This window comes from Enoplosus armatus, chromosome 10 (assembly GCF_043641665.1).
Source record: "Enoplosus armatus isolate fEnoArm2 chromosome 10, fEnoArm2.hap1, whole genome shotgun sequence".
Classification (NCBI taxonomy): domain Eukaryota; kingdom Metazoa; phylum Chordata; class Actinopteri; order Centrarchiformes; family Enoplosidae; genus Enoplosus; species Enoplosus armatus.
Window position 1 is genome coordinate 18,797,859 of NC_092189.1, and position 144,179 is coordinate 18,942,037.

Below are 144,179 nucleotides of genomic sequence, written 5' to 3' on the forward strand. Positions count from 1 at the left end.
AGCTGCTGTCTTGAAAAGCTTGGTCTTTTTCTGTGTGCAGTCCTGTATTTTGAGCAAATGTCAGAGTAACACCACAACAAGCTGGTATTTAACGCTAACAACCAACTCCTGCAGGATTCATAAGAGGGAAACTGCTAACAATCTTTATTTTCTACAATTTCAGAGGCGTTTGTAAGTTCTGTGTGCGGTGGATGCAGCAAATGTTTAAACCCCTTTTTATATACAGCATTTATTCAGAACACATTCATTTCAGGCTTTTGGTCTAATCTCTAGTGGTTGTCAATGTGGAGTGAACTTTTAGACAAAAAATACAACCAAAAGAAGACTAAAAATCTGTAAAGTCGGTATATCTGAGAGAAAATAAGGAAAAAAGTAAGAACCAAAAAGCTGCTAATTAATTAAAATTTGATTTTCAATTATTTTGAAGATGTCAGTGTTTTTGTTTGCCAAAAAGGGAAATTCTTCACTTTAACTATTTGTTTTTTCCGTTAAATTTCAGACTGGCCAAAATGAACCTGCCTGAGGGGCAGAAGTTTATTACAAGAGATGTAAGAGCTGGTAATGGTTGTGTTTTGCTGTGAAAGCACTGGACGGAGGCCTTGTTTACCTCAGTGGCATTAACTCTTGGAAGCTGCATGGCTCTGTCGTGGGGTTGAATAAATTCAGCAGGATCAAGCTGCAGGCAGGATACTTCCTCTGATTATTAGCACAGGAAGTGTGGATGGAGAGAGGCAGGAAATCCTCCCACTGTTAGCAGCGTGCCTGCCCGATTGGCTCACTCTTGAATGTGTGACGTGTGTGTTTTGACTATTGGCTCATATCCAGTAAAAGACTGCTTTTACTCTTCTTTTCTTGGATTTTGTTGTTGCTGTACAATATATGTGTTGTTTGTGCTGCCCTCAGTCCTGTGTGTGTGTGTGTGTGTGTGTGTGTGTGTGTGTGTGTGTGTGTGTGTGTGTGTGTGTGTGTGTGTGTGTGTGTGTGTGTGTGTGTGTGTGTGTGCTATGGTGTCACAGTTTCAGTGGGCCTCATGCTCCCCTTTACAAGACATAAGGCTTCAGGGCAGCTGTGCACAGAAAACAGAGGAGACAGTAACAATACACACTCAGAGGATGAGTGAGTGAGTGTGTAGACAGAGAGGTGTAGAGGCAGACAGAAGCTGTCTCACTGACCTAGTTAAGCTTATGTGTCAGGATGCAGCAAAGTGTATTTCTTTGAATGAGGCCAGTCGAGCCAATGGAAGGAAATGCAGGATTGTCCGTGAAAAAAGTTGAACCAGGCTCAACTTTTGCCACATCACAACATGATGTTGTCCAGTGAGGCGCTGCGTTGGCCAATCAAATACATAAAATCCCCAATTCCTGGCCTATTGCTTTGTAACACAAACAGTGACTGTTTTGGTGTTGTTTACCTCACGATCGCTGCGACAAAAGATAATACTTGATAACTTTCCAGAGTTGTAAAATCCTGTCTGTAAGTGTTAGACATGGCTGTCCAGTGTTTTTTCGTGGCTGATAAGCCCTCAAACTCATGGATCTCTTACTCAAACCGGCCTTGGACTGTATTTCAATGTTTCACCAGCACCTGAAACAACACGCCATCAACCTTCAACACAGCATGTTTTAACGCTTCATTATGGCTGCAGGACTGAGCAACAGTGACAGAATCGGATATCACAGTGCTTTTGACAAAATACCCTTTATAGATGCTTCTTGATGAAAATGTGGTAATATTTATTGGTATGATGTTATGTCCAAGTGACCTAAACATTTTGGTGTATTCTTGAGGGCTGTTGTTCTGCAGCAAACACATATCACTGTATTCATTGTGACTTCATGTCTGTCCATTTGGTGGTGTAAAGGTCAGATGGGGGAGCTTGCAAAGAGATGCAGTGGTAAAACTGGAGAACTATGGCCAAAGACACACAATTAGCTACATTACACATGTTACACATGCAGTTGCAGATGATCCTGTTTTAGGTTTTGTAAATGAACAAAGCTGCAATAAAACTGCAGCAAATTTGGTTGTTCAGCCAGTACACATTGCAGAGATTAAAGCCAAATCCAGGGCTTTATTTTGCTTGCAAACTCACTATTTTCCTAAAATATGACAAAAAATATGATTTCATTTAAAATATTCTGCTGGCCTTATAGACAGATTGACTGAGTGGGCACAAAGGTGACAGAGGTTAATGGCTAGCTTGTTTGGCCGCTCGCTGGACTGCTTGGCAGGTTGTTTGAGTGGCTGGTTAATTCATTAATAAACTAACTGACTGAGTAAGTAATGAGCTGTTTGCATGTAGAGTAGATGTCCGGATAAACAGCTACCTGACTTCCAGCTACCAAATGTTCCTAACTCTTTGGCTGTGGATGGTAAATAATTGTGCTTTTTCATGTTATTTTTAAAACACTTTTGGCAGGTTGATGTTGTTTGAATTTGTTCGATGACCCAGAATATGGATGCCCAACTCAGTTTCTTCCTGTAAAGTTCTTCCACCAATAAAATCCAGTTTGAGTTTTAAACTGACTTTATATGTGTGTGTCCTCGCTGCAGGTTCTGCTGCCAGCAGCCAGCCTCCTCCAGCTGATGGATGTTCGTCAGGTTTGTTGTGAGTTCCTGCAGTCTCAGCTTCACCCCACCAACTGTCTGGGCATCAGAGCCTTCGCTGACCTGCACACATGCACACAGCTTCTCAACCAGTCCCACGCGTACGCCGGTAAGCTTCTCGATGTTCACACCACTAAACCTGAGTCATCTTTGCCACTGTGTGTGTGTGTGTGTGTGTGTGTGTGTGTGTGTGTGTGTGTGTGTGTGTGTGTGTGTGTGTGTGTGTGTGTGTGGTGTGGTAGGTGGTGGTACTTTTATGTAACAGTTTCACCAGCCCTGAAAAATGCAGAACTCTGTTGCATGTCCAGAGAGTTTGAAAATGAGGTTAGATGTTGAAGAGATGTCTTTTCAGCGACATTTGAGCTTTGACAGATGTTTTTTTATGTCACAGAGCTTATTAGCTAAAATATTTAGTGTGTGGTGTGTGTAACCCTGCATGTTTGTGTCTTTCAGAGCAGCATTTCACTGACGTGGTGCAGGGAGAGGAGTTTCTGGGCCTTTCTCTGCAGCAGGTGTGCAGCCTCATCTCCAGTGACAAACTCACAGTTTCCACAGAGGAGAAGGTCAGACAGCACATTGTACACACACACACTTCAGCCCTTTTAATAAAAGCAGTTCGTGTTTTTCTTCGTGGGTGAAAAGATATGTGAGAATTACATTTATATGTAACACAAAATAACAGATCATGACAACAAGGAAAGGGACAAGATTAAGGAATTCTAGACATGGGAGTGGGAGCCGAGAAAGATCTATAGCTGTATTATAAAGACGTGTCCTCATCATACTCGCTGCGTCTGATAAGCTCGCCTTGACAGCGAACGCATTCCAGAGGATGCTGTGTCTGTCTGCTGTTAGTCTGTCAACAGGAAGAGTCTGAGGGAGCATCTGTGTGTCATCCTGCTGTCAGAGCAGCAGCAGTCATGATAACTGCTGGTTCAGTCAGATAGAGACGCAGAGGGAGCAGGACGCTGTCATACTGTTGATTCAATGTCAAACTGGTAGCATCTGGAGACACAAACTGTTACTGCAGAATGATCTGCTACAATTTATTGGTGGGTGGATCAATACAAAAGTAGACCCCCTCCCATATGTTTTTGCATTCACTTTTGTTGAAAGTTCTATGCATTGTACTACATTATACATGTCTATATTTTGGCCTGTGTATATCTGAAGTGGAAGTAGTTTATACTGTATGTTGGTAGATGGCTTGAGTTTAGAAGTTGGCTAGTTTGAACCCTGGAAGATGAGAAAGTGTGGGGAGCCGTTGAGTAATGATCCTCTTTTCCTCAACAACCATCGTTGCTGTCCCTTTGTGCACAGCGGGAGGGGCACTCAGTCCCTGGTTTGCCCTGGTTTGCCCTCCACAGGCCAACAGGAGATGATCAAGTGTGAATGTGTGTAAATCAATGAATTTGAAGCAGAGATGTTAGATCTCTCAATCTGCCATCTGTGTAAGTCTGCCACCTCTTTCGCGCTGTCATCCTGCTGGGAGCAACTGCGAGAGCAATCAATACTTGTATTTCACTATGAAAGGACACAGTGTCTACAGCCAGAACGATGCGGTTCACACAATCAGTGAGTTAAATCGTTAAAAATGTGCAGCTTTGGTCTTGCATCACCAATAAAACAACATTTTACACACACACACACACACACTCAAAAAGTGTGAAACAGGGCATCGACAAGTCATTGTATTTTTAAGTCAAAGTAGGACAAAGCAAAGTACTTTGTTTAAGAAATCTGAATCCATTTTAACAATTCAATGCCTGTCTTCATATTTGTCTCCATTTCTGCCTCACCCTGTCATGTTTTCTCCCTCACTGTTGTCTGACTCTCCTCTCCTTCTCTCTCTTAGGTGTTTGAGGCTATGATAGCTTGGATCAAGTACGATAAACCAGCTCGTCTGGAGTACATGCCCAAACTGATGGAGCATGTCAGACTTCCACTACTGTCCAGGGACTACCTGGTACAGGTAAAATAAACTCCCTGCTCGGCTTTCTCTACATTCTTCTTTTTCACCCCTCACTGCCCTCTGCAATGTTGGGAATGTCGCTCACATAAAATGTTAGTAGTAATAGAAAAATGTTGGCCCCTGAATGTTATTAAGGCTATGAGTAACTGTGTTTGTTCTTTTATATGCTGTACATTACTCAGTATGTTCTCTAGACAGCTGCCATTATCAGTGTGTTTATACACACTTCAGGGTTTGAACAAAGTCCTGAAAGTTAGGGTTAGCCAGGAAGCTGATTTCTTAAATGTCATGTGAATGAGAAATCAGGTTTCCGTAATCGGGGTAGGGGATTAGAGAAACCTGATTTCCATAAATAGATTTCTCCTGCAGGACGCAGATTTCTCTGCCATTTATACAGGAGGTATCCTGTCTCTCGGTTAGAGTTTCTAATCGGCTTTTTGCACGTATACATGTGCACAATAACAGATTGCAGACGGAAAGTCACAGCAGAGTGGTTGGATGAAAAGAGAGATCATCACGGCGATGTGTAATTAGAATAACTCCCTAATAACTGACTAAAGTCACACTAAAACTGAAGCTAATACAAAGTATCCTCTAGACATCTAAATAAGAAAAATAAAATTCAGGAAGTAGTGTCTTCTGTCTCAATCCCTGTTTCAGATTGTCGAGGAAGAGGCTTTGATAAAGAACAACAACACCTGTAAAGATTTTCTCATAGAAGCAATGAAGTATCACCTGCTGCCAGCTGACCAACGGCACCTCATTAAGACCGACAGGACCCGACCCCGAACTCCTATCAGCATCCCAAAAGTACACAAACACACACACATACATACTGTCACACACGCCAATCGACAAGGCAGATAGAACATGTAGTCATAGTAGTAGTTAATACAAGTTCAATGTGTGTTTACCTTGTGCAAACACACTTACTGTGATTCAAAGGGCTAACACTAACCGTGTGCATGTACAGGTGATGATTGTGGTGGGCGGCCAGGCTCCTAAGGCGATCCGCAGTGTGGAGTGTTACGACTTCCAGGAAGATCGATGGCACCAAGTAGCCGACTTGCCTTCAAGACGCTGCCGGGCAGGTCAGTGTGTGTTTTGTCTAGGGGCTGGACACAATAACATTCAAACACTTTACAGTGTTATACCACAACAGCACAAAACCTAAAAAATGTAATTAAGTTTAATCAACAATTCTCAGCTGACAAAGCCTTTTTAAAAATCATCCGTTATAAATATAAGGCAGCTTTCAAGCAGTGAGTGCAAGTAAATGTAAAAAATCTAGTTAAAATGTTCAAGAATTTAATACCTTGACTTGTCAGCAAAGTGTCTAATGTCTTAAATCTTTCTGATCAGATTTCATTCATGTAATTCAATAAAATCTTGATAGCGGAGTGTCCTCGAATGCACCAGAAATGACAGTCCCTCCTTGCACCTGCTTTACCAAACAACACAACTTGGACTCAATATAAAAGTAGATGAAATGTTTGGTGCTGGTTTACTGTGTCATACCAGATTGAAGTTTCTGGAAGTTGATTCTTACACAATACTGAAATAAGTCTGAAACTAATCTGGAAAACTAAGCTATGCTTTGTAATGTAACGTAAAGTATAAACAATATGTTGATTGGCTTAATTACGCTTTTACACATTTCATTGTGTGTGTGTGTGTGTGTGTGTGTGTGTGTGTGTGTGTGTGTGTGTGTGTGTGTGTGTGTGTGTGTGTGTGTGTGTGTGTGTGTGTGTGTGTGTGTGTGTGTGTGTGTGTGTGTGTGTGTGTGTGTCCAGGTGTGGTGTCCATGGCAGGTCGTGTGTATGCCGTTGGAGGTTTCAACAGTTCACTGCGGGAACGAACAGTCGACGTCTACGACGGAGTGAGAGACCAGTGGAGTGCGGTGGCGAGCATGCAGGAGAGACGCAGTACACTGGGAGCTGCTGTGTTGGCGGATTTACTGTACGCCGTGGGGGGCTTTAACGGAAGTATAGGTACACACACACACACACACACACACACACACACACACACACACACACACAGAAGGGCTGTGCAGTTGCAGCTAAAGTAGTTAATATGGTTCCTCCTGCAGGACTGGGAAAAAGCAAGTCTGGAAAAGTGCTCTAAATTTTGAACCTCTAGTCATTTCACATTCTCGTACAGTTGTTTTGCCAGGAAGTCAGTTTTATCCCCTGTCCAATCACGACTCATGGTTAAAAATATAAGTTTCATAATTCTGTATTTTGTGTGCAACCAAAACAAACCGGGAAAACTGAAGACTTTGAAACATGGAACTTGTAGTTTTACATTGTGCAATTTTGTAATTACACAGTACTTGCTAATGTTGAGGCCTTGATTGCATGAGGTAAATAATTTGGGCTGAAGAGCCTTTTTATGGGACACAGTGCTGACGGCTCTACTGGTGTCTATTGGTATCTCAATATGTGACTAGTATGGAGAGATAAGATAAAAATCTATTAAGTTCTCCTTTAATTTTTCACTCCTGCATTACTGTTACACATGATGAATTATGCAACACACTGCATTAGTTCCCACAGAGGTTAAAAAAAGTATTTCCAGCTGTAGAACAAATTGCAAAATTGAATTGAAAATGGAGAAAACTAAACAGAAGTTAACTGATTTAGTTTCCTGTCCAGTTTTTCAAACATATTTCCCATCTGGCGTCATTATCATCATTATCTGTTGATCACCACCTGAGGGTGAGTCGAATATAATTGCTTGCAGTAGCGCAACTGCCTACTACAGTGTTAACAGTAAACACAGGAGACATGGGAGCCATTTTCTTCTCTTAACACGTCTGTTTACACCTACAGACTGATTAACACGCTCGCACTCTTATTCTAACCTTTTAATGTTATTCGCTAATTTGTTTGCCTCTCCTCTTCTCTTCTCTCTTCTTCTCTTATCTCTTCTTCAGGTTTGTCGACAGTAGAAGCCTTCAATTACAAAACCGACGAGTGGATGTATGTAGCCCCCATGAACACCCGACGCAGCAGTGTGGGTGTCGGGGTCGTCGATGGTAAGACAGAAGTGTGATTACATCATATGTCATTTCAATGAAAAGCCAAAATTCACGTCACCTGTTTTAATGAACGTGTCTGTGTCTGTGTCTGTGTCTGTGTGTCTGTGTGTGTGTGTGTGTCTATAGGTAAGCTGTATGCAGTAGGAGGCTATGATGGAGCATCCCGTCAGTGTCTCAGTACAGTGGAAGAATACGACCCTGTCACTGATCAGTGGTGCTATGTAGCTGACATGAGCACACGGCGCAGTGGAGCAGGTACACACACACACACACACACACACACACACACACTATATTGCACCCTACTCTACATACATAATACACATGGGGCATCAAAACAATACAGATTTTACTCTGACTAGTGGTTCTCCAGAAAAGTTGTACACATGTTAACATGCTGGACAAAATCATTTTTAATCAGATAAAGTTTATTCAAATGATCTTAATATTATTTTTCTGTTATTTGTGATCATCTGTACCAGGTACAATGTATATCAGCCTGACACTGACCCTGTATATAGAACAAGATTACCCCAGTTGAATCGAAGAAGCCTTACACAGCACGTTACTGTATTATAGTTAATGATACAGTATACTTTTGCCAACTGTTTCCTGTGGAGCTACAGCACCACCTGGTGGACTGTGTCTGTAATTGCACCCTCAGAAGTCCTATAAAGAACACAACTATTACAATTCATCACAGTGACATGACTGTGCTCACCATGACAACATGAAGACAAGTTCCACCATCTTGCAAAAAGTATTTTATATATATATATATATTTTTAAATATTTATTCTGTATTGTAACACGCATTAAAATCTCAATTCTGGTGTCATGACAACGCTATAACACCGCTCACACTGATACCTTTGTGTGTTATTTTTTGTCCAGGTGTAGGTGTGTTGAGCGGTCAGCTGTATGCAGCAGGAGGACATGACGGTCCTCTGGTGAGGAAGAGCGTTGAGGTGTACGACTCGCAGACCAACTCCTGGAGGCTGGTCTGTGACATGAACATGTGCCGACGAAACGCAGGTCAGATAACGACCACAGACACACAGCATCCACCAACCACACACAGGAAGTTACTGAAAATGCTCGAAATGGCTCCTGTGGTTTCAAGACTTTTCCAACAGTCATATGATCACCTGTAAATATCTAGTCAGCTGCCATTCTTTAGGCAACAAAAGCTCTTTGATTAATAGCAGAGATATTCTTTGGTTGAAATTGATTGGTTCAAGCTTATGTAAGCACATGTCATATTTTGTTTTACAGGAAGAAAACATGATAGGATTTTGACATAATAATAAAAAGAAATAGATTTTTTTTTGTAAAGTTTTTGTGGTTGGTATGTATTGTTAGATAGGTGCGCAATATGACCGGGGAAGTGATCTAAAAGAGTTAAAAGGGAATTCTCAAGATAGTGATTAAATGGCCAGAGAATTGTGTATCAGGATTTGTTTAACTGTCTCCTCAAGGTGTCTGTGCCATAAACGGGCTGCTGTACGTGATTGGAGGAGACGACGGGTCGTGTAACCTCTCCTCTGTAGAGTTTTACAACCCGGCCACAGACAAGTGGAGCCTCATTCCCACAAACATGAGCAATGGACGCAGCTATGCTGGTGAGTCTGGTCACGCCGTCACGCCACAGGCTACATTTCTACGTCATATAGAGAGAAAGAAGTCTTCACATTTTACCTGTTTATGTGGCTGCTTCTCTCACTCACTCTTTCATTTTCTCACTCCTACAGGAGTCGCAGTGATTGACAAGCCGTTATGACCCGGGGCCTCCCACAGAATCAGCTCTGCGTCGGCAGCCGGTTTCACAGAGACTCACACTGACGTCTGAAGCTCAACAGGCAAATGCAGAAGCAACGCCTGAGATGAACACTGTCCAAATGGACGGGACGCCCTCGATCCTCAGCTGACTTAATATACAAGGATGCATCTTGAGGAATTTTTTTGGCGCTAAACCACAGCCTGATTTTGTTGCTATGTCCAAGCCATTTTCCATTAGCGAGATCCTGACTTTTAAGGACCCTGTTGCACTGGATAAGAAACAATAGCCTTGGTGGGAAGGTTTCAAATGCCAAGCACATAACAAGTGGCTGTATCAGCTGACAGAAGACTCACTCAGGCGCTGATGTTAGAAAGACTCGGACTTTGAAAGGAACATGGATGGGCCGAGCAGAGCGGAGTGCTTCAGATGCTCGGTGGTGTAATGGCGGCATTTGTGTGATGCACTGTATCAAACCTGGGAAACTGAATACTTTAAACCACCAGCTGAGAGAAACACTGATTAACTGAACCAGCTTTGCTATGTGCTGGTTTTAGGCAGACTGGCTGCCTACAGCGTTCACGGCTGCAATTATCAGGACATTGCAACATTGGCCCGTGATTGGCTGTTGCAAGAGCCGTATCCACAATCCTGGAACCCTGGGCACCCCCTGGGACCCTGTTTTTCTTTTTGTTGTTTTTTTAAATAATGACACTTGCCACAGTTCCCTATAATATAAATCAGCTCATGGCAACTATTTGCTCAGCTTGATTTTGAGAAATTCTGCTGTTGATTGCCGTGCCGACCGTCAGCAGGTCCCGCTGTTGGACTGAATGAAAACCAGCTTAACACAGTGTATTTGTTCTCAACCCCAGCGGCCTGGACCTGGAGAGCTGCAGCATAATTTAAAGAATGTAGAAAACACCTTATATGCAAATCCGCTATCATATTTAATATTTTTGAGATTGTTTTTAAAGAGGTTGAAAGACCACTGCTGTGGCTTTAGACCCAGGCCAGCTGATCTGATTCGACACAGTAGGACTTGATTCTGTTGTCGACACACTACTGAAGCACTGATCACTTGCACTGACTGATGCAGGCCGGCTGTCTGACTCACTGATTGGCCGGCCGTCTCTCTGACTGACCAACTGGATCACTGACCTGCTGGGTCTCCGTGGCTGATCGTTAGGCCAATAATTTCATCCGAAATTGTAAAAAAAAATGTGCCAGTTATGATGATCAGATTAATGCCGGAGTCACATGGTGTTTTTATCTCTTAGTGACAAATGGAAATGATTGAATTGTTTCTGTTCATTGTCTAAGGGAGTGTGTCAAAATGCACTGTAGAAATCCAACTGTAAAAGATGCAGGTTTAAGATTTTCTATTTATTGTTTTGAGACGATTGATCACATAGCATTTATTCATATCAAGGTGAGGTTCCCATTTCTTGTGCTCAACTCACAATCATTCAGAGGATGGTGGGTGATATATTTTACATGTAGTTATTCAGTTGACTGACTGGTGCCATAGCTTTGAAGAAAAGAGATTCGTAGAAGAAAGCCTTTCACTTCTGCCTACAATCTTCCAAAAATCATGCAATCAGCTGTCAATTCATTCAACGCCCTCTGACAAAAAAGTATAAAAGATATTTAAAAGACCATACTGTTGTTTTTGTATGTTTAGCCATGTGTTCTACGTTAGTCCCATCCATGTTACAAGTCATACATTTAGATGGAAAAAACGTTTTTTTCTCGTCTTCCCAGAAGTTAGTTAGTGTTTGTTTCAGTTACAGTATAAAAGTCCACTTGGAGTGACTTGAAATTCACTCGAGATCCTGTAAGTGATCACTGTGAATATTCAGATCTTTTGAGGGAATCTCCACAAATGGACAGACGGGACAATTAGGACGGGATCTGGAGTCCTGAAGTCTGCAGCATACAGTTATAGTTATTGCCACAACATTTTGACACACTTCATGATAAAGACGCACTTTACGTCGAAACATTAGTTGCTGCAGCTTACTGAAATACTTACTAAAACGTTCTAACTGTGCTCCTAATTCCCAGAGCACCACTCCAGATCCTGCTTAAAATTTCTGGCCGTTATCATCTACCTATAATGGAGGTAGATGATAATGGCTTTGTGTGGTGCGCTCATGTGTCTGCAGGTGGGAAGTGCATATAAGAGTCCACAAAAGATGTGATATTTACACATATATATACATATATACATATATATATATATATATATATATATACATATATACATATATATATATATATATATATATATATATATATATACATATATATATATATATATATGTGTGTGATATTAGCAGCTTCTTGTATCACAAGTTTGGCTGCCAAATTTCAGGAAACCTGTAATTATTCATTCACTATTATCTACATTATAGACACTGAATACTTACTCTAGTAACTAATAAAACATTTAGATTCCTTTCATGATGATGTAGTGTGGCATCAAAGGTGAAATGTGAACTTTTGAGGGCGCAATATGGAGCACAAATCGCACACTTAGAATTCAACACTTCAGTCATTTGAAACAATTGAATCAATTGAATCAAATTGACAATTCAAATGACTGAAGGTAAATAAATGCACTTGGCAGCAAATAAAGGGTGATTTCAAGCACAGCTTTGGATGTTGATGTTTGACCTACCAGAGGGAAACTTGACTTTATTCGCTGCTTAACTACCTTAAAATAACATCTCAGCTTCTCGGTTCACTGGCATAAGTCATCTATCTGAAGCAAATTCAGGTCTCTATTAGTTGATGTTCTTATTGTTCTGAAAATAAATGTAAAATGGAAACCAGTGGCTGCCTGGACTGCAGGAAAAATGTCTTAAAAACACAATAATTAACAGGAAGTTCGGACGCAGTTTGATGAAGATGGCCTAAAACATCCAAAAATCATCAGTATGGTTGAGGGTCAAAATTCAATCTTGACCTTTTAGAAACAGAAGTTTCAAAGCAATATCACCTCAAGGTCCATTTAGTAGCTGTTCATTAGCAGATTGAGTTTCCTTAGTTACCATGGAGATTTTGACGTTCAAACTTAGTTGAAAGCTCCAGAGCAGCTACTAAATGGACCTTGAAATGAGTTTGTTTTATTTTTTGTCAAGAGGAAGATTTAGATGAATAATGTTCTTACTAAGTGCAGATGTTATATTTTTAATATGAACTGTGGATGTTGATGTTGTGAGTTTGTTAAGTGACGTGTGTTTGGGAGATCTTGTGGTTTGTGCAGGTCGAACTTGTGGTGACATGTAAACCTTCAAACTTGAAATAATTTGGATCAACTCAAATACTAAGTCAGGCTTACTTAAAACGAAGAAAAAGGTGACTTGTGCTTCTGAAGTTGTAAAATGATGCATTTAGCACTTTAGATGTTTTATATGAAGTCTCTCGCTCAAAAGTTGACAGAATAACATGAACACGGGACAGATCCTGGATACACGTGTACGCAGAAAGGGGACTCGGACTCTGCTCCTGTTTGTTTACGTCTGCCTGTTGTGTCATCTGATGAGACGCTGCCGATTATAGCTCAAGTGAAGAAGATGTTGGTTTTACAGTTAACAATAGAGGAGGTTATTACACAAAATAATATCTGCCGTTAAAGTAAAAGTACACCGGATTTGTCGAGTTAATGATAGCGCAAAATAAAAATAAAAACATGGGGATATATTTTAAAGACAGTGAGAAACTTTATTTAAATCATAACTGCATCTTCTACTTATCCCATAACATTAGAAACTAACAGTGGTGGAAAGTACATTTAAGTACTGCACTTAAGTTAAGTACATGTACCTCAAAATTGTACTTGAGTATTTCCATTTTCTGCTACTTTATATTTCTACTTGCCTACGTTTCAGAGAGAAATATCGTACTTTGTACTGCTCTACATTTATCTGACAGCTGGAGTTACTTTTCATCATTCAGATTAATGATACAAAATATAATCAAATAAATTATGATGTTATTATAGGTTAAGACCTTATTGATCCCCACGGGGGGGAAAAAATGACAAGCTAACTAGCATTAATACGATTATATAATATACATTATTCTACTCTGGTATTGCTACTTTTACTAAAATATCTGAGTACTTCTTCCACTGCTGGAAATTTTTAATATTAGAATTTGTATTAGTATTGTAATTATTACCTTCAGGTGATGATCGATACTTGTCCAGTGAGTCCAACATTATCTGACAGGTTTTGCAGCTGGGTCTTCAGTAAGATGTTATAATACATTTGGAAACATCTCAGCAGCACTCAGTATGTAGGAGACTTAAAATCATAAATATCTGTTCATTGTATTGGTGGTCTCGTCATCAGTGTTTTGTTTGAACTTAAATGCCATAATTTTTATTTCCTCTGTCAGATTCTGTGTTTTAAAGAAAGTTATAAGTTGGTAAATATTTACAATCTGTTAAAACAAGTTTTAATGTTGTGTAGCCAGTCCTGCTCCTCTATGGGCGTGGTCTTTGCTGTTTGATTGACAGGTGCAATTAGTCTCATTAGTAACTGGCAGTCTTCTCTGTAGTGCTGAACAGTGCGACGACTGTTACAGGAAGAACGTGTCCTTTGGGCTGAAATGATCAATAAAGTTATTACAAGGATGTTTTCTGTTCGGCTGAGCTGGTGAAGCAACTGAAGAGCAGCAGGTGAGTTTCTGTACAAGCTGAGGTTTTAGCAGCTTGTTGGCGACACAGACTGACATCCTCGACTTTGAGACATTTATGGGACTGTTTGGTTGTAGTAGTCGGTGCACGTGACACAAGACGGTGTCATTTCTCAGGTGTTTTAAAAACATACCTTTAGGCGTCGTAGCAGCAGAAGCACAGACTGTGGTGGAGTGCAGGTATTTACTGAAATACTGCACTGAAGTACAAGTTGTCTGACAGCCTCAGGTACTTTTCAGATGACACTTGTTCACACCCTTCCTGTCCAGTGAAACCCATGTACCTCCAAATTTGTATTTTTATTTTTTTTTAACTAAATCCTACTTCTTAAACTAAATAAACTACTTAAACCCTGCCTTGGATCAGCAGTAATGTTAATCCACAAACATCATATATAATAAAACACTGACGGGGACCGTTACTGCAAAACTAACTGACACATAACATACTTTTATTTTAGTCAGGTTTTGAATGCTGGACTTTAACTCGTAGTGGAGTATTTTCAGTGTGGTATTAGTACTTTTACTTACGTAAAGGATCTGAGTACTTCTCTCAGCACTAGGCACGTGTATCTAATATTATTAATGAGGCCCTGTTGTCACATAGCCATTCAACCGTTGATGACGTGTGTGATTTTTCCCGCTCTGACGGTTCAAAATGTCCGCCGTGAAAAACTAATTCAGCACAAAACTATACGTTTGTTTTGAAGCGGAAATGGTGGCTCTGCTGTATTTTATTGGTCTGGGCTGTGAAAGGTTTCTAGGTTACGCTTTGCGTCATACGTTTGCACGTTGCCGCAGCAACCACAGGCACAATGTCGCTAAAACGGGATTTGAGGTCCTTCTGTGGGAAAAGTTAGAATAAACAAAAGTGAATTTTAACGTAATTGATGTTATTTGATGTTTTGTGTAATTTTAGATCACTTGATCTCAAGACTGGTTTCCTGTGGTGGTCTGAGGTCATACTGCTGATGATGTCTCTTATTATTATTATTAAGAAAATAGACACGTGGTTTAATAGGTACATCTGCACAATCTACCATAGCAATTCAATACAACAGCTCTGCCATAACATCTATCTTGATGAAGTTTATAATGTTCAGTTTTTGGTGACATTGATCTGAAACGTGTTTAGGTCATAGTTAAAGGTGGTGCTGTACAGTATATTGAGGCGTTGTCTATGTTTTTGTCTCTCTCATATACACACCAAACAAAAACTAAATATGAACACTTGCATTGGACTGCATCAGATTGTACAGGTGCACCTAATAAACACTGAGTTTATATTCAATCACATAAATCACATTATAAGTGAGCCTGTTTTGTAATTTCATCATGACTGGCAGATGTGTTTTTAAGCTTTTTTTTTCTTCCATAGAATAACATTTGTATTATTATGTCTTTGATTGGTGTTGTTCTCAGTTTCTTTACAGTTTTTAGTTTTGCCAAATGTGTCTTGTCATAGCAGGGAAATGTGACTGATGACAATAATGATGCAACTGGTTCACCAAAATAGACTGCAGCTATTAATGTTACTGCCTTTGCTTTTTGTACTGTGACATGTGTAAATGTAACAAGGGCTTGGCCAGTCAGTTAACAATATTAACTGTATTTTCAACAGCTTTTTCAGGATGTATGAAAAATGCTATACATAACATTTAAAAAAAGTTTAAAACATTTAAACATTAAATGGCAGGTGTTAACTTCGAGCTTGTACTGCTGTTGTCCACTAGAGGGTGCTGATTACTCATCACTGTGTTATACCACACAATTACAGGGAGTGAATAAAATAAAGAAGCTAAAGTTTGAAGCAGTATATTAAGTTCAATGCCAAGTAGCAGCATGTTTGCAATAGATGAGGTGTTAAAAACTAAAGAACAAAATTATAAAAATAAAATGTATGCCACAACATTGCAGATGTGTTAATATACAAACGTTAGATCCTCTGAAAAATCATATCAAATAATAATAATAATAATAATAATAGTATATCAAACAGCCAAACTGCAGTATTTTGTCTACCGTCCTACATTTGGTCAGAAAAACTGTCTACATTATCAGTGTTTGCTTGCTAAGTATTTATTACACTTACTATTATATAATACAAATGTTTTTCTCTGATTTTTAAAACATTTGGCCATAATATGTTGTGTTGAAATCAATACTCATTAGTTGTTTGAGTTGTCAGAGATTTAATTTGCTTATATATATATGTATATATTATATATCTTCATATTTAATTTATTGAGCCTTTTATTCATCCAGTTTAAATACCCACTTCCATACTTTAGTACATTTCACTCAAGAAGCGAGAGAACTGATGTGGCAAGCTTGCAAATTTTATTTTCATGTGTAAATGTCTGTTATTGATTGTATTTTCTCATCCTTTTTGTTAATGAAGAAACAGAAAAAAAAAGCATTCACAAAGTAAGAAAACATTTATAGATACATACGCACATACAATATATTGATGTGATAAAACACAGTATCACATGTAGACGACCGGGAGGAAGCAAAGAAACCTCTGTGGTCAAAGGAATTCACAGCAAAATTCAGTATCAAAGATGTCGCAAAGTATCTGAGTTCTAACTTTCTTGATTGCATCTGTAAGCAACACGAGCATTTGTCCTTTAAATTTTAAAGATTTAAAGACTCTCTTTACTCAAAAATCCCTTTACAGACTTGTAAAATATATATTTTATATCATCTGTTGCCGTTTTGACCAAAAAAACTGATCATTTCTTCCAACGTTTCCAGGAGGAGCGGTGACCTGCGACACATCTTTGACAGCGACTCCTGCCGTGAACTCCAGGTGTGTGAAAACAACCATGCGTGTTGGATGTGTGGGATGAGACATACTGTACACAGACAGACAGAATACAGTTTACAGTTTACGACGTATGAACCACATGTGAATTTTACCACGCTGTTGCAGGCACAATGAAAAACAAAGTGATTTTCTTTTTTTAGAAACAGAGGCGCCAAACAAATCAACTTCACCTTTTTTAGACAAACAAAAAAGATAAAAACTCAAAGAAAAGCCCTTCAGAGATTGAAGATGGATTGTTTCCACTTTTTGAATGATGATTAAAAACTGGAATGTTTTCAGATACGACGCATCTGTCATTGGCTTTTCAATCCCTGTCCACCCTCTTGCTTAATTTTATTCTTATTTTGGTTTTTCAGCAGCGCCAACATGAACATTATGCTGACAACAGTGGTAAAAACACACTGTCTAAGCAGAGTGTGTGTGTGAGACAATGTGTGTGTAAGGCTGAAAACAATTAGACCAGACTAAAGAAAAAAAGAAAAGATATTGTACCTCAAATATTCACACATAAAGTCGATCTCACCCAGCGTTACCCACGACCCGATACTGTAAAACCTCCACGCAAACTTTTATTATTGCTGCTTCTTCATGGCACAAATAATAGAAACAATACATCATGTTATTCATACTATTATGTTCTCTTTTGCCATGCAAGCTCACTACAGTACTGCTTCTATATTAGCTTATATTACACAGAGCGACAAAAGAAATCTGGAAACAGAGCAGGTTCATGTTCGATTAGCCACACACAGTGCCAGACTAACTTCTACAGCTGGTTTTACGGTTTGTGAGTAAAAAGGATTATTATTATTGTCATTATCACACAAAATAATGGTTATGATAGTAATAACAATATTTATAATAATAATAATTAAAAAAAACACATTCTCAGGGCATCACAAATATAATGAACCAAAGGGGGCCAAACGTAATGTTTGAAATAATTTAAACATTTCTGACATTCATTCCTTCGGGTGTTTTTTTTTTTTAATTTTATGTACAGTATATATTTATATTTATATAGAAGTAGTGCTTCATTTTTAGAAATACAAATGAAAAAAACACAAAAGGGCTGCATTCTGTGAATGCTGTGCAAATAACATCTTTTTACATCACCCCTCCCCCTCACACTCTTCACAAGCACTCACAAACAAAGAGACTTCTGCTCTCGACTCATTCAGAACTTTGATTTCAAACCATCACATCTGCCGTCCACTGACAGACAAAAGACTGCAGTCAACTTTGATTCTGGCAGGTACATTTACATCAGCTTATCTGCCTTAAACGAGCCGCTTCACCAGCCAAAGAAGCTCTGATAATAGAACTTCACCTGCCAAAACAGCCGGTTTACTAACTTTACAGCTAAACTTGGAAATTTCTTCGTCCCACATTTCAAATCACACTGTGACATCTTGACTCCAGTCTGATACAAGACAACATGGCCTCTATCGAGAAGAAAAATGAAGAGGCATGCATCAACTTTCTCCTCCTCACCTGCCCTCATTTTACCTGCCAGCAGGAAATGAAACTTTGCTGGGACTGCAGATTCGACAGCTGAATCTAAATCATGCTACATACTAATCAGACCCTCGGCACTGACTCAGCGGTTGGGGAAAAAAATCAGTTAACCACAGACGGAGTTGGCACCTCATCCATTCAAATACAGCCTTTTAAAGCTACAAACTTCAACCAAGGACCACCAGAGATAAACCGGTCGTTCAGTCACGTCAGCTGCACTGCAACTGCTGACTGACATTCAGCTAATACCGAACCTGTTCAGACGACCACTGCCTGTAGACAACATGCACCTGGCTTCAGAGAAGAAGCAGCAACGTGGACCAGATACTGGCTCCTCTCCTCAGCTTTTATTACCCATAATCCCTCTGAACCTGCCACACCTCCATGCAGCAAACTGAACAAGTGAAGAGAGACGAGTGGAAAAACAAAGAAAAAAGTCAACAGACATCTAGTGCAGAATTTTACCAGATGATTTCTGCAACAACCGTATGCATGTACACCTTAAAATCTCTTCTACTGTTTCCTATGAGCTTCTTCAGTCTAACGCTGCCTTTAAGTTCTGTCAGAAATATCAAAATCACAACATATGGCGTGACAAAACTGAGACGTCTGAGCTTGCAGCGACTTAAAAGCGGCATTGTTTTTGCAAGAAGCTCATGGGAAATGGAGTTCATTGCGAAGGAGAAATACAGCTAACACCACTGTATGCCAAGCTAGTGTACGTCTTGCTGACATATTGCCAAAATAGGAAAAAAAAATGCTGAAGAATAAAAATAAATAAAAGAAAATCAGAATCAGTCTTTCACAAGAGCTCCAAGGTCTCACTGGGAGTTAATACAATTATTTTCCCCCCATTTTTCCCTTGGAATACAACACGTATCTTTTTTCATTCAAGAAAAACGTGAACAGTGTCTCACAAACATGTATGTATACACTTCTTTTTTGAACAAGAATACACGCACAAACTTGTTTTTAAACTTGTGAATGAATTTAAAAAATCAGTCAGAAGGTGAAGCATCCAGGATGTTATATGGAGTTTAACTGACAGAATAAAATAACCTATCACCTCGCGCCAAGGAGGCCACTTTTTAAGAAATCGTGACTCCCTGAAGTGAAGCGAGAGAGAGACTTTTCACACAGTGCGACGTCCCAAAGAAAGAACGAGTGAAGAGCGTCTAAAATGCCAGTCCTCAAGCTGTCCGATAAGATTCCTCAAAACAACACGAAGAACAAAGATAGACAAAAGAAAAGTTCTTGAAATTAAAAAGTCAGTTGGATTTTTTTTTTCTCTGAAGACGACAATGAGACACGAGAAGACAAGTGCAAGCAAGAGTCACGTTGGTGGGTTGATGATGATGAAGACAAACACAGTGATGACGATTCCTTTTTCTCCACCCTTTTTATATGATGTGCAGTCAGACGAGGCAGCAGAGATCAGTTGTGGCTGACAGGAGTGATTTTAAGTTTAACTGGTGGTGGTGCTGCATTCATGTCATGGGAAAATATCTGTAAAAATGCACGTCTTATGTCACCTTTTTAAAGTGGTTAATTAAACTCTGAGACTGTAATGTCCACACTACTGAAATATGTGTAGATAATCACGTATTTATCAAACAAAATAAGTGGTTTTGTGTCAAAATGCTTAAAATTTGCTCAAAGATTTTTCAACGCCTATCGCTCACTAATGGGGCTTTTCAGCAAAATAACCCCTGGACCAAACTGTCAAGAACTAAATTAGCAGCTAAAAGTTCTTTTAGCACATTTGCCTTTACTTTTTCACCACAAGACTTGCAAAGATTTAGCAAATTAGACTTATTTAAGTATTAAAAACCATTTGAGATGTTGTACTGTACGCTATGAGACAACACAGCCATCATGTTGTTTTAATTTACAACTTACTTTTTTTTTTTTTTACTCATCAGAAGGAAATTCCCATCCCTAATCCTAATCCTGATAACTAGCAACAATTAGTGTTTGACCTGTCAGTGCTGGTTGAATAGTTTCTATGTCATTGGAAAGTACTACCTCAGAGAACCAAGAACCAAAACTTGACATTGGTTGCTGTAGTTAAAATGCAGGTTCAGTCTAGAAGTCCCTCAAAAAGGTTAAATCACAACATATTGACTTTAACGCTTAATATTTGACCTCATGAACGCACCCAAAGTATCCTGTAACTTTGAACCAGCAAGTCACTCTAACTTGTTTTCTCCGTGACATGAATGCAGCACACACGGTCATGAAGTCTCAACTTCCTGGGAAGTCATGTGATGTGGTGACCGTCGTTGGCTGGAGTGCTTGTTAAACCCTCCCAGGTGGGATGATGTCTGTCGGACATCCCGGGCGGGTCCTGGCAGCAGTGATGAGAGCCAATGTGTGCGGTGATAGCGGGGGTCTGAGGAGGGCGGGTCTAGATGGATTTGGAGGAATCCTGTTTGCTGATGAGAACCTCCAGGAGGCGGAGTTTGGCCTTGATCCTCTTGTACTCCCTGTACTCCTCCAGCATCGGCACCCGGTCCTCCTTCTGGACATTTCTACAACAGAGGAGGGACACAGAGGAGAATATTTATTCCTGAAGAAGCCCCCGCTTTGTCATCTAAATGACCCAGACTTACTTTCCCTACCCCGACACCTACTGATAAATTCTCTTGGAGGAAACTGAACCTGACATGGTCTCTGCGGGGCTGCTCGGAGGCTGTTTCACTGAAATATCAGCTCTCTCCAGACGCTGGGGTCAGACTACATGATATCCAAGTGACAAATGTGGTGTATTGGAAGCCAAAATGGGCGTCGTCATTAATCCTGTATTGTGTCTCATAGTCGAGGACAACCGACTCTGCAACTAGGATGCCTCACAAAGCTCAAAAGGACAAGCATTTATTTCAGCTTTGTCTCTAGGACCTGATCCACGATGCTTTCCATCATAGTATTCAACATTCCTGATACCAGAAGTCCGGGTCTTGTCCCTCCTGCTGATCACGTTTTCTTGCCATGTTACAGTAGGAATTTAAGGCACCATCATCACCTGATCTCTCATAGTGATTGCCTCGAAGACATATAGGTTTTCTAATCTTTACTTTTGAATCAGTAAGGAATTTAACTAAAAATAAAGGCCATTTCCAGGGATTATTTTTGGATTCAAGTCTGTGTTATATCAGATTGGATAACTGCCTATGGAAATACTACAGTCTCCTACAAAGTAACTTTACTGTACTGTGTAAATGAATCTAATGGCCTTCCTGGTTAGAAATGCTGGATTTCAGCCGACTTACTTGGATAAAAACAGAACAGATGATCTGCATGTGTATTCAAATAAAACTGAATTCATTATGCTGACAGTCTGGATTTTGTTTGTCTTCCACCTACCTTCCATTACGCTGATAAAAATCTTCCTCAAACTCTCGTATAGTCTTCCTCAGTTTCTTCTTCTCTGCTCTGGCCTTCCACAGCTGTTCCAGCAGCTCTGGCCTGGAGGATGATGGGATACATGACAACAGTTACACACACGGTCATGATAGTAATACTAACAGTTAAGTTCAATCCCAGTGACTGTGTAAGAATGAGTCTAATCAACACAAAATGCTTAAAATATGTATTATATATCTTTTAACAGCATCAACAATCAAGTCCAGGGGGAAAAGGAGGACAGGACGTGAGCAGGAAGTGAACTGTGGTGGCGTGAGGGATCAGCTGTCAGGATCATGTCCAGGTAAGACGCAAACCTGTACAAACCTGAGCTGATAAAGAAGGTTAGGTGTGTGTGTGTGTGTGTGTGTGTGTGTGTGTGTGTGTGTGTGTGTGTGTGTGTGTGTGTGTGTGTGTGTGTGTGTGTGTGTGTGTGTGTGTGTGTGTGTGTGTGTGTGTGTGTGTGTGTGTGTGTGTGAGCTACGAGCTCGGTGACACGTTAACCAGATTAGACTCGGCAGATTTCTTTCTGTCCCACATGATTCCTGCTGGTGTCTGCTCAGTCAGCAAAGTTGGAGATAACCAGAGCTGCTTTCCCTTCCACAAATGTATTAATTAATACAGTTCAAAACCCACTTCTACAAAATAGTTTGAGCTGGTTAATCCAACATTGTAAACACGAAGCCTAAATATGTGCTTTGGGCTCTGCTTACTGTCAATCACCGTCAAGTTTCAGTCAGATATAATCTTTTAAATATCTGTCTTCATCAAAAGTTACCATATCCTTGTCTTTTAATGTAGGCTGCCTTCTTTTAGTTGAAAATGTCCTTTTTGGCATTTAAACCTTTAAAGGACAGTTGATAGATGTGGAGACAGACTGGGAGAGCGAGAGGGTTATGACATACCATAAAGGTCCCCAGCTGGAATCAAACCAGGACACTGCAGTTATATGGTGGGTGTCTTAAATTAATGAAAACATTTTAATAGATGTGTCAAAATTGCCCATTTGTATAATGTATATTTTTCCACTAAGATTCCACTATGAGTCATGCTAAGTTTGCACTCGTCATCTCCGTTAGTTCCCCTGAGATTTGGGAAACATGGCTGCGGCAAAACAATGTATATTGGGGCAAGAAGCCTGAGCGCATTAATCATTCACAATAATTGTCTCTGAGTCTAAACAAAAGCAAACACAGAAAGCAGCTCATTGGTGAACTATTAATGAGGACGATCGTGAGTCATTTCACTTTGATGACCGGCCATGTTTATTAGAACCAGACAACACAGATGAGGAAGTAAATCAAATAAAAGAGGGGGGTACATTATTAATGTAAAACCTATTATTATTTTATTACATTTATATTATTTGGAGTCCACATTTCCAGAATCTCTATAACAGAGAAGTGAAAACTTGATCATATGTGACACAGGTGTAAGAGGATGTACAGGTATTGACGTATACTTCATGTATTAAATGTGTGTGTGTGTTCTTACATGGACGAGGCGTTGGAGCTGGACAGCCGCAGGTCCATCGCCAGCTTCCCCGACCCCTCCTCCATCTTGGCTCTCATTGGACAGTCGCTCTGTCTGTCAGGTTGGTTCTGGCTCCTCACTGGTCCGTCGGTCGGGGTCACCAGGTCGACGGCCATGATGACCTCAGAGCTCTGCATCTCCCCGCCGCTGCTCTCTCCCTCCTCCTCCTCCTCCTCCTCTTCTTCCTCCTCATCCTTCTCCTCCCCCCTCTCTTCTTCTTCTCCCCCTTCTTCTTTTTCTTTACGCTCGTCCTCCTCCTCCTCTTTGATCTCCTCCCAGAAATGAGCGGTTTCACCCTCTATGATTGGCTGGAGGGTCTGACTTCGCCTCTTACTGGAGGGGGACACCTGGGGGAGAGAGGGGGAGGTTAATGTGGGTGAAGAAGGATTTATTTCAGGCTGTTGTATTAGACTGAATGACTTTTAGCTACATGTGCCTAATAATCAGGAACCTGAGTATAATATAATATACACAGTGTACTACAAGAAGAGATACTGACTGTGATTTTATGAACAGATCTTTGTATCAGTGAGCATGTTGCTAACAGCGTAATAGATGTAATGTTGTGTTTATGTGTACGTACTGTGACAGGTGTGATGCTGACTCTGGTGAGCATCTGTTTGACCAATCTGTAGCGATCATAAAGAGGCTTCACCACCAGACGCTCCTCTCTGGTCACCTGAGAAACAAAGAGAGAAAAACTGGTTAGAAAAGCTCCAAAGAAACAAATGAAATCCAGGCAGCATTTATGAAACAATCTGTAACTTACTGGTCGACCATGCAGGCCCTCATAGTGCAGCAGGTTCTTCTGTAGGACCGTCTTCTCACAGGACAACTGCTCCTTAGTCATCTTCTGCAAATACAGACACAATTAATCATGTAATAGTGATACAACCTTAAAACCTATAAATTGATCACATTCTGGCCAAATGTTCCACTTTTTATTGTGACGCTGTGTGCAAGTTGCATGTACTAACACACACACACACACACACACACACACACACACATATATACATATATATATATATTATATATTATTGTCCCTTGTACGTACATTATATATATATAAATATATATATATATATACATACTGTTGCACAGCTGTGACCTGCCACTGGCTCTTTGTGCATCAATGAGCTGAGATCTGACAACGTCACATCTTATGCAATACAACCAAGTCAAACAGCTATTTTCAATGTAATGTCTACATGTTTTATGCCCAATCTAACAAAGTACTTTGTTGTTTTTGTAGTACAAAAAAAGTTTTTCCCCTTTTGTCTCAATAATTGCTGCATATTGTCTCCCCTCATATGTACTTTTTGTCTCACTTTCACTCACATATTTCTAATGTTGAAATGGGCACTTCTGTATGCCTATATAATGTGTATTTGCTTTATTATTCTAATTACTATTACATTTTTATATTTGCATTAAATTAATAACCCCAAGAGGATACATCATGAATGTTTTCTTATCTTTGAAGCAAGCAACGATTACTAAATGCCAGGCGAAATCGATCACGTGTTTCTTCTTTCTACTCTCTAAAACACTTCTCCTGTTCACTGTTTCAAAAATACAGTCATTATTTCAATGAATCCAGTGTCCCATCAGGTATTTCCCCTTATTGGTTTGATTAAACAGTTTCCCCTGTTAGGGACAACTTAATGTCTCCTATTAGTATATAGAGTTAATAGCTCCACCCACCTTCATCCTGAGCAGAGCTCTCATCAACAAGATTCACTGAAAACACCTGTGTGGGTGAACAGGACCTTTAACATGAGTCCTGTTCCAGTTACTGTTAAAAACATCTGCTCCTAACCTTGATGTCATCAGGCCAGCCGTCCTCCTGCCTTTTCCCTTTGACCCTGCGCTGGATCAGCTCCAGTGTTTCCTCCCTGGTGGGATGTTGACCCTTGACGTCCGCTGCTGTGTCATAAGCTCCTTGGTCCAGCGTGGAGCCGAAGCTCTTGGGCAAGGTGTTGCTCCGAGGACGAGTCTGGGGGCCGAGTTCGCTCTCTGCACGGTGTTTGGCATCTGAGAGAGAAGGAATACAGTGATGAGGAAGAGAGATGAAGGGGGGGAAAAAGAAGAGGAAGGAATAGAGAGGGTAAAGTATGAGAGGAGGAACCAGAAGAAAATCTTCTGTCTTCAGACAGCACATACAACATCTTTCACTGGACGATCAGACATGCAGGAGTCTGACAAACAGCTGCGGTGGTTTTAGTCAGCAGTCACAATATGAGGAGAAAGATAAACATGCTTTGACTCAACACACACCGCGAACAAAAACACAACACTGCACACAGTCAAAACCCAAACACAGCAAGCAAAAACCTTTTCCTGAACATTTTTCTAACAGTGTCTGATGGTTACAGACCGAGACGCACGGCTACCTGCTTGATGTTGCAGTATCTCTAGATAAAGCGTCACCTAACTCTGCAATGATCTATTCAAGTGTATTAACTTGCCCTGTGCAAAAGCAGTTATGGTTTGACAAAACACAATTGTACCTAAATTGTGCTGTTGTTTCCTTGTAATAACATTATATACTGTATAAAATGTTCAGGTGTTATTAATAGATTATTAACAGAAAATAATATATTTGTATTATGCGCCCATAGCACTTTCCCTATGTGACTACATTGGCATAATGTCCACAGTATGAAGTTTAGTCACAATTAAATAAAAACAGATTTTCAAAATCTGCAACACTTAAACATACATTTATTAACACCCCCATCAAAAAACAAAACAAAAACAAAAGTGACTGCAGAACTGCCATTCTCTTCCTCATGTTGCTTCACACTTTTGAGAGACAAAGAGTTAAATGTCCCATCCCAACATGCGGTTTCAACAGGAAATACACCAAAACAAAGCAGCAAGATGCTCTCACAATGCCGCCTCATTGTGACTGTCAGTAGTGTATGTATTGTCTACTTACTGAGGGGTTGGTACTTACTGAGGTGATACGGTCTAGAGCTCAGGCCTGAGTAGGGGTGGAGCGGGGGGGTGAGTGTGTGATGGGGAGGTGAGCAGATAGAGGAGGAGGAGGAGGAGGAAGGGAGGGAGGGAGCATGGTGGCGTCTGTATGAATGGAGCAAAGCCTGGTGCCTCAGCGTGCTTCTGGGTAAAAGGTGGTGCTGGCGTCCTGGTTGGCCGATGAGTCAATCAATCAATCAAACGGTCGTTGGGCGATAGGAGGAGGAGGGAGGAAAGTGGAGAGCGGGTGCTCGCGTTATTGTTGTTTTCAATTTTTGATTTGAAACAGAGAGAGAAATGTTTCGGCCACTGCGTTCTCCGAGGAGAGCCGTCACCTCACATAGAGAGGGTGGACGAGTGTCATGGGGTTTGTTCAGAATGGTGAAACGATGCTCGGGGAAGAGACACGTCAAAGTGTAGAAATCTCTAGACATCAGATACATCGTATTTCACATTCTAATACCTGACTTTGGGCTCACTTAGTGGCAAGGAAGTGAAAAACTCCTGCAGCCTCAATTTGAATTCTGATCAAAAGTTGATTATTTCTTAAGTCTTATCCACCGTTTCACCTTACCGAATTCACCGCAGACGTAATGAATGTGGGCTCACAAGGACGCACCAGCACACGGGAGGGTGGGAGCCATGTCAACCCCTGGCACGTGCGTGTGTGTGTGTGTGTGTGTTAGACCAGCATACATGCGATGTTGTTACAAAAGGTCAAAGGTTCGGAGTGGGGGGGGTCAAGCTGTCCAGCATGGAACAGGATGGCACACGGACACTCTAACCCCAACACACACACACACACACACACACAAATGCACATTCACAGGAGAAAGAGCGAGTGGTTCTACCTTTAATCTGCCTGCGGATCTTGGTGAGGTCGGTCATCCATTTGAGGACTTTGGGGTTAGCTGCCTTGTCTCCGTGAGAGGGCTGCGGAGAGAGAGGACAGAGTTAGTGTTTCACTGAAAAGGTCGTGATGTTACTGCAGAATTTACGACACAAATTTAAGCACTTCGCTGACGTTTTTTTACACACAGACTCGCATGAGGCCTTAAAAATGAAAAATATTAAGTTATCAGGATTTGTGACCCCATTCAGCACTTGGTATGGTTGGCCATAAAGGACTGCAGCAAAAATCTGGTTTGTTTCTGTGTAATAGCATGAAACAATGTTCAAGTTTGTCAGTAATTTTGGAATTAAGCAGCTCCTTTTTTTATTAAATCATACATGTTGATACATAAATGTCCTCTTTCTTTACTGCTCAATAATATAAAAAATCAGTATAACAAATTCCACCGTCATTTTATATTTCTGTTTTTACCTTATAGTTCCTCTCCTTCTCAAACTGCTCTTCAAACTGTTTAATTTTCTTCTTCAGGTGCTGAAGCTTTTTTGTGAGCTGGTGGGTGACTGAATCTCCTCCTCTCATCGCCTCTTTGGAGCCAAATGATGCTCGGCGCGGCCTGGGGATGGGAGGATACACAGGTATGAATGAACTGCAACAGAATACCAAAATAATCCAGCATGGGAAAAAAAAAATACAGTGGGTGTGTTATAACATTAAAATCCACAAGCAGAATCTAGTAGCAGTGCTGGACGCCATCGTACCTCTGTGCTTTGGTGGGCGAGGTGGCGTCCGGGTCCTGCTGGAGGAAGCGCTGAGCACCGTGCGCTCCGAAGTCGAGGAAGCGCCGTGCCAGGAGATGAGGGTGGGAGTGGGAAGAGGAGGGGGAGGCGTCCTGCCCTCCCTCCCCCTCGTCCTCCTCGCCGTCCTCCTCCAGGGGCAGCAGGGGGAGAGGAACCATACGACCGGCCAGCGGGGAGAGCTGCGCCTCTCCGCTCTCGTTGTCGTCCTGCCAGGATTTGAAAGCCGGTATGGGGTCTGGAGAGAGGAGCAAAGAAACACAGAGAGGAGGGAGTCAGAGCAAGTTAATGGAGAAGAGGAAAGGAGGGAGAGAAAAGACTCAGAGTATTACACATGAGGCAAATACTGTACATATCAATCAGATGCACACAAAAGCTGCCTGGGAGGGGGCCGTTGAGCTGATACATTCGACAACAAATTAATTTTCTTCTTCGGTACCCTGCTGACTCACTCTTCGCCTGATTAACGGTGTCTTGACTGTCAGCGTTATGCTAACGAGCTGAGGAGGGGTGGAAAAAAAAGGGGAAGGAGAGGGCGAAGGAGGGGCCGGAAAAAGATAACGAGACGGGGTGAGAAACGGAGAAGCAGAGTCAGGGGAAAAAAGGTGTTTAGGTGTCCTGATCTGCCCAGTGACCCTGCAGCAGGAGGGGGAGAAAAAGAGTCCACCAGCCATGTTATCAAGGAAGAGTTTCACATGCAGGGATTTATTCATGATCAGTATCACTCAAGCTCATTTTAAAATGTGAGAAAGTTTTAATAAAGTTTCTCGTATTGTGTCCAAACCAGCAAGCAACCGCCAAAAAAAAAATCAATGAGAAAGGATGAGAGGAGGGACAGGTAGACTGGTGGATGTGAAACTACTTACCTTGGCCTTCTTTTTGCAGGTGCATACATGAGAAGTCTATGGGAGGGAGGTGGAGATGGGAGGGGGGTGACGCTGCTTGGATGGAAGGAGGACGAGAAGGAGGAAGAAGAGGAGAAAAAGGAGGAGGAAGGACAGGGAGAGAGATAGCAGAGAAGAGGAGCATTGAGGTCATTCATCATTCACAACTTCACTCACCAACATTCATTCAGTAAACGTGTGTGTTGGGTTTAACTACAACAAAATGATGCCGAACATCAAAACGTCAGACTAGATATTTCACAGGATCATGTGGAAATGAAGGAGAATGACAGCTCACACGTTTTTGATGAATTCATAGAGATCTTAGAGTTTTAATAATTACATTTTCTGACGGCACCATATACAGACGATTAAACCTCTATGCGCTGACAGAAAAGAAGTTTTAAGAGATATTTCAACAACAATAACTTTACAAAAAACAAAAATGTCAGAATAACTGGATTTTACTAAACTGAGAGAATACAATAATTTGGGCACCATGTTGGAAAGAAATCTTCTCTCTTAAACAAGTTGCAGAAATCATGCTGTAATAACCGAGACAAGTGGGTACCTACCTTCCCATTGGTTGTCAGGAAAGAGCTGGAGGTGGGGGTTGTGGCCAGAGTTTGGTTGGCATGGCGACAGGTGGTTCCTGGTGTTGGCGTTCTGATCACAGCGGCATGAAACTGAGTCCTGGAGGAAGAGAGAGAAATTAAAGAAACAAATCAGGGATGGAAGGAATGAAAGAAAAAGGAATAATTGAAGAAAAAGAGGAAAGCATGGACAGACAGAAGAAGAGAAATGAAGTAAAAGGGAACAAAGGGAGGAAAGTACAGCAGGGAGACAGATACTGCAACAGAAATTTTAGTTAAATTACTCTCCTGTGCTCACAATTCGATAAAATTTAAATTTAAAATTTGAAGAATCAACACAGACACCATCACCAACATGAGATTTCCCCTCATGTTGCTACTTACACATCTTATGGTGTCGGTCTGAGTCTGCTCCATGGTGTCACAGGGCTCATTGTCCTGCCTGAAGACAAAGATAATATGTACTTGAAAAAATAAAGTGAACAAAATACTCCACATTCAATTATTTATTATAGGAGACACTTGTTGTTAATAGCAAGCCGAGTCACCTCACGGACGTGAGAAATCTTTGGCTCGGAGCAAAATCTAAATCATATCTGAACTAACCTTCCCCAGAACAATTTAAAGATGTCAAGTATTTTAGTCATAATCCTTTAACATTATTTGGAGTCTTCCTGTGACGTTGTTGGCGGATCTGAACAACAGCTCAAGAGTCACACTAAAAAGCCTTTACACATCATGAATGATTTCTTGTAGGAAAAGACTCACAAAGCTGCTGCTTCAACTGCTGGTAAATCTCACATTTGTTACAACTAAACTAATGTTGTGTCCATTTATGATTAACTTCATAATTTTTCATGAATAGGTATGAAACAGCATTTTAAGCACTGGCTGCCTAGACCATTTTTAATATTAAACACTGCATGCAACATGAACCACGGTACATTAACTATGTTTGTTAAAAATCACGAGCTGGAAGCGTGACACAGTATGACGTATGGGGGGTAAAACGAGGGAGTGTGCATAGTGTACAAGTTAATATGTGAGAGAGAGATAATAAAGGTCTGTTTCAGATGCAGCGTAAAATGAGCTCTGGCTGAGACAGCATGTCGAAGTGGAAAACCAGTGTAAACCTGAGGTGTCAAGTGATCTGTGCGAGACAACATCCTGCATGTGTTGAAGAAAATGAATTTCGCTCTCTCTCCACATCACTGAGACTCACTAGGCGACATAAAGCACACATATCTATCTACCTCGTTCAAGTTAAGCCTAAAGTTGTCCCAAATGTACCTTGACCTCTTGAACTCTTAATTCTGGTCTTGATACTCTAAAAACTCTGCTAGTATATTCTTGATGCAAAGTGACACTAAACTCAATAAAGGCTTGAAAGCAAACTGACAACCAACCCAGCCCACCTGGCAGTGTCGATGTTGTTCTCAGCATCTCTGTCAACCTCTGCATCCAGGTCCATTCCCGAGCTCTCCTCCAGGGCGTCACCAGAGTCCAAGGAATCCTGGGAGAAAGCAACAAGCAAGAATTTAACATTAATTTTATTGTTTTTATGAATGGAATTTAAAACAAAACTACTAGAACAGAGCAAGAAACATAAATGGGCAAGACTAGAAACAAGTAGGAATCTGACACAAACAGGTACATCCCTGCTCTTATAAACTACACACATCACTATGTTTCACTTCCTTTGAGTTTTAGGGACCACAGGTTTTTTTTCTTTGTCTTAAATGGTAGAAATACAGCACAAATAACTATTCAAATAAGGCCCCCTACAGATTACCACTCATAAAGATTATACCTACATGTATAAATTACTAAGGAAACATGGAGGTCATTGTTACATAAACATATACTGAGTTAATCTCATGATTATCTGTTATCTCTATTACCCTTTACAGTGTAAACCACTCAAAGTCAAGGCGAAGGGGCTTTTCCCATCACTTTTCCTAACAACTGCTAACCTTTATAATTCACTCAGCAAATATAAGTGGGTTTCATTATAATGGTCATAACTAATACTACAGAGTTATTGAAGATTTAAGGTTCCACACATCCACACTGGAGGTTAAACGTGTTTATGTGACCTACTGTACATAAAGCACATGTCACACTGGTTATTATTATACTAGTTACTATTATAACTATTGTGAAAAGAGAGTAAATGTGTGTGTGTGTGTGGGGGGGGGGGGAGGTGTTTTGTAGTTCGGCGCACAGGTGTTGCTGTCACTCTTGGCTGATCTATTTAAAGAACTGAATTGCCAGATAATTGTTAAAGAAGTGACAGGTTTCTCATCAGTCCCGGGACACGTCTCACTCTGTCTGCCATCTTGTCTGCTCCTCACCTCTCTCCAGCCGTCTGGACACTAAAATGGTTCTTGGGACAAGAGCCACTGAGCCTCAATGGGGGATTCAAGGGGGTAGTAGCATTGAGGGGATTTGATTTCCACTGTGACAAGGCTTACTAAAAACGTATGTGTCTCGCTGGTCAATCCTCATAAAGACACTGAGCAGCACTTCTTGTATTTCGCCGTTATGTTGTTCCCTCGTGACTGTCAAGTTAGTTAGATAAAACGCTGCCTGTATATATCAGCGTATTCATTCATCTGTGAGTGTATTTGTAAAACAGGTCTCTTGTTGTCTCCACTTGCTTCCCCAGTTGAATTCCAGCTATTGTAGCAATCAGAGCAGAACAAAGATGGACTGTGTTGATAACATCAAACATTCAGCCTTGGAATGAACTGACAGAGACAGGAAGGAGGTTAGCTATGGGAAACATGCTGCCAGCCCGCACAGCAACTGGCCAGCGTCTGTGGATTGTATCTGTTTCTGAGGGAAATCTCCACTTATGTGTGTGTGTGTTGTCATCTGATTTAACTTTCAATTTGTGTACATAGAGGAGATGTTTTTCTTACATTCACGTTAACATTTAGTTTGTGTGAGAAACATGGATGATTCTGTGCTGTTTCTCTGATGTGTGTTTGTGTGTGTGTGTGTGTGTGTTTGATATGTAGCTAGAAAACATTGAAAGTGTGTGTTTGAGCATGCGCAGGTACGTGTGTGTCTCTGCGTCTCCCACAGACCTGCGTGTCTTTCTGGCTTTGTCGTATGTGCTGCTCGGCCTGAGTGAGCGGGGTCTCCCCTTCTGTGTCGCAGGGACTGTCCTCAGGGTCAGTTTGTTGCTCCTCGTCTCCATGGCAACCATGGTCTGCAGGCTCACTGGGACTCACCCTGGGAAGACACAAATAAAGTTATTAAAATAATAAAACCTCCTAAATTTTATAGTTTTGAACAAAACTAATAGAATGATTCATATCTTTATGGTGGAAGTGCACGCTAACACAAAGCTGCTTGTTTTAGTATGTTTTAGTAAAACTCCAGGACATCTTGTTTTGTCTTAGAGGTGACTGACCAGCTGCTCCCCTCAACGGGTACAGTTTGCTAATTATGATCACAGCTGTCAACATATTTACTGGAAAACCTAACCATCTGGTTGGTTTCATGCCTTTGTCCACACACGTTGTGACAAATATGTCATCTGATGCCACTTTAAAACATTTGAAGAATCTGTGTAACGCATGTTTCTACCAGCAGGTGCATGGAGGAAAAACTGTTTGTCAGTGTGTATATGTTCTTACACTTGATTCAAGTATATTTGGTTTTCAGGTTAGTGTGTGAATGTCAATGTGCGTGAATGCGCTCTCACCCCTGGCTGTCGTAGTTGCTGAGGTCTTGGTCGATGGATGTTTTCAGCTCAAAGAAGTGCTGCTCCACTGCAGCCCGGATGGTTCGATGGATTATCCTGGGAAAACAAATTGATGTAATTTATCAAGATTTATATGTTTATTCACATGATTTGTACTGTTTGAGGTGTGTGATGATTCATTAAGTTTGACTAAAAAAGTTTTGCGCAGTGTCCTGCCTTCTGTTTGAACAAAGGCTGTCAGGTTTTTGTTGACACCTTAAATTCATTACTTAGTTTAGAGTGACCCCAGTGGACATCAAATCCTGAAAGTGTTAGTTTCATAATGTTGTCCACTGAGCTTCACAAGAAGACAGTTAGTCACTGTTCAACTGCAGTCAGTTTAAAACTGTGTCAAATACTGAGTAACGATACAGCTCATGTTTTCCTCCACTGGGATGAGTTAAGTTCAGCTGTAATGACTGTAAACTGTAACAGCTCAGTTTACCAGTGATTGTGTCTACGTGTGATGCCTGAAACCATTTTAATAACCAGACTGAAAATATAATTCTGTTAATTGCTAAACCATAAACGTATGGAGACGTACTAAATGGAGATTATCTATGAATGATTAATTATAGCTGCTAATAAATTAAACATAGATAAGTAACTCCCGCTTTCTGAAATAATGCATGCTATAAAATGAGTATTTTGTGCCAGAACTTTAGTAGCATTTTTCTAACTGTAACCTGCATTATAACATTCACCACCTAGAATCCAAAACTAAAAATATACTTTATCATTTTTAATATTTTGTAATCCTTCAAAGAATCCAATTTCCTCTTCAAACTGATCATCTTAATGTTTTAACACTTAAATAACTGTTATGTATCTCATCCTCTGTTCTACAAATAGGGTTCAATGATGTGTAATCCTCTCCATTGTGTTTAATTCCTGAATCGTCTCTACATGAGATTAATTTATGTGCTCTTTTGTTCAGTTACGTTGAATCCAATAAGCTCGGTGCATCGTTCACCCATTTAATGAAGATCTTTGTGTTCAGAATAAGGTTTAGCGGTACCCAGTAATGATATCTGGAACCACACGTAAGCCTCCCCACATAATCCTACCTGTCAGCAGCCCCTTTTAATGAACAGAAAGACCTCTACTAATCAATTAACAGACAAATGATTGCTGCTTTAAATGACACACTGATGTGTTTTCCTCCATGCCAAATACAAGAATGTATCAGGTATACAGAAAGAGACATTTATTAAAGGTTAATGATGAATCAAACATTTTGAGAGCCTAATAATCACTGAAGGGGTTTCTTTTCCATTCTGGGCTATTTAACAAGTCCTTATTAAGTCAATGACCTGGACCAGTTCTGAAAGGATTAATAATGCTTTAAGTAGAGCCAGAGAGGAGAGGACATCACGGCCTATAAAAGGTAACAGCAGCAGTCGCACTCTGACCTCTTCTACACTGACATGCGACGGCTGATCCGTAGGCTCTACTGAGACTTTATTTAACTTTTTTTACCACGTGTGTGTGTGTGTGTGTGTGTGTGTGTGTGTGTGTGTGTGTGATCATAATGTATCCCTCCCTCATTTACTCTGGCTTCTTGCAGGCTTTAGTTAGCTTTGTTTCTCCTCTAGCTTAGACAGCAGTAGAGGTTGAAGACCTGGTAGAGAAAGACATTAATTGGGAAAACTCCCAGCTCTCTTCACACTCCTCCACACCAGCTGCTGCTCCTGATGGATCATGCTTCTAGTTCCATCTATGTTCCCCCAACTCCTGTTATTTAACATCTCTACTCATTAATTACATGCGCTCTATGCCATTATACAGTATATAGTTAATAGTAAGATCACACTGGGTGTGTCTGGTGTATATATACACAAGATGTTTCCACCAACAAAGTTGTATGATTATAAATGGAAGACTTGGAGAATATAACTGTGTTTGGGCTTCACATCTATGACCATTTAAGGTAAAACTCATAAAGGTGTTGGGCCCGAGGTCAAATAAATGTGTGTGTGTGAGCTAGACACCCACACAACTGTGCACACTGCAAGCTCACCCTCACCTGCAGCAAAAGCAACTCCATCTCTCTAATAATAAGTATCCATCAAACACAGTTACTTCCACAAACAGACACATGAGCAGTAAAAGATGATGATGCTTGGAGTCATTCTCATTCACACACACACACAGTCAAGAGAAGCGTCATGTGATTTTGCTGCTGTCGTCTTAATTTTTGTCTAAATCCTGACATGCTTCTCAACAGAGGAGAGGCTATTTGAAAATGAAGATATTAATCACACTCAGAGACACAAGACTGTCTAGGCAACCAAGACACTTGCAGCAACCTAATGGAGATGGAAAAAGTTATGTGCTCACATGACACCTCGAAGATAGTCAAACATGTGGTGACTGAAACTCAAGTGACGTGTTTTTTGGTATTCTATAATGTAAGTATAACAATTCTTCATTATTGGTAGCTTTATTTTTAAAAGATTATGGTCAACAAGCTCTCATCTTTTCATGACGCATGTGCTTCATTAGGTTACTGAATAGCAGCGTCCTGTACAGCACACAGTATTTCTCACACTGTTCAGCACAGCTGAAACAACCCTCATCCATCATATCAATAGTTAAAAATGACTACAACTTGTTTGTCTTTTCATTTCTGTGGTATCTATCAGTCTACCCATCCATTTGCTTATTTATTTATGCTTGGTTGCTTTTGCTTTTTAACATTTATTTTGCAAAGGTAAGCCAAACAGGCTATTCTTGGCATATTGAAAGATATGAAGAAAGAGAAATGTTGTGCCAACGTTAGCTGTGCAACTACTTTGATTCAGTCCCTTTTTAAACAAAAGTAGTTCCAGCTTCTAAACTGAGAGGATTTGCCTCTTTTCTTCAGCTTGTGTGACAGTAAACTGATCATCTTTGGGTTCTGGAGTGCTGGTCGGCCAAAACATACGTCACCTTGAACTTTAGGAAACAACGAAGCATTTTTCACTATTTTCTGACGTTTTATAGAGATAACAATTTATTTAATAATTAAGAATATAATCAGGACATTAATTGATAATATGAAGATGTCAACAAATGCAAATGGTCAAACTGGTCAAGCCATTTTGTTCTCTTGTGTTATTAATATATTATGTGTTATTTCTAAGACATCTCCTGTTTGTGCCCTCAAGCCTCCAGGTCAGTAAACTCACTTTAATGTATAGCACCATAGAAAATGATTATATTCTGTTTTCATGTCATGCAGTGAAGAGGCAGAGGCCTGACAGTCATGTGATTGCTGAGTTCATGTCCTCGGGGCTCTAAAGACACCGTGCCATGCAAAATGCTTTGGTTTGGCTTCATAATCAAAAGACAAGACCGGCTTCCTCCTTATCATTTCCTCTTAACCGCTTACCTTTCTCCCAACACGGCTCTTGTCCGCACTGCCTGCACTTCTTCTTTCCTGATTCCTGTTATTTTATCTGCACCTTTAGCAGATGACCTTTCACTCCCTCTTCAAACTTCAGCTAACCTGGTTCTCTCTCTCTCCTCTTGTTTGCAGTCTTGTTTTCTGTCATTCTCTTAATATAATTTGCAGAATATAACTGTTTACACATTAGCTGGAATTTCAGGTATGTATGTATTTAGGTTGTAGAGTGTCTCTTTGAGTGTGTGTACACTGCTTATGTATGTTATTGTGAGTGGATAAAATTACTGGTGTGTGTACTTACTCTGCAGAGTCAGCAGGCAGGATGGATATAGGGGAGAGGTGGGAGCTGTAGAGAGAGAGAGAGAGGGAAAGGACAACATGGTTAGAACATCACGTACTCCTCGACTCCCTTCCCATACTGACATGAAATGACCTTGGAGGGTGTGGGTGTTGGGCAGTAAGAGTCACAACAGGGAAGAAGAATGATAATAACCATGAACACATCTACGTATACTGTGTGTGTGAGTGTGTTAGAGAAACAGAGCCAGAGATCAAGAGCCGAGTGTGTGTTGAAAAAGAATGAAACGAAGATGTGTGTAGGTCAGCATGATGAGTTTATGTTCTCACTCCTAATCCAAGATCCCTTGTGCTAAATGACATTCTCAAGAAATGCACCACACACACACACACACACACACACACACACACACACACACACACACACACACACACACACACACACACACACAAAAATACACAAAGTTTCAGTCACTGGCGCCACTCTGGGTGGGCAGATTGTTATTTAGGCTACAGAGCTCTGCTAAATCCTGCTGATCAGATAGAAGGGTGTGTGTCAAGTCAAATTTGTTCTTCGATGTTCCTCCATAAGCAAGGAAGTGTGTGTGTGTGTGTGTGTGTGTGTGGCATGAAACAGGGAGGCGGCTGAGATGTGTCGTTGATTCATCAGCCTGCCGCTGACCTCAAACACACAGAATCACTGACAGGCACGCCAGGACTCCAGATTTATATAAAACTCCTACACACACAACACAAGGTCATTCACATTATGCCCAAGTGCATGGGTACGTCTCATATATACTGTGTGTGTGTGTGTGTGTGTGTGTGTGTGTGTGTGTGTGTGTGTGTGTGTGTGTGTGTGAGAGAGAGAGAGAGACACTGGCGGCCAACCTCATCTCATTAGAAAAACAGCAGCTGACGTTATGCAAACTATTTGTGTGGATGTATGTTGGCTCTTTAACGCAACCCCACACGCACGCAAGCACACACACACACTCTTAATGCAACAAGAAGTCCTCAGGTAGATCGATACAGACTGAATTATTAATGACAGATAGGACACGATAATGCCCTCCATCTTTATTCTTCTGACTTTCTCCATCTTCTTTCCATTTTCCTTCAACTGCTTTATTTTCTGCCCTCCTCTCATTGTGTCTGCCCTTCTTTCTCTCTTCGTTAGGGTCCTTTTCTTCTTTATCAAACATTTTTTTATTAGATCTTTTTCTCTCAAGAAACATTCTCCCATTCTCTACCTCTTTTAACTATTCTTCCTCCCTTATTACATTTTTCTCTCATTGCACATGCTTTATACAAAAATGTTTTTTATATGATCTCTACCCTTTGCTTATCTTTTTCTCAGGTTCTCCTTTCTCCATCTTTCTCCACTGTGTTTCTTTCCTCTTTAATCTCCTCTCCTCCTGAACCCTCGGTACTTAGCATCGCGCATTCCCTTTCTGACACTGTAAGCTTGATCGTGAATGTGTGTGTGACAGAGAGACAAAAAGAGAAAGGGAAGGTACTAGCGTCGTGGAGATCAAACAATAAGCCTGCCAAACACTGCCAAAAAGGCCACAAAAAAAACAATGGTTGTGAAGGAAGAAAAAACAGGCAAAGTAAAGCTGACTGATTAAGTACTTGGATAATGTTAAAGTAGCTTCTGACTTTGTGTAAATCTCTCTGGACTGAGTTTACATCAGATCCTTTGTAATTTGAAGCTCTCCTCCCCTTCTTCTCCTGTTAGTCAACACAGAGACTGCCCTTTAAACAGGAACGCACCCTGCAGGCTATAGCAGCCACTGTCCCTTCGAAGCACCGATAACATCTGACAGCAGGTCGTCCTGCTGAGTTGTACCCTAAGGGGCCATGCTGGGTGGCTGCATCACTAACAATAGATTCCTGATAGGGTCCTCAAGGACATTACATAATCTCTGTGTGCCTTAAGTAGCAAAGATAAGATCTGACCTTACACCATTTTGCCCCTGAAGACTTGGACTAAAATCGTTGTTGCAGCCTTTGGGTTGTTCCTGCCCTCCTTGTAGCAGAGATAACATATCTAGCCCTAAAGGACCGTACATGACACCCTTTACAGGGCTCTTTTGGCATTTCTTCCCTGTTGAGGACACCATGAAGGGCAGATAGGATTGAGTATTCCCTGTCCCTGATATAGTAGAATGTGGTTTTGAAAAGGTTTTGATTATGTCTCAAGGTGGAAAGTTTCTTGCAGTTTTCTTTTACTTATCAAACAGCACAGCAGTCATACCGACAAACATGCTTCACACCACGAGGACAGAAGGGAACAATATAACTTTCAAAGTACTTTTGACACAATAGTCTCTATTCGTGCTTTTGTCTATTACACATGCTATCTGACACATGCTATCTGTTGCTTTTGCTCTTTAAATAGTAACTTAACAAGAAATAAACAACAAATGCTTTGCTTGTTTTCAAATCTGATTTAGCTGCAATGACTGATGCTATTTTTCACCTGATCACATCTGGGAACTGCCCATTATAATCGGTCTACCACTGTCGCCTTCTGATTTGATGAATTTGATTTAAAATGAGATTAAAACACATTTTGCTATATTGATTTCCCTAACCGCTTTATCATCTAAATCCTAAAGACACCTGAGGTGAGTGGCAGAGCAAAACCAATTCTTGCCAGATTCACTCAGATCACATCAAGTTAATCTGCAGTCTGCTAACCAGATCCCTCAGCAGGAAAAATCTCTCTAGTGGCAAGAGTGCATCACCTGGGTGCTGCTGACTAATGCACTTGTGAAAAATATATTCATAAAGTAAATGAACAGCATGTATCTGTTCTTCTAACCTGCGTTTGTCACATTTCACTTCATTTCATTATTACAGTGGAGAAGTAGTGATTCTCCAGAGGGTTTGTGACCTTCACATATTAGCAGATAAAATCATTGAGAAACATTATTATCCCTGGCCCTGTTGATAATATACTGAAGCAAAATTGAAAAAGTCTGTCCTGCTTATTTTATATTGTGTTCCAAGCTGAAGTTGTTATTTTAACAAAGCATGGTTCAGTCCAGCTCTCACAGTCTCTGCTGCACTTTGGTATTTGGCCAAGTTCATTTTAGTTGTTGTGTATGCAACTGGCCTACACATACTGTAGTACTACACATCACATATATAGGGCAAGAGTATCAGTTTCACACAGCTAAGAGTATATACTGCAGAGCTGAAACTCAGTGGCCTCATGTCAGCTGACAGAGTGATTAAACAACAGAAACCTCTCAGGGTGACTGTGGGTTTGTCTGCTGCAGTAAGTTGAGGAGCTCTGTGTTCTCAGTGCAGATGGTAATGAGGAAAAGGGCTGATCAAGGACATCCTTACATTATTTACAACAATTATTCAGATGGCGGGATATAAAGGAAACAAAGAGCTAGAGAGAGGAGAGAGAATGTGTGTGAATGAGCGAATGTGTGTGTAAGGTGAGTTCGAGGTTAGTTGCGATTCCACAGAGGTGCTGTTGTCAGCAAACCTGACTCTGCTCTGTTCTGCCTGGGAGGTCCGACAGACTGCTGCAGTCTACGCATCCACCCACATTTATACCACATATACACACATTATATTATATATATGTATAAGCATGGACAAAAGGACATATTTCACTTTGGCTAGTAACCCACTTAACAAACATTGACACACTTTCTCTTGTCTCTTTGAGCCTTCCCTTCCCTCTCACACACAGAACCAGCCTGTAAATCACACACACAGAATCATAAGCATCATCTTACATCTCATAAACAGCTCTTCTCGCTGCCTCTGAAACTCTGAAACATTTATAGTCCTTCATGTCAGGGCCAGGTCAAAGATAAACAAACACTGAGATCTGTGTATTCTGCATGGATGCTGCTCATTTGTTTGTTTCCATCGGTTGCTTTGCATTCAGCTATAAATGACCAGTGCAGCTCTGCTTCATTTGTTTACCTGAATCATCCCTCAGACATTTGGCCTTCTGAGACTGAAGATCTATTTTGTTAAGTTGACTCAACAAATCTTTCACAGCCCGTCTCTACTTCCTTTAATTAATCATTCCTCTTGCAGAGTCATGAGGAGCTGATGCAACATTGCTGATAGCTTGCACTTAAAATGTAATATATTTTTGGCAATGCCTGAGGATACATATAACTGTACACAATAATGTTTTGATGAATCGATTAATTATTTAGTCTATGAAATGTCTCAATTTCCTTGATGAATAGGTGAAGAAAAAAGAAAAAAATGCTAAAAATTCTCTGGTTCCAGCTTCTCCAGCGGGAGGACTTCCTGTTTTTCTCTGATTTATATTACAGTAAACTGAATATCTTTTTAGCATTTTGGACTGTTAGTTAGATGGAACAAGACATATGAAGACGTCACCTTGGACTCTGAGAAATTGTTAATTGGCAATTTTTTATATTGTTTGACATTTACTAAACAAAACAATTAATTGATTAAGAAACTAACCGGCAGAGTAATTGATAATGAAAATAATTGTTTGTTGAAGCCCTAAATAGATCCTCACATTTGAGAAATTGGCCAGTTTTTCTTGATAAACACCTTTAGTGATTGTTTTATTGCAATTGTTGTAAACAAATTTTCTCTCAATTAACTAATCAGTTAATTGACCAATCGTTTCAGCAATAGTACAGATTCATCATAACAGACACAAAAATGCAGATTGTTTATATTATTATTATAGATTATCTTTTATAGTTTTCAAATTGAATGCTAAGAGCTCCTTTAGGTACTTTGGTGCTCAATAATGTTATGAACAAACAGAATCTGACAACAACTGCGATTTCCTCCGAGTATTAGTGCAGCTACTTGCTAAACATATGTGCCTCAGATATATTTAATTAATGGAGCCTTAATTTGACAAAATGCTTATCAATAGGGGACGACTGCCATTTTCTGTCCCTCCATGCAGCAAAATGCTGACACATTCTCAGCCAGGCCTCCCTGCTTTCTCCATACTTAGATTGCACAGCGCAATATGAGCTCTTAAGTAATGCCATGACCCCTTTCTCTTCTTCTTCTGCTGTTTCTATTCCTGTGACAGAAAAGACAGACTTCCCCATGTCTCTCTATTCTCTTTCATCTCCCCCTGGTAACAAAACAATGAGCAAGAAACACAATCCAACCTCATTTCCCTCCATTCTTCCATTCATATTAAAAAAAAAAAGGTTTTAAATCACTCAATATGGTTTCCACTAATTCATTTCAGCATTTACAAGTTGATTAATTCTTCAAGCTTTTGTTAATCAGTCCATTCATCCAATGTCTCGCTCCCATTTCCTTCTCTTTCACCCTCCAGTGCTCGTTCATTCATTCATCTATCATCCAACCCCAGATTTGCTTTCTCGTCAATCCGTTCATTCATTCATCCCAGTCAGACTAGCGGAGTTACATAACCCCGATGTTTACCTCTGCAGCAGAATGTCACAGGCCATTCTCATTTTTCCAGCTGTGTTTTCTCTCACTGTGATCTGTCCTTTTTGTTTAGTTTTGGGTGTTTTATGTCAGTGGATCCAGTCTGTCTGTTTTTCAGAGTGACGGCTGTCTTGTACGTCTGGTAGGCTGTTTGTCAGTTTCTCTGTTGTGTCTCTTCTTCTTCTCTCCTGCGGTCAGCAAGCTAACACAAAGGTTATTAAAGACCTGTCTGTTTTTTATTTTTCAACTCCCGTAGAGAAGTCAGCTTCACTTTTAACCAAACTCAGCACGATTTCTGCCTCTTTCTTCTTCTTGCTTGGTAACCCTTGACACATCTCCTGCAGGAGCAGGATCCAGCTGTTCGGCTTGTTCTGACTCTCAGTCTCTCTTCTCTTTCAGTATCGGCTGGGTCTGCAGGTCGGCCTTGTATCCAGTGGGAAGGTTATCCCAGTTGTGCGCTTTGAGGCGTCAGCGTCAGTACCAGCAGGTTTAGCAGCAGAGCCAGGGTATCGCCTGGGTGCATTATGTGGTGTCTTCTGAACCGCTGTGTGTGTGTTCTTGAATGAGTGTGTGTTAGTGAGAGAGGTTGTCTCACTCTGCACTCTGTCTGTAAAAGTGCTGCAGTAAACATCCAGAGCTCTGCTCAAATATATGAGCTTCTGATGTAACCAGGCAACAACCCCAGGAGGACCAATAGGGTGGGAGGGGCTGAAGTTGGCAGCCAATCGTAAAAAGGGAAAGACTTCAGCGAGCCAATCATGAGGCAGACAGAGGGAGGGGGTTTGGTTTTTTTGCTCCACTCAGTGGTGACTATAAACTCAGCAGTTATTACAGCCAGCCCAGTGGGCTGTGTAATGGCGTGCACACACACACACACACACACACACACACACACACACACACACACACACACACACACACACACACACACACACACACACACACAGAAATGTACACGTAATCACAGACAGACACACACCTGTGAGCCCTTCCTCAGCTTCTTAGACAATCATGAACATTAATATATTTATCATATTATTGATCACAAAGGGATGAGAGGAGTGACAGTGAGATATAAAGATCTGATCGGAGAGAGGGAGAGAAAGAGAGGGAGGAGGGTATGACGGGACACAGGGACAAATATGGACACAAACAAAAGGGGGAGGAAAGGAGGGAGGAAGACAGCAACAGAGAAAGGAGTATTCAAACGCTATCAATGTGCATTTCACAGTTATATCTGAGTCTACACTGTATGTGTGATGACGCTGGGCAACACTGATAATCATGACTGAATGAAAGCACTCACATATCACTATCAAGGAAAGTAGGTTATTTCCTTTTGTCTTCATGATGTTTGTGTGTGTCAGGACGAGACTTCAGATGAGTGACTAAAGAATACTTGACTGAAAGATGAGCTGTTCCAATCTAAACCAAATCAACCTTTTAACTAATAAGTCTGTTTTTTTCACAAAAATTACAACACAATACCATTTTAAAATGCAAGTCATGGCTTTCAGAAATGCTTTGCATCTCACTGTGGAAGAGCAATGGACAAGATTTGTTATGTGCAGTTAAAGAAATCTTTGCCCGAGAGCCTTAGTGGCATGGAGCCCACTAAACCACCAGTCTAAATGCCCAAACTCATACGTCATGTTAAACAAATATTTGAACAGTGAATTCACATAAGAAATGGGATGAATTGCCGAGTAAAAGTCAATATTATACATAAAAATAAGTCAATATTATACAAACAACCGCACAATGGCTCGATTTGGCTGGACTTTGATTCAAGACAATGTGACTCTTTTTAAGCAAAACATACCAAGAAAAATGACTACACGTACAAAATTACAGTTTGGGCTGATCAGATGCCACACTGGGAGGAAGATACAATGCGCTGCTGTTCTTTTGTTTTTCAAAAATTAAACCGTAAGGTAAAAAACATCCACAAAATGTATTGATGTTATGTTGGCATGTTATATCTATAGTGGAACATAGTTTCCAGAAGAGGCTCTGGTTTCTCAGTAAGCGATAATACACGAGGAGGTGTCCTGATACAGTGTACAGTTTATTTGTAGACAACCCATGTTAGTTCTGTTTTACCCATAAGAGATAGTTTAACTGTGAGCAAGAACTGTTGCTAATGTAGCCAAAATGATTAATCCATTGGGCAGAAAATTAATTGCCAACAATTTATAATAATTATAATAATCGAGTTGTTTATCAAGCAAAAACATAGAGCATTTTGCCAGTTCCAGCGATTATAATATGAGGATTTGCTGCTTTAATCCATTTTTCATAGTTGCAAATTAAATATCTTTGGACTGTTAATCGGACAAAACAAGCAATCTGAAGACTTCACCCCTTGAGATCTGGAATCTTGGGATGGGCATTTCTTGACAATTGTTTTTATATTTCTTTGCTAGAAAATAATCGACAGAAATTATAATGAAAAACATTGTTAGTTGCAGCCCCAGCTGCAGTAGATACCTGCGATTTAATGTACCTTGTGCACTTATTTATTGCAGTTGTTCAACCACTGACCTGTTAGACCATTTTTGACACCTGCCAATGATCAGAAACAAGTACTTTCCATGAACATGGTACATTATAAAAATAACAATGTAATACAACAAACAACTGAAACTAACTAAAATCCACTGCGGGACAATGTGTGGTTGAAAGTGACTGATTTGTAAAATTCCCCAATAGTCCCCGACTTCCTCAAGTAGTTTCATTTTGAATTCTGTTACTTTTTAGTCTAAAAGTTACTGTCTGCACTCCAGAAATCCCTCGAGGAAATTAAGTTAAAAATGTTTTCAACTTTGCTCATGAATTATTAACTAGATTTGGCCATGGTTTGGTGTTGATTTGTCGTCCCTGGTATCATTATTGATTCTGCCAAACTCTAATGTCAAAGTTTACCTTCTGTGACTAAAACAAAGCTACAACTACAGTGGGATCATGTTGACACAAAGAGGCTTCAGCAGCAGCGTGTGGAGTGACAATCAAAATAAATATTTTTTTCCGTGACGATTTAGGAACGTGACCGCTCCTTAGAAAGCCAGACAGGACATCTGTACCAGGACTGTGGGTGAGAACTGATAGTGCACATGGTGAGTGGTGCTATCTAGGTCAGTTAGCATATCATATTACATTACGGCCAGGCCTCGACACAATCAGGGAGTGAAGGGTGAGGAAAGCAGGGAAAGGAGGGCATGAAGTAAGACAAACTGCAGGAAAGTTTTCAACAGTAATTACTGATGAATCCAATTGTATTGACGACTTTATATATCTAATCGCAATAAATAAGAATTAATGCTTTGAGTTTTGGATGGACCATACAATGGTTAATTATTGAAGTAAGCCGTTTGTAATCTTTCCTATACACATTATTATGCAGTGTTAACATATAAAGTAGACAGGGACTGTTTTAAAAACTCTCCCTGCAGGTGCATTCAGGGACACATTATTCAATCAGCTTCCAGCTGTGGGGTTTGAGCTACCTTGCTTGCTTCAGAAACTGTTTCATATTATAATCCTAAATCTTTGATTTATCACTTCCTGTGTGCATAGAACTACCTACACTATAGAACAGGATTTAAATTGGGCAAATTAAGTGGATGTACAGGTTTATTTAGGCAAATTATAGAGATCTAATCAAATACTGTACAATAAAAAGGTTTCATTGTGTAACTTTTAATATTTTGCACAATATTTTGGTCAGAATATATAAAACTAAAACAAAACACTTGGTCCACCAGTTTTTGTGCCAGTATTATTTCCACAAGAAAAAGTGGATCAATGAACTAGGTCAAAACTCCAAAATATGCACACAACAGCTGATACTTGTGTACTGGCCTATATACTGTATATATGTCCATGTGTAGGTCATGCAGACCTGTTACACACGTCATACACTTGCCATGAATATGTAAAGTATGGGACAGGGCACTGCTCAGCTGCATGCAAGTTACAACACTAAAGAAAAACCAAAAGGAGAATAGGGTCACCACAAGGTGGGGGGCCAACATGCTCTGAGTACCAAGAAAGCGCTGGAAAGACTACTTCTGTTAAAATATGTGTTCCTTTTTCCACAAAAGAAGGCACTAAATTATCCTCCTCTGGAGAAGAAGACAAGTAAGAACGCAGCGATCAAGGACAGTTTGGATGCCAGACAGCTTTTTCTTTCTTTTTGTCCATCACAAGCTGCTCTCATCTTACGTTTTGGACAGTTGACTTTGCATTGGTTGCTCATTGAAAGGTCGTTTGGAGCTTTGGCAACCAATCAAACACGACATGAAATGACGCAGAATACACTGGCCAGAGTGACATTTTGTGATGCCCAAGTTTAGGAGGTTCACACAACCCTCTTCTTTTGAGGTTTGTCGATGCATAGAAGTGTCAGAACTATGGCCAAAGTTTTTTGTCTTGTTTATTTTCAAAACATAAGAGCGGCGCAGATGGGTGACGAGAACTGTTGGCATGCCTCCGCTCTCATATCTGACAAGCCTCAAATTAACGAGTGACCAAGAGTTTATTAGATATACTTCCATAATCTTTTGTCAAATAGCCAAAAGGCTTCTTTACAAAGACGCCTACTGGGATATAAATCATTTCCACAGCCACATAAAAATAACAGGAACAAAATCCTACAGGGGGATTCACAGAGAGCCTCTTTAAGAAGTACAACACTGGTTATCTGCAACACGAGACGCTACATACGTCAGTCATGCTAGGATGGTATGATGTTTGTAACAGTGAGGAATGACTGGCAAGAATGAAGGCAGGAAGGCTCTAACTGGAGGACAAAACTGAAGACAAGTGTTTTATAATGTGTTTAGATGCTATCTTCTGGTTTGACCTTTTCCCTCCTGAGGTCGGATATTGCGTTTTCACCCAGACTGAAAATCAATAAATCGTTCACAAGCAGGGACACTTTTCAATTCTCCCAGCCTCTCAATGGCCTCCTCTGCCCTCTGATTCTCCGTTCCCTCCATTAATCCATCCCTCCCTCCCGCTCTGCTCCTCCTCACCGGGGCCAGGAGTGCATGGCGGGAGCCCTCTTCAGCAGCCTGCCAGGATACTTCAGTGGCCTCAAGAAAAATACTTTCGACAGGGTGAGAGAGGATATAAGCAGAGTAGAGAAGGAGGGAAGTAGTGACGGGGGAAGAAGAGAGATCAGAGGAGAAATACCAGGGATTATATATATAGATTTAAAATGAGCAGAGGCTGTCAGCATGTACGGTGTGTGTATGTGAGTGTGTTGGCTGCCAGAGTCTATTAAGGGAGCACTGCAACAGCCACAGAGGACAGACTTCCCTGTCTGTCAAGTGCTAGACAAACAACTCACCCACAGTTAATGTTGAGTCACTAGACGGGAACTTTCTCTCTTTCAGAGCTGTCACAACCAGTTATGTGTCAAAGAATAACTGATGTACACATGAGACAGTGAGCTATTCTCAAAACAGTCAAGTCATTTTGAGTAAAACATGCACATGTACACTGACTCATCAAAATCTTCAATACAGTACTGAAGGTTATAATTACTTTAGTGACATTTTGAGACGATACGTTCTGTAGGAATGAACAGGAAGATTGACAACCTGAGATACAAGACACAAAATGATAAAAATCAAAACACCCCCAACTGATTTTCCATGACACGGTCTTTGTATTTAAACTGACAATCACACGTTATTCAACATTTTGAAACGGTGGGTTTGTAAAATGTTTCAGAAATTAACAGGATGTGACACAAAGAGGCAAAATTATCTTCAACTAAAATCTTTAATATGGCTAAAACAATTAATAAACAACAATTCTGATAATTTCCCACTATTCAAATGGATTTTCTTAAACTTGTGTTCTATTGTAATGTACTGAGTATGTGTTGGTATTGGATTGTTGGTTGGACCAAAGAAGCAGTTTGAATATTTCAACTCGGACTTCAGAGCATTTTCTCAGGATGATCAATATTGAAAATAAGCAAAAAACATGACCAGGTATCATTATTGTTGGTCATTATGTGTCTATGTGTCCGGACCTAAAAAAATCTGAGAATAAAATACAATTCCTTAAGCCAGCCTCTTTTTTTGTACGTTCACAGGATCAGAACGGTGATCCATTATCGGTGCAATTCTTCTACAAATGTTGTTAATAACTCTCCGTAGTTTGTGCTGGAATAAGGTTTGTTGCATGTGTGTATGTGTTACATGAACTAAAATAAGTTTCCACATAAAACACAGAAAGTAATCATATTTATTTTTTATTTCTTATAATTTTAGGCCAGTTGAGCAATGAGGGGGTGGTTGGCTTTAAAAGAAGTCAGAGTGCCATACTTTTAGCAATTTAAACAGATGTATTCCCTAAAACTCTGGTTCTACATTATTCAAATGGCTTCGTGGTATAGGCTGCCGACTCCAGGGTCTACAGATGCAGCAATAATCCCCCAGACCAGACACTGAGGTTAGACAAGGTCACAGGGACGATGGCTGCAGGCTAGCCACAACTAAAAGAGAATTAACACCAACTAAAACAATCACATGAGACTTTTAAATAATTTGCTGCATGTAACCCCCCGTGCACCTTCATCAGTAATGATTAAAGCTTCGAGTGCACGCTGAGTACCAATGGACAATAGCTGCCGCCTAAAGCCTTCCTCCAGTGAAACACACACACACCAACACACAAACACACACAGAGGAATCCTTTTGTGTTGCCCCACAAACAATGTATTAACTACTTAGACACACAGATGACACACATAGCAGCCTGAACTTTTCTGTTATCTACGACCTTATGTATCATAACATAGATTGTTGAACCTTGGCAGTCGGCTTAAAATGGGACGGCAGCATCCCGGCAGCATGTTAAAAATGTTAACAGGTCGACTATGGGGCCAACATTTGTGTATGCCTTTGTCTCTGTGTTACAGTGAGTGACATAGTGCTGTGTGTTTAGTGTAAGAAACTGTGAGTGTGTGTGTGTGGATTATGGATTACTGTCTGTAATCATCTTAAAGGCCAGTAGGACAAGACGAGCAGCATGACCCTGACACACACGCACACACACACACACGCCCAGTGAGTGCTGTAAAGAATCACAGTAGACTGATTTATTGTCCTACGCTGCTTTACAACTTTGTCTTTATCTACCAGGTAGTGAGCTACTGAGAAACTAGGGCAACGCAGTGAACACAGAGCTGAATGAACACAGGTTTTTACAAAATGCCTGGTTTAAAAGACCATGAGTCTAGATCCGAAACAAACTGAGGTCTCCACATCAAGTCTCTGTCAATGGGACAGGAGACAAACTGCAGTTTGCAGACTCACACTGTGTACTTCAAACACAACTGATATTACAGAGTAGTTGAAACAAATTGGACACATAAAGTGGCCTCTTATATGGCAATAATAATAACGATGTCACCATAATAGAGTGCAGCAGCATGGCTGTAATACAGAGCATAAACCACTGTGTAGTCTGGAGACCGTTATCCATGCCAATTTAAATGATAAAAAGAACATTTTGCAAAAAGTAGATGGTTTAAGAGTTGAGATTATTCGTTTTCACATGAAAATGAATCGTTCATTTGGGAAATAACAAGCCCATTTGCAATATAAATAATAACTCTATCTTAATTTATTGTGAACAAACTTGAGATGTACACACTGCCAGCGAGGAATTTGTTATAAGGTCACTATCAGATCATCCTATTCAATTGACAGACTCACTGTTATTCCTCAGCCTTTCTTAACTGATGTTTCTTTCGTTGATGTTATTTGTTTAGTTAATCCTATTTTGTTGCTCTTGTGTTTGTTACTGTCCTGCCTCTTTCATATTCCATGCTAAATGGTTTAATAGTAAAGCAGCTAGTTTTGAAAAGTCCTTTATAAACAAATCTTTACTTGCTCACACCCCTGATAAAGACTTAGTCAAAATACTGTCGTTCTGTGCTCTGTACTGAAGACATAATAAAGTGATAGTTTGATTCAAACAGGACTAACTGTTCAAAACTGTGCTTCCCGTCCCGGGGTTAAAGAGTTTTATATTTTTTTGTTTGGTCTACGCTCCCATTAAATCTAACATGTGAGTGACTCTACACATATTTATAATAAGCACTATCATCTTCTTTGTGCACTACTAACCAATACACCCTCTCTGTTCCTGTACGCTAGATGATTAAGAGTACAAGGTGTAAAATGTGCAGGTGTCTATATACAGTAATCTGGGTGCTCAGTGGTCAATTTAAAAGGAGATCAGCAGATCAGAAGAACCTGAGAGGATCTTCATGTCCCTGTGGGGGGATTGAACTCTCGTCCTTCAGTCCGCAGGGAGACTCATTATCCCGTGTACGTGAGCGTCTGCATGTGTCCTTGTCAAGACCTTTTTCTTCTGATTGGTTACCAGCTACAGAACATCAACAGGTCAGAACACAAGCTCAGCATCTTTTAGTGTGACCAAATGGAAACTGCTGCAACTGTGACCGTGGAAACTGAGCAGATGACGTTCTAGTGTGAATGTTTGTATCAAGTATTAATGTAAAGTTTACATTTATTACAACATTTACATTATTTTGCAGCTAACTAACACAATACTAATATGTGGTCAGATTGCCTAGTGTTGCTCTCACTACTTCCCATCACCTTCTGGAGATTACAGTATTTATAATTTGACAAAAGGCACAGTTAAAGACAACACTTAAAGTTCAATATCTAATCAGGTGAGGTGACCCTAGCAGACAAACTTATTTGGGGCTGCACAGCTTTATAGTCTGCCCAATGACATAAGCAGTACTAAGAGAGCAGTGTAATGTACTTCCCTGACCTCTCCTATGCCAAGAAACACCAAGCATAAGTCACTTTTATGTGTCTGCCATTAGCCAGTAATGAATGTCCACTTATATTTTAATCATTTACTTATTTTGCTTTATTGAAAAGGGTACTTTGTAACCATAGCCCTGAGCTAAACTACTGAAAAAGTGTTCAAAATGATCAAAATTCATCATTGCGAAAATTAGCTCTAAATGTATGAAACATCCTAACAAGTTTAGAGATATATGAATGCCACAAGACAGTGATGGGATGTTATCATAACTCAATAATACACCAAACATGAGCTGTGTAAATCAGACAGAGAAAAACAGCAGATGACAAACCAACCAAATCACTGATTGCCCTGATGAACTACTGGAAAATACCATACCACTGCAATGCCCTGGTTTTTAAGTCTAGTTTGAGATGTCATCCCCTCTCTCAATATGTCAGCCCCATTCTAGGAAGACCCAAGAAAGAACATCTAATTGGCTGTCTGTTATCTAATAATACAAGATAGAGTAGTTATGTCTCACCTGGCTGGGGGGCTGTCTTCAGTGTGTGTGTGTTGTGGTGAGTCAGAGGAGGCAGGACCCTCCTCTCCATCCTGAGGCAGCTCCTCACATTCTGCCTCACACCTCTCGTCATCCAACAGTTCTGTGATCTGAAGACAGAAATATAAAGGACAAAAAGGGTTACCACTAAAAAGGATTCAGTTATTGAGATGAAAAAGCACGTGAAGACATTGTTAGTTATAGCACAAAAGGTAATACACATTGATTTCTCTTGGGCAAATCTAATGTGAAATTGTTATTTCTAATCTGAAACAGGGTAATGTGATTCATGCTAATATTCAAATAATAATAATAAGAAGAAATAATGTGAAACAATTATATTACTTTATCTGATTTTAAGAAAGAATAAAAAGGCTCAGATAAAAATCCTATATTCTCTGCAGATACTCGCATGCCAAAAGTAAAAATAAACTATGCTAGTTAAAGAATATAAGTAGTAAGAGAACATTTAGTTAGCAATGGAGTAGGAGCAAATATTATAAATGTATGTGCCCTTTATTCACACTGACATTTAACAGCCCCATGAAGAAGTCCAGTCCAAGAGGATAATAGTATCTGTTCCAGGGCTTCAGTTCTATGAATTAACAAGAGTAAGATTGCGTTCACGCGGACAAAAGGTCATAGTAAACTTAATTTAACCAATTTGGTACTAAAGTTGTCGTATCGAGCAGATTTATAAGATCAACTTATGCTCGTAAAGTCTTTGAGTAAAAAAAAAAAGAAGGACATTCGCAATTGATTCTGACCTTCTGAATTTGTAGAGATTACATGTAACCGGTAATAACTCCCATTCACCACACTATGTAAATATGTAAAGATCATATTGATAAAAAAATTACCCTCTTGGTCACCATTTTATTTAGTTTAGTTGTGACTTTTAGTGTCTGGAGACGGAAAAAAAATTTGGGTTAGAGAGATTCAAAGAAAGATGTTGATAGTCTAAGTTCGCATATACAACGTGTGTGTGTGCATGAGAGGAACAAGACATTAAAGTGTGTTCCATAAGACATCTAAATATAGATGAAGCTAATGAGGAACACATTGACACCACAGATAGAGTGGTAAGCAGAGCGATAAAAACAGAATTAAAAATAACGAGACGAGGGAGGGAGGGTTATGGAGGGTTATGGAGGGTTTAAAGTGGGGTTAAGTGATGTATCATTTTCATGTTGACTTAGCAATGTACCCATGTGTGACAGTCACATTACAAATTATGCAATAAGGCAAAGTAAGCCCACAATGATACACTGTTACAGCTATTTTACTGCTTAACATAAAATCAAAAACATTTACTAATTAATCAATTAGCCTGATATAAATGCACGTTGGTGACAATCACTCTCAGAGTAGAGAAAGGGAAGTATCTCGTATTGATTTTTTGCATCTGTAACTTTGTTGTGAGGAGTTAAGAAGATCAAAGAAATAAGACTTGTTGCTGGAAAAAATGCTTCATTTGCTATTTTGAAGTACTTTGTTTTTAAAGAATATGGGGTGAATCAGGAACAGTTACTCTTTCTTTGCAACTGAAGCCACAGAAGTTAAAACCTTAATATATCTAGTGAAATTATGCACCTTTTTCTGTAACTTTAACATAATATATATTTTTCCAGTTTTAAAAGGCCAATTCAATAGATAGAGGGAGTGAAGAAGAGGAAGGTAGAGAGAGCCAGAGAGAAGAGAAGGAGGGAGCAATGGAGGGCAGGATATAATGAATCTGACAGTAAATGTGAGATGGAAGACAGGAAGGAGAAAAAGGGAAGAGAGATAGATTCTGGAGAGAAGAAAGGGAGGGTGGTAAATATGTAGACAGAAATAACTCCTCATAGTACAGATAGCTGACAGCATGAGAACAAGACGCAAACAGAAATCCTTAAGCAGCAGTTTACAATAAACAGCTCCTTTCTTTTTGTTTTTGTTGATGTTATTTCAAGTAATATGTGCTTTTTTCTAAATAAATGTCATATTTGTTCTGTAGCATAATCAACAAACTGGTGATTCAAGGTATACCCTGGTGACAAAAGCTTTGTCATGTGCTGTTTTATGCAACAAGCGTCAGTTTAAACTTAACAGGGAAAAACCCTGGAAGGAACATGAGACTTTCTTTCCCTCCATCTCTCTGTTGGTACCACGGTTTCTTTTCTCTTTCTTCCTCTCTCCTTCACTCTCCTCAATAGCAACCCCATCTGCTGCTGTCACTGTGTCGTTGCTACGGCAACACCTCTGTTCCAAGAGCTCCGATTGGCTGTCAGGGAATTCTTGCATCGTCACATGTGCAGATCAGGGAGGATGACTCACAAGACTCCTCTGTGTGTGTGTGTGTGTGTGTGTGTGTGTGTGTGTGATTAGGTAAAGAAAGCCTACGTTTAGACAGCTTCAGTCCCATTTTATATATTTTCTTTATGACCAGTACATTAAAGAGCTTCTAAAATTAAACTCAGAAGTGAAAATGTCCTTTGTGTGGGTGTGCAGCCAAGCAAAGCTGCAACTGTGAGGTGCATCTTTATGTGTAGGTGTCTGTAAAATATTAACTAAATGACTAAATGGTGAAAAAAGCTGAGAAATAATTATCTATCACCACACCCTCTCACTCTCACACAACCCCTTTGCACCTAGTGTGCTGTGTGTATATGAACAAAAGTGCACTCTGATGCTGCTGTCATACAGTACAAACACTGGCAGTAATAACTCAAATTTAAATCCCCAGTTTATAACTTAAGTTAAGATATATACAATTCAACGTTGAAGAGTAATATTTTGAATTTCAGATATCCAAATAGACAAATAAATGGGCCATAACTGTGGATATAATAGACATTCCACCCTTACAACTAATACACAAAAATAAAGGTTAAAATTAAATCATGGGGCGTTCAAGTGGCTTAGTGGTTTTAGACAAGTATCATATAACCGCAACATCGCAGGTTAAAAAATAAATCCAAAAGAAATTTTAATCATAGTTTTAATCAATTATTCAGCATTTATTCAAATGCACCCAACTGAACAACAGACGATTATCAGTTGGGGACATCACCTCTCCATTAAATCAAACAGAGCACCACAGAAATAATCTAAAGAGAGTCATTAAACAAACAGCTTCTTGCCATCATCATCCACATCAATTTTCTTTCTGTGTAAAATTGTTCTGGATTTCATAGGCAGAATAAAAATGTTCAGGATTCTGGGACCTGATGACCTTCACTGATAGTCTGGTCTACATTATCATCATGTAAAATTCATTCAAAGCTATTCACCAGTAATATGAATGAACAATGCCATGAATATAACCTTGGATTAAACACCAACTACAAAGAGCATATACTGTCAAGGCTGCTGAACTGCAATATGGAAAAATGAGTGTGGATATCTCCGTAAATATAAACGTCCTCCCGTGTATACCCATTAAAATGCATGAGTTGACATAATGAGCGATGTATAACTGTCCCCTGGGAGGCGTTCATTCAAACAGTGTGAACAGTGTGATAATTATGATCAAGGCTCTGCTGAGTAAGTTATCAGAAGGCCTTTGAGGTGACGTAACAATATTAAAGGATAAGAGTTGTTAAATCCCCTGTCAGGATGACCTGGAATGGTCATTCATAGAGCCGAAAATATTATCCCCTTATTTAAAACTGTGGAGCATTTTAAATCATGTTAACTCACAAATTAGTGTTAAAAAAGACGTTGGTGAGTGTTTCTGTGTATTACGTAGGCTTCTGATACACGAGTACATCTCTGTATAGTGTGTGTGTGTGTGTGTGTGTGCCTGAGTGGGTGAAAAGACAGGGCAGAGAGCGCCCTGGAACAAAAGGTCTTGATCTTGGCCCTGGTTTAGCGGTCCGGTCCAGAGTTTCGGGATAGAAAACGGAGAAAACAACAAGCCCCACTGACATCATTAGTTAAAGTGTTGGTGGGCCAAGAACACTGAACAATGACAACTGACTGGGACTGACATTACAAGTCTCAAACTGTGGCCTACATCTGTGGTTCTCAAGGCTCTTTTGTGTGCCTCCTTCGTTCTGATGTTAGATAAACATCAATACAGCCAATACATTGTCCTTCTATGTTTTTCACAGGTTTCATGTTTGACATTGAGAAAAACACCAAGCAGACAAACAGCTTTTTCTTGTTTAGAAAGCTTAGCAATTGTGGAGGGGATGCTGAAATATCAGGGAGCATGAGTTGACTCACGGTTTCTCTTATGATATCAACTCTCATGTGAAAGTTTAATTTGAAATTATGGATTTTTCCTTTTTTATTTTTGACTGCTATTGCTGTTGGTTTCTTTTTCCTTTTTTTTTTTAAAGAAAACCTTGCATGGGAAGGATCTGACTGTTGCTGGACTATTCAGGAATTATGTATCTATAAGTGCAGGGTTCTAATTTTTTCCTTCGTTGTTTACAATAGAAACACGAGGTCCCAGCCTTGGTTCTGTGGTTTTGTGTACAAGGGGAAATACAGAAGAAGCAATGCATTCACTACAAGTTTTACAATCGAATCACTGTGATCAATATGTTTATTTGTTCTCTGACAGAGTGGACCGGGGACATGTGCTGGCTGATGCAGAAAAGCTGACCTACTGTAGTTTTGCTTGACAGCCATTCAGTCAATAAGCCTGTCCACCATCATATATGATGATTAACGCTTCAATAATCTAATCACTACCTGCCCTGCTGCACCATTAATCACACTGAGTTTGTGTGATGAAGGAATGTCACTAAAAAAGGCTGATGAGGATAACTAACTACAACAGCTAACTAATTAAGCTGAAATAAACACCACTATCTAAGCTTGGGAGGAGATCATATTTTAGACCAGAAAGCACTCTTCTTGGGAGTTTTTAAAAGGAACATCTTAGCATTTGAGGGGCAGAATTTGAGCACTGAAAAAAGGCTCTTAGTCTAAAGGTCCAAACTGTTAAATTTCTTCTCCTCTCAGTGTGTTCTCGCTCATTCTTGCCTGTGTGACTGTACTATTTACTTCCAGCTGTACCACAGGAGAAAAGCCCTCTGGCCTAATGTTCCTGCAGTGAGTGGGCTGTGTAATCTCTCTCTCATCCTTACCTCCAAATGTGTTAGAAACTGATTTACAGACATATTCTCTCCGACCACTCATAAAGCGCAGTCAAAGTAAATAAATCATAAGCGCGGTTGTTTATTTCTAAACACTGTGAAGAATGTGTAAATGTGTATTCACACTACATGAGATATTATACATCTCCCCGAGTGTCCAACTAGGCCATCACCTCCTCCTTAAATGATTCCAACGTAAATAGGTTATTACTCAACAGCTTATCACTGTGTCACAGGATCATATAAGTGTATATACTCCAACCTATATAGGCTGTTCCCCGCTGCTGGACGTTGTGACAACCTCTGGTATTTGTAACATTACTCCATTCACCCTGTTCTACTTAATGTCCATACTCCAGGGTACATATATACATCCACAGTGGCATCTGAAACATGGCTCCGCTCCAGAAGCACTTGACTATGTCAGCAGAGGTGAAGAAATAGGACACGCCCTGATTCATTTATCTGGTAAGGTTAAACTAACAGACCTGGAAAAAATAAGGCTGTCATTAAGAGATTAATTAATCTAGTAGACAGACAACAGATAGTCTATCCAACACTGTGCCAGCAGGCTTGAGACATTGCTACTTAAGCCCTTTTCAAACATGATATATGTAACACTGCTGGCTTCATGCAGACATGGGTGTCCATTATGTTAATAGTCCTTATGGATTAATTCAGACATGACAGGATCTTTACAGAATGAGGTGCATGAAGTAAGGAGTGTTTACAGGCTGCATCACTGATGGATGTGAAAACCTATTTTGTCATTGAACCCTTAATTAATGTCCGTCATGAGCAAGAGGGACACTAGATGAGAATCCAACATATAGGGAGAGAATATAGGGTATGCTGCGCTGATTATGACTGTGGCCTTTATGTTAACACAATGGCTCTCAGGCTTCAGACTTGTGAATGCTGGGAATTTCACAGAAATGTTCCGAGACCCGAACTAGTAAGAACACCGTGGTGACTTATTTAGACATGACAACGACGTGTGAAATTTCCATTACATTGATGCAACGTTTGAAAGGGGCTTCAGAAGCAAAGGCCTGTGATTCAGTGGAAAGTTAAATCAAGCCTACAAGCCATGTTTTCTCTACAGAAAAGCCAACCGTGGCCTCGAAAACACAAAGATACAAGATTATTAAGATGGGATGGTCTGCTTATTTTTCATTTTCACTACACACTGGTACTGCCTTGTTGCTCCATTTCTAAGAGGTATGAGTCAAAACAAAACATGTTGCTTTCTCATGCCACAGGATGCAATGTGGTTGATTATAACCGCTATGTTTTCTGGCAGGTGTGCATTTGAAAAAAATGTGTGTGACTCTCCAACAGCCTTTGCGCCAAGATAGGCCAACAATTCAGGAGTTCTGATTTTAATTATTTTTTCCCTACTCTGTCCAGATACCCTGGCACTACGAAACATCTTCAAACACTGAATCAAAACAAACACACCCACTGGTTTCATCATAGCAACAACAAGCCTCAGCACAGCCTCTATCTCACCTAAACAGTAATTGAACTTACTCCCATTTTGCCGACAAACGAGCCAAAATTCAGCTTACTGTAGCACTTCTTATTGTTAGATCCATCATTGAGTTTCAAAGTTATGCCCAAACATGCCACAACACAACAACTGTCTTCTTCTTTCTCATTCCCTCCATCTGTCATGTGCTTCTCTGTTGAACTTTTACGTCTGTCCATTTCTCAACGTTTGCATTGTCCATTATTACTGTACTGTAGTTTATCTGAATTGTAAACTAACCTCTGTGAGGCATTTTGAACTTACTCTTAAATCAGCTACCAGGCTTAACTCAAAGCATGAAGTATGTGTGTTTCCTGTGTGAAAGCATTTTGTGTGTGTGTGTGTGTGTGTGTGTGTGTGTGTGGGAGATAATCCCCTTCATGAGGGTTTGTTCGCACAGAGAGCCATCCCCGGTGTAGTGCAGGGGCTGGAGCTGCGAGTTGCATGGTTACATCATCACCAGCTTCTTTTCTTATCCTTCCCCTCCCTCGCCATCTCTCCCTCCCTTTGTTTCTTTTTTCTTCTTCTTCTCTCTGCACTCTCGCCATTTCTCCCCCATCTCCCTGGCTGCTTTTCCTCCCTCTACCTCTCTAAACCACCCACTTTTTTTGCCCTATCTCTTACATAAGACACAGTGATCTTTACAGTTTTTTCTCGCTGTCCCGGTCTGCTCCTTCTTCTTCTTCTGCTCTTTCTCTCATTTTGTCTCTTGGTAATGTTATATCTTCGTTCATCTGACAAGCCAGGCAATAAAATTAAAGTTAAAGTTAAAATTTTAATTTTCATTCACAATCCAATTAGCTTTCTTTTACAAGCCAGAGCTTTTTGTAAAATCTTAGATTTTTTTCTTGAATAAAGGATATGACAGATAATGGACTCAAGTTTACAGCAGCAGTGCGGAGAAATCAGATAAGAATACACTAAAAAAGAGATAGGAACGACAACAAAGAAGAAATCAAAAAAGGAGGGAATCAGTGAAGTAAGAAGGAAGGAAACAAAGAACTAAAGCAGGCAGTTGAGACAAATTGAATAGGTGACCTACTGTAGATACTGTAGTTGCTCTTTTGCTCTGGGCCAGACTTTCAACATGACTGTCTGTAGCCTTAAACATGATCTTTACAGTGTCCCTGCTGTGTTGGACAATGTACTCTTAAATGTGACAGGAATTACGGTACAAAGGCAAAGTGAGATACCAATCAAGGGTTGTTACTGTGTTAGTGTGTATGTTATCATATAATAACACAATGTAATCAAGCCACTGTAAAATTAAATGTTAACTACGCCACTCTTCGTACAGTTGTCCCAGTAGTGAGGTTGTGCCGAAATGCCTTTGAGTTTGTTTAGTCTGCCAGTCACATTCGGTGTGTTCAGTGTAGGTGTAAGACAACCAATGGGATGTAGTTATACACAGTCAAAAAAATGTTGGGCTTGCGCTCATTAAACCATATTCATTTTTTTAGTGTGATCTCGACTCTGAACATACCTCAGAGTTTATTCAACGCTCTGAGTGAAGGTGTGTTTGGGTGGGGTTCTTCTAGATTGTTCTTCTTTGACGGAAGAACTTTCTGTTCAGTAATACTATGTACAGTACAAAAATAGCTAGAGGAAGTGAGTACGTTCCTACACAGCACAGGTTCTTCCAGCTAATTAATAATTCTCACCGTGGTTTGTTTCACTGAAACAGATTTTTGTTCCTAGGAACTGGGTGTAGTCATTTAATTCTTGTCAATGTGTATCCTAATGTAGCCTGGTCTTTATGACAAGATTTACAAACTCATATGGAGCCCAAACAACCACTTGTAGTAGAGCCTTGTGATAATTCTTATAGTCTCTTTAATATTTTGAGCCTTTCTTGCATCTTAAATTGGCGGTGTCAACAATTACAATTATGATTTATAAACTAAAAACCTAATTTCAAGATTCTTGAGCATATCATGAATCATTCAAACGGAAACGGGAAAACGATATGATCATATCATCGTAACATGTAAGTCCATAAACAATAATACTGTACATACAACGAATGTATTGAACACTGAAGTTATATCAATACTCAAGCAGTGGAAACTCATCAAATCATAACAATGTTGACTAATCCATAAATTCACATCTTACTAAAAAACTATATAAACACAAACCGATTTCAAAACTTCACTCCAGGTTTTCCAATGTAAACAAATACTCTTCCAGAATTACATCTTTTTCCTCAAAGCAGGTGTGAGCCTGATGGCACACTAAAACTTTCTTGAAATCTTTCACTTTTCATAGAAGGATTTGTCTGTTTTCTCTGTGTCAACCCAGAAAGAATCTCACCCCTGACCCTGGCAGAGTTAAATGCCACATTCAAATGTCTCAGTGCCATTAAAGAGACAGAAAAAAGACCAAGAGGAGAAGACAAAGAGGATTTTGATGGGTTTTGTGGTTGGACTTATTCCCTATTATGTCAGGAATGTTGACGGTGAATTCATGTATTCATAACGTTTTTTTACGCAAAGAGCCTTACAACAATGCTTAGATTATGCTTTGTTCTCTATTGTGGTGTTTATTGTACTTTGTTCTATGTTTTTATTTGCAAATTCCAAGTTAATATATCACCAAGTCCTGTACAGTAGATTTATACACTGATTATATGGGAGAAAAGAATATCTACAAAGACTCCTTTGGGTGGATGGAAGGATGAACTAAAATAGATAAAACATACTTTATTTATCCCTGAGGGGAAACCATTACAGCAGCAGGGGGGAGATGTGTAGGCTTGAGACCAAAGACTAAAATAAGGAATACGCTGAATAAAGGACAGCCTCTGTGATTTCTGATAAAATGCTTCTCTTCACCATTCACATACTGACACATTTGGAGATTAATAAATCAAAAGCCTTTGCATAAAAGTGTGCCATGTTTACTATTCTTATATCACCAGATACACAAGCGGATACTGATACATTATAAAGGAGAGATAGAGAAGATGAAGAAGTTAGAAACAAATGTGATGGGCAGCACCTGTTCATTGATGGAGCTGTAGTCATTGGTGGTGGAGACGTCATCATCCTCGGAGTCAAAGAGGCCCTCCTGGTTGTCCAACAGCTCTGCTAGGACTCTGCTGACAGACTCCTGATCTCGTAGGTCCTCTCCTTCTGTTGATAGACTGCAGATCAAAGATGAAAGAAGTGTGTGTTGTGTTGGTTGGTTAAATAATTACAATAGCTGAATAAATGCATGTGTAAGTGCCAATGGGAGCCTCTGTGTGTATGTTTATGTGCATGCCACATATATCAATCAGTTACTCCCTGTACAGCAATCCTTTTCTCATGTTCCCACTTTCCGAGGATTTAATGGTATGGGCCAGTTTGCACTTGATGATTTTACTCCCAGTAAAGATTTGTAACTTAACAGTTTTGACACTCAAAATTTAAATACATACTAGACTCCACACCATCTACTGCTGCAGGTGCAGCAATAAGCAAGCAAACAAGGATGCAAGATTGTATATAACAATATAACTAATAACAATTATTAGATGACCCTATACAGGCATCTTACTGGAAGATGTCTGGCCCGAAGACGGCAGCCAGCGTCCCGATGTTCCAGCTCTCCTGCTGAAGCGATGCCACGCTGGCAAGGAAGCGGCACAGGAACCGCAGGAGGCCATAGTTCAGTAGGGGAAGCTGCTGTAGCAGGTACTTCAAGTTTCTACACAACTCCTCTTCATTGCTGTAATCTGGGGATGTTTAAGAAGTTATGATTACAAGTGACTATTAACATTTCATTGCAGTCAATAGCTCTTACACACTGTAATTATTTTTACTGGAAAAGGGTGTTGGTTTATAATCATCATCACCATTATAACTTGTATGCTTTATACACGCTGCACTCAGCTCCTTTTCATTACTGTATTTGGATATACTGTGTTCCTTCACAGTTGACCTTAAACATTCTTAACTTTGGAAAATATGCAGACACAGATAAGATTAATGTACAATCCTCTGGGAGAGGTGAAATTAGGTGAAACAGGAGATGGCATTAGGGAGGAAAAAAGGTGCAAAAAGGGTAATCCTTGATGTAGTATAGTAGTGCTATTATAGGATTTAATAGAATGAAAAATTAATGACATGACATGGAGAGTCCCTGCAACTCCCCCACAGCTGCAATCTGCAGGACAGCAACAGGAACAACCATCATCATGACAAGGGGATTAGAATAGATTATCTGTGATAGTAACAGAGGCAAAAGAGGACAGGCGAAACAGAAAAAGAGCAAATGTGGAAGTGAGAGATTTGTGGAACTGATTATATATTGTCCATTAAATGTATTATTCCACCTCTCCATTTGTTGTCTGGATTGGTCTGACTTTGGCCAATATCATAAATGATGTATTCCAAGAGGAAACCTGGCTCTTAATTCCTCCTTAAAACAACAAATAAAATGTGTGCATGTATCTGCATCACATTTGAATATTTTGTATATCCTATATAAACTTCCAACAATCACATGATCATGTTTTCCTTGTTTTTCCAAATTTTGCAAAAACATCTCAATGGAAAAATTATAATATGAGTGAGAACATAGTTCTGAATAACAAGGGGGCAATATAAACACAACCTTTGCCATTAGAGGATAGATTCACAATCCACGTTTTGAAGTCTATCTTTATACAATACTCACATGCCCATGTATGTACATTGAAAGCATTATTGGTGGCTGAAATAATTTCTCATGTCCATATTGGGCATGAGGAGGACCCTTCCTAACCCTTCTTAAAGCAATTTCAATGCAAGTGATGTAGGAAATCCACAATCCTCCTTCAGTGCATAAATTTGTTCTAAAGTTCAACTGAAAGCAATATGCCTGAGTTAGACAAATCAAATGGGGAACGTCCAAGATATGATCTTTTTGGTACCAAATTCCCTTTGTGTTGGTATCTCTTTGCTGTGACTGTAACCAATACCAACTTGATTTGTCAGACAGCTGAACTTGTTAACTTCAGTAAAACATTAGGAAGCATTTTTGTACAGAAGGAGAACTGTGGATTTTGTCCCCCATAACTTCCACTGAAATTGCTCAGGAGGATTAATTACAGCTACCAGTCACCTTTTCAATGTACACATGTCCATTATCAGTACTGTTTTAAGATAATATGAAGCTATCTTTTAAGTAGTTAGAAAAATGTGGGGTGAAGAGGCAGAGATAAACACAAAACATGAAGAAATGAAAGTTCAATGGCTGACAATCAATGCAGAAAATAAACACATCATTTAGGTACTTGATGCAGTACAGCTAACCACCTGGTTTCATGAAAGCCTCGACGTTTGCTAGTTTCTGCTTCATTAAGTGATCTTACCATAGCACTGTGAATTCACAGCTTCGATAACCAAGTACCAAGTACATGGCCACAGTCACTCTTTTTGTGCCCTGATATTAGGTAAGCATAGGCGTCACAACACCACATTGGGATTCAAGAGGAAGAGAAAAAAGTTCAAAAAGGTAGAGGAAAAAAAGGCTCAACTTTCTGCAACAAGCAAAAATAACTGCATGAACTAACCTAAGAAAACATGAGTTGTTGGTTTCACAGTGGATACAAAGAGAGAGGAGGTGAGTGAGTGGAGAGAAGAAATAAAATAAAATGGCATGAGAAGAGGAAACTGTCACACACCTTGGTGTAGCTGTAGTATGTGTCCCTGTATCGCTGTTGGGATAACGGGCTCAGGAAGCTCCTGCAGGAAGAGTCGGAGCAAACTGACCGCTGATGCCAAGTCCGCCTCCTTCTCTAGCTCCACCTCCTCACCACTGTCGTAACGCTGACGCAGCCAATCCACACGCTCTGCGTTGCCATTAACCAGGAAGAGCCCCTCCAGGTCCAGATGACCTGATGACACAGACAGTAATAATAACTTACTAATAGTCAGTTATAACAAATATATAATTTCTGTATTTTAATGTTGGTTTGGTTATTGAGCCAACGTCCTGGATTTTGAACCACCTAACCGCCTGTACCGGGACACACCGTCAGTGAAGCTATGAGTTACATCTGGGGTGCACACAATTAATAACAATTGACAAGTCACAAGCATCTATGCTTTAATCTCTAAGTGGAAGGTTGGGTTGTAGCTGAGGCTGGACATTAATAGCAGCTGAAGATTTATGAAATTCAGTTGTCTTGTAAAAGTGATATATCGGGTAGACAAGCCAGCTGGTTCCGCAACTATAGTATCTGACTGGTGTACAATCTTTTCTGGTGTAAGAACTCCTTATCTGCTGATGAATTAAAAACAAACTGAACAAACAAACAAACGCAGGTCCTTCAGAGAACCTGATGGCCTGAGCTCCCTTCCCAAATGACAAAGTCCAGCCTCACAAAACTTCAGTCTAAAACAAAAAGTGCATTTAAGTGCTTCTCATGAACTTGTAAAGTCAGAAATGTTCAGGGTTATCACCAGGAATCTGCCCTCATATGACCATCAATACATAAATACCAGTGGTACACTGGGGGAAGATGATATCAGTGTACAATGTGAGCATGCGCTTTTGAATCATGATGGACAAACAATTTACCATCTGATTATCATCATGTCCACAAAGGTGCAAACAAGAACAAAAAGTGGAGTTTATGCCTGTCGTCCATTACTTACATCTTTCAGTGGCATTTTCATTGGTCTAGTTCTCGAGTAATAACAACCAGGAACTACATGAATGCAAATACCTGGTAAATACAGTGTGGTCGTGTGATATTTCCAAACTTGGGAGTCTCAAATAAATAACTGATTGACATGTTGATGTCATGGGAAACTGAAGGCTGCAAGAAATAAACCGGTGGAGTCCTCCAACTTCAGGCACAGGAAGGCTGCATTTCTCAGCCACATTTGGAAGAGCCTTTGAGCTGGGACAGACCTTGTAAAGCCTGTATAACTTAGTTGGTCTTGAAATGCGGACTTAGTGTGATCCCGGCTACTGAACTTGATACCCAACTTAAATGAGGTCAAGATAAGAATAGAAGTACAAGGATCTGTGTGTATACAAATACATTTGTTTACGTGACTCCTCCCTTATCAGTATAAAAAATTAGAGGCATGACAACACTGACTGTTATCATTCCTGTGTGACAACATCACTCAGCGTTTGTGATTAAAAGGACAAACCGATAGCATCAGCAACTCCTATCAGGGCTTGAGTCAGTTTTGTAACATTTTTTTAAATTATCATGCCTTTCCTCCTTTACATAATAAGCTATCTGTTCATCTTGTATGATGTTATGTACTGTCTTGTCACGTCTTGTCTGCAGCTAAAACTACGACTGCTGGTGACTTCTATAACAACTACTGGTGGTATTTGCACAAATTAAAATCAGGATGATGTTGGCAGATTTTCACCACACACTGAAAGTATGTGTGCAACCATATTTCTTTAGATGGACAACAACACATGCTTATCTACATTCAAGCCCTATTCCATTAACTCCATTGACATTGGCTTGCCTTAGTCCTGCAAATGCTTCATGTAACAATGGAGTCTAATCTACCACAGTGTGAAGTAAAAATGAGAATGCTGATCAGCCTGTTTGAGTATATTTTTGTTTGGTTCCAGAAGAAAATGGTTAACCAGTGGAGCCTAAAGGGCAAAGTATGCTTCAAACAAACCAGTTTGTGTTGTGTGTTTGACGGCTGCTGTTATAGAGAGGGGAAAGATGAATCATACGGTTGTTGCACTTGGATGTACGCAAGAAAAGATACGGAAATAGTTGTGTGAAGAAAAATGAATTGTCTGCATACTGTCTCACCTCCAAACATCTGGCCAATCGCTGTAGGAAGGTGGTGTGCTTGTCAGATTGTAGGATTCAGGAAGTTACAAAAATTGTCGGACAAATAGCTTTACTACAACACAACAAGCACTTTGTTTTAAGCATACTGCATCTTAAGCGGGGCGTAAAGTGATCTTTTTCTTCACTCCCACAGTGCTGTCACTTTTCGCTAATCATTTGTCATGATGACTATTGCAGAAGTCCCACATAAAGAACCTGTGGAGGTTTGAACACAATGGGCAATGCTTTGAGATGTTTAAATGATAATGTTGTGGCTTGCGGACTATGAAATGAAATGAAATGACTGCCTGGTGAGTCCTCCTGACTCTTGTTCACTCCCTGGTCTCTCATCTGTTAACAAGCCAGGCAACACAATGTTTTAGTCCAAATGTTCCACTGGAGTCCTGTGGGACCTATTCCCAATTTACATCTCCACAAAATAGCGTACATGCAGAACAGCTTTCAGTGACAACAGGGTCCGCAGTACAATCAGTGCAGCTAAAAGAAAAAATCTAATAAAATACCTTTTGACATCACAATGTCAAGCACATCACTGATGTCCTCACACACTGTTGATTAATGACTGAATTAACGCATTGTTCAGCCCTGTAACACTGTAAAATATCTAACAAAGCAAACTTGTTCAAATTGTATGAGCAATTGAATCTGTCACAGCTTTGGTCCTAAGTGCTTTCCATTTTCAATCTCTGTTTTACATCAGATTACCTTTATACTTCATATTTTCAACACCCTGCTCCTACTAAAACCTCAGACATCACACAAATCAATTAAGAGAGATTAAGGCCTTTTCACTGGCTGGATAACTTCTGGACTGGCAGCACCACTCTAATTAATGCACCAGCAGAGGCCCGGGAGGATTAAAGACTTATTACATAACCTCATATGGGTGAGCAGCCCCCAGGCCACACAAACCAACCTGCTTCACAGGTCACTTGAGGAGACTTGAGGCGAAGCTTCATTCCAATAGTTAATATCCACTGACTTGACGGGTTTTTCAAGAAAATGTCTTTCTCTCGTGCCTGACAGTGCTCACTCCACAATACCAGAGGAAACTAGAAAAGGAAGCCTTTTCTATTGTTTAACTTGTCACTGCAGATAGTGTTCCACTTCCTTTCCCGATGTACTGATAAGGCTTTCCAAGGGCCAATTAAATCGCCTATCCAACACACTTGTATTCTATCTATTATTAATATGTAGATATATCCAGTATACCTGGTAGCTAGTAGGCCTGCCTTGTCTAAATCTAAACATAAATTCCATATTTCAATTTAAACAACTTTTCAGCATTCCCTTCATTCTATGGGCGGCATTTTTACAGCCATCTAATTGCTTCTACTGTGACATACAAAGTAAACCGATTCTACACATTAATTTTATCTAATATGAGAGATGCAGTCAGTTTACACAGACCAGAGATAATGAGATTTTGGTAAACCAGTTAAACAAATGTAAATTACCCCATTTTGTCCATTGTTCACACCACCAATACATCTTTAGGACAAAGAGGATTGTTAGGTGTAGCTGTATGGGCTTGGTAACACTACAAAACTGGGACTGATGGTGTTATGTTGCCAGTACCATTACCTGGTTAGTTTAAAATGTTATATTTGGCTGGTGAAATAGTCAAAGTCTCCATTTTTTATCCCTCTCATCCTCCAGAGCAGGAAGTCTGAACTGCCAACCTGCTTTTATAAAGATAATGACATAAGACTGAAGTTCCTGCTCTGCGAGGCTTGAAGAGAAATGTTCCAGGGGGGACATGGGAAAGGCCCAGGGCCAGGACTCTGGTAGGTTCCTCTCTTCACTGTTAAGCTCTTCTGTTTTCACAGGTGGAGCTGCAGTCGACAGAACTGTTATGTAATGAAGAAGGAAGCGGACCATGGAGCTGCCTGCCGGTGCATTCAGAGTTCATCTTATCACATAAAATGGATCTCCGCTACCGACATATTTTGCTTTATCATGATGCAAGAGCAGTCAACAGCAGCAGGGCGTGCTTGGGAGACTGAAATATTACAGAAGGCAATCAGATGCAACTGAGTACTCAGAAGTATGTACTTAGAAGTGATAAGTGGGACACAAATAGTGGAATTTGAATTATAAATGTGCAGCGGTGCAATGACAGTGGGCTGAAACCGGTATTAGTAATATTATTCCTGTTTTCCCATTTCAATCTGAAGTCATGTGAAATGTCACAATGGTTCTGCATTTTCAGTCAAATAAGTAGAATTTGCAATGCCTTGTGCTACTCTACTGAATGAGGTATTAAAGAATTTAAATACATTTAAAACGTACATTTCTTCATTCAAAAGTTGCATACATTCGCTTTGATTAGCAGCTGCTGACAGAGCAAGTGTAATTTTAATGCTGTAAAACTACACAGATCAACATCAATGAAACATAATCCAGTGTTACTATAATATAGTAAATTAAACTGAGGACAATCACAAGACGATGTAAGCTCTTAATACCTGGAGGAGACATAGATGCTAAGGCAATACAAGAAATTATAAATGTTACATACAAAGACAGAATTCTGCTCGATTAAATATAAAAGTCTATCACAACAGATTTAGAGTTTCTGGACTTTAAGGATTTTTGTAGAACCATTCTGCTTCTATTTTTTACACTAAAAGTATGAGCTATCTTATTCCGAGTGTAGCCACTTCAGTCATTTTCATGAGGAAGCGAAGCAATTTAATAAAAGACGCCTAGTTAAAGCATAAATATGAGCATAAGTCAAATGAAAAATGGTGTTTCATTCAGTATTTGGTAAATTACTGTGAATACATTTCGCATTTAGTAGAGTTTTCAGTTATCCTTTTCCATTAATCCATTAAATCATAACAACTCCTTTACTGTTGATTTTTCGGTTATATTTAAGAAGTAACAACGAGGACGAAAACTATAACACTTGACTGACTCAAACACATTTAATCAAATTCCTGCAAACAAATGCATCACCACAAACATGTGGGTGTGTATGAGTCATGTAAATATACCGTATCAAGACACTGATTTTATTTGTTTATTAGGAATTCAAATTTACTGAGATTGATAAGCCAGATATTTTAGGTTTGTGAATATTGATTCCCATATGAATCATATATTGGACATGACATGATCTGAAACTAAGATCTTGATTGATCTTAAGCATCACTGTATGTGTGAGTGTGTTTCTCTATCACTCACCATGCTCCTCAATGTAGTCGACGATGTGTTTCACCAGTGCAGGAACCTCGTGGCCACTGATCGTGTGTGTGCGTGTCACCTCCTCCAATGGGACGCCAAAAACCCGCATGGTGCCGGCTGAGCTCCCGCCCTCATCGCCTGGCAACGGAGACACGCTCTTCCTCATGGCCTCCTCCTCACCACAACCCCGCCAAGACCTCACGTCTTCAGAAGGGAAAAGGAAAAGCAGGAGGAGGGAGATTAGACAAAAAAAGTGAGAAGGAATGATTTTCAAAATAAGAGCCTCTGTGAAGGATAGAGCATGGCGTAAAACATCACTTTTCATCTTCAGTCATACTCACACTGAGTGGACAAAACATAATCCAGAGACTGACAGAGAGATCCAAGGAGATAACAAGTACAGTGATTAAGGGACATCAGCAGTCTCTCTACCTCTGCTGTCCACAAACAAACAAAATGAGCACACTGCCCTAAAACATTTAGGAGTGGCTGGTTTACACATTGTTGCATGTTTGTGAGGCTCCCCTCCTGGCATCTAACTTAGAAAGAAGAGGAGGAGGAGGAGTGGGAGGAGAGAGGGGAGAATGGGCAGCAGTAATAGGCCACTGGCCACCATTTACACCTGGTGCTTCGGGCGGGGAGGAGGAGCATAGCAAGAGCATATGTTGAGGTGCATTCTGTGCCTGGGACTGGGGAAAGTCTACTGTCCCATGACTACTGCATACGTATATGAACTACCAGTGTGGGTCAAATTACATTTTACAACGAGCCCCAATGATGACCAGTACTTCTTTATAAACTATTTGCTCCCACAGGGAATGTTTTGTATTACATAAACATGATTCAGTGTGGGCGAGTGTCAGCTTTTTTTTTAACTTTTTTTTTTTTCTTTTTTTTTTACATTTGTCTGGTTGTCTGTTACATAATCATTTAAAAGGTCATTACTTAATAATCACTCCTTAGTTCCCATGCAAAGGCGTGCTGTCACTGGCTGAGTCTGACAATGGAATGGAAATCAATGCAAAGCAAGCCAGAATCTGCAACAATAATTTGAGCTTAAAGTTTGACTTTGATGATGGTCGGTCGGTAGGTAATCTGAATGCAAACAGTGGCAGATGGTGTCCATTCTACTCAGGGGAGGAGGAAGCATCACCAAATGTTTTTCAGAAAATGTTATCCTGCTTTTGTTCAAATTAAATTGAGCTAAAAGTACATCTCAAATGATATTGGTCTTTTAAAGATATACTATCATTAATTATAACAACAACAACAACAACAGACATGCAGTGTAGGCTTCTCCTCTCAATCCACTGATAACCAGTTCAAAACCAGTTTGTTGTTGTATTTATGTTCAGCTTGTTATAAGATTACATAACAAAACAGCTAAGGATTTTTTTTCACATTAGGTTTTAGTAAGTAAGTTGTCTAAGTTAGTGTGCAGGTTGCATTTTATTCTATACATTAATAACAAAGATATTTGTACATTTTGAAAGGTGAAAATTGTACACAGGAAATAACATTCCCTGGCAGATTTTATCAGTTGTCGCTAATTAACGTTGATTAAACGGGAGTTGCCCAAAGGACACAATGAAACTCTTGGCTGTTCTCTATTAAGTATGCTCTCTGTATGTTGTTGCTGTATGAGTTTGTCCTTCTGAAGTTTGATCAAAGATGGTTTCCTCAACAAAGAAGCATCGACTCTATCAGTTTGAAATATGAAAAGACAGAGAGGACTGTGATTTTTTTGCTAGATAGGTGAACAGAGTGGTGAATCATACTCTATTGATTGCAATTTGTCAAACAGGTAGTTAGCAGCTAACAAGGTCATTGGTGAGGATAAATTAATTTTCTAAGAAGGAAAAAGCTCTGAATGGCAACCTTCAGGATTCAAGGCTGCAAAATTGCTTTTAAATATTTTAAATATTCATGCAAACTTATATATACGGTATGTTTGCTTAAAGCATTTTTGTACAGATTGCCTAAAATACACTTGTCTGTATTACAGAGTACAAATTATTCTCTATTAGGAGGAGGAAGTGGGAACTCTTACCATAAAGAGACAGTAAGTTCTGCCAGGCTATGGCTGTTGAAGCTAGAGTTGAACATGGATTGGCAGACGAGAACTTTCTAAGAACTTTGAACAAAGTTGTCTTATGTAGTGTTACAGCTCGTCATTTCAGTGTGTGAAGCTAATGTTAGCTCATGCACCTAAAGTGTCAAGCTCTACATAACAAGTCATATCTATCCACTGTTTAGAAGTGAGGTGGGTCCATTCCTTCCTCCAGCGATGGATGTGCCTCCATGAATGTCTGTGTGTGTGTGTGTGTGTTTGTACTCACCGTGTAGCAGTGAAAGTGTTATCCTCTCCTCCCCTGACCAGTGAACCACTGAACCATCTATGGCTGCTTTAGGTTGTGGCAGAAGATGAGCCGGTAGTTCCTCATTGACGGACCGCTAATCCTTCTTGCAGGATTCCCTAGCTACACTGAGGAGAGACAGGGAGGAAAGAAAGAGGAGGGAGGAAAAAAGAAAAGATAATGAAAGAAGTAAGGGTGAGGGTGGACACAGAGGTGAGGAGAGAGAAAAAAGATGGAAAGTCTTTAGTAACAATCTCTGGTATGTTGATAAACATCTGATTTGCTACTTTATATTGTAATATAATGCAGCAGTCATATATTTCAGTATGAAAATGAAATAAAAAGCTGCAGTTTGAATGCCAAAAGATTTCTTGGAGTTGAAGTGCACTGCTTAATAATAATTAATATAATTAAAAATACACCATTACATATGTTGCTGTACTTCACACTAATCTAATAGAATTAAAATTCATCATGTTAAGATGTCAATGCTAAATGACCACTTTCAATGCCTCTTTCTTATAATGACTACAGGCTGTTTACACAAGGTCAATACTCAGCAAACCCATATTCAATGCAATTAATTGGAACAGTAACAAAAGGAATTAATGCGATAAATCAAGCAAATGTTTACTAAACCACATGCAAAATACCTTTTCACAAATTGGATGCAGACTATGACCAGTGACACAAACAATGAAGGCAAAGGACTGCACTACAAATAAAATAATGCTAATATCACAGAATAACCATTCTCAACCTTTTTATTCTAATACCATGTAGTTATGGTGAGACATGATTTAGTAGCGAAACATGCATTTGGCCCGACTGTGACTGACCACAGGACCCCCACCTTGACATTAAAAAAACATAATAAAACAGAGAAAAAACAACCTGACTGAGACACAGTTCTCTATACCAAGCTTCACACTAAACTCTATATCACAATCAAACCAATTAAAACCTTTGAATGTGTCTCTGGCTGAGGACTGGTTGAGGAAAACTAAAGCCAGTTTCATTCAGAAACCAAGCTCTATCTTTCTTCTCAGTTAGTGTTTTAGGTGCTAAAGATTTCAGTAATTCTCTCCTCTTTTTGTTTTCGGCACTCTCTCTATTTTCAACACCCCTTTTCCCTCCTTCGTTTCTTTTCACCTTCCTTCCTTGTCCTTCCTCTCTCCCCTTTTATTTCACTCCTCTTATCTTCCTTCTTCGAGGCTTGAGATGTGGAGATGTTGTCCAAGACTCTGCTGGAGGCGAGGACCGAACACAATAATTATACTGACACCAGTTAGGTTAAAAAGCTGTGCCAGTGTGTGTGTGTGTGTGTCCTGCATGTCCCTACATGCCCATGTGAAGTACAATGTGAGCAAACTGTCACTTTGAATCTGTGTGTGCTAATGCGTGTGTGCCTGTATGTGTGTGTGCCATGTCTTAAAGTTGCTATACATGTGCCAGGTCAATAGTGTGTGTGTGTGTGTGTGTGTGTGTGTGTGTGTGTGTGTGTGTGTGTGTGTGTTAGGATAGTATAGTGAGTATATGAGAGATGGGAAGAAAGGGTAAATTTGTGTTGGTGTGTACATGAAGAGAGAAACTGTCCTTTGAGGCTGTCCCTGTCGACTTGGTCTATATGGGAATATGGTAAACACAGTTCTACCTTTGAGAGAGAGTTATGAGTCAGACAGACACTGAAAAATAAAAGAGATGGAGAAGGCAGGAAGAGAGAGCGTGAGGAAGAAGGAAAAATCCATTTGCTGGAGACACAAAATCATTTTTGTTTACTTCTTAAATATTAAGTCATTTCTAACTCATTTTTAAGTTATTTAAAAATGTTGAAAGATAAAATTAGTGCCCACAAAAAATGAATGAATCAATTAATTAAATGAATAAATGGTCACACAATCACACACTCAGACTGTCTGAGTGTTGTAACTTGACGAAGCAGAGTGCCTTGACCTTTTTGAGAGTTTATTCCCCTTTTTTGGGGATATTGATTGACTACCTGTGCATCAGCAGCAACTGTTTTGTGTTACATCTCTGTCAGATCCAATTTCCTCATTTGTTCTTTATCTTAAAATAGAGAGGTTTGATAAGGTACTCAAAGTACTTCAGTATTTAAAAGGGGGATTTGATGCCAAATCCAACCCCTACCCTGCTTACAGTAGTTTTGGCTTTAAAATATGTATATTCATTTGTCCAAAACATTGCAACAGTGCTCAATAATGTTCAGAGTCAGTTTTTCACTAGTTTGTTCAAATCTGAGCACATTTATTTAAGACTGTTTAGTCTAAATATTTGTTTTAATGAATTCTTTTGCAAAGTAATTAGTCAAATTTAACAATACTGACACGTTTTAGCCATGGCGCCCATCTCTGTCACACAAATTCTGCAGTACTGAGCTCTTTTATAGCGTCTTTAATATGCACACATGCACCTGGTTGAACCTTGAGAGGATTTGTGTCCATTCTCCTTCTAGAACAACTCTCTCATTCTTGCTTTTCTGCTGGAATACACTCTGTACTATTACTCCTTTCTTCTTCTCGAGTCCCTTCTTTCCTTACATTCATCCTTAAGCTGCAAGTTACACAAGCTATCCGACCTACTTAGTCGGTCAGCATCACTTCTACGTCAAGAGGAGCAGAGATGAGCAGGAATAAGGATTGTCATCGAGTTACGAGATATATCTATTCCTTAACTTTCCCTGTCCGTGCTTTTTCCTTCTCGAAAGGTGTGTATCTCTCACCAACACTAGCGAATTACTTTCAAAAGGATAAAGGATTTTCTCTAACAAGTTGGAAGCATCTATCTTTGAAGAGTGATATCAGCAAACCATAACCGTACCAAAGACTCAATCAGAAACTATATTCAAGTAACAGATTCCTGCCTATAACAAACATTTTCTTTAGAGTTTTGGCAACTACTGCATGCAAATAAAATCCTGTGTATGAAAGCTGTAAACCAAACTAAAACTGCAGTGCAATCTCCCGATAATTAACTTTTTTGGTTAGTATAAAACCTAAATCCTTGTCAAGACCTTTTAAGTACACTAAATGTTGTTACTGTGTTTGGTGGGACGGCGATGAATCGGCGTTACAGCTTGTATTGGATGCCATGTTTCTATGGTTCTAGAGCCAAATGTTTTTTAAAGCTCCTTAAGTAATATAGGACATATAATTAGAAGCAGATGTAAAATGTTTCTTATAAATCGGTACATTTCTATAATGGGTAGCTCCAAAGAGGATTGAAATTTCAAAAGTGCTGGTGCCACGCAGAAGTCACTATCTTAAATGGTCGTACCAAAAGTATTACACTAAGCTTCACATTGTTTCCACCTGCAAACTACATTCTTCCTTGAGAGGTTTTCTTGGCACAGTTTATATTAGTTCAAATTGAACCTATAAATTTGTATGAGTCACTTGTACACAAACAATATGACAGTAGGAGTAGGCAGGATAGACTGTTTTGGCAACATGGAGGAAGCTTTCACTTAAGACGAGTCATCGCATCACAGTATTTTATCAGCAAGATAGCTAACAGAGCTTCTTTTTGGTATGATTCACATTCATCAGGGCTCGCAAATAATTAATGTAACTCACTGCTAATAACTAAACCTGAGCAGCAAACTGCACCTCCCACTGATACAGGTGGTTTTCTTTTACCTTTTCAACCTCTGAGATACATTTTTCTCTTATGCCATAGTGCCCTTTTAGGGACTAATACGGTAAATCCTTTGAGTGAATACCTGAAGTTTTGTGTTTGATATGGCCCTCTTTGAGATCATATTAAGTCTTTTTTTCTGTCACACAATGGAAATTATATCCAAATCCTCCAAATCTTATAATATATAATAAATGTATATGATGTATTGGTACAAAACTGGTTTTCCCCTCTTACCGAACGCTTGACAGCAAAAATGAAGAAAGGGTATTCAACTTCAAAATTTTATGTGTGTTGCTGGCTGAAGAGCTGAACCTTTTTCAGGTTTTTCTATTACTTAAGCTTATTAAATGGGGCTTTCAGAAGTCTTATGTTTGCACATAAAGATTGCGGAGTCCTCTAAAGGCATTCTTCAGCCTCTATTCTTTCCAAAACCAACTGAACTGGCACTGCTTGGTCCTAAGCCTCTTTAAAAGCTAGACAAAATCCCACTATTGGACCTGAAATTCTTGTATTGGGCGTTACTATTGAAACCAAACAAGGTACCACCATGCAGCAAGCTGAGTGAATATTAAAACCCTAACTACTGCATATTGTTGAATATAATGATAATTACTGTCAACAATTAGAGGGCCTAAATAGCACAGTACCATAGTGCATACACCCTTTAAGTAAGGGTGGCCCTGTTACAGCCAGGCTCAACACATTTGAGCTTTTACAGACAGATGAGGACAATGACACTTGGAGATTAGGGAACTCAATGTTCCCAAACCAGTGCCTTGTCTGCCATGTAAACGGACCCTAAAAAGGTCTCTGTAGTGAGGATTTGATCAGTAATGGAACAGTCTAGAAAGGCTCTGTCTGTGTTTCTTTCTTTCTGTCTGTGTGTCTTAATCCCAGATATCATGCTTGACAACCTCCTGCTCAACAATGGGGGACATTGTTAGAAGGGAAACAGAGAAAGTTAAGGCAGTAAGGCACTAAGAGAGAGAAAGAAAACGTAAGTGAGAGGGAGAAAGAGAAAGCTAAAGGAACAGAAGGGAAAGGGGCCAACGGATAATATGAGAACAACACAGAGAAAAGTATATAAAGGGAGGAACGACTAAAGACCAAGACAGTATGAAGCCAAGTTAAGACATTAGCAAAAAAACAGTCAGCAACCTCATTAATTTCAATGAGGCCTCTGCGTTGACACAGCAGTGGGACAGGCGCAGAGGATTTTACCCAAAATATGTTGTGTCATCCATCAAAGATGCACATTTCTGGTAGATTCATTTGTAACGTGAAATGCGTCATTCTGCTGTTTAAATAGCGATCGTCTAAACTACATTAATGGTTGCATAACTTTCCAGAGATGTAAAATCCTTCCTCATAGTTATAATGTACATATTTTTTTACATTTTTTATATTTTGTTATATCTTATATTTTTACATACTTCTCATTTCTCGTTCTACACTAGTTCTTCTAGTCTTGAGTGGGAGCACCTGTAACCTGTAACTACGCAGTGTTTTGTAAATTTGAGTGTTTTAGGCGCCTGATAAGACTTCAACTCATCAATATACTAGCCAAACTGGCATTTTTTGATTATATTATCATTGTCTCACTGGTGCCTAAAGCAATACGCCCACACCAAAACGGCCTGTTGCATTTTTCTTAGTGAGTGCTGTTTTCAGTCTGAACACCCAGACAGACTTTAGCTACATTCCTGATGCTGACGGTGTCAAACGTCTGGTTTTCTACTCCTAACAAGTGTTGAAGACACAAAGATGAGTCCATGCTATTCTCAACAGTCTTGAGTTGAGCTAAATGCTTTGTTTTATTCTTTAATAGTCAACTACAACAAAAGTAAATAATATTTTACTATGAGAAAATCATCTCTTTTATTTTTTTAAGAGACAGAAGGGACAAAGATAAACGTATGTAAAAAAACATGGCCAATATGATTTGTCTCCTTGTACCTAAAATGTTTTTTTCCTTGTATCTGAAATGTTTAAAGCGCTGCACAGACTGCAGTTTTCAAAATTTACAGCTTTCATACCATGGCACAGGATTTTGTTTCCACGTAGTAGTTTCCAAAACTATATAAAAGGCTAATGGATAAACGTAATACATTTATAAATGCATGGTATGGAAACAGACCTATTTGGAAATCTGTACCTATCTTAATTCACACAAGTTTTCAGTAACAGTTCTATCACAGTGGTGGCAGCAGTACATTTAAATAAGCCTACTGTATATCAGATTTCAGTTTGTTTCTAAAAGTGGCACACATCCAGAGATGAAGCCTGAACAGCAGTCTGCAGGGTGGCAGCAGTTAAAGCAAATGTCCTTTAACAGAAAGGTCACAGGTTCAATACCTGCAACACTGTTTGACCTTGTGAGACATTTAACCTGAAAACCGATTCATTTTGAGTCAGTGAGTTAAATACATTTAATATGAATATCAAAAAAATAATATCAAAGAACATACTCACACGTTTAATACTAATTATTGAAATAACCACTGCGGCCTATGCATCAACAAATGGAAGAGTACATTCATATTTCATAAAGACAATTTTATGTGCATCACATATGAGAACAAAAACCCTGGTGTGATTAATCTGTGATCTGCCAAATAGCCTTGGTTCCATCAAAACAAAGTGTGCTACCAAAAAGAAGATAAAATATTCAAAAGAGGTGATAAATAAGTCAGCAAATTTCCTCCAACTTGCATCATGTTGTGAAATCCCAAAAATAAAAGAGATCAAAGCAGTTAAACTCTGTATAGTCTATCACCACTGGCAAAGCGGTCATGGTCAACCAAAGTCAGGGAAGTAGAAAGTGACAGACAGAAAGGTCGGACAGCAGGAAGTCTCTTCAGAAGCTAAGATCGATTACATTTCTGCATCAAAGCCTTAAACCCCCAGGAGGTAAAAGATTTATCAAAGTTTATAACATTTCACTTGCACAAGTTAAAACCAAAAAAGAAAACAAACCGATCTCTAGACTAGAGAGTCAATCGAGTCTGTTGACTTAAAATCTTTAAAGGTAAAACAAGCAGAAACCCAGAGAAACCCACTGAACTCTGCTCTCTGGCCTGAATCTCCACAAAACAATCAGCGACAGAATGAATGTCTGGTATTTCTGTATTTGACTGCTGTGTTGGGTTACTGGGTCTATTCCTAAAACATACATCCCGTGACCCTGACACAACGCATAACTTCCTTGTACTCTCCAGTATGAGCATGACTTGTCACACCCTAACAAGACAAAAAAAACCACAAGGAAATAAACACAGTATGTAGAGGTGTTAGAGTGGGTTTGTGTCTGCAGGAGCACAAACAGGTACAAATCTCTTCCATCAATCTTTAAACATGTGACTGAGACAAATGGAATGAAAACGAGCTGTCACACACAGATACCCAGTCAGATGTCTCACCTGCTTAAACAAAATAATACAAATATAAACCTAACCAGAGAAAGTACCTGATAAATGTGTACACTGTATTGACCCCAATATTAGATTATAGTTCCTTCTGGATATTACGTTTGAAAAAGTGGGGTTCGTATTGTATGTGAGGACTAGATAATTACATACTCACATCATCAGACATTCTTTTTGAAAGAGTAACGGTGCAACACCGACTCCTACAGCAAGTGTTGCATTGTTTGCAGCATTTGTAGCAATTGTGATTTATAATTTGCAACCTGCTCATTTACTCATACATAGTACTCATAATGTGTCACCTCATGGAAATTATGTTAATTTAAACATTGGGTCAGTTAAGCCATCCAGGATGTTTAACTTCTTTGCAAGAAACTGCATAACAGGAAGTCTATCAATAACCTGCTTAATATGAAGCAGGTGTTTTATGTTGCCGAGTTTTCGCAGCACACCTAATCTATACAGTAGCCTCAGTCAACTGTGTACAAAACACTAATAGAGGGGTGTTCAAAGAATAAAACGTTTCAAAATGAAAGCCTGTGGTGTACAGCATACCTAAACAAAGTGAGGAAATCTAACTTACACCTACTAAAAGCCACAAACCCACATACACACACCTAAGGTTAGGTGTTGTTGACCTAAAACCTGCTTGTGCACATTTTAAGCTGTCTGCCGTGAGCACTGAGCCCTCCTGTTTGACTTGTGGCAGAGACACTAAGGTGAACGGTAAATACACAATGTGTAATCAATATGCACAATAAAACAACTCAGTGCCTAATTTACTGCATCCTTTTGTATCTGTTTCTCTAACTATGAGTTTGACTGTGTCTTTCTATATTTCACTATGGCTCTTAACCACATTTTAGACACGCATGCATAATCGGGATTAATCTGCAAAAATGTGCAGGTCAGCGTTCAGTCGTCAGCCTTATTCATACATTGAAGCTTTTGTGGGCGATTTACTACACATGCAAACATGTTTCTCCAAAAAGCACTTTAACCCAACATCTCTGAGATTCTGACTCTTTCCTTCTAAGTAATGGTTGCTCTGGAGAAAACATGGAACAAAGAAAGACACCGTGAGTGTTTTTTGATCGAGGATATTGTAATATACTTAACAATTTCAGAAAGGTTATTTAATTGGAAACAAAAACCAGCTTTCAGGCCAAAAGATCTATGCTGTATTTGTTGAGGCCTACTGGCTTTTCAGTTATCGCAAATACTTTTGGGTTGAATCCTGGCAGCCCTGTGGGCAGAAGCAACACAAGGCTAGTTTGAATAGTTATATAATATAACTCTAGTAACCCGACCCAACCGCATGGCAAGAGTCAGAATTCAAGAATCTTTTCTAATGAATTTTGAAGCATGTAGGGGCATAACTTAACATGTGCCAACTAGGCTTGACGCGGTAGTCTGTATTAACGGTGTTCGGGCATACACCGGTTACATTACTTGGCCACTGCCACTACTGTCGTTTCATAGAAATAAAGTAATTTAGTTCATTTTCACGTATCGGCGCCCACGTTCATCACTCATCACGTGGGAGAATTTCCTCACCGTGGCATCCCTCGTGCCAACTCTGAATCTGAGCCAACCTGCCTCTTTGTCTGTCTGGCTGTCAACCTATTTACCTACAGTAAGTCTTCAGTTTACTTAAACAAAGGAGAGGTCGAGCACACACACAGAGATTTTCAAGCTCCAAAATGTTTTTACTGATGCAACATTTTGACTGACGAGGTGCTCATCATGCAAACATCCACGTGAACAGCAAACTACATACATGTATACGTGTATCTATCTGTACCATTACATGCGACCTCATTAGTGCTGTGTCACCTTCCAATAATCGGTTGGGGGGGGTGTAAACAGCATGTATGGTAACAGCAGACAGAGAGTGTGTAAGTAAGCCGGGTAAAAACTTTAATAATTCATACTCTAAAATGTATATTTTATTCGCATGAATTATTTTGATCCCTCAAATTATTCATTTCAACTTGGATTACTTTTACCCCAAAAACACATTCAAGGGTAAAATATTAGTAAATAACAAGTCATAACACAACGTTGTGTTCAACAGACTAAACTTTAAGCATAACCACATAACATCCAATGCAGCATCACAACTGCAATAATATATATTTTAATATATATAATAAAGTCAAAATGAGGGAATAAATACAGTGATTTGTAGACATCATTGAAATACAGTTTCTATCCCGCCATTAACAATCTACAAAGCACACTACAGCAATTTCTAGCATAATGTTAATTATTTCAGGGAAATAAATCAGTAATATTTAGGCACGATTAGTATAAATTTAGTCATTTAGTAATAGAAAATGAAATAGTCTGAGGTCAGGAGTTTGTGCAAGGATATCAAACAACTCATTAGTGCTGAATACATTTTTAATTTGAGGGTAAAAATTATCCAAAGTTGTACTTTTGATACCCTCCAGACTTTGGAGGATATAGTGGGTCAGCATTTGCTTGCTTACAGTTTTGAAATCATGGTCCTGTGTCTCACAGGCAGATATGAGCAAATCAAGTGAGGCTGGGAGGCGTGGACGCAGACGGATGAAAGGAAAAATGAAAGGAGAGGCAGCGTTATGGAGACTGAAAGAGCATCAGAAAGAGGATGGCAGAGAAAGATTAGAGGAGAGAAAGCAGCGGAGAGAAAGAAAGTTATGGGGAAAAAAAGGAGTAAGTGAGGTGAAGAGAGACAGCAGGAGAAAAGAAATAGGAGGCAGTAAAGCCAGTGTTTGCCCTTGAATAAGTAGCAGCAGTTCGCTGCCCTAGCCTAGTTTAGCTGCTCCTCCCAGGCTAGCCCTGTCAGTAATAAATTAATAAGCACATGTCTTTGGGGGGACATGGGCTTTTTCAGGCTTGTTATCTCTCTCTCTCTCTAGCAGCAGAATCTTCCCTTTATTTATTTTGAAGATGTAGTCCAACAAAAACAATGATCCTTGTGCTGATATTATACTGTGTAAAAAAAGGGAGTGAACAGGCTTAAATAAATCTATCAAACTATTATTTCATCCTGAATTTTCTTAGACTGGATTTTCTTTGAAGCCTGAGGATCTGATGAATATGCCTGCCCGAGGGGATGAACAGAGCTATGGCTTGTTCCATATACTCAGGCCAATCCAGACTACCATATAGTTATGGTTGTATATAGTTGTTATAGAGCTGAAATAAAGAGTCGATTTGCAGAAAAAATGTCAGTCTCTGTTTCCAGGTTCTCAAAGGTGAAGATTTGCTGCTTTTCTTTAGTTTTTATGATAGTAAATTAAATATGTTCGGGTTTTGGAAAGTCTGTGAAATTTCAGTGTTTTCATTTATTAATAAAATAATCTGCAGATTCGATGATAATGAAAATAATCATTAGTTGTAGTCCTAACTTGTTGCATATCAGTCTCTCTCTCTCTCTGTATTCATCTAAATATAGATGCCAGGGCACTCTAATTAGCAACATCCCACTTCCTATACGTAATGTACAGTTTCACCCCAGTACAACCAAAGCCTTCGGCAGCTAGCGGTTAATTGCCACTGTGCACTTCCACTGCCAGGGTTAAGTGCCCTGCTTAATAGCGTTTTCTGAAGGAAGAGGGAGTTTCTCTGAACTGGTGATTTTCCAGTCTTAAGCCTTCTTCACTACACTCCAGGTTATCATAGTCTCCAACCTTTCATTTCACTCTCCACTGCATTTCATAGAATGGCTGACATGCCGTACAAGTGCTCTTTAGGGGAAACAGTAAAATAAGACCCATTCTTTGCAGGTCCGAGGGGCTGTGACACTGCAAAAAGCTTCATCAACTACAGTGGAAACAAGTGCAGCTCTGTGTTGGCAACTGTGGGAGTGGAGCATTTTGTTCGGGTCATTTGCATGAAGTTTGCTTGCTTGCCATCTGGATGAACAGCCATACATGTTCTTCTGTTTTTATGCGTTTATCTGCTTGTTGACTTACTTTTTTCTGAATACCCAAAGAAAAGCTTTACATCACACCTACTCCTTACACAAACAATTGTTTTGCATGTGGGTTTCACAATTTGCCAAAGAGCTCATGTTTTATCTTTAAACCCATACCCTTGTGTGAATAACACTTCATTAGCAATGTTTATGTGCAACACAGTAAAACGTCTAATATAAAGAGGTTTTTAAGCCTTATGTACATTCAGTGCAGCTCCTTTATCAGGAGAGTTCCTCTAGAATAAGAGACTTTTCTTTATAGGACTTCTATAAACTTCTGTTGGCCCCTCAGAGGTCACTTTAACTAAAATAATTGTGTCCCTGGCGCTGGTACTTATTAATGCTCACTGGCTTAAGTAATAAACCTGAGTTTTCGGGTCAAAGGATGGTTTCTCCACCCATAAAGAAATGTGGAGTTTGTGGGTTTCAAATAATGAATATAAATAAGAGCTTCATTTAATAAAGTTTCGTTCCACCCTGTTGCAAAGGAGCTCGGTTACCATCATTTTTAACACTCGGGCTGGGATCACACTGAATGTGTTGAATCCATTATCTATGCATAAATTAAGGGTGGGGGTATGAATAAAATCCTCAGCATCATTTAAACCCTCCATGTCATTTTTAGATTACAACATTGATATCTATTGCGATAAAGTATATATTCTGGAATATTAATGGGGAAATGGTTAATGGATTGAAAGTCTGTTTTGTCTAATTCAGCAAATTGGCAGAGGGTTCCCTTCTCTGTCTCTTCCTGAGGTTTCTTCCACTTTTTCAATGTTAACATGTTTTTTAGGGAGATTTTTCCTCATCTGAATCAAGGGTCTAAGGACAGAGGGTGTTGTAAGTCCCCTCAGGCATAATTGTAATTTGTGATATAAAAATAAAACTGATTAATACCTATCAAAGCAAAGTACCTCATCACATGACAGTTAAATCTTTTTTTTTATTTCTCCGTAGGCATTAAATGTGCACAAAGTGTTTCACTGTGATCCACAACACAGAACTACAATTAACAGCCACATCAGTCCATCGTGGATCAAGTGTGATCCAAACCTCAGCAGAGCTTGCCGGAATCACTGGGCGCAGCCTAGTCTGAGACAATGACATTGAGCTTTATTGATTTAGTATTGATCTATATCACCTCTCTCTCTTGCTCCGTCTCATGCTGATGGAAATTTCCAGACCACTGCACACTAAAATAGCAGCCAGTATGCTTCTGCCTTTGCTGCATTAAAAAAAGATCCCTCTCCATCTGTTGTCTTTATATTGTACATGGCTGACAGCTCTATGAAAGCAGTGACGGAGCAATGAGGAAGTGAGACTACAGTGAATCAATGAGGAAATCCCAAGGCTGTTGTTAAATATCATCAAATAAACAGTCTTTGCTCTATTATACGAGGACTGAATGAGACTCAATTAACACAGAACAAATAGCTCGTGCAGGATAGTACAAGTCTTGTCATTTCCATCTGTGTGTGAGTGTGTGTGCCTGTGTGTAAACAATAGATCAAAACACCGGCTGTGAGAGTACGCTGACAAATGAGCAGACAGAAGAGCAAACAGTGACCAAGCAAACCGACAGTGTCATTCGAAGGATTTTCTCACACAGCATACAGGAAGTGAAAAGTTCTTTCTGTAATGTTTTCTTTTGCTCTTTTCAATATTTTTGTTGAGAATTTTTATAATAACGTTTGATAGAAATGTATCTGATTGTGAGTAAATGGGCACTTGTTATTAAATATATAGTGACCAACGTGCAAAGACATATTCAGTACTTCTGATCACAAGTAAAATATCCTAAAACAGAAAACCACAGGCTTAATCTAACACAAAGGGACACCAACCAGTGTAGAAAATGGTGCCAAAGGTTATAGATATAGGCTATGACAGTTTGTTGCCCTGTATTTCCAGTCATGTGAGTTTTATCACTGTGCAATCTCTCGTGGGTTGACACATTCAGCAGATGCTGTGCAGTTAGAGCACTGCCCTTAAACCTACTGACAACATGTTCTCACCCCCAGATTACTTCAGCCCAACCAGCCGCCCGGCACAGAGTTTCTCCATCTGCCTTCTTGGATGCTCAAGCTGTGGCCTTCTGCTTCTCAGGTCTTTGTTTTGGTACGGTGTAGTACAAAAAATGTCCAATTATACAGCAACGTACAGGCATAATACAGATTAAGCTCTTCTGGCTGATACCTACAGTAAAATTAAGCGCTTGTCTCACCAAATCCACTTCCATTACCTACTGACATCCTTCTGGCAAAAACCAGCCCCAAGAACCCCACTTATCTGCTAATACACTACAGATTAGGAACTTATTCAAACAACTAGATGTAAATATCTATTTTGGAGGGAGTAATGGATGGAATTTCTATCAATCTATATGTAAGTTTATATTGTGATATAGAACAGTATCTGGACATTCAATTCAAGAACAATTTATAGATAGAATAAACAGATGGCAATGTCTGTTTTGGGTAATCCAGTGAATTAAATTCCTGACAAACTGATGCCAAATCCTGTAAATCCAATATTGCCAAAAAGCAATAACCTAATACAACTAGAGAAAATAAAGGAATAGCTTCCTTGACAGAACGGGTATAGCAACACCTTAACCGGCTGACAAATCTCTAAAAATCTCTCTGCCCATATATACCACGGCAAGAAATAATAAAATAAATCACTTCCGTGATTAATCAATGATCACAATAGCTGCCGATTAACTTTCTGTTGATCAACTAATGGACTGATAGTTTCAGCCCTACTCTCATGACAAATTCCTGAATACATAAAATTGAGTATGAGAAATCCAGTCTCGACACTGTAGTAAGTGTTTTGGTTTCAAAAGTTGGTACATCCAGGTAACAAATTCATGCTTATGACCTATTGCAAGGAAAAGATTTGATTCACGAGGGAAAAAATGAAATGAATGAAAATGATTAAAGTGTCAACAAGTCACATGAATTATTTTCTACATTTCTGTCGCATGGGAAATATTACATCAATACAACATCTTCAAGTCTCTATTTTACTTTGTTTAAATGAACATGCATCTGAATGATGGATTGCAGTATTTCTTTAGTATAGTTATAGTCAAGATCTGAAAGTAAAATGCTCTTGTGGGCCTTTTCTCTGATATTCAGAGGGAAAGGTAACAACACATGAATAAAAGATGTTTTTCCCTGTAGAAGCTTTTGTTATTTCAGCTGCCTAATGGACTATCTCCATTTACACAATCTTTGGGCCAGGTCAGTGCCACACTGCGGGAAACTGCCTTTGGCCCATTTTGGCTTAATGTACACCAGAAGATAATGCTCCAAGGCTTCTTCTTAGATGTTTCCATATCTATTTTCCTTTGTAGTCTGCATCATTGCATTTCTATCAGACTGCACTCCTTTAAATGAGTAATGAATGAATATCAGCTTATTCTTTCATTTGTTCTGTCTTATTCAGCAAAAGAGCAATTGTTAAATGCTTAATTATAAAAGCTTATTATATTATAACCAATAAAAAGTGATGTTATGAAACATATTTCCATACAGGTGTGAACACAAGCAGACGGATTAAATCTGGTGAATTTCTGGCAGTGTGGGTCCAGCTTTAGAGAGATTTGGACCACATTCGGTTTAGCTTGGCCCCTGTCCACAAAGTCTAAAACAACCGCTCACTGACCTGGCAACAACAATCCCACACTGCAGGCAGCTGTGTGGTTATGACACTGCTGTGACTGCTGTGTGTGCGCGTGTTTTCCTTCCATATAAAAACTATGGGTCATCTTACGTACACAGTCTTATCTCACACGGCAGGAGGTTGGAAGGTTTTGACACTGTTGGTATGTGCATACGTGAGATCCTGCACATTAAAGGCTACAGGTTCAGCTGAGGTACACTTATGACAATGAATGCTAATCATGACAATGCCAAGCGTCTCACTTAGCTAAAACGAATGCAGTGTAATACAACAGCCCTGCAGTACATCCTACCTTTATGAACTTTGTCTGTTGTACAGTATTACATTGAGAGGTATTTATAATGTCTAGCCTAACCTCACTGATATATGGAGAGGACTAAATATTAAAAAATACTACAAAATAACAAAATACAATTCAACAGCAACACAAGTTCTAAAATGACCATGAAGTTGAATCCTCTCTAAACAAAAACTGAACATTATAACCTTCATGGAGGTCGGATTTATGGCAGAACTGTTAGACAGCATTAGTTTAACTAGGTGGACGTAATTAACTGGCAACTTGAGCGTATTACACCATCAATCCAAAGTGTATTACAGCAGCTGACTCACCATTTTCCAACATCAGCATCACTGCGAAGTTGACCTTTACTCCGGTTTGTCTATAGTCGTATCTGCTGTCTCTTACACAATAACCGGACTGTTTTGCTAACAGGTTAAACTTTACTGAGCTATAGGACAGATTTTGCATAAGTCCCTCAGATAAGACCATAGACCATGTATATTCTGCAAAGTAGCTGACGCTTAAATTCAACATGTTTGTGTTATTGCTGAGATACTGAAGTCAGGAACCTAAAAACACATGAATACAGAATACAGTGAATAAGACCAACCGTTCTTCACAAGGAATGCAAAGTATATGTACTGGTAACTGCAGTATTAATATACAGTTATTTACAGTACATAAATAGCTTCCTTCATATCAGTTTTATAATACTGGCTTTGTTTTCCTTATATTTCTTTCTACCTTTTCATACAAAATGTTATATTATTTCTGAATTCCATTTCATGTTTCAATCAGTTTGTACTTCAGCAATGCAATATAAATAAAGATATTGTTATAAAAAAAAGTGCAATCATCATCATTAGGTTTGCTGATACTGACAATGTTGTATGACTGCAATTAACAATTATTGTTAATGTGCCGATTATTGTCCCAATTAAAGGATTATGTCAAGAAAATAGGGAAAACCTACCTGTAATGATTTCCTTAAGCCCAAGTTATTAATTTAGTATCACACACTGGTTTATTTATAACCCATATTACATATGTACTGTATGTGTGAACATGCACAATAATGTAAGCTATAGTGCACCATATGGAGAGCCCAATCCGCACTAATTCAGGGCAATGGCCGGATACGATTATGCAATGTGCAAAGGATTTCAGAGAGCCCAGAAATGAAAGTCAGCCGTCCACATCCTTAAATCCAGACGTTGCTGAATCTGTTATTACGCATGAAAATACATCCAGGATCCGGGATCAGCACAGGCAAAATCGATTAATGGCAAGCACTGTGCCACAAAACACCAGAACATTCCAGCACAGACAGATTAATCTAACCGAGCTGGATCGTCTGTGTTAACGGTGAAGCTTTCCAGAAACAGGCAGAGCAGAAAACGAAACTACCGGCTACAGTTCAGAAGAACAAGAACTCCAGACACCCGAAACACAGGATGTACGTGTTTCTATAAACGGTTGAGTACAATAACCGTCAAAACCAGGTGATTCTCAATTACCCACTACATCTCACATTATTGACACACAACTACTGACTATCGTTATAAACAACTACGGTGTCACATGTCTGTAAAACAAGCGGCATTGTTCAGTTTTGCTCGTGGCATCCCAAAACCCTCAAATATTTAATTATTTATGACAGTTTTTCTTTTTCTGTCTCCGAGTTAGCTTGCTGTGCCTGCGGAGGAGCCACAGATGTGATGGAACTGCCTCCGCTGCTAGCCGTTAGCCGTTAGCTCCCAATGAACACAAATGAAGCCATAAACGGTTTAACACCCACTGTGCACCTCAGTGTTAGCCTCTAAATGAAGATACAACTGCGGCCGATACATTCATAAACTACCTGTAAGCCACAATTAATAAAACAGATAATACAAAGCGACAGACACAGTTAGCTTAGCTGGCTAGCATTAGCTTCTAAGATGCTGTGTGAACCAGAAGAAGCGCTGTTAGCAAAGCAAGCTAATAAGTCGCTACGGGGTACCTTACCAGGTCAAAACAAACAGGAACGCGGAGCAAGATGCATTAATTTCTTGTTTGGTTTCTGTAGCCGACGTCTGGAGAGACGGCAACTTCGATGAGATCAAAGCAGACGGCGTAGAAATATCGTCGGGAACATTGCAGACACTCGAAAATAATGTGGTTCCTGTTTTTTGCTCGGACTGGCTCGGATGCCCGTTTGCAGGTCGTTGCTTAGCGAGTCTCTCTCACACACACACATACGCACACCCTCGAGGGACGAACCTGCCAAATACTGACCCCGCCTCTCTCACTCTGAACACAGCGGGAGACAGCTGCCAAATACTGACCCCGCCTTGAAGGCAGCAGGCACGCAGAGACTGCAAACTTAAAACATACAAAGATAATTGTCAGCTCTTTGATTTTTTGTCTCTTTTTTATGACAGTTTAACCTAGTTTATTTGATCATTGCTTACCACCTCAGTTTTGGTACCCATTCATTACTCCTTTTTAATTTAGTCTTAATTGATTATATATAGGTAGTAGGAATATTTACAAGCCACTGTTTGATATTACTGTCCATTTCCAATACATGCCATCATTCTGAATAACCTAAGGTTACACTCTTGGTATTTATGGGTTTTTTTTCCCCATTTTTTAATATTTTGTATTGTAAATCTTTCTATTTTATATTCATGATTCTTGACTTTTAGAGTGCTTGTTTTTAATTTTTTTCCTTTCTCTGACGATGTTTATTGTTATGCACGAAAACCTACTTGGGAATAAACCTGATTCTGATTCTAAATCAAGCTTCCTAAGGTCCAATAACCTGCTTTTTTGGAGTTTCCACTCGCATCTCACTGTCTTCATCTGCAGATATAGTTTGCTCTACAGGTTAATGTATCAATAGTATCCTGAAAAGTGACATTTCTTCACAGTAAGTACTTTTACCTTTGAATGTTAAGTACATCAACTAGTAATTGCAGTTCTACACATTATTTGTATAAAGGATCGGGGGTGATTTTCCACCTCTGCCTATATTATATTAGTATATCTTTATACCTGATGAGATCTATCAAGTCTACATGTAGACACAAGCATCAGAGGCCCCGGGAGGACCATTTTGTGTAGATTAAATTTATTAGATACATTAAAGTTTATGTCAATCTTAAACACACTTTGTCAGGCATAAACATTTATTTTTCATATATATTTATTAATATTATTTGTGAAACCACTGTCCTGTGTGTACCAGTCTATAACTTCAAATGCAATTTACTCTAAATAAGGATATTGTTATAATATTTATAATTATCATCACTGGGTTTCTTGATATTGTCAACTTTTTGCCTTTACCTCAATATGCATGTGTGAATTAGTGTCCTTCTGTGTATACGAGTATGCAAAACCATTTCATATATGTCAAAACTCCAATCACTGAAGTATTTATCCCTGTATTGTTAACTGTTAACATCCATTATATTACCGTCTCCTGCACCTGCCTGATAAAAAACAGTTGGTATATACTGCCACCTGGTGGACTGCTTGTCTCACAGCATTTTAATTTGAAAGAGCTCTTATCTTTGTTCTCCTTCCCTATCTGCGACAGCATTGTTTCTCCTCTGTTTCAATTACAATAGTTAATTCATCGAATCAAATGCAAACACGAGCTGCTCTACAGACACTTTATTGCTGTTTTTATTGTTTTACACTCACTGGAATGTTTAACTGTGTTGGTGGGCCGGTCCAAACACTCACCCTCCAAATATCTGTTACCAAACCAAGATTTAAATAGCAAAAACAACTATAATGCAGTAATACAATATACATGACACTATAAAGTCTTAAGGTGAATTCATTCTCACTAACATATAGGCTATACTGCTCCATTTACAAAATGCTTCTTTATATATATTTATATATAAGATATAAAACAAGAGTAATGCACATTCTTCAAAAGGTAAAGAAAATGTGTTGTTTTTGTATATAGGCAGATATGTTTGTGTGTGAATTCTGTTTGGTGGCAACAAAACAACACCCAACAGTCATTGTTACAAAGTGTATCCACAGCATACAAAGTAATAACACGTTTGACAGTATCCTTCAGGAGAGATAAGATCGTAAAAGAGCAGAGTATCACCGCCCACATAGGACTGTAGGAGACAGTGAAATGATCATCAGCAGTAGAAATGAAATGCCTGCCATATACTTCAATAGATGCTGTAATGTAATTAATGAGTGTTGTTTTGTATGTGCACAGTAAGTATGATTCAGAGCTGGAGTTTTCAGCCAAATTGTTCCATTTTAATGCTAAACAAAAGTAGAATTTTGAAATCTCAAGCACTGCTCCGATGCTTATTCTCATAAGAACACAACACAGTCCGTAGCCCATTTTATAAAGATAAGTTTGATAATATTCTGTATTTTTCTTACTGCCAACATATCCCATGAAAAAAAACAAAACCAACACTGAATCATTCCAACTAAGTATTCTCTGTGTATCCAAGGCCTGAAATATCTCATTCCTCTGCACTGTGGAGCTCCATTGTTGTCAAAATTACTATTAGTTTTTATCTTCAGTTCTTATCTTCAGTAGGAATGAACAGGCTTGAGTGCCACAGACAGGTTGACAGACGGAGTAACGCAATGTTGATTTGGATATTTTCATGGGATATTGATCCATATTGACGAAAAACTAGAATATCATGAGCCTTATCTTTTAATGACTTTATCATACGTAGCTTAATTAAGTGGTTATATAGGCTCTTATATATGAGATATTGCTACATTACACATTTATTTCAAGAGGTGGAATTAAAAAATCTTTCAACCAGTGAAAAAATATAACAGATGGTCCGTTGTTGATGTAAACTTTTCTTTCTTAGTGTGTTATCATTTTTATGAACTCCAATCCACAGACTGTACTGTATGTAGCAATGGCACAAATGAACTATTTGTATACTTTAATATCTATTGAAACTACCCCCTGCCAGTTAATTAGGTAATATTTTACAAAATGGGTGCTGCAAAGTAGTGTGTTTGACACATAGGACTAGCATGGACATGGTAAAAACACACAGTGGTAGATCTCCTCTATCTGACTGAACAACAGCAACTTCTGTATTATATGTAACCGCACACTGACTCTCCTCTACAAATACAGAGAATCAGATTAGTTGTGAACCTTTATCGCAGTTAAATGTTGTACTAATGTCCTACCTGTCATACTGAATACAGAGTAGTGAAAATCTTAACAATTGAAACACCCACACTGTATTTTTCAAAGGAAGGTTTCCCTGTTTCTTCAGAATTACACATTCTTACACATTCTTCACGTTGAAAGAAGCCTAAAAGCAAAAGAGAAGTCCCTTTAAGTAATCACTGAACAAACCTACAACTGTTTGATCACAGATGGTGGTGTCTCGTCCACTATTTGACAAGTATAACTACAGTTGTAAAGACTGGAGCGGTGAGTGACTGTAACTAGATTGATGGCCGACTAAAACGAGCCCACCAGCTTTTATATATACGAACTAAAGATATCTCTTAATGTGCTTGACAGATCTCAGGCAGAAGAGGGAGAAGTACAGTTTGATTGTAGATTACATCTTGCACTTCGCAAAAACAGTCCTGGTGGTATTGTTGTTGTCTCTTTTTTTTTTTGTCTCACTTGATCCACGTGTGCTGGGTAGCCGAGGTTTTAGGCTTCATACACCCTGAAGAAGAAACAAAAATAACAGTTAGTTTCTCTGTGATTTTGTACAATTCTCTTTTAAAGATTCTTTCACATGTTAGAGCCTCCTCCACCAGCTGTTTTCATTTAGTCTCTGGACGAATAGAGATCAAAGGTTTCTTGTATTTAATTTGCTGGCCTTGTGGATGTAAGTGGAAGGACAGGTTTAATCACCCTGTAAGCCACAGAGTCCCTGTGGAAATGTCCTACTCAGCAAAATACTGAATCTCAGCCCTCTCCACAGGGCTTTTGTCTGTGGCTGACCTCTGACCTCTGACCTCTGACCTCCACGTGGTGGAGGGAAGGGGAGAGGAGAAATTTAAAAAAAAAGAAAATCAATAAAGCTTCACAGGGAAGCCACTGGACATGGACTACAACTCAGTGATAACAGAGGTTTCTGTATAGCAGGAAATAGTATGTAAGAATGCATATAGGAAGCGAGCATCAATTATGAGCCTTTTAGTGTTGTGTCTTACTAAATGTGTCTATTTACAAACTCATCATTAAACCTGCAGTAACTAATGTTTGGCCATATGGGGGCAGCAGAAGCAATCTGTGAACACAACATTGGTATGGTTTTATGTTGATATGGTGAACGTATTAGCAAACAGTTGCCTTTTTATGCATCCAGTTGACATGGAGCAACATTAGCATTCATTTAGAGGCGTGTTTCTGGCCATCTGATGAATGTAAGACCAATTTTAACTCTCGTTTCAGCTCCGGTTTCTCTCTGAGAGAAACATCTGGCTCTTTAGCTGCTAAATGCTCCACTATGTTCACCAGCAGCTAAAAACTATACGCTATAACACTATAAAGCTCTTTAGAGCTGAGGGGACCTGCACAGTCGGGTGATAATTGTTTGGGGGTTTGACACCTTTTACATTACACAAAGTCATTTGATCTATTGTAAATACTGACTATGGCATGATGAGGTTAAATTGCATACTGAGTAGAGCAAACTAGAACAGCCACAACAATATTTATGAGAATATTGGTGCAACAATGCCACCCTTTTGGCCTAATTTTATGACAAAGTTTAAAATATTTAAATATAGAAGTGTGCAACATACGACAGGTCCATGGTCAGAATTGAACGGGGACGTTGCCGCTATACAGCATGCGTCTTAATCACTCAGCCACAAAGACAATCAACAAAATAAAATGACAAATGTAAATTAAAATGCCAGAATTAAAATTCGAGTAAAACAAATCCATTGTCTGATTTTGACAAGGCTTTATAAAATTCATTACCTGTGCTTGTCCTTCCAGATGCGGAACCACTTGACCAGATTCTTGGTGCTCTGAAGTTTGGGATGAAGACAATACTCCTGCCCTTTGAACCGAGCCACGTTCTCCATCGTCACACTGAGCGGACAGGCAAAGAGGAAGAAAAGAGAGAGAGGAAAAAAACATAGATATTAGGAAGTAAAAGAATCTACTGTTATTAACAAAACATAAGAATAACAATTCATTCACTATCTTTTGCACTCCCTTGTCAGTTAAATCAAAGTTTGTAAGGTAATAGTTCCTTTTGCTTCATGTTATCTGTCTTCTAAGCGAGTTTTACAGCTTCAAACATAACATCATAATACACACTGATTTTCTCCACATAACAGGATAGCCGGCCTAAATGTCAAATATTCACTCACAACATGGCGCCAGAATCTGCGGGCTACTGTAGAATGACTTAGAGAAGAAAATGTAGAGATTCAACAATAAATATTTGACATTTAGACGGCCCAGTGCAATAACATGGCTCCAAAATGGTTTAATTAGGCTGCACAGTATGTTTGGAGGAATAGACAACTGTGTTATCTTCAATAGTTTGAGAGAAGGTTCAGTTCAACTACAGGAGCCAACTTGCAGTATGTTTTGTTTTTATGAACTTCAATGGAGATGAAAGTAAAAATACTGATTTGGGAGTATTTCAAATCGTCTGAAAGCCAATCTGAGTCATTTGAATGGAGACTGGTCAAGTTCTAGCTGCTATTCTACACTGTCCTCAATAACATTTCCGCAGTTAAATGCCCTCTCAATTCAAAACAGCAGCTTGCACAGAGCGGCCAGTTACTTGGCAATGGGGTAATATTATGGAGCTGCCACTAAAAAATGTGACATCTGAGCTCATTGAATCAGTTGGTCTGTCTGTAACCCTCTGCTTAAGGCAACGGTAGAGACAGTCTGCCCGCATGTGGCATATTCAGGCCGAACAAGAGAAATGTGGGAACAAACACCCACCATGCCATGGGGCCTCTCCATCCAGTGACACACTCAAAGGCTCACCAAACCATGAATGTTAAATGAGTTGACTAGAAGAGAAAAGACTTGATTCTCAATAAAAATGCTGCATTCAGTCGTTATAAAGATTAGATTAAATAGTTTTGCATCTATTTTCCTGCCCATTCAGTTGTCACCTTGTTTGGCTATTGAGGTTTGTTTGGGCAGCTGTACATGCTTTGTTATGGAAGAGCTGAGCTTTGAGTGTGTGTGTGTGTGTTTGATAGCGAGAACATGAAAGTGTCTTTATATGCGTGAATGCCAGCGGACTCATATCTGCAAAGGCTGTAATAAACACAGCCTGAATGTTTATTCATGGCTGCTCAGCAGAGGTGAAATTTAACCTAATTATTGTGTTAATTTGAGCTTTAGTTCCTCCTCATTATAATTCACCTGGGCAGCTGAAGTGTAGCCACTGGCTCTAACGGCTAATATGGTTAACAAAATGTTTCATAAACACAGGGGGAGGAAGGACAGAGCTAAAAGAAGAATGTAAGAGCAAAGCAGAGAAAAAGAAAGGAAGTGAAGTGCACTAGAATGAGAGGTAGCAAGAAAAAACAGAAAAAGACACAAAGGACACAGAGTGATGGGAATAAGAAGAGGGTGAAAAATGAATAAGATAAAGTGGAAAAAAAGACTGAATTGAAGAAGAAATAGAGAGAAAGAAAACAAATAAGGAGAAAACAGGGACATTTCGGGGCTCCTAGCTTGTGTGTTGGGTTAGGAGTGGTCGCTATGAATGCCAAACTGAGCGCCGTAAGCCAAACGGCCACAACAAAGGCCAGAGGGGGACTCTCGCGCTCATTTCTTTCCTGCTCTCTTTCTTTCGGGTGGCTTTCCGGAGCCCGCTGAGGCTCATTTTTCACTGGGCACCAGTGGCTGGTGCCCCCATCTCATGCTAATAGAGCAGCCTTAAATAAAATGCTGTGTGGCGGACAACACACACTCACACAGAAACAGACCTGTGAGTTGACGTAGACCAGTTCTAGTACTTTGAGTGTTTTTTGCATTTATACTTGATTTCCTAAACTCCACTGCATGGTCTTTGAAAACACAGAATATTTATTTTCCTATATTCCTATATATTTATATAATTTTAGACACATACACAGATTAACACACACTGTACACACATTATCATGCACTGTCACTATTTTGTAAACCTTTACTTACTTTTATAATACAGCCCATTATAGGGTATCAACTTTAAAAACAATAGTAGGGCTGCAACTAATGATTTGTTTTCATTATTATTATGACTAATCGATTATTCATTTCACAATAAAATGTCAATAAAATAGTGGAAAATGCCCATTACAAGTTCCTAAAGCACAACAATCCACAATCCAAAGATATTTAATTTAAAATGCTATAAAATGGAGAAAAGTTAGAGCAGCTCGAATCAGCAGATTGTAAATTTTTAAACGATAAATCTGTTAATGTAATTGTTGCGGATTCATTTTCTATCCACTGACTAATTGAGTAACAAAAGTTTCAGCACTGACAATATTGAAACATATGGGATCCATGTACTCTGATTAATCCCATTTCAATTTGGAAAAGTGCAATTTATGTGGTGCTATTGTCACTATATACTACATATCGGTACTGGGAGGAATCTGAATCCAATCCAATCATATAATATATTCATCACTATCATATGTTCATGTAGAATTTGAGTAAAAACAGTTTTGTTTATTGTAGAGTAAATATTTTAGTTTTAACCCTAAAATGTAATGATTTACATTGAATGGACACAATGTGACTGTGTAACCAGATTTATGCCATCTGTCACATCCACATCATCAGTTTCTCAGTGCGGTTAAATTGTGTTGCCTGTGTGATATATTAATTTGCCAGCAGGTGGCAGCAGAGTTTGCGCCTTGGACACGAAACTGACTCCAGGGAGGCTGACATAACATCCCCATCTGTTGTCCCTTCATGTAGCTTTGACGTGAAACTTCAAATGAATTCCACACAGAAATCGCAGCTCAGATTTCCAGCTACGTATAAGACTTCATCCCCAAGAGTTCCAAGATCATAGTAAAAATAAATATACTACATACTGCTTATATAACGTAGGTTTATTCATTTAAAGTTGTCTGTCTATCTGAGCGCCACAGACTGAGTGTGTTTTGACTCTTTTAGAAAGAAAGGCCTAGTTATCGTCAGAGAGGTTCATGCTGCACTCCACGATGGCTCAAGCTGAACATAATAGCCGTCTGTCTGCTCGAGCTGTGATTTTATGGGTCAAAGGTCAGATGGCAGAGAGACAGAGTAGGTGGACGGGTCAAACAATCTGTCTATAACTCACAAATCAAGCTAAAACACACTGCAGTTTGTGATGTAACAACACATTGTTTTGTATGAAATAATGTATTTTGTATTTTTTGTATGAAATAATGTAATAAATATGTTATATACATTACAACCTAAGATATTGTATGTTATCATCAAATGACTGGAAATTAAGCTTAACCCTTTATTAGACTCTCATGTAGAAAGTATTTGAAAGTTCTGGAAAGTGTTTTTTCGTCTCCCCACCTTTCCAACTAATTAATCTAAAAATGTCCTCGCTCGTGACTGCGGGTGTAATTAAATCATCCATTTATTATCATGCTGTAAATCCTCCAAAGTGCTTTAAGCACAGACGACAGGATGTTTTGATAATGCTCGTACAGCTGCCAATTATTTTTATGGTATTTTGGAGGACAGTCATGGCACAGTTACAGTTGTATATCTGTGTGTCAAGCACGTACAAATACTGTGATATTATGACTTGTAGTGCAGGCCAGCACAGGGAGAAAGAAGCAGGAGAAAAAGGGACGAGGAGAGACAGAGATGGGCAGAAAAAGGTCAAGGGATGAAAGAAAAGAAGCATACATAGAATGAGAAGGGTAAAGACAACGAGGAAGAGGAAGAAGAGGTGGAAGGCCAGCAAGGAAAGAATGAAGAAAAAGAGAGAAAGAGAATAAAAGTCTCACTCACAATATCATCTTCTCTTGGCAGTACGGGTGTTTGGGTTTGATCTCCAGCTTCTGTACATCCTTGTATCTGATTTTCGGTCCTTTTCTGGTGCACCTGCACTTGTAGGCTGTCGAGAAGTCAAAATCGCACGAGTCATCAAACACAAACACGATGAACTTGTAATGCTGGGAATTTCAAGAATAATGGAAACTGATCATGTGGAAACTGAATTGTGTGACAGATTATTGAAATGAGTCTCAGAATTACTTCCAGCGATGAAACTGACACAAAAGTGACGGAAAAGTTAATTCTTTGTGATTTGACAGCAAATTGGCTCTAAATAAATCCCCGGTTTATCTTTAATACACACTGACAAGTTAGGATTACCAGTGGCAATATTTAAGTCTGGTACCTCACTGTTGAAATATCACTTCACAAACACTGTTTCTTTCAGTCAACTCATTAATACATGTACTTATACAAACAGAACAGTCGATGTTTTAATTAAAGATGAAGAAGTCAGACATAAAAATGTTACGTTTTTTTCCATTTACACAGTTATTACCCTGCAAACATCAAATATTAGTAAAATGGAAACTTTTGAGTTAAGAAAAATGTTCCTTCACATCAGCAAAAAGAGCAAATTCAGCACATTGTATTAAATGCAGCTCAGATGACTTATGATTTCACACTGGACGGATTCAAGTTAGGCAGAGAGACCCTCTGGCTTCAACAGAAAACCACGAATGCAGTGCTGTAATTGGGACTACATGCAGTCATACTTCTTAAGTATCTTTTCAGTCCAGCATCTTCTTGATCTCTCTTTGTTGTGACTTTATGCTGCTGAATAAAGGCAGAGGAAATGAGTTTTGCCGGGTTGTATATTTGTGATGGGAGGTGATGACCTGGATAGTCCAAGGTTTCCTTCATCCATCACCTGCTATCTGTCCTCACCGCCGGCCACTAAATCTGTCACCAGCCCCACACATATGCCAGCGCTCTGCACAAACACACTGGACAACAGAGGCCAATAAAACCAGGGAGACACTGAGGTTAACATATTCATATATACTGTGTTCTGGGGGTTTCGATGGGGTAAATGGCTTCAACATTTCAGTCTATGTGAATAGATGTTGTCTCCTTCCTAAAGACATGTACCTGCATGTATATCCTGCCAACAATAACAAACAAGTTGATGGTTCCCCCTCTTTTTGCCCCAAACTATGATGCTATGCAGGTACATTTAAGCAATATGTGCTTTCCAAAGAGCTGACAAAGACTCATAATGCCCCTGGTAAAAACATAGACATATAGTTTTTCCTAAAAAGTTTTCGTTTGCAGATATAAGTCTTCCACCGAGTGTATTTAGACTACATTTTGGATTTACAGATTGTTTTGGCTGCATTAAATCTATTATTCACAAAGACAATGACATTTCATTCCATCAATGTTCTCCACTCCTCAACCCCCCCCCTCCACATGGCCCCATGAATATTGGCTTTAAATCATTTCAGCTACATATGGTGAGCTTCACTTGTCTTGCCAAACACACAGAGTGGTGATCATGGTGTAAAAAAGGCTTGTGAATGCCAACTTAAGGATCAGACTTTCACACCATAATCATATTCATCATTACACTCTAGTTTTGAAAAGGTCTCAATGTTTGTTAAAGTGCTTAGATTGAGAGTAACATGCATGCAGCAGGTGGCATATTGGTGATGTATAAACATGCAGGGAAACACACCACTGAGACACTTTAACTAAGTTGTTGTTTTCACAATCTGTGCTGGAGATTCAGGGATTTTTGGCTTCAACTTTACTCACATTTCAAACAAACTCTGGACAGGAGGACTGATTTTGCATTTAATTTCCCTATCCGTCCCTTCATACACACACACATAACAAAGCAAATGAGGTGTCCACCTATTGTTTGTTACTCAGTTACATCACCACAGCTTCACTGCAAAACATCCCCTTCTCAAAAATTACCAACTTAAACCTAAAACTGAACGAATAAAAAAGGAAAAAATAAGTTTACCTTCTGCACTCAGGAAGTATAAGGCCACCACTAACAAAAGTAGCACCGCTGTGCACCGATGCATGTCTTCACAAGTGGAAAAAGATGTTTTTTTTAAAACAAGCTCCTCAAAATCCGAGCTCTCCAAACGGTCTCTGAGTAAACTCACAAACACAAAAACAAAAGTCTGTCGAAGTGCAAATAATATCCACTTGCAGTGACTGTTGGATGGCAGGACTGAAGCAGCGCTGAGGGTTTTCTGCCTTTTGGAGTCCCTTTGGAGCGCAGATTGTGCAACTTCGTCTGTGCGTCCTGAGCGCTTGGATGAACCTCCAAGCACTCGTTTAGGTCTCTCTCCCTTTCTCTCTCTCGCTTGCTGCGGAGAGGCAGGCAGCAGCTCTTTTAAAAAGCAGCCCGCTGTCCCAACCTCATTAATATGCACGGCCAGGCAGCGAATCAAACACTTGTGGTCTGCGAGGGAGAAGTGGAGAACATGGAAAAGGGAGGGAGGGAGCGGAAAAAAAACAAAAAAAATCACTCATATAACGAGGGTGGAGTGGCGTCTGATTTGATAGACGGAGCTGGCTAGTTTATGTTGGGCTCCCGCTGTCCTGATTATGACTGACAGGAAACTTCAGTTGCGCTCAGTGTTCAGTGTAGCACGTTTGAACGTTACAACAGATATTTCTATGAGGTTCTGTGGTGACTTTTGTGCGTCCAGTAATGTGGGTCAACACTTACTTGGCAGAGTCTTATATGTCTAAGCACTTCGCAATAATAGGGTTATATTGGGTTGCCATGGCTACGGAAGAAATCGTTTCTGATTAGCTCATGACCTCAAACATATGGTAGCTACGAAACAATCTAAGCTCAAAGATTCTGCTCCATTCGCTGAATGAAGACTCAGTTGAAAGCCCCATAGAGCTAGTAAGGGGACCTTTAGCTTATCTTTTTTTTTTTTTTAATTAAATTTAGTTCCCAAGGGTAAAGAATTAACGTAGGTGCTCAAACCGCAAACATAGTTCCGGTCAACAAGGGTTCGAAATCAGTGCGCAGGTATCCATAGCAACAGCACTTGTTTCTGTTGCTGCTTGCTAACTCTAATTGGAAATCGACCTAGCCAGGCTAAACAGACTAAAAAAACTTTAAAAAAAGAAGATACAGGTAAACAATGGTCCTTTTGCTACTGGCTAGAGGACTAGAGGACTATTACTACACTACAGTGTCCTGATATATGAAAACAATGAATAAGACAGAGGCAAAGAACGCCACAATACGAAGCAGAGTGTTATTTCCTCTGCTTTTAAGATGATTTATTTGGACATTTTGCCGTCATTGGTTGGGGACAGCTGAGAGAGACAGGAAAGGTGGGTGAGAGAGAGGGGATGACATGCAGCAAAGGGCCCGGGCCGCTGTACTCGCTGTACCAGGTGAGCTACTGGGGCGCCCAGTTTTATGTATAGTTTTAAGACAACAGCGAATGGTCCTTGGAAATTACTGAAACTGAAAAACAAAACAAAAAGTAGATTAAGCCACATCAAGAAGTCTTCTGAAATTAAAAATATTTTCCCCATAGAAAATCAACATATATGTCCATGGCAGCATATTTGTGTGGACTTCTTTGATCAAAAGATTAGGTTATTGTGAAAATAAGTTCAACAGAAGTAGTATCATCATAGGCCTACTTTATGTGTCCTTAAGCCTACACAAAAAGTGGGGACAATTACATTTTTTGTTCGACTTAAACATTAATCTTTCTTCCTAAAACATAAATTCAACCTTCTATTAATGACCAGCTTCATGAACAGATTCAGGACAGTGTCACTGTTCACCAATAAATGCAGCCATTGTGTCTGGGGATGCCATCAGGCTGAACCATTGGCCTGTAAGAGATAGCCCTGAGAAGAAGGCCTGACCCCTCCCACCTGGGACGCTCTGACCACAGGATTAAACAGAATTCATCACCGTCCTGCATCATAAGGGATTTGTGTGTGTGTGTGTGTGTGTGTGTTCACTCTGTCCTCTCTCTATGTGTGTGTTTGTGTTCACCTCTCCGCCCTGAACACTGATGCAATCAACTCCTGTCATCACTCAAACCAGTGGCCATGAAATGTCTGCACCATGGACCTGTATGTGTGTGCGTGTGTGTGTGTATACACTTTGCTCATGCTTGCATAGCCATATTTGTGAGTCTACGTGAGTACTAGCATGTACATCTGTAAAATGCTGCTTAATAGACTTTGCAGTTTACATGTATGTGCAGCCTGAACAAATGTTGTTTTCAGCCTAAACATGGAAAACCCTGAAGTCTGGGTCACATACAGATGGAAATTAAAATTTTTGCCAATCCTTCCTTTGGTCCTCTGGGTATAAACGACAGTAGGACGTGATCCTAGCTACAATTTACAGCAAACTGTGACAGATTGAGACGCGACCCCTGCAGAATATTGATGCTATGTGAATCCATCTCAAGTTTTTGATCTCAGGATAAAAGACATCGGTGGGCTGTCTGTTCCAGTCTTCGGCTGAAGTGACCGATAATCAGTCGGACATCTGATGTCTTCAAACGTTAGATCACTGCAGCTTCACTGAATACTAAAGGAAAGAAAGAAATTGAAAGCAGTTAAAACATACAGGATTTCAGCCAAAAGAAATCTGTCTTGAAATGATGATGAAAATTACATCATTATTTGTCATTCTTAATCCGTCAAAGAAGATGGTGGATAAGAGTTTATTTCATGATCACTAACCAGAACCTCATTGAGGACATTGAGAATATCTCACCACACTGGTCGAGCATGAAATATCTCAACAACTACTGGATGGATTGCCATGACATTTTTTACAGACCTTCATGGTGCCCAGAGGATGAAGCCTAATGTTGGTGAGCCCCTTACTTTTCCTCTAGCGTCACCATGAAGTTCACATTTGTGGTTTTGAGTGAAATTGCCACAAAAATGAATGTCCCCTTCAGGATGAATTGTAATAACTGGTGAACCTCTCATTTTTCCACTAGCGCCATCAACAGGTCAATATTTCGATTTGTCCATTACTTTGGTTTATGACTAAATACCTGCAAAACTGATCACATTATATAATATAATAACAAAAATGCAATATAATATCCTTTTGCCAGCCTCGGGCAACACCATCACTTTCATCATTGTCATTTTGGCGATGAACACTTCATATTCTGAAACTTTGCAGAATAAAAAGATCTTTCCTTTACTTGATGGAGTACGACGGCTGTTTTGTGAGAGTGACTGTCAGAATATTTCGGCTACGCTGCCAGCCCCTCTGGCCAGCTCTCTGATTCTTTCAACATGACTGAATTCATCACAAAGAGAAGGCCTACGTCTAGTTACACAAACCTGGACTGCTTGCTAGATTGTAAACTCCATTTGTGTCGGCCATCTAACCTGCACTGTGTCTAATGGCTTTTAGTGGACTTGGCAGCGGCGTAAGTGTCGACCTAATTCTCAGGGAAATTGTAAAGTTTACCCCAAAGTCAAACATGGCAGAGGGTGTGTGGCGTGTGTTGGGGCTGTTTAGCTTTTAGGAATGATATGTGGTAAAAGTGTGAGAGGAGACAGAGAGAAGAGCGAGATAGTATATCTGTGAGTGATGTGTGTTGGCAGGCAGACTGAGTGTCTTGATATTTAAATACAGGCTGCAGTCTGTAACTAAAACACACAGAAAGGTGGTCGTCAGGTTGATTATACCCATCAGTGCATAAACTCTCTCTGCATGCAACTACAACTGCTTAAAAACAGCTCAATATGGCCTCAAATTAAGTGTGATGATATTTATATAGATGGCTTTAATAGTTTCTGCACATATCAGACTATTGTTGACATGCAGACAGCTTGTACATGATGTCAAAGATACTGTAATGACTTTAGTCAAAGGGTTACTAACATGTTGGAGGTGATGTCTCTGTTACTGACAAACTTTATTACCACTGGATGAACAGCACCAGCGTCCTCTTTTAAGCCAAAAAGCAATCCAACTGATTTGTTCTGATTTATTAAAATCTTGGTAGCACACAGTTTCCTGGCATGAAACACCTATCTTTTGAAAACAGTGATGCGTCTTCATGTAAAAATGTTAAATCAAAATGTTAAGTGAAAGAAAATCTATAGTCGCTTTGAGGAATGATGGAAAACCTTCGTCCTTGCTTTGAAAAGTGATATTTCAGTCATTTTAATGATGATATATTCGTACTATAAGTAATGATCGGCATTCCAAATAGTCCTGAATGAATAACATGATTTGTTTTATATGACAAAATAATATAATTGAATAGATAATCAATTTTAAACATAAATATACAGTTTCTTTGGTTTAAGTAGTAAATTCCAAATCATCCAAACCAGCAACAGTTGAACATTAGACATAAATTAACAACACTTTCATTAGAATGATGATAAAAAAGGCAAAACTGAACCAAGACTTCTAAGACCCTAAATATGTGTAGTGTAGAAGCCTAAACTTCTCATGTTGGATATAATTATATAATAACTGTGGATGGATCAACTGTGTCTGCTCGACATTCTCTTTTGTCACAATAACAGCACTTATTAAAAAAATAATCTTCTCTGTTTTCATTAAATATGGATTTCCTCTGTCTGAGGACATCGAGGCCTGAACCTCGGGGGGTCGACACCTGTTATTACTGTCTGTCCACTGTGGGACTGACTGTCTTTTGAAGTCAGGTAATTTCAGCTAATCCTCACTTCTGAGGGTATTTTGGGGTTAAGATCAGAGGTGTAGCCGTGAGGGAAGTGATTGTAGATGGTGCCCCTGTTCCCAACAACAGTTCAGAGACATAAAGACAGTGAGAGAAAGACATGAAGATAGACAGGTAGGCAGTTGCTGACGCTAATTGCATGAAATAATGATGCTTTCTACGTGTTTAGGTAATGCAGACATGTAGGGACAGACACACAGACACACAGACAGGTGTGCAGATGCTGGGAAGTAATTACTGGTAATAATGGGATACTGTTTCCCTGCGATTACTCCAGAAGCCACGAGTAAACCAGTGAAACCAGAATATTCCTGTATGTACAGCTTTCCATCACTGATTCTGTGGACATTAAAATGTCTGAGTTTGAGTAGCTGTGCAGCTGGCGGACAGATAGAAAATGGACAGACAGACAGAGAGGTATGCAAAAAGGTGCGTACAGGCAGGGGAGGATAATCCCTCTCAGGTGACTGGGATGGGGTGGAGGGTGAGGCTAACTGCCCTGGGCAGAGATGTAATTGCTGTTTAAACTGTCATGTTCACATCATGCTGTTTTCATAAGTTTACAGCCATCAGGCTAAAGAGTTGTGGCAGGATGGCTTTGTAGAGAGGGGAGGACTGGAGGTCTTTTTCTTTTTTTTCCTCGAGGGTGCAATTTTCCTTCCTCTTGTAGTAATTTCTTAAAACCATTTAACTCAAAATCGGCTCAGTATTTACAGATATTTACAATATATTTTGTCTATCTAAGTCAATTAAAGAATCAACAATAACTACACTATGCCTCAATTTATTCCTGCACGTTTTCCCACTGGACTGTTTGTGAGGCAATTACTGAACTGTACTGTACTGACTGTACAGATGTTAGCTGTAGCAAGCTGGGTTCCATTCACATCTGTTTGCGTTCAAGTATATAATGCACTTACATACATACATAAAAGACTAGACTTTCAAATTTTTGATTCAAAATAATGTGGAAGTGAAAAACTGATTCTAGATCAGTACTCTGTGAGGCCTGACATAAAACAGCCTTCTCACACCATAGATACTTTCAAAATAAAATTACTTTTTACTTATTACTTGAAATAATGCTCACGTAGACCCCAAACTGAAAGAGACTATCCCTCCTTATACAGTCCTGAGTCGGAGTGAATATTACACCCGGGCTACTGACATGAAATTACCTGCTTGGACATGAAAAGAACAGAAAAGACAAACATACCATCAGTTGTAGCTTGTTTGGATTTGCATGGCTTCTACAAGAGAAAGGTTTCATAAATCTAACCCAGCCTCCAGACAGTAAATAGTTTTACAGAGAGAGAGAGATCATGTATGTGTGTGTGTATGCAGAGATTCCTACTTGAAATCCCTTATAACCACGTCAGTCAGCGCATAAACAGACAGGCTATTAGTGGTTAGCAGAGAGAATCAATGTCCATGTGTTTTGACATATATCTCTGTAGAAAAGTATATGAGTGCACATAAAGTCCACAGGGCCTCGAGGTACATGAGAGCTCACCATGGTGAGACAACAGACACGTAGTGTATAAATACATTATATACAGGGCCAGGATAGGTAGGGGCTACAACTACTGAAAACTGGGAACCTCTTACATTGATATAAAAGGTGTATTAATGTACAGTAAGTTGAACAAAATAGACTATTAGAACAGAAAGAAAGAAAAACAGTAGGACTGTTTCTAATGCAAAGGAGATTTTAAGCACAACGAAGGAGTAAAACTGGTTAATTATACTCTGTGAACAGGGCCGAGGTGTAGAGTCTGTTTGTATTCAACTATAAAGAGTGGATGGAAAATAAGGAGCAAAACTGGATTAAAAAACATGAGAAGGAATAGAGAATAAAGTGCAAAACAAACAAAACCCTCCTACCAGCACCTCTATAGCTCACTGATTAACACGTTATATCTTGTTTGTTCAATCCGTACAAAAAAACGCCATCTAACTTGCAGCAAGGAAGCGAATAAGCGTATCTTCCTTTAAAGAATGAGCTGTTAATGTCAAATCCTGTTATGCAACAATCAGATCTAAAAGACACCTTTATACACCCACGTGTTTAAATGTGTTAATGTGTGTAAAGGTCTCTGATGACAGAGATGTTAGGTCAACAGGAAAAAAACCTACCACACCATCATGCTCCGGCTCACAAACTCACCATGAAGGCAGCATATGTTCAGTCCCGGGACACGTCCTATTTTGGGGTATTTTATGACATTGATCCTGGCTTATGTTGATGTTATGTAATTTTTTTACACCATATTAAGGCCGCTTCTAAAAACGGACTGCTCATTCCAGTCACATCTAGGTTACGTTGGACACAGCTGATGGAGCACGGAAAATCTTGGAAGGGAGGGAGGGGAAAATAGTACAGTGGAAACACAACTAAATAAGGACAATAATAAATATAAAAAAGCTGCATAGCATTGTCAATAAAATGGTTTGAAAAGATAATCTTTCTAAATTAACCTTTAATTTAAATATGTATAGAAAATTGCAAACAAAGTGCTCCCTAGTGGCACCAAGAGACTGCAGTGTTTATTACAACCCACAACATGGATGTTTGGTGAAAGAAAAAACATTAATTTTGATCCTTTGAGTAACAACTGACTTATCTGAGGTCAGTTTCCATTAACACAGGAGATGTGGTCGAGGTTATTTGGAGCAGTTAACGTTTATCACAAAGATTAAAGACTTTTGCTGATTGAAGAGTTGTAAGTCTGTAAATCATCTACCAAAACATGTACAGCTGTAATGGTCTCATCCACAATCTATGACGTTCATAGCTGCTGTAGAAAGCTGACGGCCCCATTCTTAATCCTGCCCACTAACCTCGCTACCTTGTCAGTAGTAGGCTAAATATTGAAAGTGTGTCCTTTATCCTAATATCCACAGCAAATGTTATGGTTAGTCCTTCATTTAGGCTTTAACAATACCTTCTCACGAATCAACGTTTTCACCTCACAGCAGTATTGGACATTTTGACCAATAGACCACCACCTCAGGCACCGTCACTAGTGACGAGGACAAGCAACAAGAAACAAGTCTTTATTTCTTTATTTGACCTGCAGTTTGAATATGGCTTTTTAGCACAAACTGTGTTTTTGTGCAGCATGAGTTTGTGTGTGTGTGTGTGTGTGTGTGTGTGTATGTGTGTGTCAATGTTCATAACTCACAGTCAGAACATGTAAAGTAACATTTGGGAGAGCCTGAACACACATACACACACACAGAACATGAGGAGTGTATCACTTGGCAATATTTTTCAGAATGATTTGGTGTTACTATCCCAGTCATTACTTTATAAACCCAGAGTGGTCATATTTCATCTGTTAGCTTGCAGCTGATTTGGAATTTGTTCAGGTTTGACGTGTTCCAGGTTTCTGTCAGGACTCCAGAAGGACTTCCAACAAAAGAGACAAATAAATAATAGAAACAAGTCTTTTACCCCAGGCACAATCACAACAGAACAATGATTTATCCTGAGCTGAGCTGTGGAAGAAGAGAGATATTTCATTTACTTAACAGAGCTGCACCATTGTTGGCTGAACTGAGCTGAATCTATATTAAACCAGTCTTAGTTTTGGTCATAGCTGAATGTGAGTTAGACAGATAAAAAAAGGTAACCTCAGAACCTTCAGCTGTTTTTCCATTTTAGTAATCACAACTTCCTTACAGCTTAGGAAACCAGAGCTTGGTTTGTGGTTTGCTAACAATGTTGAGGAGCGAGCACTGAGAAAGGAAGCGTTTTAGAGACTGCAGACAGTAAAGGTCCATTTACAATGCAATTTTGGGCTGTCCCAGACAAACATTGACAATAATGAGAGAAATGTGGTCAAAATATGCCGTGAAATGATGCAGAACCCACTGGTGAGCCTCAAAATCACTTTTCAAACTATTTTCGGTGGCCACAACCTTTCGATGTATAAAAAGTGTCAGCGCTGCAGCCGAAGCTTGCCTATTGTTTTGCTACAAGTTCAAGAGTTGATGACACGTCTCTGCTTGCATGCGTTTTCTTTTCTGATCAGACTATAGTGCTACGATTCACCGGGATTTCATCACACAATCTGACATGCATCAAAACTGACATCTGACAGTCATGACACAGATATACTTTATTAGACCCATCTTGCACAGTGGGACACGCAATGAACTTGTAAAACAGTCTATAGGCTCGCAGTGAGAACTGTCATGATCTACGGCAGCTGAAATAACATGTTTTTATTTAGATTGCCTGTTACTCAGTGTTGTAAAACATGAAAAGATGACCCTCTCCTCCTCTTAACGAATAGAGAACACAAACTGTACAGTATTTTGTTTCCTGACCCAGCACCTGCCTCATCGTCTGCTTGCCTGCTTTGAGAAACAACGATGTTTGGGGTCCGGAGAGGCAAAAACAAAAGTGTCTAAAACAACAACTTTTCAGACCTAAAAGTTTTGCATATTGAATTATATTTCTTCAGAAATTCTATGGTGCCTCAGTTGGAAAGATACATGGAATATATAGTTTATTCAATAAGACAGATGCAATTTATTCTGCTATAGCAATTAGAGAAAAGGTACACCTTGTTATAGGGTTTGCAGGTCCCCCTTGAAATTTACCACTCGCACTTCACTAAGGCTGATGAAAGTAAAGAGGATTTCGCTTTTGACAGTGTCTTATATTAATTTAGAAATATGGCCAGTTGTAAGCCTCAAAGTAATCACTAAATTAACGGCATAAATATTAAAGCTCCAGTCTGAGCATGTACATCCATAGAAACACACTTTCTTTGTCTACCTTTGTGTCCCTTCCCTCCCCGACTCTGTTGTTGCCAAGGCAGATGGAAGGTTTCAGTGAACAGATGCAGCAGAGATGTTATCCATGTGTTGTTCCCTGTGAAATAAAAAACAAAAAAGAAGCCCAGAGTTAGACTCTATGGTCCTAACATGAATCATGTTGCTCAACAAAACACATGGACAAGACATTGACTGACGAGACAAAAATGTGTTTTGTGTGATTGAGATATAACGTGATAATTAAGTGAGCTTTAGAGGTATTGGTAGGCGGATTTAGTCATCGGTGCCTCATCTGACACTTTGTGCTGAATTAGGCTAAAAGGTTTTCTATTTGATGCAGAAACTGATATGAATCTTCTTGTTTGACAGTGGATAATAAACTGGACTTTTAAAATGGGTTTCTGTTCTTTACTAAGCTGAGGAAAAGTTCTGCATAGTGAGAGAGAGAAGAGGAGAGATCGAACATCCAGACAAATACAGGCAGGTAAAAATAAAGAGGACACACCAAACGACCCAAAAAATGTAAATGGTTGAAATTGGAGCAGAAGCAGCAGTAATCCAGAGTGCATGTGTAGCAAGATTAACAACACTCATTTGCAGAGATAAAACACACACACACACACACACACAGATATGAATGAGGGTGCCTGCCTCTGGCCAGAACACTATACAGTCCAGCTCCTCTTTAAATAAACAGCAGTTAGAGTCTCATGCTAATGACGCTACAGAGCTGCATTTCTGCTAATGTTCTCTCGAATGATGGAATATCAACAAACTTTTTTCAGACAGGATCTAAAACATTTCCTCTTCCCAACAGAGCCACAACTTTTCATCTCCTGTTCTCTTTTCTATTCGCCCTGTTCAGTTCCTCATGAGAACATTTTAAAAAGGGGTATTAAGTGACCGATGGCTTTTATTAACCTCTGCTGGTGCCCAGTAGGTATTACAACAGCATAAACAAAACATGCCTCCTTTATGGCTCAAGCAGCATTACTTGAAATAGAGATTGCAAATCTCCTTGTGTACCGTTAGCACTAAGATGTCCATAAATGTATTTAGTCTTTTGTCTCTGAGGATTATGACGATGTCTCTGCTGATAAGACGTCTGTGGAAAACATCTTCTTCTCTCCAATTTGCACAAAAACCTTCCTACATACTGTACAGTTGATAATAAAGCAGCAACATGGCTTCTTTTTCATATTTTTTTAAGAATTCTTCTAAAATTTCCCATGACACAATGGAAGACATAGTGGCTCAAATTGAACAGATTGTCACTGAGAACTTCCATTTGCCCTCACCACTGCAGTCCATCACTAAGGTCTCAAGTTTCCAATCACTAATGACATCAATCACTGCAGACTGGAGGCCAGTTCAAACACCATCTGTGTTGCTTTAATTGTCCTGTCTTTATTTCCTTTCCAGTAACAACCACATGCGTCTGTCTTTGGCTCAAGATTCACCAAAACAACATGATTATTGCTGATTAGAAAGTGGTTTTGCTGAGATCATTTCAATCATATAAAATCAAATACAATTATTTCATGTTTTCTCTGTGAGTCAGTGAGGAAAAACAGCAGCTGTGTCAGCTTCCCTCACGACAGTTAATAAAAAGGTCACATATAATTCTCGAGCACTATCGTTACATAAGAATAAAACTTTGGGTCAGTCCCTTTATCTACTAATAATAATATTATTATACATTTTACATACATAACATTACATTTCCTCTTTGTCAGAGGAAAAGCACAAATAATATGGAGACTTTTATTCTTTCTTTATTCTCAACAAACAGAGTTACACAAATAATCATTTATTTATTTATATCAGTCATTTACAATGACCTGAAACCTGAAAGTGTGACAGAACAATTTCACTTGCCATGTTTGTAGCTAAATGGAGAGTTGCATTTGGGACTATAACGTCTAAAAGTTCATTTCCAAATGATTTAGAAGCACAAGTGTCAAATGTGCACTTCTAGGCAGAGACGTTTTCTTCTGCTGAGAGTGTACTTAGACCTTGTTAGGTCAGCAGACTCTTGATTTGTTATTATGAACATAAACAGATGAGACACTGCCTGATTCTGAGGTTTCTGGAGCAGCAGTGTGAAAGAAAAAAGATGACATGACGAAGTGTTCCTCATAACTGTTGCTGTGGATGATAAAACACATTTTGAGGAGTGGCCAGTTACCATGAAAGTTATTGTCAAAGAAAACTTTATGTTTACGATTGCTTGTGCTTCCTTAGATAGTTTATTAACTTTGAAAATGTCTAAATTCAACTGATCGCCTTTTTTTTAAGTTTGCTTTCTTGCAGAAAATGAGATGAAAAGATTGATACCGCTCTCATGTTGGTGAACGTGGAGCTTCAGCCAGCAGTCTGTTTAGCATAGCTTAGCACAAAGACTGGAAGCAGGGGGAAATAGCTAGCCTGGTTCTATCTGAAGGTAACAAAATGCAAGAAAGTAAACAAAATGTCAAACTGTTCCTTTAAGGCATATTTTAAGTTACTCCCAGAAGAAAACAACCTCATTCAACTGTCAGGTGTTTCTTTATTAAACAAGTTAGACTTCTCAAAGAAAACAGGCTACACTTCTGAGCTGCACTGAACACAGCAGGCGAAGGACAAAAGTCTGATGTGTATAGTAATTATGGAGCTTGTTGGTACGTCGTCCACAGCCTCCATACTGTCATTCACTGACTTAACCTAAAATCCTCAGCACGCAACTCACAAGAGCTTAGAGTTAAGCCAGAAAGACAGGTGTCATCTTGGAAATTACATCTCCAACCATTTGTTACTTTCCGGACTTTCAAGAAACAAACAGCTTTAAGCTGACTGTCAGTCTCAGGTACCCTCCCTGAAAACCATTATCATCATAAAAGGCAGTCAAGAGGCCTCAGATACACAAACATGTAGGAGTTATGTACATGTCACAAAATATTTCCTCTGATCCAACCTGTACAGTGATTTTTATTTGTGATGTTTTCTGAGTGAACAACAGTGACAGATGTATTTTCAGCCGAGGCTGTGCATGTTAACATAAAGGCTGAGAACATGATATAGGTCACCAAGCTAATGCAGGCACGAGACAAGGTGCACACCCAGGGAAACGTGACCACACTCCTGAATAATTCACATGTCATGTAAAGGGATAGCTCGGAGACCTCACGCGCAGAAAGGGCCTCTCAATCTGAAGAACGAGGACATACGTTGGGGCGTTGGCGAAGACGAGGACATAGAAACTGAATAAATAGAGAGGATTATCTCTCATGTATTGCAGGTCTACAATCATCTACTGCACATGTAAATATCTGATGTCCTGACATAGGACATAGAAAGACACATGACCATAGTGGTGTTAACAACCGCAGTAAGGGAAAAAGACCTCATCATGTATTAAAACAGCTTCCTTAGATTCTCAGTTACATTACTATTAGCATCAATATTGTGAAGATTACTTTCTTTCATAGGAGGACTAAATAATCATGTGAAAAGGTTAGCTAATAGCTCATTTATGACAAGTCGAACAATGTGAATTATAGGTTCGATGTAGACAACTTAAAACAACTTGGCTGAGGTTGAGATAAGATTTTAGTGTGAAGGTTCATTCTTTTACCCTGGAAACACTCACTAGTTGTTTTTTTTAACACAGATTTCAATGTCACAGGCTTTCTCATATACCACCACTTGTAATCACATGACTGGAAAACAGTGAAAATTGTTTGTTTAAAATTCTGGAAAAATAACGGTAAGATTTTTATAATTTTGGTTTGAGTCAAATTTAACAAATCAGACGTTTTGGAAACTTAGCCATCATAAGAAACAGATCTATATGAAATGGAAATGTGATTTTAAGTAAGAAAAATGTTTTTTTCCTCTGTGGATTTGACTGTCTTGTCTAGATGTCTATGCCTCTGTGGCCGAGGGACATATGGCCGCTTTGCATGTTCATTAGGTATTGATGAGGTCGATCAATTATTTATTTGTCCTCGTTAACTCTGACCACAGTGACCTTTAGGTATATGAGTCACACTTCAGAATGATGTCACCCAGGGCCTATTTAACACGTGTGTCACACACACAATATGAGTGCACAGGTAAGCAGACTCGCTTACCTGTGTGTTAGGATGCAAGTACACACACTGACACCTGAGACTTCCTGTTATTGTGATAGGACAAAGACAGCTTCTCAACTCTCACGGCAACAAGTGATTAACTCTGTCGTCCAGATACTCAAAACTTCAACTCTGAACTCGATGAGACCCACGACAACGACCAGCAGAGGAGAGGAGAGAGGGAGCGTCACAGCCTCCAAATGGAAACCATGCAACTGAGCTGCAGCTGCAACCTGCAGTGACGTATCAGAGACAGTATCTGTTTTCACCCACACACTCAGTAACCTTCTTCCATTCACACTTGTTCACCTCTTTCCATTCACACAAACACATACACATACAGACAAGAATTAACTGGTTCACACAGGCCAGAAAAGCAGGACAGGGGAGGAAGAGGAGGAGGAGGCGGAGGTAGTATTAAATCCCTTCCAGGAATGTGGGTTATATAGACTGAATTTTAATAATATTTAATATATGTTATTTATTGATTTTCTTTTCTTTTCATCACTTTATCTATTCAGTGAAGATGGGATTATAAAAACACATTTCCAAAAGTCATTTCTATTACTTCATGCTTGCTGCGATGTGTGGTCAACACACTCAACAGACCAACTTTTTTGTTTTTAATAACTACATTTGAAAACTCTGGGTGATAATTGGTAAAAGATCAATGACCCTCAACTACAAGATATTGCAAAATTCATAAACAAAAATGTTTTTGCTGAAATACTACAAAAGCAGCTGTACTGAACTGCAGGAGGTTACGAAAGAGACAAAACTCACACTCACCTCCCACTGACCCAGAGCAAGGAGCTGAATTTGAATATCAAACACACACACACACACACACACACACACACACACACACACACACACACACACACTAATGAAATTCTACACAGTTGTACAAATATACAGACAGATATGCATGCATGCACTCACATGCAACAAAAACGCACACTTGCTCAGAACTTTACTTTTGCAGCAAGCCTAATACCCCTTGCTGTGCTGAGATTTCTACTTTAGCATGAAAACACAGTCATCTTCAGCCTGGGCTGTGTGTGTGTGTGTGTGTGTGTGTGTGCGCGTGTGTGTGTGATAGACAGAGAGAGAGAAAGAGAGAGAGAGAGAGAGCGAGAGAGAGAGTGTGTGTCCACTGGCATACAAACTCGACCGGCATCCAAGCAACTGCTATTGACCGACGGTGGAAACTATTTGTGAATGAGACGCAGAGTCCTAAGACACACACACACACACACACACACACACACACGCACGCACACACACACACACACACACACATATACAAATGTGAGCATGCAGAAATACCTGCAGGAATATACAAATATATACACATACATGAGCAGCAGCAGCATGAACACATTCAAATGGCTGGTTTGTGCAGACATTATGTTTTAAGTGCACACACACACACACACACACACACACACACACGCACATACAGACCCTTGTCTTGAGACATCCCTCTTAGTGGGGAATGGGACAATTTCGTTCTGTCTATAAAGGCTGCTTTGTGTCCTGACTATCTGATAAACACACACACACACACCTAATGACTGCTTTGTGTCCACATTTTAAGACGGACACACACATCAACGCAGAGACCAGCTGCTTTGTACCCTCATTATGTAGCTGTTAGGCTCAGGCTACTTGGGATTGCAAACACGGGCCAAGCAGATGTCCACTGGCCAAACAGTGCTGACGGCAGTCACACACAGACGCACACACGCAGATGGATGTGTGTACAGACACACTCTCCTCTCTCTCCTGTACAAACTGAGGAGTCAGCCTGGTGTCAGGTAGGTTTTTACATGCGTCCCCTCGTTCACGAGAAGCGATGCGCTTCACACTTCCAGAGTGGAGCGAGACTCTGAAACAGGAGAAAGAGGAGCTGGGTAGTTATCAGCAGCAATAATATCCATCATGAAATCCAACATGTGGCAGTACTACAGACTCTGTGAAGCTGTAATGCTCATTGTGAAGAAAACCAAGCTGTTAGACAGATAAACCAAAGTGTGGGACAGAGTTAAATTGTGACCTGATGATTGCGCTGGATGGGAAAGTCGGGGGGGTCATCAAAGTTCACAAAGAACATGAATTTCTACATCAAACTGCATAACCCATCCAACAGTTGGGGAGACATTTTACTTTAAACCTCAAATGTCAACCTCTTGGTGGCGCTATATGAGAAGTCACCAAAGTCATTATAAGATTCGTCATCTGGGAAAATGTCACGGCAATCCATCCAATATTTGCTGAGATATTTCACACTGGACCGATGTGGTCGACTCACCGAGCGACCAACATTGTCACTCATAGAGACACGTCACTATCACGGCTAAAGACGCTGCAGTAACGATACCTTTGCTCCCAGATTGTCACAAGTTAACTGAATTGAGTATAAACCATGTACATTACAATCGTGCTCAATCTTCACTAATTCTTGTCAACAGCACTTTCACATTCAGACTGTGGTGGTCGGACAGAAGCGGTACGTTAATGTTGTTTTTTTCCCCAAAGCTTGAGTCATAACCAATCTCAGACTAGTGCTTCGAGACTGAATAACTGTCCGAAGAGGCGACTGCTGACTGTGATTAACCCAAACCCACATTTACGCTCATCCTGAGGCTATATGACTGCACAGAGATGTGGAAAAAGAAGCAAGTTTAGAGGAAAATAAAACAAAGAAGTGGAGTTCAGTGGAAGAGGCAAGAATTAGCCTCATGTTTTGGTTGCATCTTAATAATGGGAATTAGATTTTCTAATTAAGAAAATAAGAAAAAACATAATTTACATTCTCTTTTCTCTTTGACATGTCAAGTTTCTCATTATTGCTCTGTCTTTGCTTCATTAAATATAAGTTTGACACGCTGATAAGATGACGTGACGTGTTGCCTGACGTTAGCGCTCCTTTGCTGAACTCTGAGTCACACAGAATATAGAGGGATGTAGGCAGCACTGGAGGTAGAAAAACCATCAATGAAATGCAGCATTGCGCATTAGATGCACAAGAGCGTCAACAACAATGCTTTACTTTCGGCCACCGCTGACGCTCATGATCGTGTTTGTTCATGAGTCACGAGAGGGCAAAGACGGAACACAAAAAGGTTGAGAAGGAAGTACAAAAGATTGAGCTTCTGTGTTGAGTCGGGGCTCTGTTGTTTCTTCTTCAGGATGGCTATGATGACTGAATGTGAATCTCTATTAAATCTGAGTCACTCTGATGCTTTCATGTGGCTTCTGGCTGGATGGAAAACAATTTGACGTCGAACAAAGCGTCCTTTTCTTTACTCCCGCGACGACTGAAAAACGATTGACGTACTTCAGAATGGGCCCCCGCCTGCTCGGCACGCAGAGCTTTTCATGACACACTTTTAGCTGCTCGTCGAGTCTGAGTGGGTCTCATGGCAGTTCAGCCATTCACCATCTTATCTCTGTCATCATCTTCGCGACACATTTGCATGTAGACAGTCAAGGAATTGACTGAAGGAAGGAAGTTGAGTAAGTCAGCCCACATGAGCATGTGGTTTTGACAAAACCAGAAAGAACCCTGCAGAGAATTCGTGTATTTGAGAGTTTTATGGCAGGGTGGGATGTGAAATACCACATATGGGCCAGATTCAGCCCACAGAGGCCATGAGATCAGGGTTAAAAATCCTGGAAACCAGAATGGGAGTGTGTCCTCAAAATCTCAGCGTCATAATGGGATGCTGCTTTTCTCTGCTAGTACGGCAAAAGGAGGAAACATTTCAAGTGTGTGAGAATAAGTCTGACACATTTTCGGGTGTTTCAACCACCCACAGGATGAGTTCAACCACCGCACCATGAATCCCAACAGAAGGCACACTAGATGCATCACTACCACGATTGCCTCTGGGGAGAAGAGACAAGGTGAATGGAGTCGCCAGGTAGTGAGGAGACAACTCGATCCATCCTGCGCTGCCGTCCTGTGAAAGGGCACCACGGGCTGCTGCTGGAGCCAGACGGGACCTGATGTGCTGTTCCCTGAGTCGCCTCAGGGAGCTGCAGCATGGACGGACTCTTTGATGAGGAGAGGATTACCTTGCTGTTCAAAGTTGTGTGTTTTTTCCCCCATATGATTTGAGATTATGATGATTTTGTTTTGTTTTAGTTGTTTGTGGTATTTTAGCTTATTTTAAGCGCATTTTAAGTGATTAAATCAGAGTTTGTGTGTGCGTTCTCTAGTTTAACGTGTAATTTAAGAGACTGGCTCAGTTATATTGATATTGTGTTTACCTCAGCCACATTATTTATCATACAAAATCAAATATGCAGTCATATTTGTAATTGCAGTTGTTCTTCAGAATAATATTCTTGTCTCGGTTAAATAAACAAATGACTGATCATAGTTTTGTTTTTTGTCCTCTTTTAATAATCTAAAAGGAAACGAATGTCAATGTAGTAATAATGACTTTGATATTAATAAAAACAAATGTTACTATAATACTATTAGGTATACTAATAGAAGCCCACCCCATTATTCTTACATATTGTAGAACTATAATAAATATGCTACAGCTGATTGCCAGGAAAATAACTGGCAACTATTTTGATAATCAATAAATCCATTTCTCAAGCAAAAATGCAAAATATTTGCTGGCTCTTTTTTTGTGGGAATCTGCTGCGTCTCATGGCGTCTCACTGGACTTCAGGAAAGTTTTCCTGAAATGTATAGACCAAGCAGTTAATCAATTAATTGATCAAATAATTGGCAGATTAAGCAATAACGAAAACAGGCTATGCTAATAGATGGTTTTAAATATAGCACATGCAAGCATTATGGGGTGGCTCTTTGGAAGTGTAGTTGCAGTATTAATGTGACAGTGTGCGTTCATGAGGTGCAGAGGAACTGAGTTTATACTGTGTGCAATGTTTACGTGCTTTGAAGTGCCTCATTGAATCCACGTGCTTTTCATTTCAGCGCTTAGAAAAAGAATTACTGGAGGAAACATCCTGGAAGTGATCTTGTGCCCTCAGGAGATGAATGACAGAGGGATTAATGAGCATACTGTACATTCCCCCGACAGTGTTCCCCAGATATCCCAGAGTCTTCTTCTCCCAAGTTAATCCTCTTAGCGATGAGATCTGAGGTTTCATTTCCTAACAGAGAATCAGGGATTTCAACATCTCGCACACACTGTGTATACCTGACAGCCTGAGCTCTGCGTCTGAACTACATGGTACTTTTCATATATTTCACATTCGACTAAGCATTTGGTTATTTGAAACGATTTTGAAATAGAGGCACATCATTTACTTTGGCTGCACTGAAGATTACAGTCAGAAGTCGACAACGTGCGACAAAGAATGACTCAGTTGTGTTTATTCTGCCACCAGCAGCTGGTTTCAGTTCTGTTGCTAGTAGCAACCGCTACTGTCAAAGTTCCATAGCAGTTTAACTGACATTGTTACGTCGGCCATTTTGTTACATCTTTTAACAAGCAAATGTTGACAGGCATCTTTCATCAATGCACTTGGAACATTATCTGTGTTTTGTGCTTGTTGATTCATAATGTGTGAATGTAGTTTTTCTGCGATCAGTTTACGGCTAACCAAGCTAGCCGTGATACTAGCTGGTTACTAGTCTGAGGCTAAAGGCCGGGTTATGCTTGATCAGAACTAGTTTGTAAGTGTTTATAGTTGTTCAGCTTACTTTTTCGCATACTGGCCCCTGAATGTGTTGCTAATACAACATTATTTTCCTGTTGATTTACTGTTGTCGATGTAGTCACTTTTTTACATTTACTCTTGTTTACTTAGTTTCCTCCTGGAGGGACAACTAATTCAACAGTAATTCTGTACTTTTGGGAATTTTGCTTCCTTGTTAATTTAATTCATTTTTGCAAAATCTTTCGTCCAGCCTACGTTCATGATATCTTATTTTTTCCCGATTCATAATCACTATCATTGAATTTGTTGTGTGTGGGTGTGGAGTAAGACTGATTACGGTGGTTTTTATTGTTCCTGTTTGTTATGCTGCTGGTTGTATGTTTCATGACTGGTGGTTTTATGTGTGCTACCGGTTGTATGTCATGTGTTTTCTTATTGCCAGAGTTGTTTCTCTGCAGTGTATTTGTTAATTTTAAATGGAACTGCAATGCGGAGTCCAAAACAATTTTCCCCAAGGAGACAAATACCTTGATCTTGTCCAACACTGTTTTCCCAGTATCCACTGCTATCCTCAGCATTTGTTGGAAGAGTCTTTGGTTTGCTGCACAGCTGTGCATCGACACACACAGTGAAGGCAGAGGAATGTTTCTTCTGGGAGCCAAATCCAGACTGATACTTCCTGACAATAGCTTCACTGTAGTTAAATGCATCTTGCTGGTCCAGGTGCGCGGCTCTAAAAATTGCATAAATGTCTCACTACAGTGGAAAATGTTGGAAAAATACGGCTGAGGTCTGAGACCTTTATTGCACAGTATATTCAGAATGAATGGGTTTTCATAAACATTTAAAGTCAGATCAATAGTTCTGAGTCAACAGATTCAAAGGATTTCATACGTCACTTTGAAACCGTGCATGACCATCTGCGACCCGAAAGAAAAAGGCCGATGAATACTTGGAATAAAATGGAGGACATGTGAGGGACAGCCACACGGAGAGAAGCCACCGCACTTTTTCCAAAAAACAAACAAATATTGATTCAAAATAGAAGATGGAAAACATGATCATAACTTAAAGCACAATTCAGTGTTATATCTTCATATTCAAACAACACAATTGGTGAACAACTTGGATTTGACTAATATTAATAACCTGAGAAATAGGTACACTCATGTAAACAATCAAATAATGTTAAATATGGAACCTCAATGTTGATCAGACTGAGTGCAGGAAGGGCCTCACGTAGAAAACCAGACACATTTTTTTCAAAAAGTAAAAACACTGTTTGCACAGCATCGCCCATGTAAACAGCAACTACAATGTTTGCTTTCGCAATGGAAAATATCCACCCAGCAGTCAGGGTGTCTGTGAGGAAATGTGACATTATGGAGGTGATGATAGTGATTAACATGATTTTCACTTTGTTTTTCTTTTGCAGGTGGAGACTTCTAGACACGAAGGAACAAAGTGAAAATTCATTCAGGATGCAACCCATATAAGAGCAAACATGCAGTGGGTTATGCAATATTCTGAGTGCAACATGCTATTAAAGGTCGATAAAAATGTCTGAAGGTGCTCATCACTTTAATATTCGCACATTATAACCTTCATGAAGGTAAGATTAAGGATTTATTGCAAGACTGTTGTATTAAACTGAATTAGTTTTAGCAAGGTGAAATATATATAATTTATATATTTCAGGTCAAATTGTTTGACATATCCTGTGTAAAATCTTGCTGTGAGTGAACATTCACAGTGCTGATGTGTGAATGACCTCACCTGAAAGGCTAAATCAATGGAAAGTGTTAAGACCAAGGAACGGATTAGATTGGATTATTTGGTCTGTCGATATTGTTTGACAAAATAGAGAAAAACTCCTTTTTACATAGAAGGACATAATAAATAACACAAACAATAATAAATAATAATACACACATTACAATATGAGAATCATGTTGAATAAACTGCAACCAGAATGCTTCTGCATCTTCAAGTTGCCGACCTTTATAAACTTTCCATCATGATGAGAAGCTGCTGAAGGTTTCACCACCAAGTATTTCATCTTTAAACAGCTGTCTGTCCTGAGGTAAAGTGTGTTATCAATTTATTCGTTTTGTTTATTTATAACTGTGTGTGTCTACCTGAGTGCTTAAATGTCAGTCAAGTCACGTGTTTGTTTGGGTTATTTTCAAAAATGTCCAAACCAAAGAAACTCAAGTTTCAGGAGATAATCATCTACTGTGCTATTTCCTAAGGCGGTTTTCCTGAAAAGACCAAGGAGTCTTACACAAGAGGACATGTCTCTGACGCACACACATAGATTACTACCTGCAGCTTATACTCCATCCACCTTCTCATTTACTGTAATATCACTTGGTATGTTACAACACTACATGTCTTCTATGAGGGCGTGTTGCCAATGTTTTTGTTGTTGTCAAGTTGTCCCAGTTCTTATCAAAGCTTCCAGGTTACAGAAAGAAGAGCATGAGCCTGTATGAGGAAAAACTCCATCTAATGGCGTTTTTCATCAAAATGCCATGTGTGATTCCTAAGACAGTCTATAATTTTGAGAAGAAATGGTAAATAAAGTGTCTTTTCATGTGCAGTGGATTTGCAGAGCATTAAGCTTTATTGTATTATAGATTTAATTCCAAATGGTGCTGAGAGTCCCCCCCATCCTTGTCCGGACCTTCTTGCCAGATGGCCAACCCTAAAAAAACCCTGTTTACAGGTGGTTACAAACTTCTTCCATTTGACTGCGATGGAGCCACCTTGTCAGGTGCAACAAAGCTAACAGGACAGTGAGACGAACGTCAACCAAACACAGAGCTCTGATCTTAAGTCAAATCACCTGTGTGGGTGTACCAGGGTTGTGAAGGGCCTTTACTGTAATACATTCTAATAAACATTTCTAGAAACATGTTTTTGCTTTGTCATTACAGGTTAATGTGTGTAGATTGACGGCCAACAAAGTAAATAAAAAGTGAAGACTGAACACGTTCCAGCACATATCTCCATATACAGCACATCATACATAAATCTTTGCAGCCTGCTGAGTCTTAGTCTTTCCCACTTTCTTCCAGCAGGAAGTAGAGCAGGGCTCTCTTTTTTTCCTCGTCTCCCTTTCTACATATTTTTCTCTCTTTCACACACACATTCACACACCAAGTCGACCTCACGTGCATCCACACTCATCAGCTCCTCTTCCGTCCTGGGAGAACTCGGCTTTGCGTGCACGATCATCAGGCTCACATGCTCATGCGGTCCACTTCCCTGCCTGAACACACAGCTTATAGATTATTGCCTGCAAGCGTGCTCATTATCTCTAAGCGCACCCCACGCAGTCTCACGTGCACTGCACTGAGCCTGTCCTCTCCTGTACCCCGTATCCCCCTCCATCCCCCTCAGGGAATCTTGGCATCGCCGCAATATTTCTGTACTGCTTCATACTGCTATCATTTTCTTCTGTTGTTTTTCTGTCCTCTCGCAGCCTGTTCAGACACTCATAGCTTCTTTGCTTTCTTTTGCTGTCTCTTTTTTTACTAATTTCTCTCCTCTCCTATTTTAAAATCATCTCAACAACACGCAGTAGATAAGGATCACAAAAGTGCCCACCAAAGTGCTGGCAAATAATATTGTGGCATGCATTTCATCATCTGGGATTTGGTATCTTTGTTTTGTTCTGGTTTTGTGGCATTTCCCGTCTTTATTTGCTTGCGTGGTTTGTTTTGCCCGCAGGCCTGTGTTACCAGTTGTTTGACCACCTGGTAAAAATGATGTGTGTTGTGTTGGCGAGCTCAGGGAGAAACCAGACCTGTGCATTCAACAAAGGGATGGATATTGTTTGAAATGTCTCAATAATATTTCCAATACAGCGCCTGAGTTGAAGTACTAATACCAAAGTTATTCTTTTTTCAAAACTTTACTTTGAGGAATATAAACATTTCTTATTTAAACAAAGGAAGCCACATTTCTCTAAAGCTAAAACGTAAGCAGCCATACAAGAACTGATGATTTAAAGCAGGAATTACAATTATTATTACAATGACTAATAATACACATAGATACTGGGAGCAAGGACACGGCGACTGGTCCGTCACACAGATCTCTCTATGCAAGGGTTTTCTTTATCGTGGTGATTATTTGTATACGTCAATATGTTGTGAGAGTGAACAAATTGAAAGAGAACACAGAGAAGCAATTACAATATTGTCTCAGCTTGGGTGAATAACAGAAGCATTGAAGCTGGTTGCCTTCATCTCTTTTAGATTAGACAGAGGTGATATCTGAACTGAAGACTGAGTTTTCCAAGTAACCACAGAAAGTCTTTGAACAAACTATCTTGGAATCAGACCGTTCTGCTTCAAAGCATCTGGACCACGTTCAGATCAGGCTCATGTGGAGCATGAAGACTGTCAGTTTGTCCCTGTCTTAAAAGGAGTCTGCCCTCTGTGATGTATAGTTAATATGGACAAAATATTGTTAATAGTATCACAAGTTACCCTCAATACTCTAGTTTTAACTTTGAATGAATCACTCCCTCTGATATTCACTCAACAGCTATTTTAAATAGCCAGAAAAAGTGTAATAACAAGTAAAGAAGCAAAGAAATTCAAAGGAAAACTGTGGGAAACATTGATGGGTGCTGGTGATCTGTGTTCAGTTTGTATCTTGATTTTAACTGGAGTCACAAAACAATTGGTGGTCATGTCAAACAAAATGGAAAACATGATTTTCAACCAGCTGAAACATTAAATGCCAGATGGTCTGACAGTAAAATAATATGCCTGCTGTTTGGAAAACACAGGCTTGCTACTTTTTCAAAAAGACACACAAGTCATATTGTTGTATTTGTATCATTTAAGAGATGTACTGTATTGTATGTACTGCACAGTATGCAGCTATTAGAGGCAGATAGAGACTGTAAACAAATATTACAGCTGAGCTGGACAGATAAAAAAGATGTGGTGAGAGACTCATAATTTACAAATCAAGCAATTTTCATTGTGGTTTATATGCAACTGTTGTGACTGATTTTTAAAAAGTGACATTACAAAAATACTGAATTAAACTATAAATCTGACCGAGACATGCAGGCAAATCAACAGCCAGAGAGAAAAACGTATTGGGATAAACAGACACAGAGACAGATGCAGGGCAAATGAGTGAGAGCGAAAAAAACAAAGACAGGGGAGAGACGGATAAACTGTAGTTATGCAACATATCGTGCAAACAGACCATCACTAGTCAGTCAGGTTAGACAAAAGCACAAGTAAGACACATAAACACACAAAAACAAGTCCGAATACAGATTCCAGCGAGGCCAGAGGTCAGTAGGAATGAATATGCCTTTTTGTCTGTTTTCTTTTAAATCTTTGTTGCCATTTTACTGTAGGTGCAGTTTCTTCCATTTAAACATCATGGACCTGAGCTGAAGTAGTAATGACCTGAAGAATGAAGCAATGTTAACGGGAAGAAACCACTCATCTGCAACTTCAATGGATGAGATTGGTATGTGTGACAAAATAATCTCAACTCAACGTCCACTGAACAGCATTTTTTTGAGCTTTCAACCACATCTCACAGTTTTCATCAGCCAGACACATGAGCCAGAACTGTGGTACGAAATCTTAATGTGAATTAATCAAATAATTATTTTCAAAATTAATGCAAAACTGAATTCTTGTATGGGTACGTTCCATTGAAAAAGTGCCAAATAGTGACAGCAAGACAGAGTGCAATGGACTGTACAATGATAGGAAGCTGCAGTTCAAACTCGACAAACAGGCTGAAACCATCAACGTTCCTCCAGATAAGAGGATCACATTCCTGTTAGATTAAAAGTGAATTTTTTTGCACGCTAGGAGGATGTTTGCCTGAGGCCTACTCAATCATCATGCCAGTAACCAGGAGCCTTCGAGCCGTCACAGCTTCTAGAAAATAACCCCAAACTGTTGTGAAATGAATGAAAGCAGCTCTGATAAGCAAGAGGAGGAAGGAGGTGTTTGTGATGATCTGAAATTCATCACTCTTTATTGAAGGTGGTGGCAGGTCCATATAAACTATGTGAGTTTATCTTTTTCCCACTGGGTGGCTTGTTGAAAATGACAGGGAGACTCTGACTCTGATTCTCAATCTCAGCCTTTTATTTTCTTTTTCCTCTCGGAGACACGCTGTGTGGTCAAGCTGTCCAGCTGCCAGAGTGTCCAGAGGGAACCCATGCAAATAGACTACACATGCAAACTACTCTAGAAAAAATATTGCAAATGAAGGTGGAGGTGGATTCGTCAGCTTTTGAGTCTTGGACAAATAGAAAGGTCTCAGCAGAGCCTTGACAGCAGCTCTGTAATCCATCAGCTAACTTCAAAGGTATTCCTGTAGTTATAAAAACCTTCTCCTCTTCCCTTTTCCTCTACTGGGCAAGAAATACAAGCCTGACCTTTTCCCAAAGTGAATAAACACGACCTGGAGTAGGCGCACAGAGGCCAAAACAGGAGCTCAGTAACACTTCTGCATGTCTTAGTTTTCCCCAGCTTCCTCATTTGCATCAACAAATCCTGGTGGATTCAGTGTCACTCATGACAGGATGCAAACACACACGAGACAAAAGATGAAAGATATACATGTAGTAATACAGAGTAAAAAGCAGTGCAGATAAACGTGGGGATTTGTGTCATCATTTGGCTATAAATCCCCATGCAGATAGTGACAACAGCCTGTTAATGGAATAAAAACACGTATAAAGAGCCAGAGCAGCAGTTACGTAATTCATCATCTAACTTCAAAGTAGGTTGTTTGATGTGACACTAACCCTCTCTCCTGCAGAGTAAACGTTAACCTTCATGTGATGTCAAGCATCTGGGAAAAAGAAAATTAGAGTCTTCCTGGATCTATTGTTGCTCTTCAAATCCTGAATGAGTAAACTTTCTATAATGGGTTATAATGTGTGCATGGCAGCAGAAAAGTGCATAATTCATATTTGAGATAGAGAGCTGAAGTCCTGACATCCCTTACAGGCTTCTGTAACTCAGTTCAATCTCTCACTGCGGATTCCGTTCATCTTTCTTTGTGAAAACAAGAATCCTGTTCCTGATGTTCTGGGATCAATAAGTATCTGCTACTGCAGTTTGCCTGAACTGTATTACAAAACTGTTCCACAAATCTGGTGAAAAGCCTGAAACCAGAGAAGTGGAGGCAGATTTTGGAATGAGACATTCAACAATCACAAATGGGTGCAATATTTTGGGAGTTTTGTAGGTTTTCTTACTTACCGGAAATTCCAGTTTCACTTCAGCTCTCTATGAAGCTTGTAAGTTCATGATTGAGGGTATAAATGAGGCAGGCGAAACAGTTTCCCAAAAACAATACCAACATTGTGATTTGTTCTTACACTTTTGAAATACATTCAAAAGCTATTTAATCCTGGTACAATGAGAAGGTCGTAACTTTTATCCAACCTTTCCACTGGGATTACAGCCAACTAGGCAGTAACACACACACACACACACACACCCATCATCGCCCTCCATCACTGACGGGAACAGAGCAGTGGTTCTGTGCTTTGGGGGCCACTGGCACACATTAAAAATAATGTACTCTGGTTTCACAATTCAGATCCATGCTCAAATACACACACACACACACACACACACACACACACACACACACACACACACACACACAAAGCTCTTGTCCGGGCCACACAGCAGCGTAATTAGGTCTGTTTTGTGCTGATAGAGAAACAGTAATGTGATACACACACATGCTTCTGTGATTACAGACAGAGCCTACAGCAAAAAGAGAGAACACACTACAAGAAGACAAGCAAAACTGAGAGGGAACAGGGAACCTAAAAAAAAAACCCAAAAAACCAAGCACTTGATGCCGCATCTGATGTTGCATGAGAAAAGACAAAAAAACTGAGAAGAACATTTGATACTACAACATGAAACGTGGATTTAAAGTCACCTTTGAGATGTTAGAGATGATGGATTCTTTTGATAAAATGTAACATGGACACAAAATGCAAGAAAGGCCAATACATACATACATACATAATCTATGTGTGTGTGTGTGTGTGTGTGTGTGTGTGAACGCTGAAGTGGTGGCAGGGCCAGATGGCAGTGCCCTGGGGTGGAGGGAAGAGAGAGAGAGAGAGCTGTCATGTCACTTCATGCTGTTGACTTCTGTTATCGCTCCTCAGATCGTCTCCTCTCCACATTCCCTCCAATTATTGTGTAACTGATATAACGCAAATTAACAAAAATAATTTGGTATTTTAAAAGTATTTAAATATGGAGAAGAGAAGGCTCTGAACATATCACCTACAAACTTCAAACACATCATTAAGTCCATACATAAAATCCATATTTAAACCCACAGGATGTAAAGAGCTTCATTTGTGTGTCCAATAAAGTTTTGTTTGACAAAGTTTTCAGGGATGACCAAATACGAGCAAAACTAATCCCATTCCCATCAGCTAACACGCGAACCTAAGGTTGTGAACATAGTTAACCTTATACCTGCTAAACATCAGCATGATAGCATTGTCATTTTGAGCATGCTAGCATTTAGCTCATAGCACCACTGTGTGTGCAGCCTGGCAGAGCAGCTAGCATGGCTGTAGACTGTGTGTGTGTGTGTGTGTGTGTGTGTGTGTGTGTGTGTGTGTGTGTGTGTTTTTTTTTTTTTTTTTTAAATCCAGTAAATGTGGCCTGCAGAGTTATTGCTCCCTTCTTGGATTTTGTTGCTTTTTTACAGAAAGTGTCTTATTCAAGGTCACTTAAACAGTTGGCTATTAAAAGGGTCCAACTCATGACTTTCCACTGAGAAAGACACTTGAACGGCAAAACGTCTTCAGATTTTAGAACTGTACTCTACACAGTCCTGACATACTTTCCAGTGAATATCTGTGTTTGTATACGCAATTGGATTTACATTGTACATGCATGCTTACACGTGTGTGTGTCTGACTTTGTGCCTGTGCATGTGTGTGAAACTGATTATTCTGACTCATCAAAGAGGAAAAACTAAATGGCTGTTCATTTTCTCACATCCAACCCCCTGAGGATGTCTTTGGTAACCAGTATGCACTCCATCAATCATAATGATTTTACAAACCGCTTTAAAGCACACAGAAGACAGCTGCATGTCCGGACTGACAGAAACATGAACACCAAAAGCAGAAGGGAATGTAGGGTAAACTGAGCTGAAAGGCAATTTAGGGTGTTTTCACACCGAGTATGTCTGTGGTGGTTTTTTTGTCATCAAATATCAACATAGGTTTTTCTTGGCAGCCTTTAAAACTTTGTAAGTAGCATGCCAAGGATGTTGATGACAGAGCAATTAAAGTATTTTCTAAATTATATTAAATTAAATTAATACTGAAAAATTCACGATAAATATTTTTACCTTTACTTGTACTGTAGCACCAAGCTACATGGTGATATTTAAAACTGCCATAAAATATTCTGAAATAAACTTTATGAGAAGTAACAACCAAGACAAGTTTTCAATTGGTAAACACTTACTTATGGTTAAGCAGAAAAGTAAAGCCTGATGTTCAGTTTCAGCTACTGTGTTTCATTATATTTGTTTTTAACTGATACGAATACCAGGCAAGGTCAAATTAAAGTCCAGACGCTCAAGTCTGATCGTATATAAAGTTTTAGTGACTGGAGCACAACTTCTTTAAGACTGACCTACTAAAACATTTCTTTTTAACCCTGCCAAATAAATAAGAGAAGTGCGACAGATCAAAGCCCTGGCTAGGTTGTAACTGCACAGTGTGAACCTCAATGAACCAAACGCTCAAAACTGTGGTGTGGTCCACACTGACCAATGAAAAACCACCTCAATAAATGATGTCAAATAATTACCAGAGTGTCTGGTTTAGATGTTTTAGATCATTTGCTTGGTGGTAGCTGTCCTGTATGTCCCTCTGCTCAATATTATGTGAAATGTAAATCGTTTTTCCCTATTGAATATATATTATATATATATTATAAGCAGGTGATGATGGTGATGTGTGTTTACTGGTGATAAGACAAACCTCCTCTCACTGCAACGAGAGCTCAACAGCCAAATGCAACCGATGTGAACTACTGAAACCACATCTGAGCAATAAACAAAATGACGCAAAGTTATGTCAGACAAAACACATACAAAATAAATTATACGATATTTATAAAGCAACACAGTTACATTAAAATATACAACTGATGAATGACTCAGTCACAGATTAAATCCTTTAACTCTTGGAACTAGTTTGTATAGTTTATTTACTATCAGCAGTTGATGTGAGTACTGTACATGTGTGTGTTTGTGTGTGTGCGTGTCTGTGACGGTTTTCCGCACCTCAAAAATCCAGGTTTAAACCTGGAAGTAAACAATATTTTTTTTTCCCACCATGTAATCATTACACAACAAGACTTTTCACGTTCACACAATCACACAGGCATGTGAACATGAACATCAGCATACAAACACACACAAACCCTTGACTACCACTGATGAGTAAAACCCTCGACCACATACTCATACTACATAAATACTGGAGAGCTCAATTCAGTTTAAACTATTAAGTCATAAACCACCCTGACAATTTATCTAACCTTATATTGGCAGAGGGAGAGCCTCAGCCTCAAGACATGTAACATCATTATCAGCTCTGTGCTTGTAAATTAATATAAAGCTGGCTTGTTTCAGGGGAATTATACCAAGGCGTCACCATGAACGATAATGTTTTAAGGTTAATATATTATTTGTTACTGAAGCCTGAACATAACAATAGTGTCTGTTAAAATGGTGGGGGTCTTCCTTTTCTTCTGATGTCATTTTTTCTAACTTCTTCTAAAAAAAAAAAAAGCATTCAAACTTTCAGAGTGAGGAATCATCTTGACTTTCCCCTGGAAAGAAAACAGGAAGTCCATCTGTTCCCAGTGAGACGAATCAGGGCAGAGAATTGGCTGTGGTGTCATAGTTGCCCCAAGTAACCAAGGTCGACAGATGACAGCAGCTAATTGGAAAACTAATGAGGTCCAGAAACCCAGCCTGGACACACTGGTGTGTGTGTGTGTGAAGACAGAGAGTAATGAGGTCCAGAAAGAAGGACAGAGCGAGGGGTCTGCCTTGTCAAGAGCAGATGCTCATGAAACAAACAAAAACCCTGTAGAAGAACAACTTCTATTCGTATAAAAGGAGAAACTTCTAGATTGATACGCACGGCTCATTATGACACAGTTTATCGGTTCTTTATCACTCTGAAAGATGTCTGTCATCAGCTGCCAACTAACACAATTTCACACACAGTTTGAGACTTTTCTTTACGCAACCAGCTGAGATGAGAGATAAGAAATAATTCAGCTTTCACCATTGAGGTTGCTTTGCTTTGACACACACATAAATTAAGAAAGAGGCGTTACAAGTGTTGCAACCATTTCAGGAAATAGATTTTGGGGAGGCTATTATTTTCATAGATTACGCCATGAATCAGAAATGTTCTGTTTTATGGACTCTCATGGTGTAGTAAAAACTTCACCTCCCACGAACAAGAGAGTAAATACCCATTTTCTTCAGGAGAAATGTGTTTTCATCACTAATCCCAGACAGTCAGATAGAGAGAAACAGAGACAGAGAGGTAATCTGATGCACCTGGCTGATTAAATAACTAATGTGATACTGTCATAATTCTCGTAACTGCTAACAGTGTGTCTATGTGTGCATAATTCAAAGGATTATCGGCTGGACAGCTCTATTAATGACTTTGACACTACTGAGAAACTTGGCAATTCCTAACATCCAAGAGAGCTATTACTTGATTTAGTTTATGTTTACTTTAACAATCTCTTTTAAAAAATAAATAATAAATAAATCTCAACAGAAAGATGCATTGGCTGCGTTTGCCAAGGTCAGCAAGGTCATGATAGACTTTCTTCAAGCTCAGCACAGCATGTAACATCTGATTTAGATTTAGAGACAATCTATATGTCATCGTGCATGTGCATCTGTTTATGATCACTATAAATTCAGGATGCCATTAGTAGACATGTGTTTAGACTGTAGACTGTCTATTTCTTGGCCGTGACCTTGAGGAGGGAGAATTGGAGAAAAGAAAAGTCCACAGTCCAGTGGGATAAAAGACAAAAGATGGAAAGAGGGAGACATGGAAGCAGGAGTAGGTGGGCAGCAGCTGTAAAGAGGAAAATGGAGGGATGAGGGCAAGAGATATGGCCCTGACCTTGACGCTGACAAGTCAACTGACATGTTATATTCTAGATTTATTATTGGAGGTAAAACTGTGACATGGTGTAATAAAAAAGTGAGCATCTCTTCATGCAGAATGTCACACTCAGACACACTAACACAAGCTTAGTCTTTCACACACACACACACACACACACACACGAAGAAAGAGTTATCTGAGGGCCATCAAAAGGCCTACAGCCACTTGCCTCTTAAAAGTGTTAAGATTAAACCACCCCAGAAAGAGGATTATAGAAAACACAAAGAGCACAGTTGAGAGAGAGACAGAGAGAAGATGGAGAGAATCTGAAATGGAAGAAAAGGGGGAGACTGAGCAGGAAGATGGTGGTACAGAAATAGAGAAAGAGAGGGAGAAGAGGACAATGGGAGAGATGAGAAGTGGGGAGGAAAAGCCATCACATGCACAAGAGAGACGGAGGGAGGGGAGACTGACATAAAGGGCAGAGAGGATTTACATGATAGGAATCGTTATTATTTGCATTACAATGGTGATGGAGGGAGGGTGTGAGAAAAAAGGAGACACTGAATTAAAGGATCCATAAAGGAAGAACGGTTTTAAACACTGCATGAAGGATATTGTCACAGTCGTAACGGGAACCTTCAGACACAAGGCCACATGCAGGGTTTCATCTCAACACGTGATGATGAAAAAGACGCATGTCAACAGCTAACATTTCAAAATCGCATATGTTGTTTTTCTCTCATACTGGTGATTTGTCCTTGAAACGTGGGCATGAATTTGAACAAACAAATGTTCAGTTTGCCTATAATGAGTCTGCTGCTATTTTGTATGCTGCTTAACAACTTCTTGGCAAAGTTGTATTAGACAATTACATTTTTTTTTCACAGTTTTTATGCCTTTAATGGCAATTCTGACTTCACTTTACAGGCACATCCATGACTCCCTCTGTGAATGAGAGGCTACAGAGTAAAGCTGGAAAATAAACTGCATTTATTGATGAATCTCTTCCCTACTTTAATTTATTCTCATGGCAGTTTTCGCTAAATGAATAAAAGTTTAATCAAACTCAGAATAGGTACAGCCAATCATATCTTAGCAGACTACCTACCAAAGAAGTCAAGTGCAGAAGTTCATTAATTTACTTTCCCCTTGAAGGAAAATTCCCTTTTATTTCCAGTAAGTGTGGCCATTGGCGCTCTATGGACCGTTCTGAGAGAGTTGGGAAACCAAAGGAGGATGTAGATCCCCATGCAATTAGCCATAACGGCTGTTCCAGGCGACTAATTTCTGTGTTTACTTTCGGTCAGGCTCAGTGCTTAAAATGATTCATGTAAAAATCATGTTCATTTGGGAACTACTCCGGGTTAAAATAAACAATTATAATCTCTATTACCTCCCATCTTTAAAAAATGCAATATTCAGTAGATATTTAGAAGTATAATTGAACAGAAAGATCAGTATTTTGTTATTTTAGTCATGAAAGCCCAATGATTGGTGTACAGCACCACTGGCTCGTGTTGGTACTGGAGTAGAGCTCAGACTCACCGACATGATCCACCGTGTAAAATCAATCATCCGGTGACAGTTGGTTTGATGGGACACTAAACCAGTTACAGATTAAGGCTTTAAAGATACACTAACTATTTAATTCCCCTCTGTACGTATCATGAGACACATTAAGCCAGCGATTGAATGAAACTATTTCCTCTCTATTGGGTATTCGACCTCCGTAATATCCTGCTTCAAGGTCACAGAGCTGGTGCTGGTACAAGGTTAATCTTCTCTCCATCAGTCTGTGACTCTTTCTCTCTGCTCTCTTTGTGTTTCTCACTTATTCTTGTTGGAAATCTAACCTTCACTGAAAATTGAAATGAAAAAAAAAAAAAATACATATATACAGGATCTTTAAGAGATGCCCATTCTAGTCGATGCAAAAAACTTCCCATCCACCACTTGGGTTTGATTCCTGGTGGTAGTATCCCCAGCTCGGTCTTGCATTACATGATCAGCAGAGTTTGCTGGTAGAAAGCAGAGGTGTTGCCTCACTAACGACTCTCATTGGTTGGTCATGACACCCCAAATGAATGATGGTACCTATACCAGTGTTCCCCCGAAAAAACACAAGCCAGCAGGTCTGCAGGTCCGTACATGCCAGTTGTGATATTAAAGAAGGGTCTGCATTTTTAAGGCTGAGACTGTTGGTACTTGTGCAACAATAGACATACAAAATAGAACTCAGCTAGCAAGCTAACAAGTTACCAAGTAAGGTAGCGAGCTAACTAGATAGAAAGGAGCTAGCGAGCTAATTTGCTCACTAGATATTTAGCTTGCTAGATTCTTCTCGTGAGTAGCTCAGCTAAGTGGCTACTTTTTTTTTTTTAGCAAATTAGCTGGACTTTCGGGAAGAAAAGAACTCAAAATGTGTCAACAAATCGATGTTTTATATTTATATTTCAAATATATTGAAAAAATATGGACTCCAATTCAATTCAATGTAACTCAATTTATTTATATAGCGCCAAATCATAACATAAGCTATCTCAGGTCTAGACCGTACTTGTTGTAATATTGATTCAGTTGATTTAGCCTGTTTATGTTTGGTTTTGGTGTCACTTGTTAACGAACCGCTAACACCATAAAATGTATATGGTGTAACTGCAGGCTAGAAATAGTGGTTTCCCATTGGAACTTCCTTAGGGACAAATTTGGAAAAGAACATAAAAATAACACTAAACAATATAAAAAAGGTTTTCTTTTTACAGTGGTCCCTAAACAGCAACCAAAGTGTACAGTTCCCTACCGAGAGCCACATGCACCTTGTACACAGGTGACTTTTGTACAGGAAGTCCTGTGACTCTGGTCAGACTCTTCACCTCCGTCTCTCCTCTGTCTGTTAATCTTGTTTGGAGAGACAACAATGCTGCTAATTTACAACACATTTATGAGGGAGCAAACATAATTATAAAAGACAAAGTCACAAGAAAAAAAAAAGATTTAGAAGTAAAACATTTTTAAGGAGTCACTGAAGGAGTCACTACATTAAATCTCTTTTGATCTGTGGGAATCTGCCCAGCTAATCAATCACATGTGTCACAGTTCTGCAGCCTTTTGTCACTGTCAACAGGAGTTACCATGAATACAAAAAACACACTTCAAAACACTCTGTTAGCCATTGAAGCTCAATGTGCTGCTGGCAGTAAGTGTGTGTTTGAGCTTGTGTGTGCATTACTTTGCCTGTGAGAGGGCATGAGTGTGTGTGTGTGTGTGTGTGTGTGTGTGTGTGTGTGTGTGGGTGGGTTCATGCAGAGTGTCACACAGAGCGTGGGACTCTCTTCTATATGACAATAACATCAAAACCACTCAGGCTAACTCTTTGATTTCACACACACACACACACACACACACACACACACACACACACACACACAAACACACACTCCTCTTCTTCCTTTTTTTTCTCATCAAAGTTGACTCTGCATGTGTGGCTGTCAAAGCCTTCCTCTGTGCTTTAATCAGTGACAGGGACTAGTTCGGTAAATGATGAAAGAGGCCCAGCCCCTTTTTTGTCTGTATTATGTTCATGTAACAAAAAAAACCCAAAACGGAGCACCGAGAACCTGTTTTACACCAACAGTTTTGTTGGATCTCTGCCTCTAATTAGCTGACTTACTCATCTCTTTTATCAAAATTGCCAATTACAGGACACCACAGTTAAAGATCACTAGACTGTGCATGTGTTTGAGGGTTGTGGAGACGTATGTAAGAAATGTTTGTCCCAATTTCACGTTCGCCTGCACGTCTTTGGGCTGTGGGAGGAAACTGGAACTGCTGGAGGAACACCACGCAGGCAACATGCAAAGAACATGCAAAGCTGTGAGGTGACAGTGCACACCTACCCACTAAAAATACGTCTTTCAGATAAAGAGAAACAGGAAGTGTTTATGATGTCATTATTTTCAACATTTGCAAATTTCATGGTGGAGCAGGTGACATTAGCATCTTACTCACTAAGACACCTGTCCAGCTTGAACAAAAAAACTAACTATGTCTTGATGTATACAATTATTTCTCCTCACTGCTGCAGTCGTGCACATGCTATATTTTGAAATTCATCATCTGAATTTGCTGAAAGATGTTTTTCACTTTTCTGGAGAGCGACAGAGTAGTGACTTGTGATTACGACCTCTCAGTCTGTTGGCCTGTACATGGTGTGTGACTGTGTGACTCTGTGTGTGTGTGTGTGTGTGTGTGTGTGTGTGTGGGGGAGAGAGAGAGAGAGAGAGAGAGAGAGAGAGAGAGAGAGAGAGTCATTGATTGTGTCCCAGGCCTGAGGGGCCGCCAAGACAGCTTGACTGGTGAGAACAGATGGCAGCCCACTGTGAGGGCGTGAGGGTGTGTGTGAGTGTGTGTGTGTGTGTGTGTGTGTGTGTGTGTGTGCACTACAGAAAGTCTTGCTTTGCAAGTGTGTGAGGGTGAATATGTGTAGAAGTGAAAGTGGTTATACTATACATATGTACTCCGTGTGTGTATATATGTGTGTACATGTACATGTTTCTGATTAAAATAACATGTAAACACTCACACTCCAACTTCACACACACACACACACACACACACACACACACACACACAAGCGTAAGGACCCACATGATGCAACCCACGCTGGGACTAGCTTCACACTCATCAAAGCTTGAAATTACAAACTCTGCCTCTCTTCCTCATCCTCTCTGCTTCATCACACACACACACACGCACACACACATGCGCACACACACACACACACACGCACGCGCGCGCACACACACACACACACAGGTGTCATGGGAACACGGTACAATTCAGCTAAATCTGGGTCACTGATGGTAAAATAAAACTACATTTACACTGAGTGGACATATAAGAACTGCTTCAAAGGTGGATCATACTGTTAATCTAAAGTATTTCTCAACTTCATATCTACTGTACTGTCCATCTGCAGCATGCGCATCCACACCCACTCTTTTCCAGATAAGCTGTTGCACCTTCACATGTCATCCAAGTGTGAAGTGTAAAGAAATCGTGATAACCTGCCTCTATATCATAAAGGCAAAAAAAGACAAAAAACAATCTTTAAAAAGATCCTTCCTTATGTCTTCATCCGTATGTAGTTTAAGTCAACTTAGGCTACAGTCATTATTTCTTGATATCTAGACAAAGTCTGTTTTTCCATGCACTCTGTCAGGTCAAAGGTCAACCACATAACAGTATTCTCGGAGCTGGTAGAGACGGAAGGAAGTGAGTTTGAGTTTTTGTTCAAGAGGACAACGTGTTGTCAGGGAAAAGGAGAACGTTTTATATTTTGTTTAGCAGTGAAAATACTATGGTAACTTCCCCTCAGCTTGTGAAATAAACAAATAAAAGATTGTACATGTGATAGTATTCTAATTATTATTATGTATTACACCTTTTGTTGTTTCAATCTACATGTGACCCCATAAAAACACCTTCTGTGTCTGTCATGTCCCTCCTCTGTTCCTCTCCTTGCGTGTCTCTCTTGTTTCCGTCTCTTTCTAGCTGTTTCTCTTTCTCTCTGTGTGTCTGTTATTCCACAGTCTGACCCAGTACGTTTGGCCAAATCAATTGCCACACTTCTGGAGCCAAAGCCCAGAGGCTCAGCTGTGGCTCTGTCCTCTCTTGCACATCAAACGCACAGACACAGAATTATGCAATGGTCTTATAGGCAGCGGTTTAGAGTTACCAATATGCATATTTTACCAGGAGTCATTTCAAAATTAAACCTGAGATTTCTACTGCGTGACGATAAACAAAGATGCACAAATCTCGAGTGTCAACAACAGCCCCATGACTGACGATCACATAAAGCAAAAAAGCATTTATAAAAAGCCCTCAGAGGATTAATAAAGGTTAATACAAAAGTCTTTTCGATTCAGAGAAAAAAGTACATTTTTATCAAGCTCACTTAATGTTAAAACAAGAGGGTTCCCATCTGTACAGGAGGACCATTGTGCATGTACTGTATATAAGAACTCCCTGCTCTTTCTTGGATTTTGGACTTCAAGACAAAACATATTAAAACTGGATCTAAACAACTGAAACACTAAATTGTGGGAAGTTGTCGCTGCACAACCTGCAGCAGCATAAGTACCTGTTGCTCTAAGGAACCACAACCTTCACTGTTGGTGCCAAACAGACGTAGATGGACAGAGGCCAGATTGTTTTCTTTGAAATCTTGTTCACTCGAATTCGATGTTTCATGTTTGAACTCATCACCTGTCAGAGAACACCGCGCCTAGATTAATAGAAAGCACAACATGCAGTTCCACAGAAAAACATTAGTATAAAACACATCACATATAACAAGTCTTTACCATGCACTCAGAGTTATCATGTGTGCGTGTGTGCGTGTGTGTGTGTTGTCCAAGCACCATTTGGGCACCATCTGCCTCTGTTGGTTCTCATGGCAACCGTCACCAGCTGTGTGGTGGGAAATGTTCACTTCCCACACTGCCTGTCATGCTCTTCCACACACACACACACACACACACACACACACACACACACACACACACACACACACACACACACACACACACACACGCCTGTTCTCTCACTTTCTCCCTCACACACTCCCCTAATCCCACGACTCTCGTACCAAATCACTTCAAGGCTCATTAGTGTGGTTTTCCTGGTTGATCATTCAGGTCAGTTTGTGATTCACCTCTGCTGAAACTTCCAAGGTCGGGTACTTCGTAGTCCCATGGCCACATTGTGTGTGTTTGTGTGTGTGTGTGTACTTGTTTTTCCTGTGTTGAGACCTGAGATGTTTCCAAATATAAGTTAATGTGACACACAACAGTTTTGTCTTTATCTCTAATCCCTTTCGTCTAAGTCCCAACTGCAACAGTTACTGAGTTACTGTACTGATGACATCACTCTCAGCACGTCTCACATGTCTGCTTCACCACTGAACCCCGATGGGTGGGCTCAGGAGGACTCAGGACAGGAGATGTTAGCTTGTTTACAAACAAACTATAACTTCAAGACCATGGTGGTTTGTTCGCTGTGACTAGTCTACTAAGAAGTTGACTATCGCAACACAAATTGTCACTTCATTATAAATGTCCATAAATTCCAAATGATTAAGAACCATGTGACACTAAATATGGGGAAAATAGAGAGTGACCATTTGGTACACTTGTAATTAATTCCAATTGTTAAGCTAGCTACCTAGTTTGACTGAACATGCAAATATTTGAAATTTGTCTACAGGCAGAACTAACAATGAAGTAACTAAAGTAACTAAACTTTGTCTCATTACCAAATTACAGAGCTCTTTTCAGGACACTTTAACGAAATTATTAGGAAATAAAAGACCTGCAAAATAAAGCATGAACCACAAGAATAGACCATGTCAATTAAGCACTGTTAAATAATAAGCCTCTGCTGCTAAGGAGCTGTGAGTCTCTAACATGACCACCAGAGGGAGTAATGCTTCACCTGAGAGCCATTTATTTATGTAAAATGCACAAATTCATCTTCTTTTACTTCTTCTTCTTAACAGCAGTAAACGATGGCCTGTGTATCTCTGTCTACACACACACACACACACACACACACACACACACAATCCATCTCTTTCTGCCAGTTTGTCTCCATATTTCTACTTTCCTTTGACAGGAGAAGGAATTATATGGAAATGGCATCTATTCCATTTGAACACAAATTATTAACCACTCCTTCTGTGTCAAGTGAAAAATGTAATGGCTTCTTCCCCTGCCTTATGGCCTTTCACATGTATTAAAGCTAATCAATAATTTGTATGTCAATGGTGACCTCTGTAGGTTGCACTTTGCACATGCACTGCATACACAACCACAAACTGTAGGCAGATACACAAGTTGTCCACACACCAGCATGATGTACATAGATTCACTGCTCATTTGTGTATGTGCAACAGAATTGGATGAAATTATAGGCTTTCCTGCTCTAATTAATTTGCACTCTTCAACTGACATCCTCAGTACGTCTTTCGTTTTACTTTTCATAATCTTAGTGTATGTTATCAAAACCATTTTAAACAAACTATGGCAGAAGTGGCTAAAATCTGTTAACTACAGCTTGGAATAATGAGAGTCAATAAAGGTTACTCGAAGAACACACCTAAAATATCAATAACGCTGGTGATACATATCAGTCAATCTTCCAAAACATTTCCGAAAGCAAATTAAAGTATGAAAAGGCCTCGAAACAACAACATCCAGGCAGAAACCACTAGAAAGTCCAGTAAAACATGAGAAGAAGTCAAAGAAACAGGCAGAGGGGAACATAAGTTCAACCTGGGCGGCTTGTAATTATTGGATGAGCCATGAAACCCGCTCTGGAGAGAATGATACTGATTCTCTCACAGCAGAATATGCAGCCATCTTTCTCCGGCTGCTGCTGAGGTGTAAATGGGTCATGTGGCAAGAAAATGATCCGAGGCATACAACCGACTTCAGTGTGACTGAAGAAGAAGAATTTAAAGTTTTGAAATGGCCTTGACTTGTCACTGTCCAGACCTAAATCACATTGGAATGTGATGGGTTTCTAAAACAAGAATTTCACGCCTGCTGAGTTTAAGCAGTTCTGTATGAATGGCCGGGGCAAAATTAATCCCATCCACTATTACCGCTTATTGCGTCTATATGTTTTTTTAAATAATGGATGTGAAAGGAAACGGACATTCTTTTGAATCTACTATTTTTTTTTTCATATGTGGAAATTTGTTGGGTGCAGTGGTGTGTGTCTAAACTGCACCTTCTGCTGTTGCAATGAAGTCTCCTCTGAAAGTACAAACATGATTTTAAAATGGTATGAAACTACTGCAGATGTAGGAACACGTGCTTTATAGGGTCATACAGGTTATTGTTTTGGTTTTATAGCCTAAAACATTACTGTGTGTTTCTCTCTCATCGACCCTGTTTCCAGCCGCAGGCAGCTGTATTCAGCTCTGATGAACCCACTGTACGCTACTTACACACAAGTCAGTGACTAGCTGGTGAACATAGACGATCATTTAGCAGCTGCAGGGCCAGATATTTCCCTCAGGTGTTGAGAGTGAATATTGGACTTACAGTAGATTCATCAGGCAGACAGAAACAGGACTCCAAATGAAGTACAAAAGTATCGGGATTTGCAGAATGGTCCCAGTCAAAGTGTTAAATTATTACATAATTGGATTATTGTAAGTGACACATGTAAACAGCATTTCATGTTGTAGCTGGAAGCTAATTTCATCTGCTTTATATACTGTTGGGTAGCTTCATCTATTACAAAGCATCATTTATACGATGGTCATATTCTTTACTAAAATCGTAAAAGGAGTATTCCAGTTATTTAGTATTTCACTCCCATAAAGTTGGGTTCAGGCAGTGACTAAGATACCCTGAAAAACCAAAACCACTGAATCCTACATTTCCCATAATGCAAACATTTCGTTTGACCCTCCCTGTCTGGTTAATGTAGCACATGCTTTGTGTGATAGACTTTTAGTTTCCAAGATAGCCCTGATGATAGTATAGTGTGGAGAGGACTTTATCACAGGCTGAGTTGTAGTACGGTTCATGACAAGTAAATTGAAGTAAGAATTAAAAGTAAGAATAAAAGTACTTTCCCCACTGGTTTCCAGAATAAATCACAGCACAGTATTCTTTATATCTATTATGATTACCAAAATATAAATGCTGCTGTTTTGACAACTAATTAAACTATTCTCATTAATTGATTTAGATCTTTATCTTATTGTGACTGGCTTCATTTTTTCACTTTGTTTTTCCTCATAAAATGACTGAGAACATACAACACTTAGAGAGGTTGTTAAAGTAGAAGAAAATCTTTCTTATTTACTTTCCCCATCCAGTCTGAGATGAAACATCAAGCCTCTACACTCCTCTATATCCTTTTGGCTACATGTCAAGCTCAAGGGATGAATCAAAGGATCTTAGATTAAAGAAAATGACGTTCATAGTGCAGATGAAAAAAACTGGCAGCAGAAGAACAGTTTAATAACATCGCTGTGTATCTGCCGAGTGCCTTTTCCGTCTCAGACCAAGCTGGAAATAACACCCACATCACACTTGAAGAGGCCTCTACCTTCTGTTGTGCCGCTGCGCCACTGAGACTCTCAGATCTCCTCCGCAAATTATGCATTCTCCTAAATACATGTGACTGGAGCTGTTAAAGCTAATGTGCTGGTTGTGTTTTTTTATCCACATAACTAGAGGCTTAATTTAAGCTGGCACGTATATATATTGTACTTAATGTGGCAGTTCAAAGCCAGCTCATGTCATCTTTATACTTTACTTGAGGCTGCTGCAGAAACACAGATGAGATGAGGAGTGAGCTGAAATTACAAAACTGCCAAACATGATTAACCTTTAGTACATATGCAAATTAAATTGTGGTAATGAACAAAATAACTAATTAAATTAATGTATGATTCATAAGAGTGGCTGATTCACAATAAGTGATTCATCTAAGTAATTTGCAGCAACGTGTGATATGAACTTTATGGACTAGAGAAAAAGAAAACACAGGTTATCATTCATTTAATTAAAATAGCACTCATCCTTTAAAAAGAAGCATTGCAATGGAAGACTTTGATGAATCGACTTTGTACAAAGCAGACAAGTCATTAATCTTATTTGTCTGTTTCTGCTTTAAATACCCTTATAGTCATTTTCATACACAGACAGGACTCATGACATTATATATATATATTGTACATCCATGAAAACGTACTCAGTTAACTTTTGGACTATTTGTCACTGTGATGGGATTTATTTAAGACTGATGAACAGACATAAGTCAATATTATATAATTAACATTTGGTCACTTTTTGGTCTATTTTTAATATAGACCATACCCAACATAGTTATTAGTTGCAATTATAATAATAATTAATATATAATAATTGTATTTATGTACTGGGTTGCACATCTAAATGATACTAGAGCTGAAACGATTAGTATTGAGAAGAAAAAATAACTCATTGCCAACAATTTCAATAATTGACTGATCGTCAAAGGTCATTTTTAAAGCAAAAATGGCAAAACTTTACTGGTCTGAGCCTCTCAAATGTACATACCTGCTGATTTTCTCCATCAAATCATGCTATGACAGTAAACTGAATATCATGTCAGTCTTTAGGACTGTTGGTCTGACAAAGCGAGGCGCTTGAAGGCATAACTGTGGCTTTTGGAACTTTTGGAAGTAATCAGGAAATTAATCGATAATGAAAATAATTTGCAGATACACTTGAGTTACGATACAGATTTACACAAGGCAGACTTTCCAATTTTACCGCACAGTGGACTCTCATTGTGCAGATTTGTAATTTGTATACTTGATTATTTTCTATACTTGTCTAATTACTTATTTACTGACAAAAAGTGTTTTTACCTAGAGAGGAGATAAATAAAAATAACAACAAATATTTGAATCTTTAAAATTTAGTTTTCTTACTTACCTGGGTTTCATTTCAGTGATATTTCCATTCATATAACTTTCTCTGAAAATTGTGTGCGTGTTGGAAATTCATTCAATAATAAACTCTTCCTCTACTTATTTTGCAAAGAAATCAAACGGCTCTGGTTTGTTTTGAAAGCGTAAAAGTCAGAGAGGAACCTTTTGAATGCTGAGCCTTTCAAAAGGTGCTCCCTCACTTGAACTCATCACTGGGGATTCTGCACACATATCTCTTTGTGTTAAAGGGTACAGTGGGGGAAAGTGTCAGTGCTGTGCCTCTCTTCGTCTGTGTCGTAATTATTAATTTCTGTAAGTTTTGTCACTAAGGTTTTCCTCACCCCAACAGATGGCTTTGAGCTCATCACAGGAGGCTTTGTGCATAATCTTCCTCACTGTGCTGCCGTCTTCGCCTGCCACGTCTGTCTAGCCACCGTGGCAATCAGAGTGTATGCTGATCATATTTACCTGTATGGGAATTTCAAGGTGGTAGTAGAGGGGAGGGGCTTTGAGAGCAGAGTGAGTCTGAACACCAAGACGCGACCCAGACAGAAGCAGCACATTTGCTCAGCAGAAGGCATACAGAGGATTGTACATCTGTCAGCTCGTATGTGTAAACAGACAAGCAAAGCTGCTGTGAGATTTACACTTGTAGCTAAGTGCTCTACAGTGACAGTATTCATTTATTAACCTTGACATGTACAACGAAGTCATGCTGCGCATTTTCATTTTGCAGGAGCATCGCGCTGTTTACACATTTCACTGAACATTACACTAGAGCTTCAGCATTACAGATCATCCGTCCCATATGATCTAATATGACTAATACTTCAGTGACTAATACCCTGACCTTTCTTGATTTGTCTTCGTTTGATGCATTTGGAAACTTCAATTAATGAACACATGAGATTCTATCTGACATTAGCTTCATTAGACATTTAGGCTTCAGCTGTGTCATCAAATTGCAAACAAGCGCTTTGAGTAATTAATGCATGAGTAATTTTTTTGTGCGTTAAATGATTCGTGATACTCATGGCAGAATTTTGGCCAAAGGACAACTATGAGTTGTTTTTTTTTATCCTTGACTGAACTTTGAAACTGCCATCAAGAGAGAGTAGCAGCTTACATTTCATCCCAGAGCAGCTGAAGATCTTTGCAGCAAGTCAAGTCATGTCAGTTTTATTTATATAGCCCAATATCACAAATCTCCTCAAGAGGTTTTACAATTTGTACAGAGTATGACACCCTCTGTCCTTAGACCCTCTATTCAGATAAGAAAAAAATCCCCCAAAAAACCCTTTAGCAGGGAAAAATGGAAGAGGAGGGATCCCTCTACAAGGTCGGACAGACATTCAATAGATGTCGTGTTTACAGAATAGACCACCATAATAAATAGATTGTAACATACAGTATATGAAGAATGGCATCC

General features: G+C 39.5%; 3 protein-coding genes across 3 annotated transcripts in view; 1 reads left to right on the plus strand and 2 right to left on the minus strand.

Annotated features, from left to right (window-relative positions):
• The window catches only part of klhl3 (kelch-like family member 3), an 11,182-nt gene extending 1,700 nt beyond the window's left edge, over positions 1–9,482 (plus strand). Inside the window, exons 4-14 of the mRNA XM_070912800.1 lie at positions 2,554–2,716; positions 3,061–3,170; positions 4,463–4,579; positions 5,240–5,389; positions 5,553–5,670; positions 6,373–6,570; positions 7,518–7,619; positions 7,749–7,877; positions 8,517–8,657; positions 9,101–9,244; positions 9,374–9,482. Of these exons, the coding sequence (XP_070768901.1) occupies positions 2,554–2,716; positions 3,061–3,170; positions 4,463–4,579; positions 5,240–5,389; positions 5,553–5,670; positions 6,373–6,570; positions 7,518–7,619; positions 7,749–7,877; positions 8,517–8,657; positions 9,101–9,244; positions 9,374–9,402 (1,401 nt within the window). The 3' untranslated portion in view covers positions 9,403–9,482. The remainder of the gene's footprint in view (positions 1–2,553; positions 2,717–3,060; positions 3,171–4,462; positions 4,580–5,239; positions 5,390–5,552; positions 5,671–6,372; positions 6,571–7,517; positions 7,620–7,748; positions 7,878–8,516; positions 8,658–9,100; positions 9,245–9,373) is intronic.
• A 6,950-nt stretch (positions 9,483–16,432) lies between these two features.
• Positions 16,433–88,932, minus strand: fam13b (family with sequence similarity 13 member B). The gene is made up of 24 exons (XM_070912907.1): positions 88,759–88,932; positions 71,709–71,854; positions 69,370–69,573; positions 64,018–64,230; positions 61,908–62,085; positions 61,368–61,512; positions 51,729–51,856; positions 36,939–36,983; positions 33,211–33,306; positions 32,588–32,735; positions 30,911–31,008; positions 29,880–29,937; positions 29,478–29,595; positions 28,885–28,956; positions 27,983–28,256; positions 27,696–27,837; positions 27,223–27,304; positions 26,352–26,540; positions 25,212–25,426; positions 24,159–24,242; positions 23,973–24,068; positions 23,351–23,736; positions 21,818–21,919; positions 16,433–20,985 (listed from the first exon to the last, which is right to left on the minus strand). The coding sequence occupies exons 3-24, from the start codon at positions 69,533–69,535 to the stop codon at positions 20,862–20,864; spliced, it is 3,159 nt and encodes a 1,052-aa protein (XP_070769008.1). The 5' UTR covers positions 69,536–69,573; positions 71,709–71,854; positions 88,759–88,932; the 3' UTR covers positions 16,433–20,861.
• A 1,467-nt stretch (positions 88,933–90,399) lies between these two features.
• Positions 90,400–100,085, minus strand: cxcl14 (chemokine (C-X-C motif) ligand 14). Its single transcript, XM_070913113.1, has 4 exons — positions 99,744–100,085; positions 97,727–97,832; positions 93,713–93,826; positions 90,400–92,444 (listed from the first exon to the last, which is right to left on the minus strand). Exons 1-4 carry the CDS (start codon positions 99,805–99,807, stop codon positions 92,429–92,431), a joined length of 300 nt encoding a protein of 99 aa, XP_070769214.1. The 5' UTR covers positions 99,808–100,085; the 3' UTR covers positions 90,400–92,428.
• Between the last annotated feature and the right edge of the window lie 44,094 nt (positions 100,086–144,179).

Excerpts from the sequence above, each read along its gene's own strand:
- fam13b (XM_070912907.1), bottom strand. The coding sequence starts at position 69,535 with ATGAGGAAGAGCGTGTCTCCGTTGCCAGGCGATGAGGGCGGGAGCTCA. Across the intron at positions 28,957-29,477 it reads TCCTGACAACCAATGGGAAG|CGTCACCCCCCTCCCATCTC; the intron begins GTAGGTACCCAC and ends CCATCCAAGCAG. Across the intron at positions 20,986-21,817 it reads TTTTATCAGCGTAATGGAAG|AAATGTCCAGAAGGAGGACC; the intron begins GTAGGTGGAAGA and ends CCTCTGTTGTAG.
- cxcl14 (XM_070913113.1), bottom strand. The coding sequence starts at position 99,807 with ATGCATCGGTGCACAGCGGTGCTACTTTTGTTAGTGGTGGCCTTATAC. Across the intron at positions 97,833-99,743 it reads ATACTTCCTGAGTGCAGAAG|CCTACAAGTGCAGGTGCACC; the intron begins GTAAACTTATTT and ends ACTTCTCGACAG. Across the intron at positions 93,827-97,726 it reads TGCCAAGAGAAGATGATATT|TGTGACGATGGAGAACGTGG; the intron begins GTGAGTGAGACT and ends CTGTCCGCTCAG.